The sequence below is a fragment of the Hypanus sabinus genome, chromosome 1 (genome assembly GCF_030144855.1).
Source record: "Hypanus sabinus isolate sHypSab1 chromosome 1, sHypSab1.hap1, whole genome shotgun sequence".
Lineage (NCBI taxonomy): Eukaryota > Metazoa > Chordata > Chondrichthyes > Myliobatiformes > Dasyatidae > Hypanus > Hypanus sabinus.
Window position 1 is genome coordinate 113,940,228 of NC_082706.1, and position 121,896 is coordinate 114,062,123.

The 121,896-nt window shown below is 40.0% G+C and overlaps 2 protein-coding genes across 10 annotated transcripts in view; both read left to right on the top strand.

Annotated features, from left to right (window-relative positions):
• Window positions 1–806, top strand: part of LOC132396783 (1-phosphatidylinositol 4,5-bisphosphate phosphodiesterase gamma-1-like) — a 256,980-nt gene extending 256,174 nt beyond the window's left edge. For both annotated transcript variants that reach the window (XM_059974696.1, XM_059974691.1), the window contains one exon: window positions 1–806. This exon is cut by the window's left edge and continues 375 nt beyond it. The gene's annotated coding sequence lies outside the window, so the exon portion shown is untranslated.
• An 11,764-nt stretch (window positions 807–12,570) lies between these two features.
• Window positions 12,571–119,395, top strand: phf20l1 (PHD finger protein 20 like 1). Of its 8 annotated transcripts, XM_059974739.1 has the most exons (26): window positions 12,571–12,837; window positions 14,528–14,645; window positions 16,070–16,159; window positions 21,652–21,775; window positions 28,247–28,418; window positions 35,189–35,273; window positions 43,287–43,375; window positions 48,870–49,080; window positions 57,166–57,297; window positions 62,291–62,373; window positions 65,982–66,032; window positions 74,885–75,152; window positions 85,989–86,174; window positions 88,852–89,139; window positions 93,177–93,392; window positions 95,501–95,551; window positions 97,353–97,442; window positions 99,419–99,616; window positions 100,976–101,154; window positions 103,290–103,389; window positions 106,128–106,323; window positions 109,583–109,937; window positions 112,723–112,900; window positions 114,490–114,552; window positions 116,940–117,011; window positions 117,440–119,395. In XM_059974739.1, exons 4-26 carry the CDS (start codon window positions 21,693–21,695, stop codon window positions 117,580–117,582), a joined length of 3,489 nt encoding a protein of 1,162 aa, XP_059830722.1. In that variant the 5' UTR covers window positions 12,571–12,837; window positions 14,528–14,645; window positions 16,070–16,159; window positions 21,652–21,692; the 3' UTR covers window positions 117,583–119,395. The 8 variants fall into 8 exon arrangements, with proteins under 8 accessions (XP_059830722.1, XP_059830703.1, XP_059830712.1 ...); XM_059974720.1 differs by lacking the exon at window positions 14,528–14,645; XM_059974729.1 differs by lacking the exon at window positions 14,528–14,645 and having other exon boundaries at window positions 12,571–12,718.
• Window positions 119,396–121,896: the final 2,501 nt, after the last annotated feature.

Sequence of the window (121,896 nt, forward strand, 5' to 3'; positions counted from 1 at the left end):
GAAAGCACCACACAATTCTCGGCAGAGTAAAGCTCATGCAAGCATGGTGAAGTGTGGTAATAGTTTCTCTGCCTCATTTGTTGATTCAGCGCCGTACTGTCTATACTTCTGTCTGGAGTTCTGTGTATGACACATTCTTTCAGTGTGTCACATTTAATTTCTATAATACTTTCCTCATCATGCATTCTAGAATAATATCCCTGTTTTGAAATGCCAAGGGTGACCTGCCAGTATACAAAAAATGGTGATTTAATATACCAAGGAACTATGCATATACAGCTGAGGATATTGCTGTTAGTTATCATTTTCTTCACCGGGAGGATTTGTTCCAAGCATTAGAGCCTTTAGTCCTGGAATATCAGGGCACAGTCTGTACAGAAAAAAGTGACAGTTTTTTTGAAAGAAACTTTTCAACCTATTGTTTTGCTAAGTATCTCCCTTATGGGAGCATGTTTTTTTTTGTTTATTCCAGTTAAAAGTTCACCCTCCCTATCCTGCCATCCACTATTATGGTCATCAGGCTGGGGGTTGGTGGCAGGCTCCTTCCCTGCCACAGTTGGTGCTCTCAGACGGACTGCTGGGAGACGAGCAAGAATGGATTTTTTTTTAAATAAAATTTTATTTTTCCAGGTTTCAACTGTACAAAATGAAAAAGGGTTTGTAATGCCCAGCACCCAGGTAAAACTGAGCACTAGCAATCATAAATAACAAATGTAAAGGAAACTATGTAGCCCAGCATTTAAGTTGACATAAAATTACATGACTACAATGAGAACAAGCAGACTCAATAAACAATGTTAATACTTTACTGTAGTTTGTGTTACATTTACTTTTAATTTTCACCTTGTACAAAGATCTAAATGAGAGGATGTTCGCCTCATTCGGGTGACTCTGCTTAATACCAGGTGATGAGAATGGGATATTGAATGAGGATATTGAATGAAGTTTTGCAAATAGTAATTTGAAATATTTGTTCTGGGGGTTGTTAGGCAGGTGCTCAGAGAGCCTCCTGCTCTTTTTCCAATCATGTCATGAGATTCCAAATATGCACAAAGACAAAACTGCAGATTTAGCTTCAATTATTGGTTCATTTGGAGATCAGCTCTTAAATACCGCATTCACTCAGTTTGATGACAAACAGGAGAGAATCTACAAATGCTGGAAATCTGAGCAATATACAAAATGCTGTAGGAACACAGCAGGCCAGGCAGCATTTATGGAAAAGAGTAAACAGTCGATGTTTCGGGCTGAGACCCTTCATCAGTCCTGATGAAGAGTCACAGCCTGAAATGCAACTGTTGAGTCCTGATGAAGGGTCTCAGCCCGAAACCTCTACTGTTTACTCTTTTCTATAGATGCTGCCTGGCCTGCTGAGTTCTTCCAGCATCTTGTGTGTGTTGCTTCAATGCCTACTATGCTCGCTTTGACCATCAAAATATTGAGGAACTATCACGGACTCTGACATTCCCAATGATCCTATGATTTCAGTCTCTGAGGCCAATGTGAAAGCAGTTTTCAGGAGGGTGAACACATTAAAAGCATTTGGCCACAATGAGGTACCTGGCCAAAGACCAAAGTCCTGTGCTGATCAACTATTTGGTGTCTTCACTGAGATCTTCAACCTCTCACTTTGTCAGTGTGTGGTATCCAAATGCTTCAAGAAGGCTTCAAATATATCGGTGCCCAAGAAGAGTGTGGCTACCTGCCTCAATAACTATCGCCGAGTAGCACTTACATCCACAGTGACGAAATGTTTTGAGAGGTTAGTGATGAAACATATCAACCACTGCCTGAGAAATGGCTTAGATATGCTCCAATTTGTAAAAATAAGATGGTCCGGGCCAGGAACTTGAAATCATTGAAAAGATCAAGAGTTGTGAGAAGTGTCACAAATGTAGGTAGGAAGGGACTGAACCAGGTTGGGATTAAACTGAGTTGAGGTAGTTCAGTGGGGCAGGAACAAGCAGAGATAATGTCTACCTTTACAGGCAGGTGTGTGGATCTTGGGTAGGAGGCAGAAACAGGAGATGCTGGGTGTGGGAACTATGAGGATGGTGGCAGTGGATGGGAGATCCTCAGAGACTATCCCCAGAGGGATAGGGTTCCATTTGTCCTCACCTCCACCACACCAGCCTCCGCATCCAGCACATAATTCTTCATAACTTACAGGATCCCACACCAAGCACATCTTCTCCTCCCCCCCCCCAACATTTTCTGCTTTCTGCAGGGATTACTTTCTATAGGACCGCCTTGTCCATTCATCCTTCCCCACTGATCTCTCTCCTGGTACTTATCTTTGCAAGCAGAACAAGTGATACACCTGCCTTTATACTTCCTCACTCACCACCATTCAGAGCCCCAAATGGCCTTTTGGGGTTATCTACCGTATCTGGTGCTCCTGGTGCGGCCTCCTGTGTATTAGTGAGACCCAATGTAGATAGGGAGGTCACTTCACCAAGTACCTACCCTCTGTCTGCCAGAAAAAGTGGGATCTCCCAGTAGCCGCCCATTTTAATTCTACTTCCCATTCCCATTCTGACATATCTGTCCATAGCCTCCTCTACTGCCACAATAAGGACACCCTCAGGTTGGAGGAGCAACACTTTGTATTCCATCTGGGTAGCCTCCGAACTGATTATATGAATTGCAATATTGCTTTTGCGAACTTCTGATAATGACCCTCCCCCACCCCACCATTCAACGTTTCCACTTCCCTCTATCGCCTTACCTGCCCATCACCTTCCCTTGGTGCCCCTCCCCCTTCCCTTTCCTCCATGGCCTTCTGCCTTCCCCCTTTCCCCCTTCTCTAGCCCTTTACCTCTTTCCCCAACGACTTCATGCTCTTTACTTCACCTCTCCCCCCTCCCAGTTTCACTTATCATCTACTACCTGGTATTTCTTCCTATCCAACCCCCCCCCCCCCACTTTCTTTCTCTGAATTCTCATTTTTTTTCTCCAGTCCTGATGAAGGGTCTCAGCCCAAATTGTCAACTGTTTACTCTATTCCATAGATGCTGCCTGACCTGCTGAGTTCCTTCAGCATTTTGTGTGTGTTGCTTCACTCAGTTTGAATCTCACATTGAAGTCTTACCCATAGTTCATGGCCCTAACTAGTTTGTCTTAGTATCCATTAACCACTAATCAGGGCAGTGTCAAAAACAGAACAAATGGTCATCAATTAATGAGGTTACTATTACAATGGTAATAATAGTGTAAAATGAGGTGTTGGCTCATGTCATCTGATAGGATTAAAAATAAACATCTGTCTGACGATAAAGTTCCCGGAACCAAAACAATAAGAGATCAATATAAAAATTATTAGTCCAGATCTTAGTGACCTGATCTTCCAAACTGGACTAACATCCTGTAGTTCCCTGGGCTAGATACAATGGACTCATTCAGCTGGGCCTAGGCACACTGTAGGGTCTAGATGGTGACTGGGCTGCAAGTGGCACAGTACCCAGAAGTCATTGACAGAATGTAAACCTGCAGCTTAGCCTCTGTCAGAGCTGCCATTGATTTTAACAGCATTTACTCCTCTGACATTCACACATTGAAAAGCTATTAGGAAAGAAATCAATTATTACAATAATAACAATACCAAATGCAAATAAAATAGTTAAATTAAAACACACACTACATTAAAACATTAAAGCAATATAATTTTGAAGAAGCTTGCCTTTCCTTTTGTCTCCTAACCTTAAAGCCAATAACAACAGATCATCAGAGAATTTGATCCTGAGCCAGTTCTCACCTGGCACAGCAGGATCGATGTGAGATGTCAAGCAATGGAGTAAGGTGTCAGACAAATTCAACATCAGTTGAAAAGTGCTTGATTTTCAATGATCCCACAACATATTTTCAGAAAACAAAGACTGGGTTCTATTTCAAGAGCTAAATGCCAGTGGTTCCATTTTGAAATACTGACTATGGTCGGTGTTACGTAGCCCATTGGCTGAGACAGGCAGATTTTCATTCAGTAAGGTAATTAAGGACACGTAATTTATATTAATGAAAAATAATCATAGTATAAAGCAACATACCTGAAATGCTGGAGGAACACAAACAGCGTCTATATAGGGGAATAAACTGTTGACGTTATAAGACAAGACGCTTCGTCAGAACTGGAGAGGAAGTGGGCTGAAGCCAGAATCATTTGAAACCATGCTCTAAAGAAATGGCAGGAGCATCTCAAGTAGCCTAAGAACAATATTCATACATAACAACACACTATGAAGGAAGAGCAGGATGCAAGGAATCAGTTTTTCAGCGCAAAATACTTTCAGCACTTTCATATGTAGAAAGCATCTCGATGTTTGATGGAGTCAGAAGAGATCCACAAATGTACCTTCGGCTATTAAGAGAATGAATCCAGTTTTTAAACACTCATCCGACTGAAGAAACACAATGGATGAAAGTCATCTTCCAATGGAAGCTGAAGAACTTCTACTTTTCCCTAAAATTGATAATGTCACAATTGAAACTTTATAAGTCATACAATGTCAATGGATTATTGATCATAGAACAGTACTTGTTCACAGCACAGAATGAGGCTGGCTATTCATCCCATTGTCATTCTGACATCTGTCTGCTAAAGCAATCCAGAATGAATCCCATGTATTACTTATCATGATGCTACTTCAAACTGTTCCCCACTTTTCCTTTAGAAAAGACAAGTTGCTGCTTGAGTTGCTCATATTGGTGAGCCACTCAGTGCTTCCGGCAATGTGTGTGTGCAGTAACATCTCCGAACCTGTTCTCTTCGTTCTGTCAAAGTCTTCATATAGAGCTTTCTTAATTATCCTCCTTGCTTAGTATCTCAAGTTTCTCAGAAAAGCTGTGTTTTCAGTCCTTATGAAACTGTTTTATCATTAGTATGTCTTTCATACTGTGACGTACAAATTTTCAACATTTCATCACCCATTGAGTGAAGAAATTTAATTTCAGTACTAAAAAGCCTAATCCCTATTCAGAGACTCTGTTGCAGGTCTGACACCTCAAAAAGGAGAAATCTGTAAAGTCTAATAAAAATTTTGTAAGTTTCATGAGATCCACTCTCATTCTTCTCAGCTCTAGAGAATACACATCCATTCAACATAATTTGTCCTTTAGTGGCAAACCTACCATTCCTAGAACGAGTGGAACAAATCTTCAATGCATTCCCTCTTCAGCAAGAAGGTACAGAGAACAAAACTCTGCTTAATACTCCAAATACAGTCTTGCAAAAGACCTATACTATTATTTTGAGACAGCTGAAATTTTGAGAATTTGAAATCAAAGATTTCAAATTCTCTCATATTGAAGACCAACACACCATTTCCATTTGCCTTTCTAATCAATTGCTCATTTACTTATTTGCTGCAAAATTGTATATTATGGAAATAAGCTCTCTGACACATTGAATTCACCCTGACCAATTATCATTCCCATTCTATTTGTCACACATTCCCATTAACTCCTCCAAATTCTACCACAACTCCACAACCTCGGGAATTTACAGTGGCCCATTAATTTAGCAACCAATGTGTTTTTGAGATGTGGGAAGAAATAGGTAAAAACCAAAGGAAACTCACATAGATACAGAAATAAAATAATAACTCTGAACAAGCAAAACCAGAGGTCAGGATTGAAGCTGAGTCATTACAGTGGTGAGGCAACAGCTTTGCTTACCGATCCACTCGAGCATCCAATACAAACTACATGTTGGCTCTCAGAGTCTTGTGTACAACTACACTTAGTACTGAAGATCAACAATATCCAATCTTGCACCAGTTAAAAAAGAAGTTTTGTTTCAAAGTGGATAACTTATTTTGTCAGCAAAGGAGGTGGTCATTTACTTCATCAAAAGTGGAAAAGGATTATGCACAGGTTCCATTTACATCAATGGTCATTACATCGAGAGATTGAATGCTGCAATATCCTCGAAGTGAATGTCACCAATAGTGTGTCCTGCTACAATGACATAGGTGCCCCAGCCAAGAAAGCTCTACTTCCTCAGACTAAAGAAATTTGGCATATCCCCTTTGAATCTCACCATTTGCTAATGATGCATCAGAGAATGCTGGGGGAAGGGTTTAAACAAATTTGGCAGGGCGATGAGAACCAGAGTAATAGGGCTTTTGGTTTACAAGCAGAGGTAGTGTGTACTGAGACCGTCAGGAAGGACAAGCAGATGGCAGGGCAAAATTGCAGCCAGTGGGATGAGTTGCAGTGTAAAAGGAGACAAAATTGGTTAAATGTGTTATATTTGAATGCACACTGTGTACAGAATAAAGCAGATGATCTGCGAGCACAGTTAAAAATTGGCAGGTATGTGGGCATCACTGAGTCATGGCTGAAAGAAGATGGTATTTGGGAGCTTAACATCCAAGGATCAAAAAGACAGACAGGTAGGCAAAGGGGGTGGGGTGGCTCTGTTACTAAAGAATGAAATCAAATCCTTAGACGTGATATAGGATCAGAAGATGTAGAGTCCTTGAAGGTAGAGGTTAGAAACTGTAAGGGTAAAAATACCCCGATGGGAGTTATATAAAGACCTCCAAACAGTAGAGACAATGTGGGATTTAAATTACAACGTAAGACAGAAAATAGAATGTTATTAGTCATGGGGGATTTCAATATACAGGTAGGTTGGGGAAAATCAGATTGGTGATGAATCTCAAGAGAAGGAATTTCTGGAATGCCTACAAGAAAGCCTTTTAGATCAGCTTATGGTTGAACCCATTTGGGAAACGGCAATCATGGGTTGGTGTTATGAATCAAATTTGATTGGGAAGCTCAAGGTAAAGGAAACCTTAAAAGACAAAGATCATAACATGTCAGAATTCACCCAGCTGTTTGAGAGGGAGAAAGTAAAGTCAGTATTACAGTGGAGTAAGGAGAGGCATGAGAGAGGAGCTGGCCGAAGTTGATTGGCAGGGATGACAGCAGGACAGCAATAGTTGGAGTTTCTGGAGCAACTCGGAAGGTGCAGGTTAGATACATCCCAAAGGGAAATAATTGTTCTAAAGGGAGGTTGAGATAACTATGGCTGACAAGTTAAAGACAGCATAAAAGGAAAAGGGAGGGCATACAATATAGCAGAAACTAGTGGGATGTTAGAGGACTGGAAAGCTTTTGAAAACTGACAGAGGCAACTAAAAAAAAGCATAAGAGAGAAAAAAATATAATGTGTAGGTAAGCTGGCCACTAATACAAAAGAGGATAGCAAATTTTGTTTCAGGTATATATAAAGAGTAAAAAGGAGACGAGAGTGGCTATTGGACTGCTGGAAAATGACACTGAAGATATAGTAATGGGCACAAAGAAATGGTGGATAAACTTATTAAGTATTTTGCATTAGTCCACTGTAGTATGCTGGAAATTCAAGAGTGTCATGGGGCAGAAATGAGTGTAGTTGCCATTACTAAGAAGGTGGTGCTTGGGAAGCTGAAAGATCTGAATTTTGATAAGTCACATGGACCAGATGGACCACATCCAAGGGTTCAGAAAGAAGTAACTGAAGAGATTGTTGAGGCATTAGTAATGATCTTTCAAGAATCACTAGATTCTGGAATGGCTTCAGTGAACTGGGAAATTGCAAAAGTCACTACACTCTTTAAGAAGGGAGAGAGGCAGAAAAAAGGAAATTATAGGCCAATTAGCCTTACTTTAGTGGTTGTGAAGGTGATGGAGTCCATTATTAAGGACAAGGCTTCATGTTACATGGTGGCAGATGATAAAACAAGCAACAGTCAGCATGGTTTTCTTAAGGGGAAATCTTGCCTGACAAAACTGTTGGAATTTTTTGAGGAAAAACTGGCAGGATTGACAAAGGAAAGCCAGTCGATGTTGTTTAATTGGATTTTCTGAAGACCTTTGGCAAGGTGCCACACATGATGCTGTTTAACAAGAACCCATGGTGTTATGGGAAATACTAGCATGGAGAAGGCACTGGCTGATTGGCAGGAGGCAAAGAGTGGGAATAAAGGGGTTGGCTGCCAGTAATGAGTGACATTCCACAGGGGTGGGTATTGACTCCGCTTCTCTTCACATTGTATGTTAATGATTTGGATGGCAGAATTGATGGCTTTGCGGCCAAGATTGCAGATGATACATAGCGGGGTGGAGGGGCTAGTAGTGCTGAGGAAGCAAAGAGTCAGCAGAAGCCGTTAGATTGGGAGTATGGGCAAAGAAATGGCAGATAGAACATAGTGTAGGGAAGAGCATGGTCATGCACCTTCATGGAAGGAATAAAGGCATAGACTATTTTCTAAATAGGGAGAAAATTCAGAAATCAGAGGTGCAAAGGGATTTTGGAGTCCTTGTGCATGACTCCCTAAATATTAACTTACAGTTTGAGTTAGTAGTAAGGAAGGCAATGTAATATCAGCATTCATTTTGAGAGGACTAGAATATAAGAGTAAGTATGTGATGCTGAGGTTTTATAAGGGATTGATCAGATTGCATGTGGTGTATTGTGAGCTGTTTTGGACCACTTATCTAACAAAGTATTGTATGTGCTGACTTGGAGAAGGTCCAGAGAGGTTCACGAGAATCATTCCAGGAATGAAAGAGTTAACGTGAGGAATGTTTCATGGCTTTGGTCCTGTATTTGCTGGAGTTCAAAAGAATGCAATGGAGGGGGGTGGGGTGGGGGATCTCAGTGAAACCTATCCAATATTAAAGCCCCTGGAGAGGCTGTTTCATACAGTAGGGACTCCTGCATAGAAGGACATTCTGTGGAACAGAGGAGGAATTTTTTAACCAACGGGTGATGAATCTGTGGAATTCATTGCCACATATGGCTGCGGAGGTCAAGTCATTATGTATATTTAAAGTGGAGGTTGTTAAGTACTTGATTAGTAAGGGTGTTAAAGTTTACGGAGAGAAGAGAGGAGAATGGGGTTGACAAGGATAATAAAACACCCAAGATGAATGCTGGAGCAGATTTGATGGCCTGAATGGCCCAATTCTGCCCTTACGTCTTATCATCTTATAGAACTAAAGAATCACATTGGAAAGAAGACGTATGGTAGATGGGAGTAGTAATTCGGTTCTCAAAACTATCTCTAGATAGGACAAAACATAAATGGGGAAATATTAAAGTAAGAAGAGTTTTGCAATTATCAGTGGTAGTTTTAATCTGCTTATTATTTAGATATATCAAACAGGCACTGTGAGAGATGGGTTTGTGGAGTGCATTGAGGGATTGTTTCTTGGAGTAATACAGTATGAACATACCTAGGAACACACACAAAATGCTGGAGGAACTCAAAAGGCTAGGCAGCATCTATAGGAAAGATTATATTCGACGTTTTGGGCCAAGACACTTCACCAGGACTGGAGAACAAAAGGAGTCAGAGTAAGAAGGTGAGGGGAAGCAACACAAAGTGATAGGTGGGGGATGATGGGTGAAGTAAAGAGACAAGAAGTTGATTGGTGAAGAGAGATATAGGGCTGGAGAAGGAGGAATCTGATAGGAGAGGACAAAAGCCATGGACAAAAGAAAGTGGACAGGAGGAAATGAACAGGTAAGGAGATAAGGTGAGAGAAAGAAATGGGAATGGGAAATGATGGGGGAGGGAATTATTAATAATAGTAAGTACTTTATTAATCCCAAGTAGCAAATTCTTTCGTTACAGCAGCAACATTTAAAAACACACTTAGCAGTGTACAGACTTAACTAACAATAAAGTACAGGATAATAGCACACATCTCTGTCCGCTTAGACGAACTTAAAGCAAGGTATGGTAGCACTATGGTCCGGGAAATGTGCATGTAGCAGGTCTCAGTTAAGCACAAAAACATTGCACTCCCAGAGTTCCCCCTGGGTCTTAATCAGTGCGCCAAGCTCGTTCGTCATATTTCTCAGGGACCTCACATTTCCCAATTTGATTGCGGAGATAGAAGGTTTATATTCCCTCTTCTTAGCCTTAACCTTAGCTCTGGCCCTGCTGCCTCAGCATTTTCTCCCAAGCTCCCACAGGATCTCGGGCCACACTCTGGCAGTAGCATCAGTTTGCATAGCTCAATCAGCCGGTCTCTGAAATAAACAGAACCTTCGCTCCAAACACAATGTAGCCGTCATAAGCAGATCCACATGCAATAATCCAGAATTACCAGAAGTTTGAAGAAATCGATATTTATGCTATCAGGTTGGAGGACACCCAGATGGAATATGTTGTTCCTCCAACCTGAACGTAGCAACACCTTATTTTTTGTCTGGGTAGCCTCCAACCTGATGGCATGAACAGCAATTTCTCGACGTTCCAGAAAATTTTGATCTCTGTTACAGGATAGTGATAGTTTTAAATTATTTGGTGAAGTTAAGATGGCGCCAAATGACTGCCTCTTTTAGTTCATCTGCGGAAACAGCTTAGATTTCTCTCTTTAATGTTTCTTTTTCCTTTTTCAAGGTGACTGGGCTTCTATCAAGTTCTCTGATCTGCAACAGCACTCAAAACTGCAGTGGTTTCATCGCAATGAGTTCCCTTTCTTGGAGCTCCCTCAATGACTGGCCGTTTTCTAACATTCTCCAGCATGGAAGATACCAGGTGCAGCCCTGTGGATGACCATTTCCAGGCCGGTACCAACAACTGAGGTGTCGCGGGAGGACATCAGGATCTTGTGGCAGCTGATGCTGTGGATGGAGGACTCTAGCTGAACGATTGCTCTCTTTCTCTCTCTCTTTCAATTGCAGGGAGAGTTTGCTCCTGATTCTCGAGTTGAAGAATCTCGGAATAAAAAGTGACATGGCAAACTGTAACATCGTAACAGCGACCGCTAATCTTCCCTTTTGCTTTCGCTGTGAAATGTGTGACATCTCTCTGTCTCTTGTTAGTGAGATAGAGAGAGTCTGTGGCATGTTGAACAGTTGGGTAAACAATTGTTGACTGCAGATCATGGTCTCTCTTCGGGTGCTTTGCTGTTGCTTGGTGGATGGTGGGTGTTGAGGCTCTATGCTGAAATGGGTGGGGGAGGAGGGCAGAGGTTGATGCTTTGCTGCTGCCTGCACTGGGAGGGGGGTGACTTTGGGGTTCTAACATTTTTCTGTCATTCATTCTTTTGAGGTTCTTCTGTTTTTCACAAATGTCTACGAAGACTAACTATTTCAGGTTTACTGGTATATATTCTCTGATAATAAATAGAACCATTTGAGAACTTGCTGAAGGAATCCGATACAGGAAAGTATGAGATCATGTACACCAATCAAAAGAATCAAAAGGCAGACTAATATCAAAATAGAGACTGCAAATGAGTGTAGGACAGAGGATCTTCACGCTCATGTTTTGTGCATGAAACACATAAAGCTAACTTGCAAGTTCAGCAAGAGTTTGGAAGGCAATTGGCATATTGGATTTTAATCTAAACGGGCGGCAGTTTAGAAGTGGAGAAATGTCACTACAATTTGATAGAGTGTTGGTCAGGCCACACTTGAAGAACTGTGTACAGTTTTCATCCCTTTATGTAAAAGGGAGTAATTGGAAACAGTCTAGAAGAGACTCTTACCTCCCTACTTCCCATTACACTGCTGGCATTTAGGGCAGCAATGAAGGTCCTCCATGTCAGGCAGTGTTTGGGGCTTCCTTCATTCTGTCAGTAGCTCGGATTCAACTAATATCAGTTCCAGATGAAGACTCGGGAATACCGTCGCACTCGGATGTAGAAAGATTCTTCATTGCTGTTTCCATAATGATATTGTTTTACCAGTCTTTTTGTTAGCCCTGAGCTGAACCCCTGAACCCAAGGACCGGTGGACCAGTCTGGCCTCCACCCTTTCACCTGTTTGGCATGTGTGACCTTACCAAGAGACAAAGCATACAGCCCTGACTCCAGCCAACATAGCTCTGTGGCTCAGTGAAGCATACAAGCCTCCAGCAACAAAGTTGTGGTCCTCTTAGAGGAGAAAAGACTCACTTGGTTGATTATTGGGATGAGAGGTTTGTTGGAATACAAGCATTAGGTCTGTATTCTTTAGACTTTAGATATTTAAAGGATACACAACCTTTACAACTTTAGAATGAAGGGTGTTCTTTTGAAACATATACATAGATCCTATGGGAAGTCATAGGTTAAATGTTGAGATGTTTCCATTCCTTGAACAAAGGGCCAAAATTGGAACATTAAAAGGCAGACATTTAAAACTGAAGTGTTGAGTAATTTCTTCTCTCAGAGGGTGATGAATCTGTTTGAATCCCCAGGAAGTAGTGGAGACTAGCCCACTGGAGATACTTAACAAGGAATTAGATACATTTCTAAACAATTTGGGTGCTGGGGGGTGGGTCTGGTACAGAAAGCCTGCGGTAGTTTATCAATGTTCAATAGGGTGGTGGGACAGGCAAATTACTCCTGCTCCTATTGACTTCTGAGATTTTTGGATGGAGCCAATGAGCCCCCATCATAAGACAGGTGACACAACCGATTCTGCAGGTGCTGGAAATCTTGAGCAACACACACAACTCTTCACGCAGGACCTCGGTCCGAAATGTCGACTATGACTTCCCTCCGTTGCCTGATCTCCACCCTCCAGACAGGTAATAGCCCCAGCAGGCCAGCGCAGTCACGCTCGGTGTGCGCGCTGACGTCACGGGCAGCGCTCGGAGATGGTGTGAGGGTTGTCGTCGCGGTGTTTTGAAAGGAGGAAGAAGGAGAGAGGAGTAGGGGCGGCAGTACGGAGGAGCGAGGGCGGTTTCTGTGGGCGATTGATGGGCAGCAAATGTCGTTCAGCCATCGCCAGGTCCGCTCCAAGCTCAGGCAACCGAGTTCGAAGGCAGCGAGGGGCGGGGAGTGGTAGTCGAGCTTCGTTCCGCGTAGCTGTGTGAGCGGGAGAGGTCGGGCGAAATATGAGGGGGGAAGGTAAGGCCTCAGCCAGCCTGGCTCAGCTCATGGGGGAGCGGGCACCCACTATTTGGGGCACCACATCCCACAGGATTACCTGCTGAACACCATACGCCGCACATCAAAAGTCGCCCACTTCTAAAACAATTAAAATCACGCTGACTGTAAAGTAAATTCCTGTAATGTTCGCAGTTCAAAATTACAACTGAAGTTTGAGTCATGGATATTTCTCAGAAAATTACCCTGTATAAGTAGGAGTGGAAAATCTAGAGCGAGATCTTTTACAAATGTATTGCAGAGGAAAGTACAGGATCATGTTGCAAATGCCACATATGACAGATTATAAATATCTGCTGTAAATGCAGATTGCATTTAAAATTGTAAAGGATGTAAATACAGTATTTTATAAACTTTCATAAAATATATACAGATGAATGTATGTTCTGAAGCAAGTAACAGCATAACCCCTTGACAAAGGGAATAGGATGAAAATGCTGAAAATCAAAAATAAAATGTGTACCTAAAGCCTAGTAAGAATAACATATTAGAGCAAACTTCATGAAATTTGTTATAGATATGTCTGTGGTTTCTTGAACTCGAGGTAGTTAGCTTCATGATGGGATGTATCAGCAGGCTGGTGGATATGAAATTGAACCCAGTGTGAAGAAAAAGTTTATCATTTGGAAATAAACTGTATCTACAAATTATAGGACTAATGTGAAATATCAATTTATATGTGCAGTATTTGAAGTGGAGTGGTTTTTGGTGCATTGACACAAAAATCCCTTAAAGGTGTTTGGTGTGATACCCTTCATCATGCAGATGCACAAGTACAGGTCCTCTCTGACTTATAAAAGCCCAACTTACATACCATTTGTACATACGAGCATTAGTGACACTGACGTTGCCAACTATTTCAGGCATCATTTGCTAAGTTAGAACTCAGTTCACTTCTGCATTTCTGACTTGCGAACTGTGGATTATGAAGTATTCACAGGGACAGGAGCTGCTGTAATGTGGGACGTACCTGTACACTGGAGGATATTTGTGTGCTCTTAACTGCAGAGATTCTTTGGAAGATTTGAAGGATTCTTTTTAATAAGTCACTTCATTCGCTTTTATTTAGGGCGAATGGATAATGTGACCTCTCGCTTATTGAAACCTGCCACTGAAAATAAAGGCAGTTTAAGGACTGAGTTGTTATGAACTCTGAGATTTGTTTTTATGGATCTGCCCAGCCTCTCAAACTTCATAGCATCTCAAGACCTGGAGTTTTTCTTGAATATCTACCATTGATAGTAGCCATCGTTCATGTTTAAATTAGGATAGTGGGTTTTTGAATAGTGTTTTGAGTGTCATCACCTCCACCCTGTGAGGGTAAGAAAAAAAACACCACATATCCACTTCACTGATGTCCCATTGAAGAGTTTATGAGTTAAATGTGATAACAATGTTGTGACTTCAAGTGATATCAAGCAACTCATTTAAGACGACTGAATTTGGAATTTTCACAACAGAGCATTGACTGACTCATTTAGATGATGTAGACTGAAAAAATGACATGCTGTTAATAAGGTTAGTACTTTGTGTGGGCCCATTCAGTTACTGTTGTCAGCTTACTTGACCTTGGTAGTTTCAGAAAGCAGCTCAATATCTTCATTTGAGCAATTAGTGATGGTAAATTTGAGTATGGATTTTCATTTCACAGTTATGAATTTTCAAGGAAAACCAGGTGAAGGGAAAGGACAGAGGAATTGAGACTAAAAGTTCACGAAACTAAGAACCAGATCTGAATATATTCATTGGAAAAAGAAACTTGGTTTTGGGTAAGAATATACAAAAATTGAAATGCAGTGAATCATCTGTATAAATAGACCAAGGCTGGAATACTTTATCCTGGTTTGGAAGAACGTTGAAACAAAATGGGTACATTAGATTTGAAAAATTGCTGTTTTCTAGTAGTTTCAAAGAGTTGTAGAAATGTCTGTGTTAAAACATAATTTAACAAAGGTGATTAAGAATAATTATGATATGAGACAGTATAGACAAAAACAAATTAGAACTCCATTATGGGAGGAAGAAAAGACAGTACCATTTATTCGAACACGTTCTTTTCCATGTAATTGCGAACTAGTTTGGGATTGCTTTTGATTGAGAATCCTAATGCTGTCTGTTGCTTATGATTTCCTCTGCACTTGGGATCCCTGTGATGTCCTCCAGTGGAGTAACACAAATTTGCAGCTGTTAACAGCCATTGCATTTGGGAATCTGCCCACTTCATGTGCTCCAGTTGAGTTGAAGTGCAGTGACATTGATTTGAACGGAGACAAATGGCTGTCAAAGGCATGATTGAGTATTAGGTACCTTCTTTAGTTAAACCCATGTAAATTAAAAGATTATTTTAGTGTTTATTAAGCATTCTGAAATATTTTTTGTTTAGTTTTTGTATTTTAACATTGTGTTTGGATATTTATCAAATAATAGTTCTCCATTATTTATGATAGAGGAGATTTAATTTGGCTAACTGTCAACTATTTTCTTCAGATGTTCAATCATGGGTGGTTTGTTCTGTTTCCCGACCCCTGTGTGGTGGCTTTGGCCTTGCTATTAAGGGAGGACTGGGACGTTTCTTAGGAGCAAGTTGACGCTGTGCAATCAGACAATTTTTTTGCTGAGTTCCTTCCATATTTGCTGTGTGTTGCTCCTGGTAATTTTTGTGTGTTTTGGCTGGAAAATATGTTCAAGAGGCCCAGAATGAATGGGGTGAAGGCAAAAGATAATGACTGTAATCTTTCTCCCCCACGGAGAGTTTTGAAGCTATGGAATACATTTTACATAGACCATATCAACATTGAAAAATAAATGTGACAGAAAAAAAATGTGACTATTGAAAGATTGTTACTCTTTTTGTCTGGAATAATGATAAGAAGCAGTCTTTTCCTTTCGACCCCAGTGACTGCACTGTAAAACTTAATTAATGTAAAATGATTGGACCACATCTGGATAGTACGTGTCTATGGAGCTGAGGTTTACTGCAAACTTTTGAAATCATAGTATTGAAAAAATTGTATGAAATATGGTGTGAATATTTCAATCCAAATAGTGGGAAAAATACTAAGTGAATTATTGTCAATGGGAAGTCCAAATATTTTTAATTTATTGCTAATTCTACACTATAATGTTCACTGAATGATATGCATTATTATTACTTAGCAAATTGTAACAAATTTGTAACATTTATTATTTTCAGGGATGTCTTTCTACATAGCCAACATTTGCTGCAGTGTGAATGTATGATGGAGATAATAATGTTAAATAGGAAATGAAGATAGAGGGATTGGTGAGTATGGTGATGACTTAAACCACAGTTCTAAGGATCCATTCATGTGCATGTAATTGCTCTTTCCTTTGTGATGCTCTGTATTTTGAAGCTCTTAAGTTCATTTTTTTTGTGTATACCTGGTTTATAAGTTGATCAGCTTCTTTCTTTGTAATATAATTCATACTCTGCCAGTGTTTTCTCTTTTCTTGTTTAAAGCCTTCTGTCATTTAGCACACGCTTGGTAAAGTAAAGTCATTTTGTCATTTCTAATTCCTATAAGTAGAATGGGTTACTTGACTTTGACAGTATATGATGTCTAGTATGAGGTAAAAATAAAGTACTAGAGACATTCAGCAGATCAGGCAGCATTTGTGGATGGGGAAACAGTTACTGGTTTGGGTTGAAAGCCCTGCTTCAGAACTAAGCCTATCTCACCTTCCTTAGGTGCTGTCTGGCCTGCATTAAGTTTTACAGTTTTTCAATTTTTTTTTTAGTTTTCAATACTCAACATTTCATTGTTCACAATTTATTAAAAATATAATTTAGTGTAGTTTTAGCTTGCAGACTAATTACCTTAGTTACTTTTCATTCTACTTTCACATAATCCGAGATCTGGAGATGCTGTGAAAACCGTAATTGGTATATAAACACTATTTGGTAGCAGAAATAGCCCATACCACCTTAAATACACTCAGTGACCATTTTATTAGGTACACCTGTACAACTCTTCATTGCAAATGTTTAATCAGCAGATCATGGCAGTACCTAATGTATAAAAGCAGAAGAGTAGTTCTGAACACAACATGTCAAACCTCGAAGTGGATGAACTACAGCAGCAGAAGACCATGAACATGCACTGAATGCCAACTGTATTTAGTACAGGGGATGAGTGTATATTGAAACACTTTGCTGCCATCACTTTGGAAGGAGTTCCGTGGAATCCTGAGGCAAAACCTCTCATCTCACCTTTCTTAAATGTGTGACTTTTTTTGTTAAATAGTAATCCCTGACTTTAAATTCTCCTACAAGAGGAAGCATCCTCTCCATGGCCACCCTGTTCAGATCCCTTATAGGATCTTTTGTTTTAATTGAGGCCATTCTGCCTCCAGTTCTTTAAAGGCAAATATACCCTGTATTTCTTGATAATAAAATTTAAAAAATAATGAATTTGTTACACATTCACAAATCCAAATAGATAACACTGGAAATATGCAGGCTAGGCAGATCTAAGAAACACAGTTTGGGTCAGTGACCTTTCATTAACAGTTTTTAACAATCTTTTTTTCTTTTTTATCATTTATTTGTTGCTAAATTACATAAGGGTTGGGGCAACACTTAATAGTTTTTGTTTTAGAGATAGTACAGCTACAGATCCTTACAGCCCATTGAGCCCACACAGCCTAATTACCTAATTACACCAATGTGACCTATTAACCCATACCATTTTGGAAAGTGGGAGGAATCTGAAGCAGCCGGAGTAAATCCATGTGGTCACAGGGAGAACATACAAAATCCTGACAGACACCAACAGCATTTGAATCCAGGTCGCTGGCACCAGAAAGCATTACACTAACCGCTGCACTACAGTGCCGCCTGCCCCCCCCCCCCGTTATATTTGACTGATATTTGATGAAAGCTGTACTGTGGGCATCATGGAGGTGCAGCAGTTAGTACTGCTGCTTTTCAGCTGCAGGATATGGACCCATGTCGGAGTCTGTGTGGGATAGGGACTCTCTTATGTTTGTTTCCTCCCACATGTTAAAGTCATGCTGGTGAGTTATTATCCCTTAGTATAGGTTAGGGTAATGGGGAAAAAAGAAAGGAGAAGTTGTTAGATGAGTGTTGCAGAATAAGCTTGTAAGGGTACAAGGAAATGGGGAGAAGGGAAAGGGACTGCTCATCTGGCATCTAGCATGGATCAAATAGAGCAAATGCATTTCTGTGTAAGAAATTTAGAAAATTAAATAATTTTGGGATAAGAATGAAGATTATTTGGAAAATAGGTTTCTGAATGACTCAATATCATGAAATTGTCGAAGGAGGCATATTTAAAGAATACAATGTTTTATCATTGACTGGCAGTGGAAAGGAAGATACTTAGCTGAAAGAAATTAAGACTAAGATTAAGGAACAATGAAGAGGTAGAAAACATTAATTGGAGATGTGAAAAGGGCCTCTGGCAGTAAATAGGTACATAAGGTACATAATAGAAATCAGAAAGTAAATAGTCTAAGTCGCAAGGGTAGTTGAGTCATGGGGATGGTGGGGGGGGGGGGGAGAGGGAGTTAATCTACATGTAGAATTGCCAATTCAAGTGATCAGTAATAGTATGGAGGGTGAATTCATGGAGTGTATGAGATGTGTTCCAAATCAGAAAACTGAGGGACCAAAGAGGGAGGAGGTTATTTTGGATGTATTATTATGTAGTTGAAAGTTGATTGATGATTTAGTGGTTAAGGAGGCTTACAGATTAAATTATCGCAGTGTGATATATAATAGTCAAAGGTGATTTAATTCAGTTTAAAACCAGTGTCTTAAATTTGATTCAGCAATTCATGAGGGCATGAGTTGCCTGCTTAGCTTGAAAACTTCCTTAAAGAATATGGCAGCAAGTATACAACAGCCAATATTAACCGTATTAAACTGTAGCTTACAATTCATAAGACAATACCCAGAAGAGGAAAATAAACTGTCTTCGCCTATCCAGAGTTTAAAAAACAGCATTAGGTCATGGGCTGTACAATCTTGCTGAAAAGTAGTAAGGATGAAGACTGGGAAAATGTCAGGCTTCAGCAAAGGACCAAGTACTGGGCAATGGAATTAATCTCAAAGGGCACCCAGTGGTCATTATGGATTAGTTGGGCCAAATGCCTGTTTTCATGACAGATGATTCTATGAGACAAACAGATTGCTGAGGGAAGGGGAAATAGAATACAGGTTTTGTTTGAGAAGCATTGAAACAGAATGTTGGAATTTCCACAGTTATATAAAATGAGACAAATTGTGGGTTGCTTATAGACTAAAACAGAAATTATATTGGTATAAGAAAATCATAAATTAACAAATATCTTACAAAGAACTACATAATAAGCTCAAAGAAGATAATTTTAGTTTAAAAATAGCATTAGAGATATTAACAATCTACGTGGAATATTACAATCCATTATTAAATCAAAACATACTCATAATATCCAAGACTCATTTTTGCATCAATTCAAAAATTCTACTAATTGAATTACTATAAACTTCATATGAGTATTCCAAATTATATTTTGATGTGTACTCAGTTGAGACATGGGAGAGATGTGCAGGTGATGAAAAGAAATGCTTAAACCCATCAAAAGTGATGCTGGTAAATGCAGAACAGATGATAATCTAGGAAATAAAAGAGCACAGATGCTGGAATCTGGAGCAACAGGGTCCTAATGTAGGGTTTCCACTGAGAATGTCAACATTTCCGCATCTCCTCACCAATTAAAAAAAAGTTGCTGCTCATCCTGCTGAGTTCCTTCATCAGATTGTTTAAGGCAGCCTTTTTTTAAGCCATGGGCTCCTACCATTAATACAGGTCCATAGATCCCAGGTGGGGAACAAACTTTAAGGTGAGTATGATGATGGCCACAAAATGTCTCAACGTTGCATATGTTCCAGTTGGACAGTCAAGACTCTTAATATACAGGTATAACCAAGCTGGATAGAGAACTAATCCCAGGAATAAATATAGTGGTATTATCAGGAGAAAAGGAGATATGAAGATATGTCGTACAGTGAGGACATCTGATACAGTCCCACAGAGATTTTAGGAGAAATTATGTCATGTGAGGAGGCAAGCTCAAGTGTCTCTGAACAAGTTAGAATGTATATATTGCCTAGAAATTCATCCTTAAACTTTATTTTAAATGGCAGCAATACCACGTTGTATCCTTACTTAGTTGGGCCCTTAGCTCCCAGTGGCGCATTGGCTTCCTGTTTCCATCATCATCTGAAGTCGATGGTATGGTTGGAGTTCATCAATGATTCTGCAAAACTTTGCATCCACTGTACAGGGGATTGGCCTACACAGCTTCACCAGAGCGCTGTTGGCCAAAATTATCTGTTTCTGCCTCTCATGACTGGCATGTAGATTGGACTTTCAGATGTACATTGTACTCTATTCTTAACTTATTTCTATCAACTTTAATGTATTTTGTAGACATACATTCTTGTTTAGCACTCTGAACCAAGGATGAATTTCTATGTATTTTGAAACAGATGAATGGTTCTTGGTCTTCTATTAAAATCAAGGGTGAAATAGATATTTCTGACTCTTCAATTTGCAACACTTGGATCAGTCAGGACAGTGCTATGTGGAAGTTTCCAGACATGCTTGAAAGTTGCACTTGCCTCCCCCTCCTCTTCCCCCACCTGTTTATTCTTATCTTCATGAGATATGACTTTGCTAGTTTTTGAGGACAGCAGGTATCAGAAAATAATCAGAACACATTTCAACAAATAAGGGTGAAAAGGCCCTAAATACTTTTCTGCTTGGGTGACACAAATTTTTCTTTCCCCCTGAACCCCCCCCCCCCCCCACAAGTTAGGTGTTTGGATACTAGTACTACACAAGAGTCACATTTAACATGGCAAAAAAAAATTGAACTCCAATGTCTAGTCACCTGTTTCTTGATGTCTCTTTCATCATTTTCTTAGTTTGATACAAATCTTTTCCCTGCCAATGTTTTATCTTCACACTCAGTCAGAATGGATTGACTGGATGTAAATAAGAACGTTCAGTTATTAGAATATTAATTTTAGCAAAACATTTGCCAGGTAGTGCATGATCTGTTTTATTGTTGTCTGTTTCCTAAGAATGGCCTTAATTTTGCTGAAAGTTCAAATGTGTTGCATATTGGCAATGCGCCATTCATAGAACCTTCAATACTTATTTAATTAAATAACAGAATAAGTAAGATTGACAAAATAAATTGCTGTAACAATTATCAAATCAGTGCAAAAGATTTGTGCTCAGAAAATAATGTAGAATTGTACTTGCAATAAAGTCTGACCATTGCAATTTCTTTGTTCTGTTTTCATCATGCTTCATCCTTTGATTATGTCAACCTGTGGGCTGAGTTCCATCTGCAAGTATTCTCCACCCCCCCCACAAAGAAAAATAATACCCGCACTTTATCATCCTGTTCTCATTCTGCTTCTGCTCTAGGCTTTTCCTCTCTGCTTCTACTTTTGCCCCCACCACACTTTATTCCATTCATTTCTTTCAGTATTTTGCACAGCATGGAATAATTGACCGTTCTAGAAAACACAGCTTTAGATGTTGCACTTTTGTGACTGTGTACTTGCTTGGCTTGGCTTGGTGTATAATTTCCTTCCTTCCCCCTACCAGGAATTCAAGCCATTCTAACCTATTTTATATTTAGCTCAGGATCTCCATGAGCTCTTCATGGGTTCTTGCTCTCAAGGAATAAAGTAAACTTACCTTAATGCTTAATGATAAATATTTTTTTCGATAGGCAATAGAAAGGGGTAATTGATTAGAGGAGAGAGTTTAAGGATGAGCAAAATTCCTCCAAATCGCCCAGGAATTGTGTTTGCAGTGGGAGCCCGTTTGGAGGCCCAGGATTATCTGCAGAAATGGTATGTATGTTTTCTTATTGTCAACAGTTTTGGGCTTCATACCTCAGAAAGGGCATGTTGTCATTTGAGAGAGAGGGTCCAGAGGAGGTTCATGAGGATGATTTTGGAATTAAAGGGTTAACATATGAGGAGTGTTTGGTAGCTTTGGGCCTGCACTCACTGGAATTTAGAAGAATGTGGGGGGATCTTGTGGAAACCCAACGAATGTTGAAAGGGCTGGATAGGGTGGATGTGGAGAGGATGTTTCCTGTGCTGTATCCAGAACTAGAGGAGAAAGAGAAAGAAAAAAGGTGATCTTTTAGAACATCGGTAAGGTGGATTTTTTTTTAGACAGAGAGTAGTGAATCTGGAATACTCTGTCACAGACTACAGTGGAGGTCAGGTCTGTAGGTATATTTAAGGTGGAAGTTTCTTGATCAATCAAGGCATCAAAAGATATGGAGAGAAGGCCAGTATATGGGGTTGAATGGGGTCCAGGGTCAGCCATGAAAGAATGGCGAAGCAGACTTGATGGACATAATGGCCTAAGTCTGCTGCTATGTCTTATGGTCTTATTTATCCATTTGTGGAATAAATGTGATTTTTCTATAAATTTCATCCGACTTTATTCATGATAATAAAAATAAACTTCACATATGTCTGTGAAGCTTGTTTTGATAGTCTTAATTCAGATGTAAGAATCCTTTAAACTAGTGCCAAGTAACAATGGATGCTTTCATAGAACTTTACTAAATGATCAAGAGGTAAAAAGACAATAGGATGAGGGTTCTCATGAAAGGAAAATAGTATTGTGCTGCATTATGATTGGTACATAAGAAATTTGCACAAGGAAGCCAAAATTAATACTCCATTAAAAGTGCTCCTCGGATGGATCGGCAGGCAACGGTTAAGACCACCTCTGCCAGGCTTACGATATGTATGGTAGTGGGATAAGGACAAAGACTGTTGTTGTTTAGCTATATATCAACGATTTGGATATGAATGTACGAGGTATGTTTGATAAGCTTGCTGATGACATAAAAGTTGGTGGTGTTTGAGGTAGTGAACTTTGTCAAAGGTAGAATATAGGTCAAGTGAAAAGTTGGGTTGGAGCATTAACAGATGGAATTTAATCCAAACAAATGTGAGGTGTTGCATTTTGAGAATCCAGGTAAGAGTAGGTCAGGTATAATAAATGGCAGAATATTAAAGGATACAACATAAGACTTTTGAGTCATTGAATCTGCTCCACCATTCAATCATGGCAGATTTATTATTCCCTCTCAACCCTGTCCTCCTGACCTTTCCCTGTGGCCTTATTAATCAAGAAACTTAATAAATTCTGCTTTAAATATACCAAATGACTTAGCCTCCATGGCAGTGAATTCCACAGATTCACTTTCCTCTGACTATAGAAATTCCTCCTCATCTCTGTTCTGAAGGGAAATCGTTTTATTCAGAGGCTGTGCCTTCTGGTCTGAGATTCTCCCAGTACTCGAAACAACCTCTGCATGTGCATTCTATCCAGGTCTTTCAATGTTCAGAAAGTTTCAATGAGATCCTTCTCATCCTTCTAAACTCCAAAGAGCCATCAAACGCTCCTTATGCGTTAACTCTTGCATCTAAAGATCATACTTGTATACCTCTTCTGGACCCTCTCCAATGCCCTCCCTTAATACCAAAACTTCTCTCCATACTTTTGTGGTCTGACCTGTGGTTTTAAAGACTCAAAATAGTCTACGCCTTTTTTCTTCTACTGAAGTGAGTGACCATACACTTCCCATCTGTCACGCTTTGTCCATTCTCCCAACATGTTTAAATCCTTCTGTAGACTCCCTGCTTCCTCAACATTACCTGCCCTTCCAGCTATGCAAATTTCGTCGTAAAACCAATACTGCCATCCATGTCATAACACCTGAAAAGAAACTCACACAGGCCACTGGGGACCACCACTAGACACTGACAGTCAACCAGTGAAGGACCTCTCCCTCTTATTCCTACACTGTCTTTTGCCAGTCAGTTGATTTGCTATCCATTCAAGTACTTTTTCTGTAATACTATGGGCTTCTATCTTGTTTTGCAGGTTCATGTGCAACACTTTAAATGCCTTCTAAAAATCTTAGTAAACAAATCTGTTGATCGTCTATTCTGATTGTTACTTCCTCAAAGAATTCCAACAGATCTGTCAGGCAAAATCTCCCTTTGAGGAATCCATGCTGACTTTGGACTGTTTTATTCTGTGATTCCAGTACCTCAAAACATTATCCTTAAAAATGGACTTTAAAATCCAGTTGAAGTCAGTCTAACTGGCCTATAATTTCCTGTCTTTTGTCTCCCTCCTTTCTTAGAGTGGAGTGACTTTTTTTTTTGCATCTTTCCAGTCCTCTGGAACCATTCTAGAATCAGCTGATTGTTGAAAGATCACTACTAATGCCTCCACAATCTTGTCAACAAACCTGTGTTATAGTTTGTCATGTCCAGGTGTCTTACTCATTTTCAGACCTTTCAGCTTCCTAAGCACCTTTGACATAGTAATAGCGACCACACTCACTTCTGCCTCCCGACCGTCAGGAACCTGGCAAGCTGCTGGTATCTTCTATAATGAAGATTGACACAAAATACTTATTCACATTGTCTGCCATTTACTTGTTCCTATTGCTGCTTCTCCAACATCATTTTCCATTGATTCCACTCATGCCTCTTGTACTATATATATCTGGAAAATCCTTTGTTATCCTCTTCTATATTATTAGCTAGTTTACCTTCATAATTAATCTCTTCTCCCCATATTGCTTTTTTAATTGCCTTCTGTTGGTTTTTAGACACTTCTCAATTCTTCAATTTCTCACTACCTTTTGCAATATTGTATACCCTTTGCTTTGCTTTTGTGCTGTCTTTGACTTCCCTTGTCAGCCATGGTTGCCTAATCCTTCCTTTAGAGTGCTTATTTGTGATTAAATGGTCCTGTGTTTTCCAAATTGCTTTCAGAAGCTCCTACCATTGCTGCTCTACCGTCATCCCTGCTTAGATCCCTGTCTAATCAGTGTTGGCCAGTTGCTCTCTATAGTTACTTTTGCCTTTGAAGTTAACTTTGCTCAACTGTATTATTGATGCATCTGATTTTTAGCTTCTCCCTCTTAAAACGTAGTGTGATTTCTATCATAATATGATTAGTGTCTCCTAAGAATTCCTTTGTCTTAAGCTTCGCAGTCAAATCTGGTTTATTGCACAACACGAAGCACAGAATTGCCTTTTCCTTCATGGGCTCAACCTAAAAAGCTGTCTCTTAGGCACTCTACAAATTCCTTATTTTGGGATCCAGCACCAAATTGATTTTCCCAGTCTACCAGCATATTGCTGTCTCCCATGACTACCATAACATTGCCTTTTTTAATCTCCAGTTGTAGATGAATGTTGACAAACAAAGGGACTTTAGAAGTCAAAGGTCTTTAGCTTTCTGGAAGTTCCAATACAGGTCGACAGTCTGGCAAAAGAGGCAAATGACATGCTTGCCTTCATAGGTTGGATATGCAATATAAAAGTTGGGACATCTGTTTCAACTTTACTAAACGGTGATTGCCACATGAGGGAAAATGTGCTTGTGCTGGAGAGAATGCAGAAGAGTTTCACCAGGTATGTTGTTTGTAGTTATGGGGAGAGAACGAATAGGCTATTTTTCCTTGGAGCAATGGTGAACTGAGAAAGGTATTTAAAATTGTAAGATGTATAGGTATATTACATAGTCAGAATTTTCTTTCCATGATAGGATATGAAAAAGACTAGGACACAGTGTGAGGAAGGAATTTTAAAAGGAGTCTGAAAGGAAAGCTTCATAACACAGTGTGGTTGAAATCTGGAATTCTGACAAAGAGGTCTTAGAGTCATGTGCAGTCACTGTTTGAAACATTTAGATATGCACTTAAATAGGCAAAACTTGGAAGGATATGCACCAAATGTGAGCAAATGGTAACTTGGTTTATAACTGTCACATGTACTGAGGTGCTGTGAAAATCTTTGTTTTGCATGCTGTCCATACAGGTAATTTGCTTAGCATTGCTTAGAGATAGTACAAAGGAGGATGATATTAATGCAGAATAATGTGTTACTGTTGCAGAGTAAGAGCAATGCAGGCAGACAAATAAGTTGCAAGGCCACAATGAGGTAGATTCTGAGGTCAAGAATCCATTTTATCATATAAGATGGATTCTTGTTCTGTAGTCTTGTAACAGCAGGATAGCAGCTGCTCTTGAGCCAGATTGTGCATGCTTTCAGGCTTTTCTATCTTCAGTGCCCATTGACCAAGGTGAGGTGTCTTTGATTAAGTTGGCTGCTTATCAAGTGTAGACAGTGCCCATGAAGGAAAGGCTGGTTTCCATGTGTATTGAGTTGTGTCCACAACTTTGTGCAGTTTCTTGCTTTTATGGGAGGAGCATTTGCTATATCAAGTGGAGGAAAAAGTTGTTGTCGTCATGACACCCTACAGCTAGGTTCTCTAGCTCTCTATCAAGTGTCGTCTGTAAACTTGTAGGTAGCGTTAAAGCAGAATCTAGCCACACAGTCATAAGTGTACAGGGAGCTGAGTTTGAGTGCTGAGGATGTAATCTTGTGGGGCACCAGTGTTAGTTCTGATGGTGTTCGGCTTATCCTTACTGATTGTGGTCAGGAAGTTAAGGATCCTGTTGCAAAAGGAGTTGTTGAGTCCTATATCTAGGATTTTGGAGATGAGTTTGCTTGGAATTATGGTTGAGCTGTTAGCTAGTAGTCTAAGGAAGGTGGCTTTATTATCTGGTTGCTCCAGAGACAAGATGAGGGATTAATATATATAGCTTAAAGATTGACATTGACATTGGTTGTTGGGGCCCATTCCTGTACTGTAATCTGTATGACTTTTATCTGTTTCTTACCCCTTTACTGCAAAGAACATTTTTTTGAATGAAGCAGGGCTCAACAAATCTAGGTGTTTCATGCACAGTAGGAGCAATTCTGAACTGAATTCTCCTAAAATGTGTGTTCCTTTTGTTCAAGTTGTCTTTAAAGATACATTCTCAAAATTTAGACATCACTGAAAAGGGAATGAGTCATTTCTGCTTGTCTTTGGGAAGGTACTGATAACTCTTTTTGAGCCAGCAAGAAAGTCAAAGGTAGCAAATTCATCTGAGCACAATCACCTGCAGGTCCAAGTTGCAAACCATTCTGGCTTGGAAATGTATTGCTGTTCCTCCTTTATTATAGGGTCTACATCTCGGAAAACTTCTATCCAGGAGCGTTACCAGGGTTGTAGATGCTCTCCACCACTTTTTTCAAAGATTGTTAGGATAGGGGATGAATGTTGGTCTTGCCATGAATGCCAAATGTTGAAAAATGAATACAATAGAAATTGCCTTGGCAATGGATTGAACTATAGTATATCTGTGATAGGATGCTGTGTGACCTGAAGGCAAGCTCAGTTCTGTTGTTGGCCAGATACAGTCATAGAAAATTTGGTCTTTAATGTTTGTGTCGGTTGAGAAAGAGTCAAGAAAGGAGTTATTTTGCTCTCCTTTGTCAGAGATAATAATTTTCCTGTATTTCTGTGGAATAATTGCTGCTATTTACAAATAAGCCAAATCCTGGATGTGGTTTGAGTCTTCCTGCACAGAGGCATAAACTTGTTCATTATCTGAATTACAAATGAAACTGAATTCTGCAGAAGTTTTAAAAGCCTACTTTTGATGACACACTGATGAATCAGTTGATGTGCTTCACGTATTGATATGTGAATTTTGCTGAATCGAGAGGATTATTTAAATAACATAATCTTTGAGCTGAGTGATATCATGCAACATTTCAAACAATCAAAATTGTTATCTTTGTTTTACATGTTAGAAATAAAATATTGATTGTTTCCATTCAAGTAAATAATTTAATAATTTTAGTGCTGTTAATTATGGGCTGAAATGGAAATAATATTGAGGGAAGCATAATTGATGGTAAAATAAGTAATAAATGTTTCATCTGTTCCCTTTTTGGAAGCAGTGATTCTGCAAGATTAGGATTAAACAATGTTGAAAGCAATTCTGGTCCTTTGCCACTTGCTTCACATAAAATCATACTGGAAATTTTCAGGGCGTATTTAACGATGAGGAGTGACATTTGAATTAGTCACTGACCTCCTGTGTTTCTTTGCCACTGTTCCATGTCCACTTAGGAGCCTATTTCTAAGGTTTACATGTTGTATTTTTTATTCTCTTCAACTGAGTTGGTTCTATCTGTGTAACTATTACGCCAGTGAATTTCCATTGAGCAAACATGAGAAAGAATTGATCATGATTCTTTTGTTCATTGATGCTTTTCCGGTCCGATGAGTTATTTGGGGAAAGACTTGCATATGAATTTAGGAGGGTAGCCTTTTGTCCAAATTCATTTGGGAGCAGATTATGTAGAAGAATAAATTTGCATTGATTTGTTTCATAATTATCATGTTATCTGTTGTCTGTGTTATTTCACCTGGAGGTATGCATCACGAATTGAAAAGATTGACTATGAGCAAGGAAAAATGCTGATCCACTTTGAGAGATGGAGCCATCGGTATGATGAATGGATTTACTGGGACAGTCATCGTCTACGACCTCTTGAGGGGAACTCAGTACAAAAAGAAGCACTTAAAGATGAGGAAGAGATTATAGTGAGTGAAAGCTTTGGATTTAAATAATTTTCCCCAAGTTGATTCCTTCCTGAATCATTTTAGGTTGCCAGTGGACATTTTTTTAACCAAACATTGTGGATTGTATAATAGAATTACTTGAGGAAATAGTTGTTGCTTGTCATCCCATTTTTTTTTCTAGTCAACTTACTACAGTCTACAAAATTTTGAAAAAGGTTCCAGATCTTTCAGCTGGAGACTGGCAATTGCACCTGAAGCTTCCAGCTTTCAAGTTCTACCTGTTTAACTGCAAATTTGGCAATCAGAGGGCAAGTCAGAAATTCTGAACATTGCAGCTGATTATAACCAATTACAAATTAACTGTTTTTCTGGGAATAGTAGACCACGCATGTTGTTTGGAGTTGCAAATGTCCTGAATTTGCTTGTTCTGCATCTATATAAGGCCAACTTTGCTTGCAGAGTGTTCCCTGGCACCAGATGTTAAGGCCCTAAGTGGTATTAGGGTTATGAGTGATATGACCAGGTAGGGTGGTTGGGCCTGAATACGCTTCACCTATGAAGCACTTCTGGAGCCTCTGAGAAATGGATAAACTCCTTACTACCTGTCAAAGCTGTCAAGCTTTTTCATTGTTTTTTTCAATGTCTTTTGAAAGTTAAACAGTTAAAATAAATGCTGTACTTTTTTCCAAAGTAAACAATCAAAACTGTCACTGATATTTTACGTAAAATACAGTGCCTGTAAAAATTATTTATCCTTCCCCCCCGGAAGTTTTCATGTTTTACTGTTTTACAGCATTGATTCATGGTGGATTTAATTTGGCTTTTTTGACACAGATCAACAGAAGAAAAACTCTTTCGTGTTAAAGTGAAAACACATCTCTACACGTGATCTAAATTAATTACAAATATAAAACACAAAATAATTGCTTCCATACCTATTTACCCCCTTTAATATGACACACCAAATCATCACGGTGCAGCCATTTGGTTTTAGAAGTCACGTAATTAGTTAAATGGAGATCACCCTTGTTCAGTCAAGGTGCTTCAATTGATTGTAGTAAAAATACACTTGTATCTGGAAAGTTCAACTGCTGGTGAGTCAGTATCCTGACTAAAACTATACCATGGCAAGTCAAAAGAACAGTCCAAGAAACTCCGCAAAAAGGTTACTGAAAATCACAGGTTAGGAGATGGATACAAGAAAATCTCCAAGTCACGGAATATCCCTTGGAGTACAGTTAAGTCAATCATCAAGAACTGGAAAGAATATGGCACAGCTGTAAATCTGCCTACTGCAGGCTGTCTTCAAAAACTGAGTGACTTTGCAAGAAGAGGATTAGTGAGGAAGGACACCAAAAGATCTGAAACAGCTCTGGAGGAGTTACAAGCTTTAGTGGCTGAGATGGGAGACACTGCACATACAATAACTGTACTTCATCAGTCACAGTTTTCAGGGAGAATGGTAAAGACAAAGCCACTGTTGAAAAAAGCTCACATGAAATCTTGGCTAGAGTTTGCCAGAAGGCATGTGGGAGACTGAAGTAGCTGGAGGAAGGTTCTATAGTTTGATGAAACCAAAATTGAGCTTTTTGGCCATCAGATTAAACACTATGTTTGGTGTAAGCCAAGCTCCGCACATCATCAGAAACACATCATCTCTACTGCGAAGCATGATGATGGCTACATCATGCTGTGGGAATGTTTCACTGCAGCAGGCCCTGGAAGACTTGTAAAAGTAGAGGGTAAAATGAGTGCATCAAAATACAGGAAAATCCTGGAGAAAAACCTGATGTAGTCTGCAAGAGAACTGTGAATTGGGAGAAGACAATGACCCCAAGCATAAAGCCAAAGCTACACTGGGCTGGCTTAAAGCAACAAAGTTAATGTTCTGGAGTGGCCAAATCAGAGTCCAGACCTCAATCCGATTGAGAATTTGTGGCTGGGCTTGAAAAGGGCTTTTCATTCATGATCCCCATGCAATCTGACAGAGCTTGAGCAGTTTTGTAAAGAAGAATGAGGAAAAATTGCAGTGTCCAAATGTGCAAAGCTGATAGACCTATCCACACAGACTCAAGGCTGTAATTGCTGCCAAAGGTAAATCTAGTAACCACAGACTTGAAGGGATTATGCAGGCAATTATTTTATGATTAATAATTGTAATAAATTCAGTCCAATTTGTAGAAATGTGTTTTCACTTTGATACGAAAGTGTCTTTTCTGTTGATCAGTGTTGAAAAGCCAAAATAAATCCATTGTGACTCAATGCTGTAAAACAATAAAACATGAAAATTTCCCAGTGGGGGGTTGGGGGGGTAAATACTGTTTTGTGGCAACACTAAAATGCAAAGACAAAATTAATGCAAACTAAAGTATTACAAGGTAGTGTTCATGGACTGTTCAGGGAGGGGAAAGTGTCAAAAGTTAGAATAAAATGAATAAACATGTTTAGATTAAAACAAACGCAAATAGCTTCTTTTTTTTAACAAAAATCACTTTCATATATCTCTGTTCTCATTTAAGACCATAAGAGCAGGATTAGGCCATTCAGCCCATTGAGTCTGCTCTGCTTTTTCATTATGGCTGATCCATTTTCCCTCTCAGTGCTGATCTCCTGCCTACTCCCCGTATCTTTTCATGCTCTGACTAATTAAGAATATATCAAAATCTGCTTGATACCCAATGATCTGGCCTCCACAGCCACCTGTAGCAAATAATTCCACAGGTTCACCACTCTTTGGCTAAAGAAATTCCTCCTTATCTCTGTTCTAAAAGTATGTCCCTCTATTCTGAGGCTGTATCCTTTGGTCTTAGACTCCCACATCATAGGAAACATACTCTCCACATGCACTCTGTGGAGGCCCTTCAACATTCAATGAAGTCACCCCCTCATTCTTCTGAATTCCAGTGAGTAGAGGTCCAGAGTCATCAAATGCACCTTATATGACAAATTTTTCAATCTTGGAATCATTTTTGTGAACCTCCTTTGAACACTCCGATGTCAGCAATCTTTTCTTGGATGAGGGGCCTAAAACTGCTCACAGTACTCTAAAAGTGAAGCCTCACCAGTGCTTTATAAAGCCTCAACATTACATCCTTGCCTTTATATTCTAGGCCTCTCAAAATGAATATTAACATTGTATTTGCCTTCCTCAGCACCAACTTAGCCCACAAATTAACCTTCAGGGAATCCTGCATGAGCACCTCCAAGACCCTGCACCTCAGATTTTTGAATTTTCTCTCCTTTTAGAAAATAGCATATGCTTTTATTTCTTCTACCATACATTTCCCAACAATGTATTCCAGCTGCCACTTCTTTGCCCATTCTCCAAGTCATTTTATAGTCAACTTCCTGAAAGCTACCTACCTCTTCAACTATCTTCATATCCTCCACAAATTTGGCCACAAAACCATAAACTCCATCATCTAAGTCATTGACATATAGCATAAAAAGAAGTGGTCCCAACACAGACCCCTGTGGATCACCACTAGTCATCGGCTGCCAACCAGAAAAGCTCCCTTTGTTCCAACTCTTTATCTCCAGCCAATCAACCAATGCTTTTTTGCATGCTTTTATCTTTTCTGTAATTCCGTGGCCTCTTAACTTGTTAAACAGCCTCGTGTGGCACTTTTTCAAAGGGCTTCTGAAAATCCCAATTACACACCATTCTCTGATTGTTCTTCATCTATCCTGCTTGTTAATTCTTAAAAGAATTCTAACAGATTTGTCAGGCAGGATTTTCCTTAAAGCCTTGCTAACTATGGCCCATGTTATCATGTGCCTCCAAGTACCTCAAAACTACATGCTTAACAGTCTATTCCAACATTTTCCCAACCACTGAGGTAAGACTAACTGGCTTATAATTTCCCTTCTTCTGCCTCACTCCTTTCTTGAAGAGTGGAGTGACAGTTGCAATTTTCCATTCCTCCTGAAAGATGCCAGAATCAGTTGTTTGTTGAACGATCATTACTAATGCTTCCACAATCCCCTTAGCCACCTCTTTCAGAACCTTGGGGTGTATACTATCTGGTCCAGGTGACTTATCTACCTTGAGACCTTTCAGTTTTCCAAAAGCCTTCTCTGTAGTAATGGCAACTTGACGCACTTCTGCCCCCTGACACTGTCAATTTCAGCATACTGCTGGTGTCTTCCACAGTGAAGTCTGATGCAAAATACTTTTTCAGTTCATCTGCCATTTCCTTGTCCCCAATTGCTACCTCCCCAGCAACGTTTCCCAGTGGTTCGATATCTATTCTCACCTCTCTTACACTGAAGAAAATTTTTGGAATCCTCTAATGTTATTGTCTAGCTTACCGTCATATTCTGTTCTTTTCCTTGTTTCAAACATTTTTCATTGCCTTCTGTTGGTTGCTAAAAGCTTCCCAATCCTCTTAACTTCCCACTGATATTTGCTCTATTATATGCCTTCTTTTTGACTTTTATGTTGGCTCGGACTTCTCTTTTCAGCCATGGGTGTGTCATCTGTCTGTAGAATGCTTCTTGCTCTTTGGGTGTATATATCCTATAATTTCTGAATTGCTTCCAGAAATTTCAGGCAATGCTGTTCTGCCGTCATTCCTGCCATTGTTCTTTTCCAGTCGATTTTGGCTAGCTTCTCTCTTATGCTTCTGGAATTTCCTTTACTTCACTGTAATACAGATGCATCTGACTTTAGCTTCTCCTTCTCAAATTGCATTGTGAATTCTACCATATTATGATTGCTGGCCCATAAGGGCTCCTTCACCTTAAGCTTTCTAATCAATTCTGGTTCATTGCGCAGCACCCAGTCCAGAATAGGTGATCCCCTAGTGGACTGAACCACAAGCTGCCCTAAAAAGCCATCTCAGTGGCCTTCTAGAAATTTTTCCTCTTGGGGTTCAGCACCTACCTGATTTTGCCAATCTCCCTGCATATTGATGCAGTTATAAGGAAGGCAAGACAGCGACTATACTTCATTAGGGTTCTGAAGAGATTTGGTATGTTAACAAATACACTTAAAAACTTATATAGATGTACTGTGGAGAGCATTCTGACAGGCTGCAGCATTGGTATAGCGGGGGGGGGGGGGGGTGTGGCTAGTGCATAGGACTGAAAGAAGCTGCAGAAAGTTATAAATTTAGTTAGCTCCATCTTGGGATACTAGCCTGCAAAGTACCCAGGGCATCTTCAAGGAGCAGTGTCTCAGAAAGGCAGCGTCCATTATTAAAGACATTCAGCACCTAGAGCATGCCCTTTCCTCACCATTACCCTCAGGTAGGAGATACAGAAGCCTGACGGCACACAATCAGTGATGGAACAGCTTCTTTCCCTGTGCCATCCAATTCCTAAATGGACGTTGAACCCTTGGACACTACCTCACTTTTTAAATATATATTTCTGTTTTTTGCACAATTTTATTCTATTTAATGTACATATACTGTAATTGATTTACTTATTTACTATTATTATTTTGTGTATTTTTTTTGTTCTATATTATGTATTGCATTGAACTGCTGCTAAGTTAACAAATTTCGCAACATAAGCCAGTGATAATAAACCTGATTCTGATATTAAAATCCACCATAGCTAGCATCAACAGTGGTCTTTTGGCATGCAGTTTATATCTCCCATTGTAATTTGTAGACCATATCTTTACTACCGTTTTTGGGGTCTGTATATAACTCCCATTAGGGTCTTTTTGCCCTTGCAGTTCCTTCGCTCTACCCACAATGATATTGTACCTTCTGACCCTATGTCACCTCTTTCTAATGATTTGATTTAATTTTTTTTAATCAATAAAGCAAAGCCAACCCCATCTGCCTAACCTGCCTGTCTTTTTGATACAATGTATATCCTTGGATGTTAAGCTCCCAGCTATAATCTTAAAACCACGATTTAGGGATGCCCACAACATCTTGCATGTCAATCTGTAACGGTGCTACAAGTTCATCAACCTTATTCCATATACTGCACATGTTCAAGTATAATACCTTCAGGTCTATATACACCCTTTTCGATTTTTTTTCTGCTTTTTACATTGCAACTCATCCTTTTCCCTGCAATTTTACCCTTTCTTCAGACTTTCATTGCTATCAGTCTCAATGCACACTGCCTCTCTTTGTAAACCAACTGCCTAATACATTCAGCTCTTACTCCAGTTCCCATCCCTCTGCCAGATTTAAATGGATGTGTTGCAGATCTTTGTCAGGCATAACCTTCTGCTGGATCTAAAAACAAATTCTTCTGTGTAAGTCCTGGGGATCACAGCAAACTCCTGTTCCACCATTGAGTTTGCCTAATGGAAAGCACATCAGGAAATTGCAGCAAACCTTATCACAAAGTTCAGTATTTCACATTTGTGCAATGCTATGAAGAGGTCTTGAACATATGGCGATATGAAAACAGCTATATAAATTCAGTTTTCTCTCTGAATGTACCTGGGTACCTTTTATTCCACTGTACAGTCTCTTGCAGCCTTTTCTTCTCTGCAACTTCCTCTTGTTATGGTTGCCCTGATAGCTCACTATCTCTCCCATTTATTTCTGTTTACAGATTGTTTCTTTTCCTTTCATCTCATTCAGTGACAGCTGACTAAAGAGTTTTGTGCAGTGTTTCACAAGCTGATGCAGGAATTAGGCAAAAGGTTGAGCATATGAATGTGTTGCCCACGGTGTGACAAATTTCAGTAAAACTTTATCAAGTTATTTATTTTTAAATTTAAAGAAAATAGGAGAGGAACAAACCTTCTTGGATTCAGTTCCAAAGATAACTCATTGATTTATGAAAACTGAGGTAAAAATATTTCCCCTGTACAGGATTTCAAAAAAGGAGATGAAGTTCTGGCTCGTTGGACAGATTGTCGTTATTATCCTGCCAAAATAGAATACATCAATGAGGAGGGTAGGTGTAAAGAATATTTATCTGTTTCCAATCTCTAATGAAAGTTCCGTTTCCACTGATTTACAAGTCCATGTGTCTGTTGTCCAAATAAGGGTATGAATGTTGCTAATTTAAATATGTGTACTAACTTAACGATTAGAACCTGAACCACCTTGGTAATGTTATTTCTTTTTTTACAGTGGTGCTAGAAAGTTTGTGAACCTTGTAGAATTTTCTCTATTTCTGCTTAAATATGACCTAAAATGTGATCAGATCTTTACATAAGTCTTAAACTAGATAATGAGAACCCAATTAAATAAATAACACATAAACATTATACTTGTTCATTTATTTTTGAGAAAATGATCCAGTGTTACATGTATTTCTTGAAATGAGTTTGTGAAGCTCTGGGGTGAGGCCTTCTACAAAAGCTATTTGGAGTCGGGTGTTCCAGTCAATGAGATAAGATTGGAAGTGTAGGTTGTAGAGGTGCCTTGTGCCCTCTTTTAAAAAAAAGACATACAAAGTCAGGTTACTGACAGAGACTCCACTTTACAAGAAAGTGCAATACTCCTTGATCAAAACAACTTTCAGAGGACCTTAGCAGAAGAATTGTAGAGATACATGAAGCAGGAAAAGGCTACAAAAGCATTTCTAAAGATGTAAATGTTCATCAGTCCACAGTAAATAAGAGAAATTGTTTGCAAATGGAGGGAACTCGGTTCTGTTGCTGCTCTCCTTAGGTGTGGGCGTTTTTCAAAGATCACACCAGGAGCACAATGTGCAATGCTGAAGGAGGTGAAAAAGAACCCAAAGGTAACAGCAAAAGACCTGCAGAAATCTCTAGAACATGCTAAGTCTCTGTTCATGTGTCCACTGTAAGAACAACACTGAATAAGAACAGTGTTCATGGAAGGACACCTGGGAGGAAACCACTGATCTCCAACAAAAAAACATTGCTGCATGTCTCAAGTATGCAAAAGAACACGTGGATGCCCTACAATGCTTCTGTGACAATGTGCTGTGGATAGATGAGACAAAAGTTGAACTTTTTGGCAGAAATTCACATTGCTATGTTTGGAGGAAATAGGACACTAAACAACAACACCAAAACCTCATCCCAACTGTGAAGCAGTAAGGAAGAACCATCATGATTTGGGGCTTCTTTGCTGTCTTAGGGCCTGGACAGCTTGCAGTTATTGAGGGAACAATGAATTCAAAATTGTATCAAGACATTTTACAGGAGGATGTCAGGGTAGCAGGCCATCACCTGAAGCTTAATAGAAATGGATCATGCAACAAGGCAATGATCTGAAAGACAGGAGTAAATAAACAACAGAATGGTTTAAAAAATTAGAAAATTTGTTTTTGGAATGGCCAAGTCAAGGTCCTGACCTTAATTCTATAGAAATGTTGTGGAAAGGCCTGAAACAAGCAGTTCATACAAGGAAGCCTACCAACATCTCAGTTGAAGCAGTTTTGTAAGGAGGAATGGCCTAAAATTCGTCCAAGTTCCCAGAAATAAGAAGAAATCTGCAGATGCTGGAAATCCGAGCAACACAAACAAAATGCTGACGGAACTCAGCAGGCCAGGCAGCATCTATGGAAAAAAATACAGTCGACGTTTTGGGCTGAAACCCTTTGGCGGGATTGGAGAACAAAAGCTGAGGTGTGGATTTGGAAGGTGGAAGGAGGGGAGAGAGAAACAGGCAATAGGCAAAACCTGGAAGGGGGAGGGATGAAGCAAATATCTAGGAAGTTGATAGGTGAAAGAGGCAGAAGGCCATAGAAGAAAGAGGAGAGAAGTGATGGGTGGGCAAGGAGATAATGTGAGAGAGGGACAAGGGGATAGGAAATGGTGAAGTAGGGTGGGTGGTGGAGGCATTACTGTAAGTTTGAGAAATTGATGTTCATGCCATCAGGTTGGAGGCTATCTAAGCAGAATATAAGGTGTTGTTCCTCCAACTTAAGTATGGCTTATCCCGACAGTTGGATGGTCATATCAGAATGGGAAGTGGAATTAAAATGGGTGGTCCCTGAGAGATCCTGTTTGTTCTGGCAGATGGCGCGTAGGTGTTTGATGAAGCAGTTTCCCAATCTACGTGGGGTCTCACCAATGCACAGGAGGCCACACCGAATATAGTATATGACCCCCAACAGACTCCTAGGTGAAATGTTACCTCATCTGGAAGCACTGTTTGGAGCCCTGAATGGTAGTGAGGGAGGAGGTGCAGAGGCAGTGAAGCACTTGCTTTACAAAGAGCCACACTGGAAGAACTGAACACAGTATATTATCAGAAATGTTTGGTTGAAGTTATTGCTGTATAAGGGGCGGGGGGGGGGGGGGTGGGGGGGAGGTCACACCGGTTACTGAAAGCAAAGGTTCACACACTTTTTCCAACAAATACATGTAATATTGGATCATTTTTCTCAAAAAATAAATGAACAGATGTAATGTTTTTTTGTTTCATTTATTTAATTTGGTTCTCTTTATTTAGTTTTAGGACTTGCATGAAGATCACATTTTAGGTCATATTTAAGCAGAAATAGAGAAAATTATACAGAGTTCACAAGCTTTCTGGCACCACAGTCGTATATTGTTAGCTGGTTCAGTTGACAGCTATTACCTCAGGGCTGTTGTACTTAATTTCACAACCTTTCATGGTAAGCATCCCGCAGAACATGACTGTGGTTCACTGGCACCATTTTGAATATCTTTAACTTTCAAGCAAGTGTGGGACCTTTTAAGTGGATGAAGTTTCATCACCATGGCCAGGATTGAGGCAGGAGTGGGGACTCCAAGCCAGACAGAAATACGGGAATGAGACCCCCTCTACCCAGTATCTTGTTAGCAAATGTGCAATCACTGGGGAACAGGATTGAGGATTAATGTATCAAAGGGAAATGAGAAATTGTTGTGCTCTGTGTTTTAAAGAGGCATGGCTTACTCACAGCATGCCATATTTGGCGATCAGTCCCAAGGGGTTCTTGATACACACGATGGACCTAACTGCTGATTCAGAAAAGGTAAAATGTTGGGGGGGCTGTTTCATGATAAAATCTCTGTGCTCCAATTTGACAGTTTCGTCATATTTGTGTACTCCTGACCCAGAACACACAATAGTTAAGTGTCGACCATTCTATTTACCAAGAGAGTTCTCCTCGGTCATCCTGATCACATATTTCACATACTACCAGTAGATGACTGTAATCAGGCACCATGATTATCATGGACTTTGTTTAAAAAAAAGTCGTAGACAAGCGTGTTCCCACAAAATCATTGGGTCTTCCTAACCAGAAACTCTCCATGAACCAGGAGATCTGCAATCTGCTAAGGAGCAGATGAGAGGCATTCAGATCTGGCAACCAAGTAAGATGCAAGATGATCAGATGCAATCTCCAGAAAGCCATCTCATGGTTAAATTGGCAATTTCAGACTAAACTTGAATCAATGAAGGATGCTTGATAGCTGTGGCAGGGCTTGAATGCTCTTACCTCCTACAATGTGAAAATAAAGTGACATAGGTGAAACAGGGTTTCACTTCCAGATGAGTTCCATGCCTTCTATGCTCACTTTGACCATCAAAACATGGAAGAACCTTCATGAACTCCCACAACCCCATTTGACCCTGTGATTTCAATCTCTGAAGTTGCCATGAGGGCATCCTTCAGGAGAGTGAACCCACGGAAAGCATCTGACCCAGATGTACTGCCTGGCCAAGTATAAAGACCAGTGCTGATCGACTGCTTGGAGTATTCAGCAATATCTTTAACCTCACGCTCCGGCAGTCTGAGATATCCTCTTGCTTCAAGCAGGCCTCAATCATACCAGTGCATAAGAAGAACGTAGTAACTTGCCTCAACGACTATTGTCCAGTGGCACTTACATCCACTGTGATAAAGTGTTTTGAGAGGTTGGTGATTAAACGTGCTTGAGAAGTGACTTGCATCCACTACAGATGGCCTACAGGCAAAGCAGGTCCACAGCAGATGCCATTTCATTGGCTCTTCATTCAACCCTGGAGTATCTGGACACTGTACATCTTTATCATCTACAGCTCAGCAGTCAACATTGTCATCCCCTCAAGATTAATCAATAAGCTTCAAGACCTTGGCTTCAATACCTCCTTGTGCAATTGGATCCTTAATTTTCTCACTTGCAGATCCCAGTTAGTGGAGAGGTAGAAAGGTGGAGAGGGTCAGCAACTCTAAATTCCTCAGTGTTATCATTTCAGAGGACCTGTCTTGGGCCCAGCACTTAATTGCAAAGAAAGCACAGTAACATCTCTACTTCCTTAGAAGTTTGCAAAGATTCAGCATGACATCTAAAACTTTTCAAACTTCTATAGATATGTATTGGAGCATAGAGTGACTAGTTGCATCACAGCCTAGTATGGAAACACCAATGCTGTTGACCGGAAAATGCTACAAAAAGTAGTGGCTACTGCCCCGTCCATCACAGTAAAGCTCTCACCTCTTGAGCACCTGTACATGGGGCACTGTCACAGGAAAGCGGCATCCATCATCAGGGACCTCCACCACTCAAGTCATACTCTCTTCTCACTGCTGCCATCAGGAACAAAGTACAGGAGCATCAGCACTCACTACCAGATTCAGAAACAGCTATTACCCCTCAAACATCAGGCTGTTGAACCAGTGGGTACAACTTCATTCAATGTCAGTCGCCCCATCACAGAATAGTTTGCACAATCTATGGACTTGTGTTCAAGGACTCTTCATCTCATGTTCTAGATAGTTGCTGCTTATTTATTTTCTTTTTCCTTTTTTTGTTCTCTTTTGCACATTGGTTGTTTGTCCACCCTATTGAATGTAGTCTTCCATTGATTCTGTTATGGTTTTTGGATTTACGGATTATGCCTGCAAGAAAACAATTCACAGGGTTGTATATGTAGACGTGCATGTCCGTTGATAATAAATTTACTTTGGGCTTCCATTGCAGGATGAGGAAAAGAGCCAACTCGTTTTCTCATTCTAAGACTTCACAGCTGGTAGAGTTGCTGCCCCACAGCTCCAGAGTTCTGGGTTCAATCTTGACCTTGGGTACAGTCGTTGTCTGGTTTGCATGGTCTCCCTATCACATGTCCTTCAGTTACTTCCCACATCCGATAGATTAGTATGGTGGGTTGAAAATTGTCCAATGTATGTGATTGAGTGATAGAATCTGGTGGTAGTTGTTGCAACTATAGGGAGAATGAACTAAGAATGCTTGTTGGAATATGGGAGAAATAAAAATGGGATTAATGTAAAATTTGTACAAGTTGTAAAAACAGGCAATTGATGGGTCAGCCATAGACTAGGTGGACCAGAGTCATAGAACAATAAAACAGATATAGGCCCATCGGTTCAGTCAGTCCATGCCAACCATAGTGACTACCCTTCAAGTTATAATTTCCTGTATTTGGCACATGTTCCTTTAAGCCCCATCCTTCCTTGTATCTATCCAAGTACTTCCTATTGCACCTGCCTCAACCACTTCCTCTGGTAGCTTGTTCCATATAATCACCACCCTCAAAGACAACAAATTTCAAAACGCATGCAGATGATAATAAACCTGATTCTGACCCTCTGCGTGAAAGTGTTTTCCTCTCAAATCCTTTTTAAATCTTTCTCCTATCATCCTAAATCTAAGGCCTCTGTTTTTGGATTATCCTATGCTGTGGAAAAGACTGCTACTGTCCACCTTACCTACGCTGCTCATTATTTTATAAACCTCTAAGGCAACATCTCATTCTTCCTTGTTCTATGAATGAAGACCTGCCCTGGTCAACCTCTCTCTATAATTCAGGCTCTGTAGTCCTGGCCACATCCTTGTAAACCACAAATATGAAACGTGCCCTGATGAAAGGTCTCAGCTCAAAACATTAACTATTTATTCAATTCCAGAGATGCTGCCTGACTTGCTGAGTTCCTCCAGCATTTGTGTGTTTTGCCTTGAACATCCTTTAAATCTTTTCTGTACTTGTTCCAGTTTAACAACATCTTTTTGTTTACAGGGTGAATAAGACTTGTCAGCTTAAACCAGCCTGGCCATTGTCCTCTAACTCCTCATTAGCAAGGTGTTTTTGCCCGTAGAACTGCAACTTACTGGATGGTTTTGGTTTTTGCACCATTCTCTGTAAACTTTAGAGACTGTTGCAGATCAGCAGTTTCTGAGATTCTCAAACCACACTGTCAGTTACCAACAATCATTTCATGGTCAGAGTCACTAAGATCACATTTCTCCCTGTTTCTGATGTTTGGTCTCGATAGCAACTGCATTTCTTGACCATATCTGTGTGTTTTATGAATTGATTTGCTGCCACATGATTGGCTGATTAGATATTTGCATTAATGAGCAGGTGTGGAGGTGTACCTAATAAAGTGGCCACTGAGTGTCAGGCCAGTGCTGGTTTGACTTTACCAAATGCATCACTGCATACTTTTTTGCCACTCAACGCACTCTCCTTGGTGATCAAAATTCCCCTGTAATCTATGGTAGCTTTCTTCACTATTAACACTATCTGATTTTCTGTCATCTGCAGATTTACTGATCAAGCTTTGTGTATTTGCATCCAAAACATTTGTGTAAATAACGTATAATAAGGGTTTCAACACCAACCTTTAACTATCTCTCTCTTTTGAATCTATCTGCTAATTCCCTCTGGAGTCCATGGGACCTAACCTTCCACAACTGCCTAACATGTTGGACCTTCTTGAAGGCCTTGAAAATCGAAATAGACAACATCCTTGCCCTACCCTTATCTACCCTTTTGGTTACCTCTTCAAAAAACACTAAAAGATCCATCAGCATAACTTTGCACACACTGAGCCATGCTGCCTCCTCTTATTCAGACTCTTTCTATCCAAATGTTGCTGGATCCTATCCCTTGGAATTCCTTCCAGTACTTTTCCCACTACTAACATCAGGCTTACAAGCCTGTAGTTCCCTGGCTTGTCCTCGTTACCTTCCTAAACAACAGGACAACATCAGCCATCTTTCAGACCTAAGGAACTTCAGTAGCCAATGGTGAGGCAAACACCTCAACCTCCCACAAAGTATGAGGATGCATATCCTTAATGTGCTGATAATACCTGTTTCCATGGACCTCTTTCCATGCTGCATGTCACTGACCCAGAGCTCAAATTGTGTGATGGTTAAGAAGGCCTTTAAGATCTCTGACATGATTGCAAGATGAACAGTTTGTTCTCTTCAGTGTCCTGATTAATGTTCCTTTATCTTATTATAATAATAAAGCAGAGTAAACCACTAGCGAGAGAAAATCCCAAAACATCGACTGCACTTTTTTCCATAGGTACTGCCTGACCCGCTGAGCTCCTCCAGTATTTTGTGTGTGTAAACCATGAACATCTTGTTTTTTTTAAGAGCTTTTCTCAAATTGGAGTTGTTGCACTTGGAGTATTATGTCCACTTTTGATCACTGTTATGGGAAAGTTGTGGCTAAAGTGTAAAGAGTGCAGAATAGATTTAAGGATCTTACCAGACTAGAAGGTTGGAGTTGCATGGAAAGGTTGTCCAGGCCAAGTCTTTATTCATTGGAACGTAGGAAAATGAGAGGGAACCTCATATAAATGCTTAAAATTATGAGAGGCATGGATGAGATGGACAGTAACAGTCTAGGGGAGTCCAAAACTAGGCAGCATAGGTTTAGGGTGAGAGGAAAGATTTGAAAGGGTCCTAAGAGGCAACCTTTTCACACAAAGGATGGTGGGTATATGGAACAAGCTGTCGGAGGAAATGCTTTGAAATAGGACAATAATATCTTTTAAGAAGCACTTGGAGAGGTGCATAGATATGGGGAGGCACGGGCCTTTGATGAATAGGGACTGAGCACAAGAAATTAGGGCTGGCTGGGTGAGCGCCGAGGTCAGTGTGGACTTGTTGACCAAAAGGCCTGTATCTGTGCTGTATTGCTCTGAGTTTGTGGCATAAATGCATCCTAATAAAATCCTTACTTATGTATTGTATCCTCTAAGAATGTACTATATCTAATTCTTTTTATTGACTTTTAACAGGCACCTACACAGTGCAGTTTTATGATGGTGTTATACGGTCTCTGAAGCGAATACATGTAAAGTCAATGCCAGAAGATGCCAAAGGGCAGGTAAGCTATTAATCATTTAGATGCCAAGGGTACTTGGAGATCATTGCTGTCTATAGATGAGGGACATGATTCCTGTTTCAGTGATTTTTGTTCATGGATTCCTATCTTGAAGTTTTGGTGTATGAAAGAAAGAGAGACTTACATTTGCAAAGTGTATTTTGCATCCTTGTTAGGGCATTTCAAAGCATTTAACATTCATTTTTAAAATGTGGTTTCTGGTGTAATGTAGAAAATAAAGTGGCCAATTTGCACCAAATAATTTCCCACAAACAACACCTTTATAGCTACCAAATAATTAGTTTCAGTATTGTTGCTTTGGAGATAAAATAGTTTGACAGTTGTGCCTGTTTTTTGAACCTCAACTAAATAACTATTATTTTTGTGTGCTTTTGTTAATAGAAACACTCCATCATCTATTCTCTTGTGAGAGCATCCCACTCTGCGTAATGTGTTGGAAAATCTATGTTTGAAGATATAATTTGGGATAATTATCTTTTCAATTTAGGTTTTTACTATTTCTGACAGTGCTGTATCCCTCTTTCTATCACTCATTTCCCTTCCTGGTGCTCATGTTCACATTTCCTGCCCATCATTACAGAGAATGTGCACTCATCAGGTTTTCAACATAGCCTGTCAATCACACACTTCTCTCTAATTTTCATGCTATTATGGCACCTTTCTTTGTCAATTTCACATGCTTTCTCTATTCTTGGGATGCCACCTAAGCTCCTGGAAAGGTGTTAGTATTTTGATTGATCGCCACAAAATCCAGCAGGTATTATCCAGAAGTAAGTTTGCATTTTCATAAGAAAATGAAGTACTTGTCATCGTTTTTAAAGAAAATAATTCTGCTTGAGATCTGGAGGACGACGCATCTTAACGGGAAGGTTTGCTAGTACTGCATGAGGAGTGGAGCAGATGGTGGAGTAGTGTGGAGACATGTTGTTAAGACCTCAGACAGAGTAAGGAAGCAAATGGTTGAGCATGGTGTGACTAATGTTCTGAGTTGCATATTTCAAAGCAAGAAGTATTGTAGGAAAGGCAAATGAGTTCAGGGCATGGATTAACATATGGATTTATGATACTGTAGTCATTATTAGTTGCAGGAGGGGCAGGATTAGCAGCTCAATATTCTGGGGTTCCATTGTTTTAGAGGTAATAGCGTGGGAGGCATTGGAGGTTGGTCCAGAAGGTTCAGTCGCTTGGCATTCAATATGAGGTAGTAAATTAGATTAGACATTGGCTTTATGGGAGAAGCCAGAGAGTAGTACTGGGTGGATGCTTCTCTGACTGGATGCAGCAGGGATCGCTGTTGGGTCCTCTGTATCAATAACCTAGATGAATATGTGGTTAATTTAATTTGTGGATGATGCCAAGATTTTGGGTGTAGCAGACAGACTATCAAAACTTGCAGTGAGGACTGGACCAGCTGGAAAAATGAGCTGAAATTGGCAGATGGAATTCAATGCAGACAAGTGTGAGGTGTTGGACTTTGGGAGGACAATCCAGGGTAGGACAATGTTTACAGGCAAGAGAATTCAATATTCATACCATCAGGTTGGAGAGTACCCAGGTGGAATATAGGGTGTTGCTCCTCCACCCTGAGGGTGGCCTCATCTTGGCACAAAAGGATGAATCAACATGTTGGATTTTAAAATGTTTGGCACTGGGAAGTGCGGAGGTGCTCAATGAAGCTGTCCCCCAATTTGTGAGGGGTCTCACCAGTGTAGAGGAGGCTGCATTGGGAGCACCAGACACAATAGATGCTTCCAGCAGATTCACTGGTTAATTGTTACTTCACCTGAAGGACTGTTTGGGGCCCTGAATGGAGGCGAGGGAGGAGGTATATGGCAGGTCACAGGCCACTTGCAGGGGTAAGTACCTGGAGCAAGATTTGTGGGGAGGGATGAATGGACAAGGAAATCGTGGAGGGAGTGATCCCTGTGGAAAGTGGATGGGGCAGGGAGGTAAAGATATGTTTAGTGGTAGGATCCCTTTGGAGAAGGCAGAAGTTGTGGAGGATAATATGTTGGATTCGGAGGCTGATGGGGTGGTAGGTAAGGACCAAGGGGACTCTATCACTGTTACAGCGGCGGAAAGATGGGATGAGCATGGATGTACAGGAAATGGAGGAGATACGGGTGAGGGCAGCATCAGTAGTAGAGAGAGGGAAACCCCTGTTTAAAGAAGGAGGACAGTGGAGGTGAAAAAACTGAGAAAAGGGTATTATAGCATTCTTACAGGAGATATAGAACATAGAATAGTACAACACTTTGCAGTCCCTTCGGCCCACAATGTTGTGCAGACCCTCAAACCCTGCCTCCCATAAACCCCCCCCACCTTAAATTCCTCCATATACCTGTTTAGTAGACTCTTAAACTTCACTAGTGTATCTGCCTCCACCACTGAGGCAGTGCATTCCACACACCAACCATTCTCTGAGTGAAAGACCTTCCTCTAATATCCCCCTTGAACTTCCCTCCCCTTACCTTAAAGCCATGTCCTCTTGTACTGAGCAGTGGTGCCCTGTGGAAGAGGCGCTGGCTGTCCACTCTGTCTATTCCTCTTAATATCTTGTACACCTCTGTCATGTCTCCTCTCATCCTCCTCTCCAAAGAGTAAAGCCCTAGCTCCTTCAATCTCTGATCATAATCCATACTCTCTAAACCAGGCAGCATCCTGGTAAATCTCCTCTGTACCCTTTTCAATGCTTCCACATCCTTCCTATACTGAGGCAACCAGAACTGAACACAGTACTCCAAGTGTGGCCGACCTAGAGTTTTATAGAGCTGCATCATTACATCGCGTCTCTTAAACTCTATCCTTCGACTTATGAAAGCTAACACCCCATAAGCTTTCTTAACTACCCTATCTACCTGTGAGGCAACTTTCAGGGATCTGTGGACATGTACCCCCAGATCCCTCTGCTCCTCCACACTACCAAGTATCCTGCCATTTACTTTGTACTGTGCCTTGGAGTTTGTCCTTCCAAAGTGTACCGCCTCACACTTCTCCTGGTTGAATTCCATCTGCCACTTCTCAGCCCATTTCTGCATCCTATCAATGTCTCTGCAATCTTCGACAATCCTCTACACTATCTACAACACCACCAACTTTGTGTCATCTGCAAACTTGCCAACCCATCCTTCTACCCCCACATCCAGGTCGTTAATAAAAATCACAAAAAGTAGAGGTCCCAGAACAGATCCTTGTGGGACACCACTACTCACAACCCTCCAATCTGAATGTACTCCCCCCACCACGACCCTCTGCCTTCTGCAGGCAAGCCAATTCTGAATCCACCTGGCCAAACTTCCCTGGATCCCATGCCTTCTGACTTTCTGAATAAGCCTACCATGTGGAACCTTGTCAAGTGCCTTACTAAAATCCACGTAGATCATATCCACTGCGCTACCCTCATCTATATGCCTGGTCTCCTCCTTTAAGAACTCTATCAGGCTTGTTAGGCATGATCTGCCCTTCACAAAGCCATGCTTACTGTCCCTGATCAGGCCATGATTCTCTAAATGCCCATAGATCCTATCTCTAAGAATCTTTTCCAACAGCTTTCCCACCACAGATGTAAGGCTCACTGGTCTATAATTACCTGGACTATCCTTACTACCTTTTTTGAACAAGGGGACAACATTCGCCTCCCTCCAATCGTCCGGTACCATTCCCGTGAACAACGAGGACATAAAGATCCTAGCCAGAGGTTCAGTAATCTCTTCCCTTGCCTCGTGGAGCCTGGGGAATATTCCGTCAGGCCCCGGGAACTTATACGTCCTAATATATTTTAACAATTCCAACACCTCCTCTCCCTTAATAATCAACATGCTTCAGAACATCAACCTCACTCATAACTGGAGATAGGGTAGGAAGAGGTATAGTCGAGATAACCATGGGAATCTGCAGGTTTATAAAAATTGTCACTTGACAGTTTGTCTCTAGAGATGGAGACAAAGAGATCGAGAAATGGGAGGGAGGTGTCAGAGATGGATCAAGTGAATTTAAGGGCAGGGTGTGTAAGTTAGAGGCAAAATTGATAAAATTAATGAGAGCATGGGTACATGAAGCAGTGCCAATGCAGTTGTCAGATAGCAGAGGAGGAGTTGAGAAGTGTAACGTTGCACAGGTTGTTCAGATTGAGTACACAAGCTGGGATGTTATGTTGAAATTGTTTAAGTCTTTGTGGCCAAATTTGGAGTATTGTCTGCAGTTTAGGAAAGTTGTAAAATGACATTGGAAGAATACAGAAAATTTACAAGCATATTGCTGTGACTGGAGGACATGATTTATAAGGTTAGAAGTTTGTTCCCTTGAACATAGAAGATTGAGGGGAAATTTGATGACTGTATATGAAATGATGAGGGGTATAGATTAGGTAAATGCAAGCAGGCTTTTCCCACTGAGGTTGGGTGAGACTGGAACTGGTGGTCAAGGGTTAAAGATGTACGGTGAAATGTTTAAGGGGAGCATGAGACGAAGCTTCATCCCTCAGGGTGGTCAGAGTGTGGAATAATCTGCCAGTGCAAGTGGTGGATGTGATTTTGATTTCAACATTGAAAGAAATTTGTTGTTATTTCTTATATCCAATACATTTTGGGTAATACCGGAAATTAAATTTTTTTTGGGTGACTTGGTTTTTTCAAAAATTAAAAGTTCAAAGTTCAAACTAAATTTATCAAAGTACATATATGTCATCAGATACTACCCTGAGATTCTTTTTCTTACAGGTATTCACAGTAAGTATTAAGAAACACAATAGAATCAATGAGAAAAATACGCAGAACAAGATGGACAAACAACCAGTGTGCAAAGGACAGCAAACTATGCAACTTCCAAATGGGAAATAAAGCAAACAAAAGAATAATAATAAATAGGCAATAGATATAGAGAACATGAGATTAAGAGTCCTTGAAAGTGAGTCCGTAGGTTGTGGGAACAATTCAGTGTTGGGACGAGTGAAGTTATCCCCTCTTGTTCAAGAGCCTGATAGTTGAGGGATGATAACTTCCTGAACCTTATTCAGGTTATTAAGCTATCAAAAATATAATGATCTTTTTTCCTTCCAGTATCTTGAACATTAACGTCGTTTGTTATTTGCAAGTATTGTTCCAGTGCCGCTGTTCATTAAATAGTAAGATATTAAATATCAAAGCAGAGCCCAAATCTACTGACACCTGTGACATGTAGTTAGATTAGAGATTACCTTCTGATTTGGTGTTCAGGCAGTTACAGAGGCCTTTTGTTTTTACCTCTGCCAGTGTAACCTGTTGCTTCAGTGCTAACTAAATTTCTTGGTGAATGCTGTAACTTTGGAAATTAAGCTTGTTGAGACTCGAGGAGTGAAGCCCAATAATCTCTATTGAAATGTAACCAGGTTTAGTATGCTTGGACTTCCAGCATCTGCAGATTTTCTCTTGTTTATAGTATTTGGGATATGTTTTTAAAAAAATGTTGGAAATGGCTCTAATTGAGACTTCTATTACAGGATTGGTTAGCTCTTGTTAAAGCTGCTACAGCAGCTGCTGCCGCTGCAAAGAGTAAGCCAGTTGCTAAGCACCGAGTTAATAAAGAAAAGGAGGAGAGAAAAATGGGAAGAGGATCCCATTTCAAAAAGGAACGAAGGATATCAAATGCTAAAGTAAAAGAGGATGAAGCACAAAAAAATCAAGAAGAACCTGTAACTGTTGATATCTCAGGTTGGTATAACAGCAACTTGATTTTAATTAGCCACTTCTTTTTAGGAAGAATGTCCAAAAGTATGATAAATCTGCACTGTGCCCAATCTAGAATAATCTTTTCATAAGAATAGTTTCTAGAACTGATAAAGTCCAGTTGAATCTGTAACTAGTGGTCACAGGTTAAGGGTGAAAGGTGAAATGTTTAAGGGGAGCATGAGGTCAAACATGAGCATCACTTTTACTTCACATTCTAGTCTTAAAAATAAAATAACTGCTCCTATTTATAATTTTAGTTATTTTCTGCACATCTGGATGTCATTTTTAAACTCAGTATTTGTTTAGTTCACAATCATCTCTAGTTTTGTCCACATTGAGACTCGGGTTGTTGTTTTCGCACCTTTTGACTATCTTCTCTACCTTCTCTCTGTATGCCCACTCATCTTTGATGCTAGTGAGTCCAACCACTGTCATATCATCAGCAAACTTGATGATACGGTTTGAGCTGGATTTGGCAGCACAGTCATGAGACAGCACCAGACTGAGCACAAGACTCTGCAGGCTCAATGTGTTGGTACTTGTGATATTGCTGCCAACTTGGACTGACTGGTTCTTTCTGTATAGAAGTCTGATGTTCAGTTACAGAAAGGGGTGTTGAGTCCCAACGAAAGTTCCAGCCTCTGAGGGATGATCAAAAACAGTGAAGTGGGATGGAAAATTAAATTAAAATAAATCTTTGCAGACTGATATGTTCTTTTTCCCATTGACTTGTCTCTTTCCATGTTCACCCATGATGCATCTCATGCTCGCCACCATCTTGACAATGTCCTAGACCCAACCAGCTCATATTTGCCTTGGATACAGTTCTCTTCCTGTCCCCTACACCTCCCCATCTCAACACTTCTGTAGTTAATTAGAATGAGCTGAAGGTCCTTCGCATTCTTAAATGGAGGTTCCCAGAACTCTTAACATCATAAACCCCCTTAGCCTGACTGAAATCTTTTTTTTACTTTGGAGACTCATCTAAGAGATACCTTTGTCCCCTCAAGCATACCAGACCATGAAACCAACTGTGCATCTATTGAGGTTGTCAGAGTTTTAAATGACATGCTGAATCAGTGCAAACTTCTAAGAAATAGTGCTATTGTAGCGGTGTGCTACACGCAGTGCTAAAATAATGACACAGAGTCGGTAAACTGCAGTCAAAGATAACTTTATTCGAATTACACAGCTTTGCTTTTAAGCCTCCCTCAACCCGCCTCCCGTGGGCGCGGATGCTCCAAAAGACACGTACTCACAAACCCCTGTAGGCTATCTCCCTTAGCCGGAACGCTGGCTAATTGTGAGCCAGTTCGGATGTGCCAGGAAATGGGTCGCCACATTACCCCCCCCCCCCCCCCCCCCCCCAGAACCGGCGATACACCCCCCAATGTCCTCAGTCTGGGCCGGAACCTGTTTGGGAGGTCGGCCTCTGCGCCGCGGTGCCGGAAACTCGACCGGTTGCGCCAGGTCCACATGGGCCGGTTTGAGTCGGTCCACTGTGAAAACCTCCTCTCTCCCCCCAACGTCCAGCACGAACGTGGACCCGTTGTTCCGGAGCAACACAAACTTACAGTTCTGCAGGTCTTTGGGTACGCAGGTCGGGTTCTGCCCGTGCTGCGAAGTGGGTAAGGGGGCCAGGTGACCGAGCCTCTCGCGTAGTCGGCCCAGGACTGCTGCGGGTTCCTCCTCTTGCTCCCTTGGGGCTGGTATGAACTCCCCGGGGACGACCAGGGGTGCGCCGTACACCAACTCAGCCAACGAGGCGTGCAGATCGTCTTTGGGCGCCGTGCGGATGCCGAGTAGGACCCAGGGAAGCTCGTCCGCCCAGTTAGCTCCTCGCAGGCGGGCCATGAGAGCCGACCTCAGGTGACGGTGGAAACGCTCCACTAGCCCGTTCGACTGTGGGTGGTAGGCAGTGGTGTGGTGCAGCTGAGTCCCCAAAAGGCTGGCCATAGCAGACCACAGGCTGGATGTGAACTGGATGCCTCTGTCGGAGGTAATGTGGGCCAATACACCAAAGCGGGACACCCAGGTGGCGATCAGTGCCCGGGCGCAAGATTCGGAGGTGGTGTTGGCGAGCGGGATCACCTCTGGCCATCTTGTGAACCGGTCCACGATAGTGAGGAGGTGCGCTCCGCGAGACACTGGCAGGGGTCCCACGATATCCACATGAATGTGGTGGAAACGCCAGTGGGTGGGGTGGAACTGCTGCGGCAGAGCTTTGGTGTGCCACTGCACCTTGGTCGTCTGGCAGTGCATGCACGTTTTGGCCCATTCACTGACCTGTTTGTGGAGTCCGTGCCAAACGAACCTGCTGGAAACCATCCAGACAGTCGTCCGGATGGAGGGGTGCGCCAAGTTATGAATGGAGTCGAAAACACGTCGCCGGAACAAGGTGCCAGGACAATGGGACAGGGCTGGCCGGTGGCGACGTCACAGAGTAGGGTCCGCTCACCTGGGCCTATGGGGAGGTCCTGGAGCTGCAAACCAGAGACTGTGGTTCTGTAACTCGGGATCTCCTCATCTGCCTGCTGTGCCTCTGCCAGCGCCTCAAAGTCTACCCCTTGGGAAAGGGCATGAATGGTAGGGTGAGAGAGCGCATCCGCCACGACATTGTCCTTATCCGAGACGTGCCGGACGTCCGTTGTGTATTCAGAGATGTAGGACAGATGGCGCTGCTGGCGGGACGACCAGGGGTCGGACGCTTTCGTAAACGCAAAGGTAAGCGGTTTGTGGTCTGTGAACGCGGTGAAGGGCCGACCTTCTAAGAAGTACCTGAAATGCCAGATTGCCAGGTAGAGCGCCAACAGTTCCCGGTTGAATGCACTGTATTTGAGCTCAGGTGGCTGCAGGTGTTTGCTGAAAAACGCCAGGGGTTGCCAGCGACCCTCGATGAGTTGCTCCAGTACCCCACCGACTGCCGTGTTAGATGCATCCACTGTGAGGGCGGTAGGGATGTCCATTCTGGGGTGCACTAGCATCGCGGCGTTCGCCAAGGCTTCCTTCATTTGAATGAATGCGGCGGCGGACTCCTCGTCCCAGGTAATGTCCTTGCCCGGACCGGACAGCAGGGCGAACAGGGGGCACATGATCCGGGCAGCTGAAGGGAGGAAACGGTGGTAGAAATTGACCATACCTACGAATTCCTGAAGGCCTTTGATCGTGGTGGGTCGGGGGAAATGGCGGACCGCATCTACCTTAGCGGGCAGAGGGGTTGCCCCGTCTTTAGTAATCTTGTGGCCCAGGAAGTCAATGGTGTTGAGCCCGAACTGGCATTTGGCCGGGTTGATCGTTAGACCGTAGTCACTCAACCGGGCATAGAGTTGATGGAGGTGGGACAGATGCTCCTGACGACTGCTGCTGGCTATGAGGATGTCATCCAAATAGATGAACACGAAGTCCAGGTCGCGTCCCACCGCGTCCATTAACCGCTAGAACGTCTGTGTGACATTCTTCAGGCTGAACGGCATGCGGAGGAACTCGAAAAGGCCAAACGGGGTGATGAGAGCCGTTTTGGGGACGTCGTCCAGATGCATCGGGATTTGATGGTACCCTCAGACGAGGTCTACCTTGGAGAAGATCCGTGCGCCGTGCAGGTTTGCTGCAAAGTGCGGCACAGGGTAGCGGTCCGGTGTGGTAGCCTCGTTCAGCCTGCTGTAGTCACCACACGGTCTCCAGCCCCCTGTCGCTTTGGGCACCATGTGCAAGGGGGAGGCCCATGGACTCATGTGCAAGGGGGAGGCCCATGGGCTGTCGGACCGCCGGATGATCCCCAATTCCTCCATCCTCTTGAACTCCTCCTTCGCCGGTCGGAGCTTGTCCGGTGGAAGCCTTCGAGCACGAGCGTGGAGAGGTGGTCCCTGGGTCGGGATGTGGTGCTGTACGCCGTGTCGGGGCATGGCTGCTGTGAACTGCGGTGCTAGAATCGATGGGAAATCCGCCAGGACCCTGGTGAAGTCGTTGTCGGACAGCGTAATGGAGTCGAGGTGAGGGGCTGGCAACTGGGCTGCACCCAGGGAGAACGTCTGAAAGGTCTCGGCATGGACCAGTCTCTTCCTGGGCAGGTCAACCAGTAGGCTGTGAGCCCGCAAAAAAATCCGCACCCAGAAGCGGTTGGGCTACGGCGGCCAGTGTGAAGTCCCACGTGAACTGACTGGAGCCGAACTGTAGCGGCACTTGACAGGTGCCATAGGCCCTCAGGGGGGACCCGGTGCCCTGCTGCGGGTGTCGTAACTCGTCGGAGGTAAGACGCTGATCTCGGCACCGGTGTCGACCAAAAAGCGGCGTCCCGACCGCTTGTCCCACACATACAGGAGGCTATCCCGATGGCCAGCCACCGTAGCCAGCAGCGGCGGCTGGCCCTAGCGTTTCCCGGGAACTTGCAGGGCGGGCGACAACGGCGGGCTTCTGCACCCCACCGCTGGTGAGAGAAACACCATTGTTCGTTGGGCTCCCCACCCCTGCCTCTGGGGTTAGTGGGCTCTGCGGCCGGGACTGGACTGGTTTGCTGCTGGGAACGTGGCCGGGTGATCTGTGCGATGGACGCCCCACTCACCTTCTTGGCGTCCCACAGCAAGTCCGCCCGGGCTGCCACCTTCCGGGGGTCACTGAAATCCGCGTCGGACAGCAGCAGGCGTATGTCCTTGGGCAGCTGCTCTAGGAATGCCTGCTCAAACATGAGGCAGGGTGTGTGTCCGTCGGCCAGAGACAACATCTCATTCATTAAAGCCGATGGAGGTCTGTCTCCTAAGCCATCCAGGTGCAGTAAACGGGCAGCCTGCTCGCGCCGTGAGAGTCCGAAAGTCCTGAGGAGCAGGGCTTTGAATTCCGTGTACTTGCCGTCCGCTGGGGGAGACTGTACGAACTCCGCAACCTGGGCCGCTGTGTCCGGGTCGAGGGAGCTCACCACGTAGTAGTAACGTGTGTCCTCTGAGGTTATCTGCCAAACGTGGAATTGGGCTTCTGCTTGCTGGAACCATAGGTGAGGTTGTGGCGTCCAGAAACCTGGCAGTTTCAACGAAACCGCATGAACAGAGGCGGCGTCGGTCATCTCTGGTCCAAAAGTCGTTTGGACCGTCGGGGTCACCAATTGTAGCGGTGTGCTACACGCAGCTCTAAAATAACAACATGGAGTCGGTAAACTGCAGTCAAAGATAACTTTATTCGAACTAAACAGCCTTGCTTTAAAGCCTCCCTCAACCCGCCCCCCGTGGGAGCGGATGCTCCAAAAGACAGGTACTCACAAACCCCCGTAGGCTATCTCCCTTAGCCGGAACACTGGCTAATTGTGAGCCGGTTTGGATGTGCCAGGAAATGGTTCGCCACGCTATCGTGCTTTCTTTGAGATGGCATTTACACGTTAGTACCAGTTATTTCTCTGATATGATGATGCCAAGGAAGTTAAAGTTACTGACTCCCTTCTGTATCAATCCCCTAATAGAACTCTCTCATGATCTCTGACTTTTTTCACCTGTAGTTTAATCAGTTCTTTATTTTTGCTGACATTTAACGAGCGGTTGTTGATGTGGCACTACTCAACCAGTTTTTTAATCTCCCTCCTATTTGCCGATTCATCATCTTTGGTTTGACCAACAACAGTAGTATCATCTGCAAACTTAAATATGGCATTGGAGCTAAGCTTGGCCACACAATGTCCAGATATAAAGTGAGTCAAGCAGGGGTCGAAACACATATTCTTGTGTTGCACCTGTGCTGATGTTGCCAAACTGTACTAGCTGGGGTCTGCCAATGAGGAATACAGGGATCCAGTTGCACATATGACTGTGTGGCCAGGCATAGCTGAAATACCATCTATAAATTTGCTGGCAATATAACCATTGTTGGTAGAATCTCAGGTGGTGACAAGAGGGTGTACAGGAGTGAGCTTTGCCAACTAAGTGGTGCCGCAGCAACAACCTGGCACTCAACATCAGTAAGACGAAAGAGCTGATTGTGATTGTAAGATGAAGGAACACATACCAATCCTCATAGAGGGATCAGAAGTGGAGAGACTGAGCAGTTTCAAGTTCTTAGGTGTCAAGATCTCTGAAGACCTAACCTGGTCCCAACATATCGATGCAGTTATGAGGAAGGCAACACAGCGACTATACTTCATTAGGAGTTTGAGGAGATTTGGTATGTCAACAAATACACTCAAAAACTTCTATAGTTGTACCATGGAGAGCATTCTGACAGGCTGCATCACTGTCTGGTATGGAGGGGCTACTGTGCAGGACCGAAAGAATCTGCAGAAGGTTGTAAATTTAGTCAGCTTCATTTTGGGTATTAGCCTACAAAGTACTCAGGACATCTTCAGAGAGCAGTGTTTCAGAAAGGCACTGTCCGTTATTAAGGACCTCCAGCACCCCAGGCATGCCCTTTTCTCGCTGTTACCATCAGGTAGGAGGTACAGAAGCCTGAAGACACACACTCAGCGATTCAGGAACAGCTTCTTCCCCTCTGCAATCTGATTTCTAAATGGGCATTGAATCTTTGGACACTACTTTTTTAAAATATACAGTGTTTGTTTTTGCACATTTTTAAAAATTATTCAATATATGTAATTGACTTACTTAGCAAACATGTGGAAATCTGCAGATGCTGGAAATTCAAGCAACACACACACAAAATACTGGCCAGGCAGCATTCGTCAGGATGAAGGGTCTCGGCCCGAAATGTCAACAGTGCTTCTTCCTATAGATGCTGCCTGGCCTGCTGCGTTCCACCAGCATTTTGTGTGTGTTAATTGATTTACTTGTTTTTTATTATTACTTTATTATTATTATTATTTTTCTTTCTGCTAGGTTATGTATTGCATTGAACTGCTGCTGTTAAGTTAAGAAATTTCATGTCACGGGCTGGTGATAATAAACCTGATTCTGAGGGAGTTATCAAGGTCTAGCTCTTGGAGCTTTGTCATTAGTTTCGAGGGGATGGCCATGTTGAGTGCTGAGCTGCAGTCATTGCAGAGCATCCTGATGTTTGCATCTTCAGTGTCCAGATGTTCCAGAGCTGAGCGAAGGCCCAATCAAAAGGCATCTGTTGTTGACCTGTTGTGCCAGTAGGAAAATTAGAGCAGATCGGATCTAAGCCCATGAACATGGTTCAGTCCGCCGACTCAAGCGAGCCTAGTAGCTGCTCCTTTGCCTCCAGTGATCTTTTTTGTGTTTTCTTCTAGTATCTTGCTCTTCGTATCTTGCTCTTTTTTCCTGGCCTATAAGCAGGTAGGAGGAAGATAGCCAGATACGCAGATTTACTGAAATACAGTCGAGGGATAGAACAGTAAGCATTCTTAATGATAGTGTACTACTGCTTGACTGCGTTGTATCCTCCGGTGCTGCAGGTAATGCACTGATGGTAGTTAGGCAGAGTGTTCTTCAAACTAGCCTGATTGAAGTCCCTAGCAAGGATGAGAAAGGCACCAGAGTTGGCAATTTCTTGTTTGTTAATCCTGGCACTCAATTTATCGACTGCTAACTTGGTAGCTGCTTTTGGCAGATTGAGGTCAATGTGGAAAGGAAGCATTGGATTGATCTTGGTGTAGGTTAAAAGGTCAGCACAAAATCATGGTGGAGGGACATGTACTATCCTGTATTATTCAATGTTCTGTGTTCATGATCCTTAATTTTGTAATTCTCAGAATTCTTTATTTTTGCCTTGTTCTCTCATAACTTTAAATTTAATTTCAGCTGCCTTCTAATCTTTCATAGGTCTTCCCTTCTGTTCCCTTTTCCTTTCTCTATATTTTATGACTTGCCAAAACTGGTTCTGGATTTGGTTTTAAAAATGAAATTACGTGAAACATTAATTCTGTTTGTCTCTCCACCGATGTAGCCTAACTCAGTGTGTATGGTATTCTCTGATGTTACTGCCTTTGTTTGGATAGTTCATTGTTTTAAGTTATTGACACAAGACTTAATGATTGAAATTGGGTGGCTCATCAGGTCAAAGATCCTGTTCCTATAAACTATGTTCATTTAAGCAAAAGTTGAATTTGAAATAATGTAACTGTGTAGTGGCATGTCCAGATGTGAATTTTAATGATTTTTCATTTTTATTAACCAGGAAACTCTGAGCCATTGATCCTTGAGCCAAAGCAGAATTCCGCACAAGCAGAGACATCAGGAACTAGGAAGAGGAAGGCCAGTGTTATCTGTTCATTTCAAGCAAAAAGAGCACGTCTCAACAAAATCACAGGTTGGAATTGAGTTGAAAAGTCACATCATGTTGGCACAAATATATCTTTGATGAATCCTCTAGCTAAGAGAATCACACAGGTAGATGGGATATGCCCCAGTCTTTAACAGATATAAGAGATGAAATTGCTGAGGCCTTGACCAATAGCTTTTACACAGACAAGGTTCCAGAGAACTGGTGAGTAGTTTAAGATTGTTTGATTATTTAAGAAGGGAGATGGGGATAATCCTGGAAGCTGTGTCAATGCAGAGTACAGTGAGTTTCATGTCAGTTGTAGGGAAGTTACTGGAGAGTCAGACAGCATGGCTTTTTAAGGGGCAAGTTGTGTCTTACTAACCTGCATGAGAGTTTTGAGGAGTTGATGAAACCTTTCCAGGCTAAAGTGATTTCAGTGTCAGGACAGCCCATGACTGTTGCAGCCAAAATTTCTTTACCACCTTAAAAATTCTGATAAGTTAGGAAGAAGTTCACAAGGGGCTTCTGGTTTGTTAGGCTTTTTTCTTCTTCATGAAGACAAGCACATTTGTATGCAGAACACCAGATTCCTTTCCTTTATTCACAATGGTAAATTATGGAGGGGGTGGTGGTAGAAGATTAGTGCAGTAGTGATAGAGAATTACATAGGAGATTCCATGGTTGTGAAAGGTATGTTGCCTTCCAGGTGCCAGGGTCTCTGATCGGGTTCACAGCATTCTACTGGGGAAGGAAGAAAATCCAGAAGTCGTGATATATACTAGTACTAACACCATACGTAGGAAAATGGATGAGGTCCTGAAGAGAGAATATGGGGAACTAAGTAGAAAGCTGAAAAGCAGGATCTCAAAAGATCTCTGGATTGCTGCTTTTGGCATATGCCATTGATGTTAAGAATAGGATGATTTGGCAGATGACTGCATTGCTAAGGAATTGTTAAGGGTAGGGGTTAGAGTATCAGATGTTTGCATCTTTGGGAGTTCTTCCAAGGAAAGTATAACATGTACAGGGTGGGTTCAGGGTGGGTTTAAACTAATTTAGCAGGAGTATGGAAACCAGAGTGACAAGGCAGAGGATTGATGCAGTGTGTGGTGAGATTGTGAGAAAGGAGAAGCAGATTAGAGTCAGTGGGATGGGTTGAAGTGTTTCTTTAAATAGTAGGTTCAACAGTTTGATAAAAAATAGCACAGAGTAAAGGAGACAGTGCAGGAGAGGTTGCAAAATTCTCCAGAATAAATAAAAAGACAAAAGTTTAGAAAAAGGATAATAATTTAATCTGGTAGCATGGGGACAAAATACTCAAGGATGATGAAACATAATGGTGTTGTATTTAAATGCATGGAGTATATGGAATAAGGTAGATGATCTTGTAGCACAGTTAGAAATTGGCAGGCATGATGTTGTGGGCATTACTGTGGTGTGGCTGAAAGATGGTCATGGTGCTCAACATCCAAGGACACACAAGGTATTGAAAGAACAAGCAGATACGTAAAGTGCATAGGCTGGTTCTGTTTTGGGGAAAACATAAATTAAATCCTTTGAAAGAGGTGACCTAGGATTGGAAGATGTTGAGTCCTTGTAGGAAGAGTTAAGAAGCAGCAAGGGTAAAAAGATACTAGTGGGAGTTAGATATGGGTATCTGAACGGTAGCTGGGATGTGGAGTATGAATTACAACAGGAGATTGAAAATACATGTAAAAAGTGTAATGTTATGATAGTCATGGGGAAAATTTCAATATGTAGGTAGGTTGGAGAAAATCAATCTGAAGAGAAGCAATTTGTTGAATGCCTACAAGGTGGCTTTTTAGATCAGCTTATGGTTGAACCCATTTGGGAAGAGGCAATTCTTAAATGGGTGTTAGGTAATGAACCAGATTTGCTTAGGGAGGTTAAGGTAAAAGAACCCTTTAGAGGCAGTGATCATAATATGTTAGAATTCATCCTGAATCTTGAGTGTGACAAAATAAAATTTTATCAGTATTACAGTGGAGTAAAGGGAATTACAGAGGCTTGAGAGGTGAGTTGGCCAAAGTTGATTTGAAGGGGGCACGAGCAGGGATGATGGTAGAGCAGCAAAAGCTGGAGTTTCTGGAAGCAGTTTGGAAGGTGCAAGATAGATACATCCATAGAAGTAATATTCTGAAGGAAGAATGAGGCAACCATGGCTGGGAATGGAAGTCAAGACAGCATAAATAGAAAAGAGAGAGCAAAAATCTGTGGCGAACTACAGGATTGGAAAGGTTTTAAAAATATATCGAAGACAGCTACAATTGCTATAAAGATGAAGGTAAGCTATCCAATAACATAAAAGAGGATCCCAGAAGTTGTTTCAGATACATAAAGAGTAAAAGAGATGCAAAAGTGGATTGCTTTAAAAGGACACTCGAGAGGTAGTAATAGGGAACAAAAATGGCTGATGAACTGAAAAATTTTGTGTTAGTCTTCACTGTGGAAAATGCCTACAATATACCAGAAATTTGAATGTGTTGGAAGAGAAGCGAGTCTAGTTGCCATTACCAAGGAGAAAGTGCTGAAATATCTGAAGGTAGCAAAGTCACCTGAACCAGATGACTATACCTTAGACTTCTGAACAAGGTCATTTCAGAGATTGTGGAAGCATTAGTAATTGTTTTAGTAATCAGTTAGTAGTTTCAGGAATCACTATATTCTCAAAGAGTTCCACAGGACAGGTAAACTGCAAATGTCACTCTTTAAGAAGGGAGGGAAGCAAAAGCAAGAAATTATAGGCCAGTTTCGTGGATGGTAAGATGTTGGAGTCCATTAATAAGAATGAGGTTTGGAGTATTTAAAGTCTTATGATAAAACAGGCCAAAGTCAGCATGGTTTCCTTAAGGAGAAATTTTGCTTTGTCAAATCTGCTGGAATACTTTGAGGAAAACACAGGCAGGATAGACAGAGGTGAGCCAGTGGATGTGGTTTACTTGAATTTTCAGAAGGCCTTTGACAAGGTGCTGAACATGAGGCTGCCTCAGAATAAAGGGATGTCCATTTAGAATAAATGAGGAATTTCTTTAGCCAGAGGCGGTGAATATGTGGAATTAATTTCCATGGATGACTGATGGCCAATTCATTTGGTACATTTAAAGCGGGGTTGATTGGTTCTTTTTTAGTATGGGTGTCAAATGTTATGAGGAGAAGGCTGGAGAATGTGGTTAAGAGGGGTTATAAATCAACCATGATGATGGAATGGCAGTGTAGACTCAATGGGCTGGATGGCCTAATTCTGCTTCTATACCTTATAGTCTTATGAGTTTGTCTTTGTATTGATCATTCTGTCAAATGTGTTTGAATTCCCACTTCCCAGTTGGTATTCCTTTGTACATTTTTACTATTCTACCTTAATGTTTGCCTTGTCATATGATAAGTATTCTCCCTCTCATATGGCAAGCAGCCTGCAGGCTGCCTGTTGGACTCTCTCATAATTTAAAAATATTTAGATATACATTTGTATCCTTTGTTTGCTTTTTGCTTAGCTTTTTGACCAGAGGCCAACACTTACTGTTTAGCTTTTGTTATTCATTTCTGCAGTTGGAGATTAAATTGAAAGGATTCTGAAGTGGCTGTAGTTGCTGCAAACTGGAACTAGAAACAAACTGCTGGCGGAGCTTGGTAGGGAAGGCAGCACCTGCAGACGGAAATTAACTTCAACAGTCCTTTATCCTCCACAGATGTTGCCTGACCTGTTGATTCTTCCAGCAGTTTAATATGTTTAAGATTGATTTAATTATGTGACCCGGCCATAGTTCACTTTGTACATTCAGAAGTGTTTAATAAATTTTTGAATGTTTAAAGTATTGATATATTGGGTCAGTATAGTGAAGTAAAAGCTTGGCCGTGAACTTATTGAATGGCTCAACTGATCTGAGGGAACAAGTGGATTACTCTATATTAATTGTTCTGAAATTGTTAACTGAATACAAAATTAAACAGGAGCTGCAAGTATGCCATACAGATTACTTGAAGATACACCAAAACATTGGAATTAAAATTATATTAATCACAATTACGAGGAATATTTGTATAGATTACAGTAGCTTGATCAGTTGGTCAATGTCATATAGTTTGAGCAACCTGTTATGTAGACCATGGTGTACAACTTTGTGAATCACAATTATGTTCGTAGCCATGTATTCTTTGCCTTATTTTGAAGCAGCAACATTCTTTTTGTGTAGAAATTCCAAAATCACAGTCATAATAAAAGGTAATCACTAATAAATGTATCAAATAATTCAGGATAAACTTCTTAACCCACATTATTGCCTTCTCCATTGTCAGTGTAGTTAAGGCACATAGTGCAAGCACAAAAAAAATGCAATAGAGAAGTACATGAAGGAAATTGGGTGGTGAAATGGTGTTATGTCATGTTGAACACAAATAGGAGCATACTTTGGATTGTAAGGGCAACTTTTGCTTTGCAAATTCTGTGTAATCTACAGAAACTAGGTTGTTCTCTATCCAGATTTCTAAGTAAAATGTGAACAATTAAAAATAATCTATTAAAAAGTTAAAGACTCATTACAAATTTGGTGAACCTAATATGTTACACAATTTTTAAAAGCTTTTAATTATACACAACGATAACCATTCTATTGTGATCAAAAAAGTCTTAAATTTTGTCACTTGCTGTAAACTGTAGCTCTGTATCATTTGTTAGTGAATTTCTTTTAACTTTTGTTCCACTAATAGTTTATTATTTACTGCTGTCTAGAATAAAAGTGTTGCAGTTGATAAAACTAGCTTTTTGAGACATTTTTCACATCCATCAACATTAGAAAGCTAAACTGCTGAATAAATATTTGCTGTTTTTGAAAGGTTTGTTTCTAATGACATAATACTAGACTCTTTTGTATTCCTAAATGGATATTGAGTGAGAATCTAATGGGCAAAGCCCTTATATTCTAGCATTCATCAGCAGTTGCTTGAGATGAAAAACTTCTTGCACTGTCATATTTGTTCACTTCTAGCAGTGATATTGTTTGGTAAATTATCTATTCTGTAGGCCTTTTAGCGTCAAAAGCTGTGAGTGGTGATGGTTCTGAATTGCTAGAAGATAGGATTGGAAGCCACCCTGTGCCTGATCAGGTATGAAATTGTTTCTATATCTACTTTAGATAGGTGCAGAGATATTGAGGTAGGAATGGGATCATGATGTGAAATTTGAGTTTTAAAAGCCCTTAGATTTTTGAGTGACTAGCAATAAATGCTTGATATTTTAAATATCTACTGCTATATTTAGTGTTTTTTTCATTCACTGAACAGACAATACATCAATTTATTGCAGTTGCTTGATTTATATCACGCCTTGAGAGTGAACTTAAAGACTGAAATGACAATATAATTCTCTGTGATTGTTCTGTCATTTAGTGAGATGATGACCGATCTGCAACATAACATCACGTGTCCGCCTCTTTTCCAGATTTTTTCATGCATTTAACACAAAAAATTCTCATTTGATTTTAATATTAGATTGTTGAAGTATTTTACAACTATGTTCAGTTTTAGATGAAATACTGTCTTCATCTTCAGTACAAAAAGTTCTTAATTTGATTCTGTGGGGGCGAGGGGGTGGGGGTGCTAGCATGGGAGAATGCACATGCATTTTCTTTAATTTACGGCAAAACGATATGCTTTTATGCACTTTCATTGCCTCAGCATTTTACAGCTCATGGAGTCTTTTCTCAGTCTGAATTTTCCTCAAAGTGTTTTTCTTAATTCCTTTCTATTCCTTCCAAGGAGTAATTTAAATCTATCTCCTGAAGTTATCGATCCCTTTGTTTCTCATAATTTAACATACATAATTAAAGCAAAGCAAGTAACCTCCTTGATAATCTTGCCTTAGTACTGTTTTCACATCTTTACTGGAAAGTGATGACCAGAACTGTGCACATTATGGTAGCTGTGGCATAACTGATGCTTTATATAATTGTGTGTGCTTTCTGGTTATAAAAACAAGTACCCTTGATGCCTTATTAACTTCCTTGTATCTCTGTACTCCTGCTTTCTTAAGATCTGAGGAATACACACTCAGTTTCTTTACATTGTTTTTTATGCTCCCTTTTATTATGTTTGCCTTCATTAAATACTCGGCATTAAATGGCAAATTAAAAATTAATGCCCCCCTTCTTCCCTTGCCTATCATATTCATTACTGGAGTCCATGATTTCCTTCTAAAAATTTACACTGCTAAATTTTGTATCATTTGCCTCATGTCCCCCAAAAGTTCTGGGTTCTGGATTATTAATAAAAATAACATAAAAACAAGAGATCAAATAAAAGCAGAACTGAACAGTGTTTTATTACTAAAACTACCATTATTTTTCCAACTGAGCCAGATTCAAAATAAATCTGCTACTTCCCATTGAATCCATTGGGTGTCACTATTATAGCCAATATGTATGTATGATTTTGTTAAAAGTCTTATATTCATGGAGAATACATGCATCATATGCACTGCCTTCCTTGCATCTTAACAGAAGTACTTATCAAATATAAGGTTCCCTAACATTCTTTGATTAATTTGTCTTTTAAAATACTAATTAATGCTAACCCTTTGGGATTTTTTCCAGCAATTGACTCTTGAAAAACGTTAACCTGACTTGTATGCAGTTTCATGGTCCAAATCTTTCTTGCCTTTTAAATAACAATGGTTATAGTTTTCCATTCTTTTGCTACTGTCTCTGCAACTGGAAAGTGATAATGGAGCTTTGGCATTTACCTGTTCTGAGTCTGGCCTGCACAATATCAGGGTCTAGTGTTAAATCTACTTTTAAAGGACAAAGACATTTTTCCCCATCTGTGTTTATCATTCACAAGATTTCTTATGTTTCCTCAATGTCAATGTCAGAAATCCTTAACCTATCTGGAAACTGACAAAGTATTCATGAGGAAGAAACAAGAGGAACTCTGCAGATGCTAGAAATCAAAGGAACACACACAAAATGCTGGAGGAACTCAGCAGGCCAGGCAGCATCTACAGTCGGAGTATAGTCGGCGACTTAGGCTGAGGCACTTCATCAAGACTGAAAAGAAATTAAAAGTCAGAATAAGAAGGTGGGAGTAGGAGATGAAGTAGTACCTGGTAATAGATGATAGGATGTTAGATGGAACCAGGAGAAAGGGAGGGGTGAAATAAAGAGCTGAGACCTCAACTGGTGAAAGAGATAAAGGGCTGGAGAAGGGGAAATCTGATGGGAGAAGAATAAGGCTACAGAAGAAAGGGAAGGGAGAGGAGCACCAGAGGAGGTGATGGACAGTAAGGAGATATGGTGAGAGAGGGAAAGAGGAAAGGTGAGGGATGGGTGGGGGGGCGGCATTACGAAGTTTGAGAAATCAATGTTCATGCCATCAGGTTGGAGACTATGCAGATGGAATATAAGGTGTTGCTCCTCCAATCTGAGTAGTCTATGGGCTGACATACAGGAATGACAAGTAGAATTGAAATGGGTGGCCACTTGAAGATCCTCCTTTTTCTAGCGGGTAGAGCATAGGTGCTTGGCGAAGTGGTCTCCCAAACTATGTCGGGTCTCACTGATATAGAGGAAGCCAAACTGCGAGCACTGGATACAGTAGATGATCCCAACAGATTCACAGGGAAGTGTCGCCTCAACAGGAAGGACTGTTTGGGGCCCTGAATAATAGTGAGGGAGGAGTTGCAGGGGCAAGTGTAGCGCCTTATATTCTGTCTGGGTAGCCTCCAGCCTGATGGCATGAAGATTGATTTTTTGAACTTCACCATTCCCCATCTCCTTTTCCCTCTTTCACCTTATCTCCTTGCCTGCCCATTGCCTCCCTCTGGTGCTCCTCCTCACCCCCCCCCCCTTTTCTTTTTTGCATGGCCTTCTGTCCTGTTAGACCAGTGGTCCCCACTGAGGAAACAACATAAATTAGTGATATAAAACGATGAGTCAGCTGCATCTTTCCTCATTCCCTGCCACACCCACTGTTGAACTTGAATACACGTGAGGTCATTAAGCACACAAAGTCATTACCCACGCAAGGTCATCAGTTGCCTAAATGCAGTGATACCCTAGTGCCAAGGATCACTGGTTGGCCTCGGGTAACCGACCGCCTTGCGCGGCCGGCGAGAAGTACCCGTTGCTACTGGCTTGGAGCACGGACAGATGGGCGCCACCTCTAAACCTGTTTAGCACACCGAATGTTCGTGGGGAACTGGTTGCTGAAATATTCACAGACGACCTAATTTGGGCTCAGGGTTTCGTAAGTAGCAGAGCAGCAACCTCACTACGATCTACTGAAAATCATCCTCGAGCCAAACTTCTGTCAGCTAATAGATCCTACTTACCTACAAGGAGGGCAGGTGTGCGCCCTGTTGCACTCCTTGGTCGGTCACACTGTCTGGACTATGGCATTACCTTGTCCTCTCACTGGTGTGTTGCAATGATTTTATATGTTCATACGAGGAAAATATGCGCTGTGTGTTTAATATCCAAATGTTACTTAAAATGTTATGATGCTATTGACTTATAAGTGAGTTATAATTGACTTATCACTGTATTAATATGAGGAAAATATGCGCTGTGTGTTTAATATTAAATTAATTAGATAAAACCTTTTAAAAATGAAATTGAGTGTATTAGCAACTTTAAGTGATTTATAGTTGACCTATCACCTATATTCCGGTTGTGATTAACACTCCCCGACCACCCCTCTCTCCCTCCACCCCCTGTCAGCTGGTCCGCAAGAATATTGTCAATATTAAACCGGTCTGCAGTGCAATAAAGGTTGGTGACCCCTGTGTTAAACTCTCCTTTCTCCAGCCCTGTATCTTTCACCAATCAACTTCCCAGCTCTTTACTTCATCCCTCCCTCTTCAGGTTTCACCTATCACCTTGTGTTTCTCTTTTCCCTCGCCCCACCTCTTCAGAATCAGGTTTACTATTACCAGCATGTGTTGTGAAATTTGGTAACTCAACAGCAGCAGTTCAATGCAATACATAATATAGAAGAAGAAGAAAAATAATAATAAATAAATCAATTACAGTATATGTATATTAAATAGATTAAAAAATCAAGCATAAAACAGAAATAATATACATTAAAAAATCAAGTATGTTCACAGGTTCAATCTATTTAGGAAATGGATGGCAGAGTGGAAGAAGCTGTTCCTAAATCGCTGAGTGTGTGCCTTCAGGCTTCTGTACCTCCTACCTGATGGTAACAGTGAGAAAAGGGCTGCCTTTCTGAGACACTACTCCTTGAAGATGTCCTAGGTACTTTGTAGACTAGTACCCAAGTTAGAGCCGACTAAATTTATAACTTTCTACAGCTTCTTTTGGTCCTGTGCAATAGACCCCCTCCCCATACCAGACAGTGATGCAGCCTTTCAGAATGCTCTCTACGGTACAACTATAGAGGTTTTTGAATATATTTGTTGATATGCCAAGTCTCTTCAAACTCCTAATGAAGTGTAGTCATTGTCTTGCCTTCTTTATAACTATATTGATATGTTGGGACCAGGTTAGATCCTCAGAGATCTTGATACCCAGGAACTTGAAGCTGTTCAATCTCTCCACTTCTGATCCCTCTATGAGGATTGATATGTGTTCCTTTGTCTTACCCTTCCTGAAGTCCACAATAAGCTCTTTCGTCTTACTGACGTTGACTGCCAGGTTGTTGCTGCGGCACCACTCCACTAGTTGGCATATCTCACTTCTGTACGCCCTTTTGTCACCATCTGATGAGGATGGTATTTGAGCTATGCCTAGCCCCACAGTCATGGATATAGAGAGAGTAGAGCAGTGAGCTAAGCACACACCTCTGAGGTGCATTAGTGTTGATCGTCAGTGAGGAGGAGATGTTATCACCAATCCACACAGATTGTGGTCTTCTGGTTAGGAAGTCGAGGATCCAATTGTAGAGGGAGGTACAGAGGCCCATGTTCTGCAACTTCTCTGTCAGGGTTATGGGAATGATGGTACTAAATGTTGAGCTATAGTCGATGAATAGACAATAGGTGCACGAGCAGGCCATTTGGCCCTTCGAGCCAGCACTGCCATTCACTGTGATCATGGCTGATCATCCACAGTCAGTACCCCGTTCCTGCCTTCTCCCCATATCCCTTGACTCCGCTGTCTTTTAAGAGCTCTCTCTAACTCTTTCTTGAAAGCATACAGGGAGTTGGCCTCCATTGCCTTCTGAGGCAGAGCATTTCACAGATCCACATCTCTCTGAACAGCATTCTGGCATAGGTGTTTGTGTTGTCCAGGTGGTCTAAGGCTGTGTGAAGTGCCATTGAAATTGCATATGCCATTGACCTATTGTGGCTATAGGTAAATTGCGACGGGTCCAGGTCCTTGCTGAGGCAGGAGTTCAGTCTAGTCATGACCAACCTCTCAAAGCATTTCATTGCTGCAGATGTGAGTGCGACCGGGCAATAGTCATTAAGCCAGCTCATGTTATTCTTCTTAGGTACTGGTATAATTGTTGCCTACTTCTCAGCTTTTAAACCTATTCCTCCGCCTTTTTTCCTCCAGTCCTGCCAAACGGTTTCTGCCGGAAACGTTAGTGTTGATGGTGGAGGAAGGAAAGCCCTTTTCTTTAAAGGAGAAGGTCATCTCATGAGTTCTGGAATGAAAAGCCTCATCCTAAGAGCAGATGCAGTGGAGACAGAGTAATTGAGACAAGGGGATGGCATTTTGCAAGAGACAGGGTGGGAAGAGGTAGTGGATTTATAAAATATATCAGTGGATAAACTGTCTCCAGTGATAGAGACAGAGAACAAGTGAGGGGGGGGGGGAGGTGTCAGAAATGGGCCAAGTATACTTGAAGCAGGGTAGAAGTTGGAGGCAAAGTTGATGAAGTCGACAAGCTGGGCAAGAGTGCGGAAGCTGTACCAATGCAGTCGTTGATGTAGTGTAGGAAAAGTTGTGGAGTGATACTGGTGTAGGCTTGGAACATAGACTGTTCCATGCAGCCAACAAAAAGGCAAGTATATGTATTTGGGACCCATGTGAGTGCCCATGGCTACACCTTTTGTTTGAGGGAAGTGAGGAGCCAAAGGTGAAACTGAATCAGGAGCAGTTCTGCCAGACAGAGGAGAGTGGTGTTGAAGGGGAACCAGCTGTGTCTAGTGTCCAGAAAGAAGCAGGGCTTTGAGGTCTTCCTGATGGGGGATCCATTTGGACTTTGTACTTCCAAATTTGTTTCACCATTTTGGTTTCTAATATCCCCTATTTCTTCTTTCCCCTTGCATTTGTTAAAAAATAAATTAGTGTTTTCTACCAGCCCATATTTTTTGTGAACTTGCTTTACCTTTGAAGTCCTGCTTGGTACTTCTAGCCACCTTTGAGCAGTATTGAGCTTCCTGTATCAATCTCAAAATGTATTTAATTTTTCACTATATTCTTCAAAATCCATGAGAAGTTATAATTTTGACTTCCCAATTTGTGAATTTTCTGTGGTGGACATGTACTGTGATTCAACTGGGTCCTATAAATCACATAACTAGGGGTGTAGATAGGGCTTTAGACTAAATAAAAAAAGTATGGAGAAGTATGGATAACATAAATGAGAAGAGTCCAAGAGAGGTTACTTACATCTCCAGAATAAAAAAAAAGAAAAATATATAAAGAAATATAATTTAACTTTTTAACTTCAAGCAACTTGGAGATATATTTGAGGAGTGGTGAAAACAGGACTGAAAGTATTGAATTTGAATGCAACCAGTTTATGAAACAAGGTGTATAAGCTCATAGTGCAGTTGGAAATTGACAGGTACGACGATGTGGGCATCAGAGATGTGGCTGAAAGAAGATCACAGCTGGCAGCTAAAAGTCAGAAGATGCAGAATTTTTGTGGGTAGAATCGAGAAACTTCAAGGGTAAAAAGTAACCTGATAGACATATTCAGACTTCCAAATAAGATGTAAAGTTTAAATTACGTTAAGGCATGTAAGAAAAGCAATAGTATGGGTTTATGGACAACTTCAGTATGCAGTTAAACTGGGAAAATCAGGTTGGCACCGGATCCCAAGAGAAGTAATTTGTAGAATACCTATGAGTTGGCTTTTTTGAGCAGCTTGTAATCAAGCTCACTTGGGTAAAGGCAATTCTGGCTTTGGTGTTGTGCAGTGAACCAAGTTGAGCATAAGGTAAAGGAACCCTGAGGACACAATGATCTTAATATATAATTCACTCTGCAATTTGAAAAGGAGAAGCTCAAATGCAATGTGTCAGTATTAGATTTGGATAAAAGTAGCTTCAGAGGCACAAGAGAGTAGATGGCTAACATTGGTTGGAAAAGGACTCTAGCAGAGATGATGGCAGAGCAGGAATGGAAGCATTCCTGGGAATAATTCAGAAGATCGTCATCATTTCATCCCAAATAAACAGCATTCTAAATGATAGTATAAAAGCATAAGAGGGGGAATACAGGATGAAAATATAGCTGGGTGGTTTAGTAAGTTTGCAGATGATTTGAAGATTGGTGGTGTTATGGATAGTTTAAAAGATTGGCAAATAATACATCAGAATAAACATTTAACGTTTCAGGCTGTGATGAAAGATCTCTGCCCGAAATGTTGATTATTTATTCCCATCCATAGATGCTGTTTGACCTGCTGAGCTCCTTCAGCACTATGTTTCCAGCATCTGCAGTCTAAAAAATGCATCAGGTTATATAGATCAGTTACAGATCTGGCAGAGAAATGGCAGGTGGAGTTTAACCCGGCCATATGTGAAATGTTGCACCTTGGTTGGTCACATGTAAACAGAAAGTACACTGTTAAGGGAAGACTCTTAAGTGTTGATGAGCAGAGAGATCTTGGGGTCCAAGTTCTTATTCCCTGAAAGTGGCTACACAGGTTGGTAAGAAGACATAGGGTATGCTTGCATGCATTTATTAGTTGAGGCATTGAGTTCAAAAGTCAGGAATTATGTTGCAGCCATATGGAACACTAGTTAGGTAGACCTCATCTGGAGTATTGCGTACAGTTCTAGTCACCTCATTATAGGAAAGATGTCGAGGCTTCGGGAGGGTATGGGCAAGGTTTACCAGGTTTAGAGGGCATGTGCTGTAATGAGACATTGGACAAACTTGGGTTGTTTACGCTGGAATGGTGGAAGCTGAGGGGGAGATCTGATAGAGGTTTATAAGATTATAAGAGACATAGGAGTTGACAGGCAGTAACTTTCTCCCAGGATTACAATGTATAATACCAGATGACATGTAATGTGAGTGGGGGTAATTTCAAAGGAGATGTGAGGGGCAAGTTTTTTACACAGTGGTGGGTGCCTGGAATGCACTGCCTAGAGTGAGGCTGGAGGCAGATGCGTAGGGACTTTTAAGAGACATTTACATAGGAACATGAATGTGCGGAAAATGGAAGGATATGGACATTGCGTAGGCAGAACAGATTAATTTAGTTGGCTATTTGATTATTTAATTGGTTCAGTACATTATTGAAAACCAAAGGGCCTGTTTCTGTGCTGTACTGTTCTATGTTCCAGTATTGCAAAATCCAGTGGAAAGCTAGAGGATTGGGAGGCTTTTTTAAAAACCAACAAAAGAATTAAAAAAGGCAATAAGAAGCAAAAAGATGAAATATGAAGATAAGCTAGCTGATTTTTAGTTTTAGAAAGAGGACACCTGAAGTTTTTAGATAGATATAGTGTAAAACAGGTGCAAAAGTGGACATTAGACTACTGGAAGCTGACACTGGAGAAATAGTAATGGAGGACAAAGTAATAGCAAAGTCCAAAGTACATATATTATCTAAGTATGTATACATTATGCAGCCTTGAGATTCGTCTCCTTACAGGTACCCACAAAACAAAAAAACCCAAAAGAACCCATTTTTAAAAAGACCAACAAATGTCAAATGCAGAGAAAAAAGAAAAATGCAAATCGTGCAAACAATAAAAGGAAGCAACAGCATTCAGAATGAAAATGAGTCCATAGACACAAAGCCCAGAGCAGGCCCACAGCCTCAGGTTTGGTGCAACAAAGAGCAGAGCCTGCTTTTTCAATCCATCTTGCCCAGCATTTGTTAATCATCCAAACATCGGGTCATTCCTCGCTCTAAGACCCGGGCCCTTGTGCTTTGATAGACTCTGGGCTTAGACCTGCCACCATGTTTTGGCCCGCATCTGACTTTTTCAAATCAGCGTGGTGGTTGGATCAATCAAATTTTGCTCTGGGTTTAGGTGGATGGGCTCAGAAACTCCTCTGCTCTGACTTTTCTCATCTTCACACACCCTGACTCTGTCTCAACCTCACAGATGAAGAACTTTGTGGTGGAAAACAATAGCAGCATGCCCAAAATTTGAGAGTGTCAGGAGACAGAATTGAGTGTAGTCACTGTTACTGGGGAGAAGGAGACTGGGAAGTTGAAAGGTCTGAATGTAGATAAATCACCTGTACCAGATGGACTACACCCCAGTATTCTGAAAAGAGATTGTGGAGACCTTGAGTGATCTTTTAAGAAACATTAGATTCAGAAATGGATGCAGTAAAGTTTGAATCAGGCAAAAATAAATGTGCTCATTTCTGGCTGACTCTATTAAATATTTAAGGGTTTGTGACAAGGAAGTCTGAATTAAACTTATTACAGTTTGAGTTGTTGGCAAATGACTAATTTAGTTGTTTGGCCCCTGGTGCCATTTAATAAGATCATGGATGTTATTGTACCTTCGTGGCACTTCCTTGCATTAAGCCATATCTCTTAATTTCTGCAAGTCTATTATTCTTGTATTGATCTACTCTGCATCTAAGCCTCACCACCCTCCTAGGTAGTGAATAACAGATTCACAATATTCTGGTTGAATAAATCTCTCTTCATCTCTTTTGAGTGGCTAATCCTGTATTTTGAGGGTGTGACCCATGGTTCTAAACACAACTACTGAGAGGACTTATTGGTTATGCATGATTAGCGTGGCCTTCAGTTTCTTCTGGTACCTTCCAGAGTGCTTCAGGGGAAGGGGAGGATTATCCAGTTGGCTATTTTTTTACATCAGCCAGGTAGTACATTGATTGTTTACTAGAGTGAGTACTGATATGAAATTCCCTCTGAAAATATGTTTTAAATTTCTGGTCCCTTGAATGCAGAATGTTTTGAGGCAGTGATATTATTATATGATAGAATTCCATAGATGCTGCCTGGCCTGCTGAGTTCCTCCAGCATTGTGTGTGTGCGTGTTGCTTGGATTTCCAGCATCTGCAGATTTTCTCTCGTTTGTGATAAAATTCTCCCTGCAGTTTAGAGAGAGAAGTTAAGATCAGATGTGTCAGTATTACAGTGGAGTAAAGCGAACTGCATGGGCATGAGAAAGGAGCTGGCCAAAGTTGATTGAAAGAGGATACGAGCAGTGGTTAACAGTAATGGTTTGATTCCACTGGATTTCAGTTGTTTTACAACTCAAAAAAAGTGTTCCTGGAAGCAGCCAGTAACCCTGCTGTGTTGAGACTTGGAACTGGCAAATTATGTCTGCTCAATGACAGATCTTCAAAATGTGCTGACACCTCTGAGGAACCTGAAATCTAAATGTTAGATGATTCAGAGGAGTTGAACCATATAACAAACTCTTCTCTTTAATTTGTTTTGTTTTGTTTTACATTCCATAGAGTTTAAGGTAGCATTTGACACTCCCATTTCAATTTCTGAAGTGCTTGTGCAAGATGGTGTCTGGACTTTGGGACTGAATAAGGGTCCTGACCCACAAGATTAAGCAAATGGGTAAAGGTTTGCAATTGAAGGAAAATGCAAGTTAATGTGAGATTGCTTTGGTAAGAAGAATTAAAAAAATATATCATTCAAGTGAAGAAAGATCACCTACCAAAAGCTGGTATGCAGAAGGATGTGGATATTCATGAACATAAAATGCAAATATATAATATGGAAAAAAATTGAGAAGGATAATAGAGCGTTGGTCTTTAGTGCCAAGGGGGTTCACAGTATAAGATATACTGAAGTTTGGTTCCCACTTTACAGGGCATGAATGCAACCATTCCTACAAAATAGTATGCAGCTTTGATTCTTTTATGTAATCAATGTACTTGTACTAGAGGGACTTTTTCTAGCTTGATTCCTGTGATGAAAGGAGTGTTGTATTAGAATATGAGTAGAAACCTTTCCTTAAGAGGATTATGTACTTTCTGCCTTAAAGACTTCTAGATATTACTTAAGGGCCATATTTGTAGCTTATCGATGTGAAGAGATTCACAGAAATCAGGTACGAGATGGTCCTGAAGTCCTGATCAAAGCACCTTTGATCTTATTGATTGGCCCAGCAGACTTAAGGGCCACATAACCTTTTTCTGCTCTTATTATTTCTTAGGTTCTTAATACTACCAGTCTTTAGCAATCTGTTTCTTACTATTTTATCTGATCTAATATATCACTTGGGGTGCAACAAAAAATACTGGGCTCAAGTAGACTTTCCTAGCAAAGTGAATCACCATACGTTTTTCCATATTATGTTTCCACCTGCCGTATGGTTATCATGAATTACCCTATCCCTATTCCTCCATACTTGAAGTTTTTTTTGCATTCTTTTCACAACTCAGATTGCTGTTCATCTTTTTAGCTTCAACTAATTTGGATATATTTTACTTAGTTTCCGCCATCAAATCTTTGCTACAGTGATTTCAGGGCCTCAGCATCAGTCACTTGTCATGTAACATAATAGTGATCTGTTATATAAATTAACCAATCTTTAATGCATTTTGTTACATTTTCCCAATCCACGTGCTGTAATCTTAATTTTTTGTGTGGCTCTTTATTAAAACAAGAACACTAGGTCATGGTCTAATTTGTAAATACCATAATCCAGGATGGCAATACCTTGCAAATATTCTTGAATTTGATTTTACTTCCGTGCTGAATAATGCAACATTAGGGTGCTACGATTGGCTTCAATGGTGATTGTCTTAGAAAAATAGTACCCAAGGTTCACAGTCCTGATAAATAATTTATCAATGTGTGAGAGTGAAAATATCTGGACATGGTTAAAAATGCCAACTCAGATGCATAACATTACATCCTCCATTTTAAAAATTGGAGGTATGTAATAGCATTTGGTCTTACAAATTGAATCATGTTTGCTTTACTATTTATCTAATCCAAAAATAATTATTTTTTCTACTATAAAAAGACAATTTTTCACATTTAACCCAAAATATAATTTGAAAATGTTTCCATAATTTAATGTTAGTGTTAATGTTAATGCATAGTTAAGATTAATCCAGTTTGTACTATTGGCATACAACTTCAAGTCAAGTCAAGTCAACTTTTATTGTCATTTTGACCATAACTGCTGGTACAGTGCATAGTAAAAATGAGACAACGTTTTTCAGGACAATTGTTTACATGACACAGTACAAAAAACTGGACTGAACTATGTAATTAAAAAAACACAGAGAAAGCTATACTAGACTACAGACCTACACTGGACTGCATAAAGTGCACAAAAACAGTACCGCAACTTAAATTGATTTTCCTTTTAATATGCCTAGTTTAACTTGAATTGGTGCTTTAAGAATGAAGCTATCACAAATAACGTCATAAGATGTGGTATTATTGTTGCTATTCCGAGAAGATTATCACATAGTTAATTGTTGCCTTTAATTTTTTTTACAGCTGTTGCCCTCTCTTACCTCTGACCAGCTGAAGGCTGAAGTGAGCAGTGATGAATCCTGTCCTCTGAATCAAAAAAGAGATCCACTCTCTTCAACTCCATCTGTGGTTAAACTCCAAACAGGGAAGACAAAGGCCGAGAATCCATCCTGGAACATAAAGGCTTCAGATCCTTCTCCTATCCCAACTGTACCTCAGGGCAAGGAGTTCCACAATATACAATTTCCTCAGACATTACCCCCACCTCCACCTTCAGATATCCCTCAGACTGGTTAGTGCGTTGCTTAGTGAGTCTTGCCTAGAGGGGTTTTAAAACAAAGCTATTTAGCTTCTAGTTGTGGCTGTCAATTGTGTTGAAAGAATTTTGAAGATTTTGTTGTCTTTCTTTGAAAACCACATGTAAACTGGTATTTTCAGGTATGTCAGCATGTTTAGTTATGTAAAGCTTTTCCTTTAACTTTTTCCGTAACTTTAAGTGATGTGATGCATGCTAGTTCCTCCACTTTACTGCTCATGGGTTGGACTGCACCATAGCTGCTGAGATCATGGTTCCTACTTAGGCTGAAAAATGCATATAAATCTGCACAGCTGATGAAAATAGAAGCTTGACTTTAATTTCTTGATTGGTCCGCATTTGCTCATGAAGGAAACAAGTCAGATTTCTTAACTCAGGATTGCATATCATCCTTGATATAAAACAGTGATTTTGTTTTTCAAAGAACTTTCTACTAATGTTAGTTTTATTTACTTAGTCAGTCTGACAGAACCAGCCAATGGGTCACCCTAATGTGTTTCTTTTATAAGTTTCTTTATAAACACCAGGGGATCGAAAAGAGTACAGCACAACTATTCCATTCACTATTGTATAATATTATCAAAAGCTGACACTAAAATAAGCTACCGTAATGAAAGAATATGAGTAACTAAAGCCATTTCAAAAAAATGGTTAATTGAGCGTCCCTTCTCAGTCCTGTAGCTTATCCATCTAGTTAGAAAATTCCAAGTGGCATTGTTTGCAATTAGCATATTCTACAGGGAATTATGGTTCCACTGACCTTTCCATCCAGTAGTATGACAGGATAGATAGATTTAACTGCCAAACAGCAGCATGCTCTAGGGTCCAAGTAAAAGTAACTTAACATGTTTCAGCCTGTCGTACTTAAGAAGTAAATATCTGAGTTCCATTCGATGTAGTGTTTATCTGACAGGTATTTCCCAAACCAAATACAAGTGCATAGGGTGACCAAGTTGCACATGCGTTACTCAATCAAACCCGTTATATTTTGGGAAAAAATATTGTATCATTTGGAACACTGACACATGATTTGATCATCTGTGGTTCCTATTCTGTAAGAAAATTTGCCTTTAAAATTTTATATCTTGAATATATATTTTTTTAATGAAATGACAGATGGGAGGAATGCATCAGTTCTTGGCAATGGGGTCAGTTGTTGCTGAAGTTTGAATGGCATCAGATTGGCAATTTGTTGAGTAAAATAGTGCTCAGTGGCATAGCTGCATTGGAGCTCCAAATGGTAGTATTTTTTGAGTGTCAGTAGGACACCATCTCATTAGGAGCTCCTGACTGTAAGTTGAAATAGGCTTGTTGTGTGATCATGTATGACATAAAAACATTGGTGGTTCAGAGAACTTTCCAGATGATGAGTCTATAGACTCAACTTCTAGATGAATTTGAAAGTTTGCAATCTGTTCAGTGGACAAGTGGCAATATCTGGCTTTATGTACTGTACTTGCAGTCATCTCCAAGATGGTAAGAGCAGAGAGCATGGCTCTAGCTCACTTTTTTTATATGTACTGTGGATGGACTTTTTTTCAGCCAATTAAGAAAGTGTTAATCAAAAGTCTGGAATAAGATTTAGACTCTAAAAATACTTGAACAGAAAGTCTGTTGATTTGATAAATAAACAGGAATACCACCTGCATAATTCTAGAACTGTCTTAATTACATCTCTGTACATCAGTCAGTATCCCTTGGCTGTTAAATCAGTAAATAGTTTTTAAAAATCTTACTATAACTAAAATAGCCAGTATTTTTCTTCTTGCTATTATTTCTCTCATCTTCCTCCTTCCAAAGGAGCCACCCATCACATAGTGATTTTCAATACTGAAAATGGAAAAGCTGTCAGAAAATCATAGGATGGCTCAGAGTGAGCTAGAAGAATACTTACCCAAATCATGAGGTTGAGTGGCATTAATGATAAGAATCAGGCTTGATGTTTTAAATTATTGCTTCTTTCACTGTTTTAATGGAATTTCCGTTTGTGTATTACTCAATTTTAACTAAATCCCTCTTTTATTTAGAACTTTAATATGTTTCCATGTTCCTTTTAGTTTCTTCAGCTTCGATGCCTAACACTATTTCTAGGCTTTGAGGACAGGCAGGTGATCTTTTCAAAGTACTCTCATTATTGTTATTGAGTACTTGACAATTGGATGTGGTCAAAATTGTGTGTAATTTGCTCACTTCTCTTAAAGCTACTAAGCTAAAATTATGCACTCCACTACTGTAACATTTTAGTTGATATTGTTGGGGTAAATTGAAAGTAGAGAAAAAGAGAAATAATAGAATTAGATTAACTTTTGATTGAAAGATTATTTGTGACCAAAGGTTGTTTAGTTTTATTTTCTTTTTCTATGTGGGAGCTAAAGATAAGCCATTTTCCTTTCTTGGGAAGAAAATATAAAATTCCTAGTAAGAACCCTGATCTGAAGCCTACGATTGGTGTAACTGCCTTGTAACTCACTCAGTGCCATTGGTGCTTACTTCAATTGAATGTACTCTTCTGATTGTTGTTGAGCAATGTTATAAGTCGTGCCATTTGATGTCGGTGCGTGAAGGCTATAAGTCGCATGATGTCTTTGACGTCAAGTAAGTGTAAGCTATCGATCGTGTTAGTGGCAAAAGAGGAGGTTGTTTTGTCAAGAAATTTATGCAATGTGTTGTACATCTTTTTTAAAGCAATTAAAAAAAATCCATCACGAGGTAGTGTTTCATTTCACTGAAAGGAAACGGCTGGATATGTGCTTCGGGACCAAGTGTGTATACAGTAGTGCAGGGAGCCTTGTTGCCAACTACACTACCTCATGAAGAATTTTTTTTTAGAAAACTTTAATTACTTATTCTGCTACACTTTTTTTGTAAAAGAGGAAAATACTGTCTTGCTAAACAAAGGAAACAAATAAAAGTTATGACTTTGTTGGATTGCAGAACCCGTGCTGTTTGTCTTTTTTGTTTAAAGCTTGAGGTCCTCATTATATATCTGAAAACAACACAAATACATCACATGTTGGATGGTATCCACCTATTATATATATATATATAGATATATATATGTGGGATTAAATTCTGGCAGTCAAAAGGATGGCTTCAACATCAGGGTTCTTGTTCTCCCCGGTGCAAAGTTTTTTTTTACCCCTCTATCTTCCAAATGTATTAGTGTGATATAGCTGGAAATTCAAAAATAAACAAATTAACAGATTTTGTAGGTTGGACCAGGAGTTTGAGCTATGGAACTAGACCCCTCTGTTGGAGATGGGAGTAATAAGTGCCAGTTTTCTCTGGGTGCTCCAGTTTCTTCCCACAATTCAAAGATGTGCCGGTTAGTAAGCTAATTGTAAATTGTCCTGTAATTAAGCTAGGGTTAAGTCAGGGGTTGCTGAGTGGCGAGGCTGGAAAATCCTATTCTGCACTGTATCCAAGTAATTAAATTAAATACATAAATGAAAATACAATAGTTTCCATACTGAGGACTTGGTCTAATTGACTCATTTATTTCAATTATTATGACATATTGTAATTAAAACTTTCTCTTCCAGTCACTGGTGTCATCAAAGCCTAGAGTTTTCTTTAAGTCAGGTAGCAACACTTGACATCCTTATTGTTAATGTTAGGGTCAGCAATAAAGTACAAGCAGTCAGTGATCAAACTTAGCCACAAAAGCATAAAAGAAATCAATAATTGGATTTTTGATTTTTATTTTTGAACAAAACCTTGTTATAAGTAATTAGCACAGGTAGACCTCCATGATTAAATGTTTGCATTGTGCACACAACATCCAGGAGTTGTAACTTACATGATTTTCCCTTTCCCTATTGCATCACTTGCATAATGAGCTTGAATACCACAGTAGGGATTGGGGATCAAAGTACTACACATTACTGAATGGCTGTAATAGACAATGGGCATCTAGTTTATGCAATCTCTAAACTGTAACTTGTAAACCTTTCTCGAGCTTTAAGTTCACTTTGTGTCTATTTATGCATGTAAACTTAAAAAAAAATCTCTACCTAACTGGCGTGGCTGAAATTTCTGATGTTAATTTCTAATTTTGCAACATGAAGATGATATCCATGTTTATGACATAACTAGTTCCTTTAATAGAACCATATGACAGCAATTATACTGTACAATTTTTCTAAGTGTCAAATTGCAGCATGGCTCCCAACAATTAACTTTAATATATAGATTACTCAATCTACAATATTTTCCCTTTGAATGAATGATATGCTGTATTTGAACAAAACTGTACTTTTTCCAAAAAGGACAACTAGCTGGCGATCCATTTTGTTTCTCTTACTGAAAAAGGGTCATGAATATTTCAAAGCTTTTATCATTTTTCTTAAGATTGAAAGCTGGGGTTGTTATCTAGGACAGTACCATTGAAATAAAAGGAAAACAGGAATTGATTTGTAAGATTTCAAGCTTTGTTTTAAATAAGAGAGACGGAAATGCTGAATTAGGCTATTTAAGTATGTTCATTGGTGATGCAAAGGCGAATGAAGGAAAATGCAGAGGAATGGTCACCATGACATCCAGCAAGATGTTTATAATTGAAAATGAATGATGAAAACTAGAGTTTAATGAATAATCACCTCCAATTGAGTCCTCGTGATTAGGAGGGAATTACCTGCCAGCAGAAGTGATGGATGCTAGTTTGATTTCAACATTTAAAAGACATTTGGATAGGTACATGAATGGGAGGGGTATGGAGGGCTACGATCTGGGTGCAGGTCAATGGGACTAGGCAGCATAATAGTTCAGCATGGACTAGATGGGCAAAGGACCTGTTTCTGTGCTATAGTTATCTATGACTACAATAAAAGCTGTTTAGTGTGAGTTATGAGAAGGATGTGTTTAAACCTGGATAAGAAAATCTTGTGGACAGCTTTCATGCTGGAGATGTACCATTTGATGGCAGAGGGATTAATTTAACACATAGTGGAGTGTAGTAGTAGGGTGTTTTCTGGTTGCAACATCCATGGTCAATTGGCTTAATGCTAAGTAACATGACAAGCACATCAGGGCTTAAAAACCAAGGCAAATTTGACAAGCTGAAGAAAAGCATACGGATCAAAATGTAAAATTAGTAGTGTTTACAAAATTAACAGATTAATTGATGAAGTGAACCTGTAGTATTTTAAATAGTAAGGCAAAGCAATATGTACTCAAACCTGCAAAAGCTAAAAATAGGACAGGAAATGCTTTACAGGAACATACAAAATGGATTCCATGAAAAGCTGAGAGATTAAAGGCTCTGAAGCTTTGTAAGTCATAGCTGGAAGCTGACGTAAGAGGATATTTTGTGGTTATATGGTCATCATTAATGATAACTACTTTGTGATTTGGTCACAGCAGTGATATACATCTGTAAAAAATATATATATACCAAGATGTTACAAGCATGCAATGCCGCAAGGTCTGTTTGGAAATTTTCCTTTCCTGAATAGTTTCAGGGTAGCATGGACTAGTAAAGCTGAGATGGAAAACAAACGAATGTAGAAACAAATCATACACATGGGAAAGGAAGCTGACTGATTAAAAAGAACAGAGAAATATTGAAATTTGATATGGTCAGGAAAAGGTTAGGTGAATTTGGGGAATGATTTTGGCTCAGGAGTGAAAACAAGTAAGTCAGTTTATGGGTAAATAGAAATAAACTCAAATTGTAGCTGGTTTTTCAATGATGAAACAAAATATATATCCATGAAAACAAATATTCTTAATGATGCATACAATTGTTTTATATCTTCCGTACAGTTTCTATTTTGATGATGAAAGGACTCTTAAATTCAATTTTTTCCATACCCCTCCCATCCATTTACTTATCTAAAGTTCTCTTAAATGTTGAAATTATTTCAGCTGCAAGCTTGTTTCACACTCTCTCTGCCCTCTAAGTGAAGAAGTTCCTCTCATGTTCCCCTTAAATATTTCACCTTTCACGTATAACTTGTAGTCTCACTAAACCTCAGTGGAAAAAGCCTTGCATTTACCCTTTAATACAGCTCATAAATTTGTATACTTCTACTAATTCCCCTTATTCTCCTAATCTCCAGGGAATAAAATGCTAACCTATTCAACTTTTCTCGATAACTCAGGTCCTCAAGTTCCAGCAATATTTTTGTAAATTTTCTTGGTATTCTGTCAATCTTACTGATATCTATCCAGTAGGTAGGTGACCAGAACTGCACACAATACTCCAAGTTATGCGTCACCAATTTCTTTTACAACTTCAATATAACATTCAAGCTCAGTACTTTGATTTATGAAAGCCAGTGTGCCAAAAGCTCTCTACAACCTTATCTACCTATGGTGCCATTTCTATGGTATTATAGATATGTATTCCCAGATCCCTCTGTTTTACTGCTCTCCTCAGTGCACTGCTTTTCACCATGTAACTCTAACCCTGGTTTGTCCTCCCAAAGTGCATCACCTCACAGTTGGCTGCATTAAATTCCACCTGCCATTTGTCTGTCCATTTTTCCAGTTTGTGCGGATCAACATTCCTAGCTTTGATATCAAGCTTTGATAGTCTTCCTTGCTGTGTCTGATGCTATTTGCAAATTTGCTGATCCAGTTTACCATATTTTCATCTATTTCATTGATACTGATGACAAACAACAACAGGTGCAACACGGAACCCTGTAGTGTACCACTAGTCACAGACCTGCAGTCAGGGAGTCCACCATCTGCTACCACTCCTCTCTAGCTTCCCCTGCTAAACCAATGTTGAATGCAATTTATGACTTCATCCTGAGTACCAAGTGACTGAACCTTCTCGACCTTCTTGGCCTTGCTAGTGTCCTTTAATGTGGCCCCTTTGGAGCACGTGGCAATTTTCTGGACAATTGGACCCCAATACTCTTCACTTTTTGCACATGTAGTAAAATTGATTTTTATGGTAAACCTGGTGAGTACAAAGTGAGCTGTAAACCAAGCTTAGAGAGTTTAAAAACAGGACAATCTAGAATACAGTTTTCAGCTAGAAAACTGAAGGCAAATGAAATGTTGGCCTTCATTACTAGAGGGGTTGAATTTAAGAGCAGGGAGGTTATGCTGCAACTGTACAGGGTACTGGCAAAGCCGCACCTGAAATACTATGCATTTCTGGCGTCCTTACTTGAAGAAGGATATACTGTCTTTGGATGTGATGCAGAGGAGGTTCACCAGGTTGATTCCGGAGATGAGGGGCTTAGACTATGAGGAGAGATTGAGTTGCCTGGGACTGTACTTGCTCAAATTCAGAATGAGAGGAGATCTTATAGAAACATATATAATCATGAAAGGGATAGATAAAATAGAGGTAGGAAAGTTGTTTCCATTGGTAGGGCAAACTAGAACTATGGGACATAGCCTCAAGATTCGAGGGAATAGATTTAGGATGGAGATGAGGAGGAACTACTTCTCCAAGAGAGTGGTGAATCTGTGGAATTCTCTGCCCAATGAAGCAGTGGAGGCTAGCTCAGTGAATATATTTAAAACAGGTTGGAGAGATTTTTGCATAATAAGGGATTAAGGGTCATGGGGGAAAAGGCAGATAGGTGGAGATGAGTCCATGGTCAAATCAGCCGTGATCTTATTGAATGGCGGAGCAGGCTTGATGGGCCAGATGCTTTCTCCTGCTCCTATTTCTTAAGTAAACTATAGCTTATCAAAACAATACATAATTCATACACCATCTCCAACTACAATCTATTACTGATCCTGACCAACACTGGATGTTCTCAATCGTATTTCAGTTACATCCCTGGTGTGCAGTCTGAACACTGGGTAGCACCTAGCCTGAACTCTTTTTGCCCTCTGAACCTCACTGTATCACACCCTGGGCTAATGAGCAAGGCAGATGTGAAACATTGGAAAGTCTACAAATTGCACAACTCTTAGCTTCTTCCCTCATTTATTTTTAATGAGATCCAACCCACCCAATGTTTCTTTTCCTTGTAATTATTCAGTGCCCATTCTGAGAAACTTCCTGAAAGGAACAGTAAAGATCTGTCTGCATTAACTGTTCTTCGACTCTTCTGCCAGTGGCTTGAAATATTTTGATTACTGTCAAGACTGCAGGTGGCTTTAAATGGAGGTTGATATGGTAAAAATTAAGATTCTTGTAAGCATCATGTGGTAGAAAGATTATTGAATCTATTTTGACATGCATTGAACTTGCTTTTAAGTACTGTTTTTTTTCAGGGCCTTACATTATTTAAGGCATTTCTAGCCAGTGATTTACCCATGTTATAGACAACCCATGTTATACAACCCATGATATACCCATGTTATACCCATTCATTGTTATAGACAAATTCGTTATTTCTCACATTTGTTATATTCAAAAAAAATTAATTCTGTCTGTGGAAAGACATTATTGTACACTCTCTTGTTAGGATTCCTAGCTTCAAATGTGCCTTATTTTAAGCTATTATCAATATTATTGATCAGTTGTCATTTCACATAAATGATTAAAGCTGATCTGTAAAGCAGGTGGGTGAGCTAATACAACAGCTAGAGGTAAACAGCAAAAATAATTAATCTGGAAGAAAAGAATAAGTAATAATCTTAGATCGTATCTTTTATTGGAGTTTCCCTGAGGAATAGACTTTAGAAGTACTTACTGATGACTGGACATTTTGAACTTTGCCCTTATTTCAGAGGATGTTTGTCAATCCCATATGGAGAGTTTACCCTGTGATATTATTTCAAACTACAGTGTAAAACAAGTAAATATAAATGTTGAACAATTAATTGCACAGACTCTTGAGTGAAGAGTCTTTTAATGTGAAAAATGTTATGAGCTAAGGCAATACAGAGGTTGATGTTTTGCACAGGTCTATATAAGAATAATGGCATGCCTTTTTGGATAACTTAATGAATAATCAGATGAATAAATGCTTCACCATTAGAGTCTCAGACAATGGTAGTGACTGGATGCTACAATATGGCTCACCAGCAAAGGAAACACAATAAGTTTTGAGAAACCTACTCAAAATGTGAAAGGGAGGAGCAGCAGGATGTGGTGAGTTGGTGAGATCAAGTTTGAGTTCTTAAAATTTTGAGAGGGTTTAGGAAGAAAGGAAACTGAAGGAGGATAGAATTCTATAGCATTAAGATCCTCTCTAGAAAAGGCCAGGTAAAGAGTAGGGGAAAAAATTCCATGTTCTCAAGATATGCAAGGGTACCTCACAGCCAATGATACATTGGCTGTGTAATATCCTCGGTTTCATTTGGTAAGAATTTCTATCACAGTATGAAGAATTCACAAAGATATAGTCTACAACTAAAGCAGTAGATTATTTATAAACATGACAGAAAAAGAGTGAGGAGTATTGGACTATCTTGTCAGTTCTAAGTGCTTCTGTGTATTGTTAGATGCCTTCTAGATAAGGGAGCAGTTGCCCAAATGTTGATGAGCTGGATATTTTTGGAACTAGAGTATTGTTACAAAGTAATTGCAAGAATGTGAAAAGAAAATGAGCTTACAAAACTTGGCTGTTGTTATGGTAAATGTAGAAGTTTGATTCATTCCATTAGTGTGATGAATTGGAGTAATTTCCATCAAATAGTTCATGCAATTTTCTACTCAACTTAAATTTTCAGCATGATTATTTTATAATATCAGCAGTCTTGAGGTTGATTCTCATGTTTTTTTTTCTATATTATTTCAATTTTATTTGTAATAAATATTGTTCTATCTTTGAACTATTCACATGTTCTAATGCTCTAACCAATCAGCTCAACTGATGCTGGAAGTTTAATGATGAATGCAGAAAATATTAATGCTAAATGTCTGCAAAAATAAACTAGAATATGGCCTTCATTAGTCAGTGTTTAAAATGGAGTTTCTTATTACAGTGGTTGCTTTCAGGACATTACGGTAACTGATAGATTTCAGTTGTTTTCTGTTTTATTGATTACTTTTGCTCCTCAGCTGTAGAGCTGTGATCTGTTGAGTTGTAGTCTTCCTTTCTCCAACCAATGCGAAGTTTTGCATTGTTGGCTCAATATTGCGGGTAATGTATGTTCTGAGTTGATCCTTTTAAAATGAATATTACTGATTAGGGCTGACCATGGGTGTTGTGTCCCAGCTGTCTACATGATACACAAGTCAGGGAAGTACGATATGGAGTGCAAGCTGTTGCTGATGTAGTAGGCTCCCCCTCTTCATGCAGCTGATGAAGCTGAAGGAATGACAGGGACCAATACAATTTGGCACAGCAGCATTCCGGGAGTTGCCAGTCAGTGTTGAATGCAACGTAGGACTGCCTTAGGGTCTCAGCTCTGGATTTTTCCTTGGAATGTACTCTTGAAGTCTTTCGTGTGAATGGCTATAGCCACAAGGCAGTGGAGGTTGAGACCAGAATTTTCCTTCTAGATAAGCTGCTGACCACTGCTCACAAGCCCCATCTGCCCGAAGTGTCTGGTTTTAAGACTGCAGTAACCAGCCTTTGCCCCTTTTCCTTTTCCTTGAACCACATATGAAAGCCAGGAGATGGACCTGGTTTGATACACACACCATTGGGAGCATTTAATAGATAGTGGGAGCTTATCCCTACTACTACTCCCAGCTGTAATAACCATAACGGAATCAATGATTATCAGCTGCTTAATACCTACATTTATATAATTACAGCTTTGAGACCTCCAAAAGTGCAATTGTTTTAGAATTCATTCTTATTAGGCAAGCATTCTTAAAATATTAGTAGTCATTGTGAATTTTCAAGCAATTTTCTGTTCCTATGTAATTTTGTGATAAATAAACATTCTCCTGCGATGCATACACATCATTCACTTGTGCTGCTTCTGTTTTTGGTTCAGGATCTGACATTTGCCAGCAACCACATGGAGGGTCCAGTTCCTTTGAGTTCAGTGACTTAGTGCCTCTTGACCTCTCCCAGAATTCTAGGCACAAGATCCCAGCATCTGTTTCTTCTCTTCAACGCCATGATGAAGGACAAACAATGAAACATTCTAAAACAATAACCATGGCTGCTTCATCATCAGGTTGGTGTTACTAGGAAGTGAGTTGTTAGGGGAGGGGAGTAGGAGGGTTGGTGGCATTTTTGTGTTTGATGACTAGGATGAATTCCCAGCATAAGAGCGCTGATGTAACCAGCACTAAAAGGATTTTTATAATAACTAAATTTGGATAAATAGAGATGCACTATTGACAGTGCTTCTATGCTGGAAATTCTGGCACAAATTTCCCCCCTCTGTTTGTGCTTTCACAACAGTGATTCGCCCAATGTGAAGACACCGCCTCAACAAGAATTTGGAAGTAACTCGGAAAATGTGTAGCTTGGGTGGTTGATGGTTGAGTTGAGTTGTTCACCAATCTTGGCAATTGTATGGTGACAAAATGTTTGCAAGTGGATTGCCAAGATCAGAGAACAATTCAACCCAACCAAGTACTTGGAAAATATGGGATCACCACTCAACACTCACCAGTATGGCTGCACCCTATCTGAGTGCTGAGTGCAAGCCATTGCCAGGGACCGACTCCAAGTGTTGATAGACCGGTTGGATTCTCTTTGATTGTCTTCTGTTGGATGTGATAGAAACTGCAACTACTGCCTCAGCTTATCCGCATAGCAAAGCTCAGCTTAGTGAGCATGATTAATAAGCTCACGGCGGTCACTGCCAATTGAGAGAACATGCGATCGAAGAGGCGGGTCAACAAATGGAGCAGCAAGTCTCCAGTAATAGCCCCTGCTAAACACAACTGGACATAGTGCAACTCTGAGCCCCTCACCTCAGTACTGAATGGTGCAGCACTGAGATTTGCAACACCAGCTCTCTCCTTACCTCTCCTTACCTAACCGTGAGTGATTCCTTGCTGCAGGAATGCCAGCAGAGGGTCAGTTTTGCACCATGTTCCTCATGCACCCTGAGCCTTTCCAAGTATGGATTAATCTATCTCTTTAATTTTTTTCTGACTATTTAAGTCAGACTGTAATTAACTTGCTTTTTCCTGCTGCTGTTCTTGAATAAGGGCACCAGATTTTATGCCTTCTCGAAGTCATTTGACAGCTCACCACAGAAGATTTAGCTCTCCATAAAGACTCCAGTAATCTCCTCCCTTGCCCTCCATGGCTACTTGGCCTTGGGGTATGGCTACTTGGCCTTGGGGTTTAGCTACCTGATGAAGTAACAAATACCTAGTGCAGTAAGTGAGCATGTTGGCCAAATCAGATTTACTTATCAGATCCAGCATCTGTATCTCATGGGCCTCTACTTTCCACCCTCCAGCTGCTGCCCCTACCTTCACCCTTCTCTCCCATCACCTCTCTCCTTCTGCCCTTTTCTCCTTTACCTTGTCTGTTTCCACCAATCACACCCAGCTTCCATCTCCCAACTCCACTCATCACTCTCTCCTACTTGGCTCCACCTGCCTATCATCCCTCCCTCTGGTGAGGTCCAACTACCACTAACCAGCCCTTGCCTTACCCCCCTCTCTTTCATTCTGGAAGTCCTCTCTCTATGCTGTCAGTCCTGATACAGGGTGTCAACCTGAAACATCAACCATTCCTTTCCCTCCACCTACGTTGCCTGATCTGCCGAGTTCCTTTACTGGTTTATCTTTTGTTTTGGATTCAAACATTTGCCGTCTCTTGTTTCACCAATGGGTACTTAGCGTTGTCAGCTACTGTCCACAAATCAGAACCCTGTACTGAACAAAGTCATTACTTACTTGTGAGTATTAACCACTGAAATATATAAAGGACATTTGTAAATAGGATAGATGTTTTTAATTACATTTGTACTTAGTTAGTGATATTCTGATATTCTGAAGAGTAAAATTGAAAATAGGGATTTGTTATCTCTTTACAGAGTCTGCATAGACGTGAGTGGACTCTTGATGTATCATAACAATTGAAAACCTTAAGTGCTACAGAAGTTTCCATTTAGGTTTCGACTATGTCAAGTTGCAAAATTCACTGAGGTGTCAGTTAAACACAAGCTCATGTATACTGTGAGGAATCCTCCAGTACTGAATTTGGTTTTGTATGAAGTACAGTGTTATCAATTTTGTAAAGTAAAAGGAGTAACAACCACAGCCTTCCATGCACAAACTAAAACAATACAAATATGAGTGCAGAAATTAAAACCATGGTTCAGGATTGATGTTTTTGTATGCCAGCAGGTTCCCAACCAGCTAGAAATATAAAATGCTGGAAACACTCAACAAGTCAGGTAGCATCTGTGCAAACAGAAACAGTTAATATTTCAATCCAACACCCTTTGTCGGAAAGAAAAACAGTTGATAAAAGCACAAATACTGGAACTGCTGAGCTGTTCAGGCAGAAGTAAAACAGTTAACCTTTCAGGTTAATGAACTTGCAGTAACAGTGAAAGAGAGTAATTGCTCTAATTTAATTCAGAAAAGCAGAGTTGATAGCTGGATAGAAAAAAAATATATCAAAACTATACATTGATGTAGTAAGTTTAGGGAGAAGTTTGAATCTTAATGATAGAAAACTCTATAAGAGAGGTTGATCACTAATAAAGACAGGATGCATTAACTTCATGAAGAAAAACAGAATGCTGTAAGAAAAGATGCACAGTTGAAAACAAATGAACTTAGAAGCATCATCCTTCATTTGAATTCTCATTGTGGTTTTAAATATTTATTTTCTTACATTTTAATATGGTGCTCACTTTCTTTCTGCTCTTGACCCAGTAACTAATGCCAAACAAATGGAGGATCCATTAGCTCCCAAAGAAATGGTCACAGAACTTGACTGCAACAAGTTCAAGTGCATGTTTCCCAGGTGCTTCAAGACTTTTTCTAAGGCCAAATTGCTAGATTACCACATGAAGTATTACCACAGTGCAGAGAAAGGATTTGACCCTAACGTCGGATACCCGGAGAGCAGGATGCAAACTCGTGCTACCTCTGTGGGAACACTAACATCAAAAGAGGACAGCCTAGGGCTGAAGAGAGGAAGGCCATTGCTAACCGTAACTTGTAAGTATGGATGATTTGTTTGGATCTGTAGAGATGATCGTTGCAGGAATCAACATAAAGAGCAAATGTATAGATTTTTTATTCAAAGCAATTTAGGGAAATGTTGCACCAGTTTCTCTTATGTTCATGTTATTGCTTCCATTAAGAAGCATTTACCCATGCAACATTGTCTGGTGCTACAAAGTACTGAATTTGTCAATCTTCAGAGGTATATGAATACACAAATATATTTTTAAAAATACTATGGCAGGTCCATTCACTCCCAATATGACAAAGGAATTGTCATAGAACTTGACTCCAATATGTTCAGCTGTACATTTCCCAGAAAGAAAAAAAATTATAGAAATACTCAGAAGGCTAGTCAGAATCTGTGGGGAAGAGCAAGTTTACGGTAGAAGTTAAAGCCTTTCAGCATAATTCGTAAAAGACAGCAGTAAAACAAATTTTAAGATGCAGAAATAGAAACAAAAAGTGCTGAAGGAAGCAGGTTATGCAGCATCTGTGGGAGAGAATTAGAGTTAACAGTCCAGGTGATGCACCATCAATAACTCTTGGAGACGTGAGGCGAGATATAGGCTTTTATTGGCTGGAAGAAAGAACAAGCAGCAATTGACCACCACACCGCATCCTGGAGACTTAGGCCGTGGCAGTGTCCCTAATCGCCTTTATACTGGGGTCCGTGGGAGGAGCCACGGGAGCAGTCAGCGGGGGGGTGGGGGGGCGTGTCCAGACAGGTATATGTAGTTCACCACACCAGGTCGATGAACCTTCATCACAGTTGGAAGAAGGAGAAAAGATATGTGTTTAAAATTGCAGAGAGCAAGAGATGGAGAGAATAAAGGGCTGTGTATGATAAAATGCATACAGATGCTGTAGCCAGGTGATCAAATTGCTGCTGGTACATACTGAGAGAGGAAGATGAATATTGGTGAATCATAGCTGATCTATCTGGAGGAGTGTAAATGGAGGAATATGAATGAGGACTGTAGAGGGAATAAGAACAAGTGCTGGAGCTATAAGATGCAGAACTCATCAGTTGTTGGGAATCTGAAGTAATAAAAAAATGCTGGAAATATTCAGCATATTAATTGTTCAGTCATTCCACCTGCTGTCTCGATTTTTCAATCTCCCGTGATGCTTCAGTTGGCAACACTAACAAGGAATGGGGTCATCCATGAGGGCTACCAAAAGCGCATGTCTTCCAGGCCGCTACTGGAGATCAAAAAGTGGCTGGTCGGTGAGCTCGGGGAGTGGGAACTCACTGCATGAAGAACCACAGTTTGAGTGCAGCTGTAGATTATGAGCTCCGACAGGACCCCACCCACCTTGAAAAGGAAAGAAGTGACATTAAGAGGAATTTAAGATGTTTCGTAGATGAGCTCGGAAGAAGTCGCTCTCTGGCGCCGTCTTAGCTCCTCCTAATGATATACAGTTGTATCTCTGGAGAAAGTTATACTGAATTGATGTATCATATTGGCCAATTTTGACAGAGGAAACAAAAAAACATGCTTCAATCTGCAGCCTAAGTGTAACAGATGCACTTACCCCTGACCTGGTGTAGAGGGCTGAGCATGCAGATTTTCTGCACCAAAAGACATCACATGAGTGAATAGTGGAAATGTACATTTGTGGTCACAGCTCTGCGGTACGTTGAAAGTGAAAATATACTTCTGAGGTCAGAGCTCTGCAATACATTGATAGTGAAATTATACATAGGAGGTCACAGCTCTGCAGTACATTGATTGTCTGCAACAGGGAAGGGAAGTTGTTGCCAAAACATTACTCCTGTAAAAATGGCAAGACTGCAAACATTTTCAAATTTTCTCTGATATTGCGGTATTTAAAAACAATTGATGCGTAAATAATTTAAAATTCAGAATTTTTTGAGGTAAAAAATAATTACTTTATAACTTAAAACACACAATTAAAAACATTAATGTAAGTAAAATAAAAAAAGGAACTTATGTTTTCTAGTCTAAGCTAGAGGAGTAAAATTACTGAAATAGTGTTAAAACCAGAATCAAGTTTATTATCACAGGCATGTGTGATGAAAATTTGTTAACTTAGCAGCAGCAGTTCAATGCTTTACCATTCCTTTGCAAAATTTCCTTTCTCTGTAAGAATTTGTAGCTGTGTTGAGAGAAATGTTTGTCATCCTCTATTTAATATCAGATCAATTGTCCAATAACAAAGGGATATTGGTGGAAATTGAAGACAGGTTGCTGTCATGGATCTTAATGTCACCAGAGTACATATGGAGCAGATGATGCACATTAGAACATCAGATTAAGGAATGTAATAGATGTGGAAAAGCAGGGTAAAAATAATATATAAAAATAAATAATAATATATAAATATATCTAGTTGTCTTGAGAGCAACCAGAAGACAACTGATGCTATGGTTTGCAAAGCTCTCAATTGCTGGGATTGTCGGTGATTTCTGGTCAAAAGTATATTAATTAATAGAGATCTATCAGTATTATTAGACATCATCCTCATCATCAGCATTAACCTCCTTATCGTCATTGTGATAGGGACTATGATTTATCATTGCTTCAGTAATTCCTGCATCCTTAATCCCATACTGAAGCTCCTTTAATTTGTTCCTGATTTGTGAGTGCCAAAGCAATGCCTTAAGTACAGATAAAGAAGGCCTGATTCATTCCTTGAAATAGCACCAATTGTGCCTCATAATTGTATTCAACTTTTTCTTAATTGATTCCAGTATATTCTAAAATTAAAATGATGATCATTTGAATATTACCATTTTGCTATGTGACAAAATAAAGTGTACATGACTTTTGAATCAATGAATGTTCATTGTCTTTAACTTTCAGTTTTGCATATTCAGGGATATTGGTGATGTCTATAAGTGTGGTAAATTCTCAAAACTAAGGTGTTACATGCCTGCATTGAAGCATCTGATACAGTGCTAAAAAGTGCAGGTAGAAAACTACTATTATGTTTGTTTTGCAGACAGGTGAAAAATAATATTACTATTAATCAGTTCAGCTCAAGTGGTTGCAAATTCCTAACCGTGCAGTGTTAAGTGGAGAAATACTTTGTGTATTGCTGCCTTACATCATTGTCTTTTTGATCCTCAGCATCTTTTTTTTCAGTAAATGTAAAAGTATCCTGAATAAAAATAAGCTCCATTAGCTCCTTCTCTTTTAGCTTGTACATTATAGTGTGCCATATTAGCCATAACACCATAGTGGATCCACCATGAGATTATTAATGGAACAGCCAGTTTAACCAATGCTAAGTCTTGTTCCTTATCACCAATGTTTGGTCCAGTTGTATGCAGCTCCAGCCACTGCAAGCAGTATCGTAGCTTAGAATTCAATAAGTGGTAGTGCTTATTTGTACTGAGTCAATGGAAAAAGAAATTGTTCAACAAAAGCAAGACAAGCTTTTCACTGTATCTTGGTACATGTGATGATTATAAACCAAAACCAATGCCATTCTATCACATGAAATGAGTTTATAGTGAATCATTTTGCTCCACACCCCATTTTCTTTGCAATGATTATAAGCTTATTTTACATCATCAGCATTGAGCAGTTTCACTTCTCGTGTGTACTTGGGTTTCAGTTACTGTATGCCCTGCTGCATGTGATACTTTTACCTCCTCACTCTTTCTCTTCCCCCATCACCACTCCCCTGTCACTACCACCCAACCTCATTGCCCATAGAACCAATATATTTTCCATTCTTATTGGGAAAAATAAATGTTTTTTTTTGCTCCTAGTTACTATTTGTTAATTTTCAAGGCTAAATTCCATCTGTAGATGAATGGATCAGTGCTCTCAGAGTTGTAATGCTGATGTGAGAACAGTATTACTTAAGCAAAAATTTCTCAGTGACTTTTGCTGTATTCGTAGGGAGAATGTGTGTGTCTTGGCAAAAGTAGAATTGTTAGTCATTATGTTCCACTTTAACGTATGTTCAAATGGGTGACATTTTAATCTATTGCATTTAGCAGTAAGGAGATATCACTTTGGATTTTACAGCTGTGCATTTTTCTAATCCCTTAGCACCACCGTCCCATCTCCCTGCTTTGCAGCCAGAGAAGTCTGACGATATATGCCTCAAATCTTCCAAAGTCTGCAAGAAAAAGCGATCATCTGCATCATTCGGTACAGACGAAGCAGACACTCATCCCATACCCTCTGTGAAGGAGAAGAACACAGAGATCGTGACTGAGAAGGTGGATCGGAGATGTGTTGACAGAGACAGAAATGCAGAAGTTGGTAAAAACCATTTCTGTTATTCCATAGAAGCAGGAACAGACTTACGGTGATTAACCTTGCTTAAAATTCCAAATTAATTAGTAACTGGAATTTTCACCATTCATCATGAATCTATGTCTGGAAATTTCTTCCAGGTAACATTTACTCCTGGCACACAAAGTTGCCAACAATGCATTTATTGTATTTTTATTTTATTTTATTTAGATTTACAGCATAGGTAACAGATCTTTCTGGCCCAACAAGCCTATGTCACCTAATTACCCTACCAACCTATATGTTCTTGGACCATGGGAGGAAACTGGAGTACCCGAAAGAAACCCATGCGGTCACGAGAAGACGTACAATCTCCTTACAGACAGTGACTGAATTGAACCCGGATTGCTGGCCCTGAAATAGCGTCGCACTAACCCCTACACTACTGTTCCACCCTGTATTTATTTCTTGCTGCATTGATTTACTGTTTTTGAAGCACAAATGAGATGACTAAAACTGCCTCTGAACTGCAGTTCAACTTGTCTCCAGTAGTGTAGGAGGCAAAGCAAAGAGATCTTGCTAGAGTAAGTTCCCAGTACCACCGTTGTCTTGGTACCTACTGGTACTCACCATTGCGCTCAGGTGCTTTATTGCATTACAAGAAATTAAGCAGAGTGATTAAGTTACTCGAGTATTCAATAACACTGTGATTGGCCCACATTGTCTGACCAGGAATCTGATATGTTGAGCATCTGTGATGGAACAATGAGCAAGCATCAGATTAAAAGACAGACCGATTCTGGAAATGTTAACTCCCACTCAGTAAATTCATTATAAGAGATTAACTGAGCTGACATTAGTTGAGGGTCCTTGCATGTTCAAAATATTAATTCTAAAATAGTTAATATTTTTCTTTTCTGTTTTGCAGACAGGTGAAAAAGTGAACGAACTTTTCTTTCATCTGTGGAGTAAATGAAACAATTACTTCCATGCTTTTAAGTTTAGAGATGCATTCAGAATTTTGGATCTTACCGTTCAATGTCATTGATTTTGTTTTAAGTTTGCTTACTTTAATTTTCTCTCTCATCTGCCAAAGTTTTATCCTAGGAGGGCAATGGCACTTTGGTAATTTACTTAAGTGGCCTTTCATCTTGTGTGACCTGTGTTAGTGAGTGCCGGAAGCCTTGGCACTTGGAAGCCTTGAGGCTGAGCAAGCGAGCTGAGGCCAATCCTGTCCTTTTCTTACAAGAACACAAGCATTTCTAGCAGATATGGGGGAGAGCAATCATAGCTAAAATTCTTTAACATTAATTCTCATTGTATGAGGGCTAATACAGTTCGATTGCTACAGTAAACAGTAAATAACTAGGTGTTTGAGTAATACTTAATGTCATTTTTCTTGCTCAGTGTTGGATGAGAAAGTGATGTTGCAATTTAATATTTTATAAAATCGTGGTAGACTGAGGGAATACTTCAGAATGCTATAACATGATTTGCGTTCTAATAATAACTTTATGTAAATGTTTAAATAGTTCAAAGTAAATTTATTATCAACTCACATATATGCCTACATAAAAACCTGAGATTCGTTTTCTTGTGGGCATACTCAATAAATCCAGGAACCATAATAGAATCAATGAAAGACTGCACCCAACAGGGTGGACAAACGAAATGCAAAAGGCAACAAGCTGTGCAAAACCAAAAGAGAATACATACATACATACATACATACATACATAAATAAGCAATAAATCTCACAACATCAGATGCAGAGTCCTTGAAAGTGAGTCCATGTGTTGTTGGAACATTTCAGTGATGGGGCGAATGAAATTGTTCCCACTGGTTCAAGAGCTTGGTGTTTGAGGAATAATAACTGTTCCTGAACCTGTTAGTGTGAGTTCTGGGGCTCCTGTCCCTTCTTCCTGATGACCACAGTGAAAAGAGAGCAAGACCTGGGTGGTGGGGATCCCTGGTGATGGATGCTGCTTTCCTGCGACAGCGTTCTGTGCAGATGTGTTCAATGGATGGGAAGACTTTACCCATGATGACTGGGGCACATCCACTACTCTTTGTAGGATTTTTGTTACTTTTTACTTTTTGTTACGTCTGAAAGAAGAATGTTAAACTTCCAACAGGAATAAAAACTGAAAAGAAGATGAAGAATGAAGAGAAGAGCTTATTGCCTGGTATGAAATAATGTTATATGCTAAAGTCTTTTCAAGACTATTGTCATTTATGTATTGTTTCTGTATGTGCTAACCAACAAGAGGTGAGACTTAAAATGACTTATGAAGACCAGAAGCTTTATTCCTGGTTAATTCAATTTTCCAAAGAGGTCTATGGAGCAGTTTGTTTTCTGCTTGTTCTCTAGTTTTTTTTATTAAGGCATTTTTAATTTGCCTTGAAACTTTGACAAATTCGTACAAGATATAATCCTTGAAAACTGGGATAACATAAGAAAATAGCAGAAGTTTCAGATTAAATTCATCAAGAGCTAAGAAGAGGGAAAGAGGGGTATTTAAGCCTTCATAAAGTTTTGTCACCTGGGTTAGGTATGTGCCTAAAGCAGTAATGTTTCACAGGAAACTCCTGCATCTTATGTTTTCATTTCCAATTAGGTTCTCACAATCACCTGCCCCTTCTGAGTGCTGAATGTCAATTTGGCTTACTTTTAACTCCTTCTGAACCTAAACGTCTGTGGAGATTTTAGTGCTGTTGGAAATATTTGCATGCAAGTTCCATTTGCCTTATATGCACCTCCATACTGTAGAAAGTTTCACTGAAGAGTATGAGAGGATGGGCCTTATACTCAACAAATCAAATGACCTCCACCTCCTGCCTCTGCTGCACCAGCCTACCCTCCAATAATGAAGCTTCCTGGTAAGATGTTGGAAATTCCATAGCTCAAGAACCATCTCTTGATGTAGGTAGAAATGATGAAATAAACCAAAATATAATAGGAATTATAAGTTCCTGTACATTACAGAGAAATGTACAGGAACATAAGCAGTGAAAAGATACCACCAACATTTCCTATCCAAAATCCTCCAAATTCACTGTAATAACACAGAAACTAATTTTAGTATCCCCTCTCAGGCCAACACCAATAGTTATATTCAGTCAGCTAAACAGGACAGGCTTCATCATTCCAAAGACCAGACTTCTGAAAAGGATGGTCTGTTCTAAATGTTCCTATGGAAAAAGATTACCCGACAACAAAAGATTCAAGGATTTGCTTGAGAAAATGTAATATTCTACTGGCTCCTAGGAATCTCTGCCCATGATTATTGTAAGTGAAAAATGAGCTTTTAGATGGTCACTGAAAACCTCAAAGCCATGCGTTGTGGGCACACGGGTGTGTAAAGGAGAAAAGAACTTTACCATTTTACAAACTATTGACCTGCCTACCCATTCATCCACCTGCTGTTTCATTGATGAAAGAGTGTCTAATCCTATAATGCTTTCAGCAATCATCTCAGAAGACAGAGTAAAAGTGACTCCTCTTTGATTGAAAGGGGCTGCCTTAGATAAAGAATCTTAAAGTTGAAATATAATCTGCAGGCCTTTCATTTCAGGCAAGCTTGCTGCATCCAATAATTAATCTAAGAGGAAAATGTCATCAGAATATCATAGTTCAAAACATTCCCAATACAAAATGATATTTAAAAAAAAATTATGCCCAGACATTGATCTGGGTTTTGATTTTTGCAAACAGTTCCAATCTTCTTCCTGACTAACCTTTACAAGCAGCTATAATCACCTGTAGAAGACTTCTCTACAATTTTGAAAGACAAGTGGGCTTCTGGAAGGGTAGCAAGCAGACAGAAACTACCTCTGAGTATTGTATGTAGAGATTTTGGGCTGTTTGCTTTTCTCACGTGTTACGGTAAAGTAAGGAGAAAAGGAAGAAGGGACGTAGAACAGATTAACTCTTCATTGAATAATGCATGAAAACAGAAAACAAAAATGTATTTCATATTCCAAAAGGTAAAACAGAAAGTAAAGAGTATAAAGACAAGGAACATGATGAACTAAAACAGCAGAGAAAGAAGAAGAAGAAAAAGAAATTCAAGAACGGTAGGGGAGCTGGTCATATTTCACAAATGCTGTTTAAACAACTTAATTGTCTAGTGGCAGTATTATCAAATATAAAATTGATAAGCAAAAAGTAATCTCGGCAAAAATTAAAAGCTTTGTAAAAGACAGGCTTTAAGTATGATCAAACATTAGGAAATCTGCAGATGCTGGAAATTCAAACAACAACACACACAAAATGCTGGTAGAACACAGCAGGCCAGGCAGCATCTATAGGAGAAGCACTGTCGACGTTTCAGTCTCAGCCCGAACCATCGACAGTGCTTCTCCTATAGATGCTGCCTGGTCTGCTTTGTTCCACCAGCATTTTGTGTGTATTGTTGTTTAAGTATGATCAAAGGTGGAGAGGTAAAAATGGAGTAGTAGAGAAAGAGAGAGAGAGAGATAGTTGGGAACACGAATATGGATGCTAGGAACTTTGCTCCATGCCTTTTGAAATTTACTGTCTCTAGTATGAAATATAAAGTTGTCTAAGAGTAAAGCTGGAAAGTTAGGCAGAATGGTAGCAGATGGAATTTAATTCACATATGCTTGAGGTAATGCACATAGGGAAATCAAATTTTGATAAGACATACAGAGTAAATGGCAGAAATCAGAGGTGTGATGATGTACATAGAAGTCCACAACTCTCTGAAAGTTCCAACACAGGTTGTCAACATAATGAAGAATGGATTTGGTGTGCTTGCCATCAGAGGCCAAGGTATTGTGTATAAGAGCTGGGGCGTCATGTTGCTGTGGTACTTTACATTGGTTAGACTGCACTTGGAATATTTGTACAGTTTTGGGCATCACACTAGAGGAAGTATGTGATAGCAACAGAGTGAGCACAGAAGTGACTCACAAAGATGTTGCTTGGAATAGAAGATTGTAGTTAGAAGAAGAGATTTATTTGCACAGGCACATAGGAAGCTGAGGTGTGACTTTACAGAGGTTTATAAAATTATGAGGTCCATTTCCCATGTCAGGGGAATCTGTAACTGAGGGGTACAGGTTTAAGATGAGAGGAGAGAAACTTTAAGGAGATGTGAAAGGTGTGTTTTTCTAACCACACAGAAGCTGGGGGTTATCTGGAACAAGCTGCAGCAGAAGATGATTTGTGGCAAAATTTGAAATGTGTTTGGAAGTATACCTATGTGTGAGAGGTGTAGAGGAATAGGGGCCCAATGCAGTCAAGTGGAATAAGTGTAGATAGGCATCACAATCAGCATGACTAAGGTAAGCCGATCGGGCCCTTTTCTGTGCTGTGTAATTCTATAATATGATTGTAAGTCTCCAAGGACTGGTGGGAATTGCTAGAAAATTGTTCAGCATCTTATCAAAGCTCTTGTGTTAAATTAGCCTTACTGTGATAAACTCCATTCTGTCAGTGAGCTGTGAGAGTCCAAAATTAAATGAGGTGAATCAAAACCACGGCCCTCAAAAAATGGGAAAAGCAGTGTTTTCCTCTGTTTCTTTGCTTGTACAGGTATACTTAAAGACTTTGTAAGCAAGGTTCTGAGTTTCAATGCAAGTTTTTACTTAGCCTGAGGACATTCATGAAAGATACTAATGCAGAAAGTTGTTGAGGAATAAACAGCATACTACAGCCATTTCTACTAACCGCTTGATTGATGGAAGCAAATCAACAGAGGAGAACCCTATTGCATAATTTTAATTGTGTAATAAATTTTATTATTTATCATGAATTTCCTTTTATTAATGGAATTAATACATCTCCCTGATGGATATTGTTTTACATTTTTAATCTTCTGATATTAAAGTGACTGATAATTCCATATTTTGACCTTGAGTATCTGAAGAATTAGTCTCTTCATAACAAAAGGCTAAATGATCTATTCTTCTGTATTGTTGAGTCTTCACGACCTAACATTTTTCATTCAGATTGAAATTTTGCATATGTCCCTGAATGAACTACTTTCAGCATTATTTTTAACTGGCTGGTCTTTCTTTCTGTTCAGAGTTGACAAACTGTGAAGGATTCAAATGTATTTCTGAGAAATCTTTGGAAAAATGTTGCTCTCCTGTAATGAAACCTGGAAGTTCTCTCACTTTGCGTAGTGGATCAGTGGTGAAACCAGCATATTTATCACCAAGATCTCACCTGCCCTCTGGATCATTGCTGGAGCTGAACATAGATCATGTATCTCGATCTGAATGTAAGTATTAAAGAATATATGGACTGAGCAGATTTTTGGTTCAGCAAGAATATTCAACAGTCCATGTTGTGACTATTATCGTTGGAAAAGTTGTAATTCTTATAGTTACCATTCTCCTTCTCCTCAAATAGTGGAAATCGTTTCCTTGTAATAGCTTGAAAAAATATTTATTATTCTGTGTGAAATACCTTTACTTGAGGTTAAAAGGTTATAGTAATCTTAATCTGAAGAGTTGACCAAAAAGATTGATCATGGTAGGATAGTAGATGTTGTTGTGGATATTTACAAGGCCTTTGACACAAGGTCGGCTGATCCAGAAGTCTAAATTAAATGGAATCCAGAATGAGCTTTGGTAGTGAAAGTCAGAAGGTGATAAGGAACATTGTTTTTCAGACTGTTGGTCTCTGACCAGTGGTGTGTTGCAGGGATTGCTATTACAGCCCTGTTGTCATGTATACTAATAATCTGGTTGAGGATGTTGGTGGCATGATTAAGTTTGCAGAAGACGCAAAAATTGTTGGTGAGGTGGACAGTGAAGAAGTTTGTCTAGGTTAACAGATCTAGGTTAACTGGGAAAGTGGGCAAAGGAATGGCAGAAGGAGTTTAGATAAGTCCAAAGTGATGCATTTTGGGAAGTTAAACCAGAGCAGGATATACTCAGTGAATGGCAGGGCACTGGAGAATTTTGTTGAACAGAGACACCTTGGGTGACAAGTTCCCTGAAAGTAATAATATAGGTAGTTAGAGGTGTTGAAGATATATTCACATATTCAGTCTATGTATATAAGCTACGTTATGTATTTATAGTTATCATTTTTGTTATTATTATTGTGTTTTTTATCTTTTGTGGGGGGTTTTTTTGTGCTGCATCGGATCCAGAGTAACAATTACATTGTTTTTCTTTACACTTGCATGTAGGAGATTACATTAAGCAATCTTGAATTTATTGGCCGGGGCAGTACTAATAAGGGTTGAGAAACCACATTACAGTTAGACCATAAAATCTGGGAGCAGAATTAGGGGGTGTAGAGTGGGGAGGGAAGTTAGGGGGAGAGTGGGGTGTTTATATCCTTCAAAGTAGAGCTTTGGTTATTAGGAGTATGTATTTTTGAAAGAGGTACTCAAGCCTAAAAGGCTTTGAAAAGTCTGGTCAGAGTAGAGCTTGAAGAAAATTATATGAAGATGGATAGCAAGGGATTGATTTCTGTCAAGAAGTAACCTCAATAACTTTTTAAAGTGGTTAAAGTATTTCTGCTGTCACATTGCTCTTTAATTGAATTTGAGCAACGTATATAGCATTTTAGGACCTAAAAGGATGGGCAATATTTAAGTATTTTGATAGGATTTTTACTTTTCTAGCATCTCTTTCTAATGACGAGTCCTTTGATGATTCATCAACGGAAAGTGCATTAATGAGTGAAGATTATGACCAGGATCTGGACAACTCAAATCCAGAGGAGTCTCAAGAGGAGGATGATAGCAATGCAGTAGTCCGTTGTGTCTGTGAAATGGATAAAGAAAATGGGTTCATGATTCAGGTAGTCTAAACAATTTACAACTTAAAACCTATTTTAATTTGTTTTCATTTTTTGTTTGTTGTGTTAATTGTTTCTCTATGCACAATACAAAGAGTAAACTGTAAATACCCCTTGGAAAGTCTGCTTTCTAGTCAGATCTTAAAAACATGAATAGTGTTTGGGAGTTTTACATATAAGTTCAAAATAGAGCTGATGAAACACGGCGAAGTTCTGTGGACTATATAATATGGCCCAGCCCTCCCCACCAATGAGCACATCTACATGAAACCTTGTCACAGAAAAGCAGCAGCCATTATCAGGGACTCCCACCACCCATGTCATGCCCTCTTCTTGCTGCTGCCTTCAGGAAGAAGGTACAGGAGCCTTGGCACTCCCGTTACCACGTTCGGGAGCTGTTATTAACCCTCAAGCATCAGGCTCTTAAACCAGAGGAGGTAACTTCACTCAACTTCACTTGCCCCATCACTGCAATGTTCTCACAACCTAAGAATTCAGTTTCAGGAACCCTTCATCTCATGTTCTCAATATTTATTGTTTCTTTGTTTATTTATGTATTTTTCTTTCTTTTTGATTTTGCACAATTTGTTTTCTTTGGCACACTGGTTGTCCACCTTGTTGCTGAAGAACTTCAATGATTCTATAATGGCTATTGGATTTATTGAGTAGGCCCACAAAAAAAAGAAAATTAATTTCATGATTGTATATGAACTTCGGAGTTGAGAGGGAAGTAATTTGGGTGCAGATTCTGGACACACCTGAACTGCTTGAGAGGGCTATATTTTAAAAAATTCTTTCTATATCACGAAGTATGTCACAGCCAGTGAGAGTGCGTAAGAAAACCCTGAAACTGGCTTTTGAGTGGCAAAGTTCCAGAAACTGCCAACATGATCAATAATCTCATGTAATGTAATGGGCAGCCATTGTTCCCTCTGCATCATTGCTTGTTTTATGTTCACTGAACAAGGAGGTCACAGCCCCACTTCAATGTGTCTCATAAACACTACACTTTTGAAGTGGTAACACTCCATTACGTAGTTACTGAGGTGTCAACTTTGAGTATGTGCTTACATTGTGGAGTGATCTCTTAGAGCAAAAGGTGCCTGGCTGGCCATGAGAATTAAGAGACCCAGGAGAAAGGCACACAACAAAGCCTGAACTGATCACAGGAGTGATGCAAATAATGACTAGTTGACAGAAGGGTTGACTATTTAAATGTTCAATGTTTATAAAAAGTGAATATACAAAGATAAGGTATTGCTAAATTTTACTGCATTAATTTCCTTTGATATGTTTGCGTATGATATGCACTACATTGGGAAATTCAATAATTAGTGCATTGAAGAGTTTGCAAGGCGGTATTATCGGGTTGATTGTGGTCCGATGATGAGCATTTTTTTCTGAGAATGGGAACCTGGGGAGATTTGGTCTGTACTCACTGGAGATCAGAGGGATGAAAGGGGTTCCTACTAAGAAAAACACGTCCAAAAGGCTATTTGCTGTAACTGAAGGAACAGCCGCTAGGGTGCTTGATTCCAAGTAAATGGATTGACTATTTGGGCCTGAGCTAGAGAGGAATTTCTTCATATGTAAAGTATTGTAAACCTTTGGAAATCTCTACCTCCATCATTGCGTATGTTTTGCTTCTGAGTTTAGTATATTTTTTGGACTAAGGAAATCAGGCTATGAGAGCAAGCAAGAAAGAGCATTGATTGCAGTGAATAGTGAGGGATAGCAAAGCCTGTGCTTGCTTCCAGTTCTTATGTTCTGAGAATCCTAAAGCACAGGACAGTGTGTAGTTCAGTCTTTTCAGCTCCTCACGGCTCTTTATAAGATCTATCAAATTTGTTTCACTCCCCTGACCTGTGTCCATACCTGTGGATTTTTAAAACATTTTTGCTCTGTATTTCTTTCTTTTGAGTATATGAAGCAACCTTTCAAGCTCCAGAGTAATGGGGAGACAAGAACATCAGCAAAATCTCGCACCTTAAACACTATCTAGCACTGATTTATTGGAACAATAACGTGTTTACATCATTAAGGTAGTACTATGAATTAATTTATTTTTCTTCTTTTATCCCCTTTTAATCATTGTTTCTGTTTCTTTTGATCACTTTGCTTCATCACTCTCACTGAAGTGTGAAGAGTGCCTTTGTTGGCAACACGGCATCTGTATGGGGTTACTGGAAGACAACATTCCAGCCCAATATTTTTGCTACATCTGTCGGGATCCTCCAGGTAATGTACCTTATTTGGCCACCTTCTGATGCTATATTTAAGCTTTCAGTACAATTTAAGTAACATAAGTGAAAATAAAAAAAAACTGCAGATGTTGGAACAGTGAAGTAAAACAGAAAATACTGGACACCCTTAACAGGTCAAGCAGTAAATCATAAGCACAATAGATCATGCAGGTGCTGGAAATCTTGAGAAACACACACAAAATGGTGGAGGAACTCAGTAAGCCAGGCAGCACCTATGGAGGTCAAACAGCATCCATGGAAGAAGAACAGAATCATTGTTTCTTTTCATTTGGAATGTTCCCATAGATGCTACCAGATCTAATGAGTCTTCTCTGCATTTTCTGTTTTTATTTTATACAAAATAACATGATCCTATCTTGTATTTGCATTTGGTTTGGAAATGCATCGAGTTAACGTTTAAAATCTGTTTTAATTTGTTGCTGCTATATACATGACCACTTTTTACTTCAGCAAGAGACATATTAGATATTTCTGTGGAAATGTATTAAATTTATAAAAATAACTTGGTTAGTTAATTTCAATGGGAGGAATGTTTTTTCTCTCTCTCCATGACTGAAAATCTATTGTAAATTATTTTAGTTATACTTGATATGATTCTCAAAGTCAAAATCCTTTGTGACTGAAATCAAATGAAGCTCCGGTTAAAAAAAAAGCAAATTAATACTATTTTCTTGACAGATAAAATTTTCACATTTTTATTCAATATTTTAAGCATCTTTTTTGGACTCTATTTCCAGATAATTCTTTTTGACAAGTATGTTTTCAATGCGATGTGCCTTCTGAATCTGTTGTCAGGGTAAATGTGTTCTTTGAATATGCTGACTTGCATTTATTCAAAGAGCTACACAACAGCAATTTCCATTCAGAATCATAGATTTTTACAGAATGAAAATGCAACCTTTATTCAATTGTATTCTTGCTGACCATCCTATCTGCATACACTAATCCCATGTGCTTGCAGTAATTACATATCCCTCTATGCTCTTTTTCAAATATCTGTCCAAATGCCTCAAATTTCTCCTGAACTGTCAAGCCCTCCAATTCAGAAAAACTATCCTTGTCAATCTGCACCCTCACAGGCTGAATTACATTCTTACTGAACTGCACACAATGGTCTAAGGATGAACCTACCCAATATTTTGTGGAACTGTAACACAGCATCCAAAGCCCTACACTCAATTCCTCAGCCTGCATAACCTGCCATACACATCCTTTACTATCCTATCTGTGATTGATCCTGCTGTATCTTTCAACAACCTTTTCATTGCCGTCAACTCCAACAAACTTCGTGTGAACTGCAAATGCATTAACACATCCAAGTCATTTATATATATGTAAACAAACAAACATTGTGTGCACCAAATATAGCATACCAAATTGGAGGAGGTACATAGTTTCAGGGGAAATTGTCAGAGGACAATGTGTGATAAAAGATCCAGGGTGTGATATATGAAGCAGGTGAGGACAGGGAACTGGAAGTTGTCAAAGTAGTGAAGAGCATGTATAACAACACACACAAAATGCTGGTGGAACACAGCAGGCCAGGCAGCATCTATAGGGAGAAGCGCTGTCAATGCTTCGGGCCGAGACCCTTCGTCAGGACTAACCGGAAGGAAAGATAGTAAGATATTTGAAAGTAGTGGGGGGAGGGGGAAATGTGAAATGATAGGAGAAGACCGGAGGGGGTGGAATGAGGCTAAGAGCTGGAAAGGTGATTGGTGAAAGTGATACAGAGCTGGAGAAGGGAAAGGATCATGGGACGGGAGGCCTCAGGAGAAAGAAAGGTGGGGGGGGAGAGCACCAGAGGGAGATGGAGAACAGGCAAACAACTAAATATGTCAGGGATGGAGTAAGAAGGGGAGGAGAGGCATTAACAGAAGTTAGAGAAGTCAATGTTCATGCCATCAGGTTGGAGGCTACCTATATAAGGTGGTGTTCCTCCAACCTGAGTTTAGAGTCATTAGATTCATTCATCAATAGAGGAGGCCATGGATGGACATATCAGACTGGGAATGGGACGTGGAATTAAAATGTGTGAACAGGCAAACAACTAAATATGTCAAGGATGGGGATCACCCCCCTCCTTTCTTTCTCCTGAGGCCTCCTGTCCCATGATCCTTTCCCTTCTGTAGCTCTGTTTCACTTTCGCCAATCACCTTTTCAGCTCTTAGCTTCATCCCACCCCCTCTGGTCTTCTCCTATCATTTCGCATTTCCCCCTCCCCCCACTACTTTCAAATCTCTTATCTTTCGGTTAGTCCTGACGAAGGATCTCGGCCCGAAGCGTCGACAATGCTTCTCCCTATAGATGCTGCCTGGCCTGCTGTGTTCCACCAGCATTTTGTGTGTGTTGTTTGAATTTCCAGCATCTGCAGATTTCCTCATGTTTGTTCGTAAGGGCATGTATATCCTGAATATCTGTGGGAAAGGACTAGATAAGGGGTGACAGTAAATTTTGCTATAGTAATTACCCACAGAAGCTGATCTATACTCAATCAATATTGCTAATAAAGCAGATCACTCAGTGATTATCACTTTTCTGGATGCAGATTGGGTGCTATGTTTCCTTCATTATGCGACCAATTACATTCAAGAAGCACTTGGGCACTGCAACCAACTGTAACCAATAAATTATTTAATTTATAAATAGTTCATTAGAAGTAAAGCATCTTGCGGAATTAAGAACTGTGCTACATGATTTTGGTTCCTGTAGGTCAGAGATGGAGTGCCAAATATTGTTATGATAAAGAATGGCTGAAAAATGGATATATGTATGGTCTATCATTCTTGAAGGAGAATTATTCCCAGCAGAATGCTAAGAAAATAATATCAACGCACCAGCTCTTGGCTGATGTTTATAGTGTGACTGAAGTGCTCCATGGCCTTCAACTGAAGATTAATATTCTCCAGTAAGTATGTGTGACCTCGAGCAAAAGTTACACAGAACTCAGTGTTAGTGTAAAGTAGTTTTCCTTTTAAAACTAGGCTATTGCTATAGTTTTAATAAATTTGGATGACTTCTCATTTAGTACATTTCATTCTGTGCCCATAGAATGTTCTCTCCATTGGCAAAATACCACCTTTCAGACTGCAAGGGTGACTCTGAGCATCCACTCTCTTGTCACTTTAACACCTCTCCCTTTCCAACCTCTCTGTATTTGGTCTCCTATTCCATTCCAGTGATCCCTATGTAAGTTCAAAGAACAACAGCTCATATTCTGTCAGGGCACATTACAGCCCCTGGGACTCAGTATAAAATTTAAATATTTTAGATAGCTACCCCTCTTTTGCTAGATATTTCAATTTTTCCTCTCCTTTTCTCTCCAGTCTCTGCAAGAATTTAACAAAGTGGTTACTTTAACAACTTAGTTTGTACCCCATCATTGACATTCCCACTGGTCTCCTCACTCTTTCCCTTCCTACAACTTAAACCATACTAATTTTCTCACTTTTCCAATTTAGATGAGGGGACATGGATTTTAAAACATTAACAGTTTCCCTCTCCACAGATGCTACCTGATCTGCTGAGAGGTTCTGGCACTTTCTGTTTCTTTTTTAATTTTAATGGTCCCTGACTCTGGAATCAAGACATCACCTGATGCTACTAGGAGGAATTCCTGCTCCAGTTTGTGTTGTAATCTTGCTCCTTCGCTTCCACTTTGCTCTTCTGAAGTTTAATATAAATTTCAAATGGCTTTTAATCAGTGTAAATTTATGTAGTAAAGATGAAGCAGGGTAATGGAGAGCTTGAACAGATAGTGAATATTGGGAGTATTTCTTAGGATATGTGGACATGGCATATGAATTTTAAGTTTTTTAACTGTATATATACAAGTCATCATAGTGTTATGCTCCATATGTATGCTTCTTTGTAAAAGTGCACCCCCACATATAGTCTGGTAAGGGTTCAGAATAATTCCACCCTACTGCCTATCAAATCTCTGTCTGACACAGCAGAGTAGTCCTTAATGAAGCACATCATAGAGATATGCAGGGAAATTAATGCAGAACTGGACATTATTATGTAATGCTTCCACATCTTCATGTTAATGGCAGACTGATGCTCGAAGGTTAGTTTGCATAAGATTCAGAGGGAGTTGGTGAGATGGATTTAGAATTAGCTTGATGACAGGGAGCAGAGAGGTTGTTGAAGGTCGATTCTCCAACTGAAGGCTTGTGATTAGTGAGGTGCCCCAGGGTTCACTGGTGGGACCTGTTATTGACTACTCATCTAAATTATTTGAATGTGAATGTAGATGGCACAATTAGCAAGTTTGCTGAAGACATTAGATTTCACTGCTGACAGTGAAACACGTAACAATGAACTGCAAAGAGATCTTGATCAATTAGGGAGATGGGTTGAGGAATGGCAAATGGATTTCAACTAAGGGTACATCCACACTAGACCGAATAATTTTGAAAACGCCAGTTTCGCGTAAAAACGATAGGCGTCCACACTACGCGTTTTAAAAAATACCTCTGTCCACATTGAAACGGATATTTCAGCGAATCTCCCCCTACTGCGCATGCGCAGGACACATCTACCGAAAACAAGCGACTTGTTTGGTGTTGAATCTCGCTGTGAAAGACAGTGCATGTTTGTTTAGTTACAGACTAGGATAACTTAAACGACGGACAGCTTTTGGCTCTCACGCAGGAGGATTTAAAGGTTAAAAAAAACCCAAATACTGAAGCGTATGGAGGCAAATGACAGGGAGTTCACAGACTGTATGACCCGGCTGAAGACGAACATTGAAAAACTAGCTAACTCTGTTGCATTAATAAAGCACCTTGTTAAATGTGTAAAACATGTCTGCAAGAGTATTATCTTGCATTTCCATACAATTTTACATAAGGCTGTTACACATCTATTGTCAGAGAAGTACTTGTGTGAATAGGTAAACCACCTTCATACAAGCAATGACGGAAAACAGGGCAAAGTGAGTACAGTATACTTATTCAGTAAGTTATGGGTCAAAGTATTTGGTGAGTACATTTCTAACTCTTCTGGCTTCAGTCTCGTTGCCGCCTGTTCTGAAATTGTTAGATTGCGTTCAAGAAAACAATGAAATGGCGTGCTGCCGTCTGACAGCGTTTTCAGATTTCTCCGGTTACCCCGTCCACACTGATCTGCCCGAGCGGCGTTTTCAAAAATACCCACCCTGGAAAGCGTTTCTGAAAAGCTCCGGTTTCAGGGGATGAAAATGCCATTTTAGTGTGGACGGAGGGTAATAAACAAAGAGAAAAAGCTTCAGTTATGGAATTATCCGGTGTAGTGTGGACGTAGCCTTAGTCAAGTTTGAGGAGGTGCATTTTGATCATTTAAACAAAGATAGGACCTGCACTGAATGATAGGGCACTGACAGATCTACCTATAATCATTGTTTCAAGAGGGAATTGGTAATACAACTGTAGAGTTCACTGAAAGTAACCACACAAGTAAACAGGGTAGTGAAGAAAGCATTTAGCATGCAGGCCTTCATTAATCAGGGCATCGTATTGAGGAATAGGGACATAATGTTGCAATTATGTATGTGATTGGTGAGACTCCACTTGGAGTATTGTGAGCAGTTTTCATCACCTTACTAAAGGAACAACGTGTCAGGCTGCAGAAGGTGCAGAAGAGATTTACGAGGATGTTGCCTAGACTAGAGGACATGAGTTATGGGGAGACATTGACCACATTGGATCTTTGTTCCTTGGAGCATAAGAGAATGAGAGGTGACCTCATAGGAGTTCATAAAAATGGTTAAAATGGATGGGTATAGACTTATCCCCAGGATTGGGGAGAGCAAAACTACAGGGCAAAGATGTAAGAGGAGAGAAATTTTAAAGAGACCTGAGAGGTAGCTTCTTTACTGAGAGGGTAGTGAGTAACTGGAACGAGCTGCCAGAGGAAGTGGTCAAGTTTGTACAAATTACAATATTTAAGAGGCATGGAGGATTATGAACTGAGCAAGGGCAGTTGGGACCAGCAAGTAGTCAGCATGGGTCAGTTAGGCTAAAAGCTGTGCTTCCATTCTATATTATTCTATGACTTTTTGACTCTGCATTTGAGTGGACTGGGGCCACAAAATGCACAGAAGATTTTATTCTGGTGTTGACAGCCTTCTTATATTTTCTGCAAAGTAACATGGTCTGACGTCTTCCTATCCTATCCACCTGAAGGAGCAGAAAACACCCTGATCTGCATCTCTGGGCCCAGTCTCGCATCAAATCTACACAAGGCCAACCTACAGGAGAAAAGATCAAAGAATGTATGGATGGTCCCAAGAAGCCTGAAAAGGTCTACCACAATCAGAGTCATAAAGGCAGATCAGAAGTCACCCAGAAAGTAGCAGGAACCTACATCACCGATGAGCACAGCTACCAGAAACCTCAGAGCTACAGCCTAGAAAAGAAGACTACAATAGACCACAAAAGTTCAGAAGATGAGGAAACCAGTAGATCAGGGGACAAGAGTCCTGTGTTCAAGAGGACTGAAAGACAAATGGTGCAGAAAGCGGATAATCCATCTAAACAGGTATATTTTTTGCATTACTTTTTAAAGTAGCTCATGATTTTATGTTCCATTCGCTTTTTGTTTTTTTTAAGCAAGGATTTTCAGGTTACTTGCAAAAACTGAAAGGAATTATACTGAAAGAAAGATCTCTATATCCCTCTTAATACAACTGCTATTCTGAGCAACAATCTGAATTTATACAGTGGCCTATGTATAGTAAAGTATCCCAAGACAATTTATAGAGTTGTAAACAGATAAAAATGTATAACAAGTTAGAGAGAGGTTTTGGGGCTTAACAGGGTTTCAGACACGATAATAGGTGAGGCCTTAGAGAAACTTAGACACCCAGAAACACTGTTTCCTATTGTAGATTGTGAGAAATTGGAAACCACTGTCTAAGAATGAAATATTTTGGATGTTATATATGTACAATTGCTTAGAATGATTGAAAATGTAATTAGAAAATATCACATACACTGGTTTTGGAATCAGTAACAAAGGAGCAGTACAAATATAGAACAAGTGTTCAAAATGGGTGGCATGGCTAGCAGAGTGCTTCACAGCACTAGCTGTAAGGAATTGATGTGTTCTCCCCGTGACCCCATGGGGTTCCTCCAGGTGCTCCAGCTTCCTCCCACATTCCAAAGATGTCCTGTTCGGGTTAGTGTATGCTGTGTATGTTGTGTTGGAAGCATGCCAACATTTGTGGCCTCTCAGCACAATCCCCGCTGATTGAATTGGTGCAAAACAACACATTTTATTATGTGATGTACACGTGAATAAAGCTAATCTATCTTTTAAAGCTGAAGTTGGGAAGGAAGAATAACTATAATGTGATTTGAAGAATGTTTTCAAAATAGAAAAGCAAACTACTGTGGTGGATTGAGATAAACTATTTTCTAGAGATTAGGAAGTCTTAGAATAGAAAACATGCTAAAACTCATAGCTAAGCCTTTCAGGGGTGAAGTTAAGCAATACTATATATGCAAACGGAGGTAAAGATTGGAACTATCTGCAAGAAATGGCAGTTAGTGAATGGCCAGTCATTAATTTCAAATCTAAGATTGATAAGTGTTTTGTTAAATAAACATACTGAGGCAAGTGTGGGTATATTGAATTAATTTGCTAATCTAATTGAATCGTTAAACACAAGTATCAAATAAACAATTCATATTCCAGTGTTTCTAAACAATTAAACCCTTCAATTCCACTGGAGGATCACATTTGGATGAGGTTTAATTCAAATCTGACAAAACCATCAAGTTAGCCAAACTAGATTTTAAGCTACAAGAGAAGGCTATTGTAAGGCACTCTATTAATGGATTCAGCTGACAAATGGATAGTTTTAGAGGGATGAACTAAGCATGGCCCTTGAAAAATGTGCATCAGAATTTTTGTAATGATTGGAAGATATTAGCTGTTAGGAAATGGATCTTGAATTCTGATCTGTTTCTGTTGCTATGAATTTGCCGAACAATTGACTTGCTTGTAAAGATTTACTTATAATCTTAGCTTTACTCAATTACTAAAAGTATTTTAAATATTTGTGAAAAATTTTGTGTTAGGCTCGGAGCCAACTGTTACAGCCCATTGCATTTTAGTCATTAAGATTTTTTTTGGTCAAGTGTTTAGGTCAGAACTTTTGGAATGGAGAAGGATGAGAGAAAGAAATAAAATATTTCTAAGTTGCTGGTTTCCCTCCAAACTACACAACTATTAGATGGAAAAAGTATCTCTTTCTTTAACATCGCTGATTCTCATCCTTTACCAGACAGACTGCAGCAATGAAATCCCATTCTTACATTTCCTCAAGGGATACAATACAAGTATTGAATTGCCTGCAATTCCCACATCCAATAAATGTATTTCTTTCAAATTAATGTTCTAAATACATAAAAAACATAAAACAACCTTGCCTCTATATGGTCATGTTTCTAATTATGAGATATTTTGAAACACAGGAGGCCATTTCAGTTGAATGACTTGTTTCTTGGTGGTAGGTCTGATAATTGTAGTGTTCAAATTCATTATCAATTCCTTAAATAATGTAGCATGTTCTTTGTTTATAAGAACTAGACAGGCTTGAGATAGTAAGTATAAGCAATATTAAAGCCAGTTGGTGATCATCCCAAACTAGATGCTAATTGACCGGTTGAGTTCCCAATTCATTCTGCACTACTTCAAAGAAATGATAGATGTCGCTTTTAATGTTTAAAATGTCATTTTCTGTTACTGTGTCCTTGGTTCCTTTAAAATGTCAGAAGAGGCCTGTGAGTAAATTTCATGTACCATGTAAGTTCCATGTTGAATTTTGGTGATTTTGTTTTCTGCTTTTCCCTGTCAATTTTCTTTTCTTTTGGTTATATTTGGTTATGCAGGTGCTCATTCTTTAAGGCACTGTGTACCAGCTAACTGTTTTAAGATTGGAGTTGTGGGAGTGGCTTGCAGTATTGGCCTTTCCTGTTGAAACAATTGTTCATGCACAGTTGTTTCATATCTTTATGTCTCAGTGAAGAGTGGGAGTATTATCCATTCTCTCACTTTAACCTCAAGTGTTTTGGCCAGTCCTCCAATGCCTGAGATAAGCCATTTGGTAACTCCATGATTAAAAAAAAAATCTAAGTGTGTTGAATGTAAATTCAGATATCTGGTTGTAATTTAATATTGCAACAAAGCAATTCATTAATTTGAAATGAGCTGATTCACGATGTACCTCTTATCAATAAACAGGACAAAGATCTTCCTTTATATTGGGCTATACTGCATGATACATTATTTTTGTTTTACACAATTATGTTGATAACAGGGGACTACTGACCTTAAAGAAACATTTATGATTTTAAATGATGGCAACTGTGACAAGACAATGGAAGATGAACACATCAACCCGCAATTTCCATGGCAGGTGAACCTACTGACTCACATTGAGGCCGTGCAAAATGAAGTCAATAACAGAATGGACCTTATTGAGAAGGAGCTGGATGGTAAGGCTAGTGGCTACCATGATACCTTTGTTCCTATTGTCTTATTAAAAACAAATCCAAGTCTTCACTGTAGTGATATAATTCGCAAGATTTCTTTTATTCGTTTGAGTTTCATAAGTTATGCTTTAATTCAGGTTTTGAAAAGGGTATGGGAGTTTAGTGCCAGAAGTATACCACTCAGAGAAAAGGTTGGGTAGATTTTTTTACTTGGTGATGAAATCCTGAATGAAGGTAATACCATCCTTAAATTAAAGGTGGAAGATGGATTAGCACAGAAAGAACATGATAGACCATATGGCCGTAAAACATAAGAGCAGAATTAGACAATTTAGCCCACAGAGTCTGCTCTGCTATTCCATCATGGCTGATTTATTGTCCGTCTCAACCGCGTTCTCTTGCCTTCTCCCCATGACCTTCGGTGCCCTGCCTAATAAAGAATCTTATCAATTTTCATTTTAAATATACCCAGCGGCTGTCTATGATGATGAATTCCACAGATATACTGCCCGATGGCTAAAGAATTTCCTCCTTATCTCTGTTCTAAATGACGTCTCTATTCTGACGCTATGCCCTCTAGTCCTAGACTCCCCCATTACAGGAAACATCCTCTCCACATCCACTCTATCTAGGCCATTTAGTATTCAGTGAGAAATTCCCCCCTCATTCTAAACTCCAGCAAGTATAGACCAGAGCCATGCATTAACCCTTTTATTCCCGAAATCATTCTTGTGAACCTTCTCTGGACCCTCTCTAATGCAAGCGCATCTTTTCTTAGATAAGGAGCCCAAAACTGCTCTCAATGCTTCAGATGCGGTCTGACCAATACTGTATACAACCTCAGTATTATAACCTTGCTTTTATATTATAGTCCTCCCAAAGTGGATGCTCGTGTTGCCTTTACCTTCCAATTCAACCTGCAAGTTAACCTTTAGGGAACACTGCACAAAGACTCACAAGTCACTTTGCACCTCAAACTTTGAATTTTCTCCTCATCAGAAAATAGTCTAGGGCTTTATTCCTTTTACCAAAGTGTACAACCATACACTTCCCTACTCTATAGTCCATCTGCCACCTCTTTGTTCATTCTCCAAATCTGTCTAAGTACTTCTGTAAAATCCCTGCTTCCTCAACACCACCTGTCCCTCCAGCTACCTCCATATAGTCTGCAAACTTGGCCACAAAGCCATCAATTCTGCCATCCAATTCATTGACATGCAACCTGAAAAGAAGCAGTCAGAATGCAACTAGTTAACAGCAGCCAACCAGAAAGGGCCCCCCCTTTATTTCCATTTTTTGCCTGCTGCTGATCAGCCAATCTTATATCTATGCTAGTATTTTTCCTGTAATACTTTGGGTTCTTAACTTGTTCAGTAGCCTCATGTTCCTTAAGCGGAAATCTGTGGGAGTTATTTGAAGAGCTAACAGGCAGGATAGCCAAGGGGAGTCAGTGGATGATGTTTACTTGAATTCTCAGAAGGCCTTTGTTCCCCATTGCTACCTCTCAGGCATCATTTTCCAGTGGTCCGATATCCACTCTCATCTCTTTTACTTTTCATATATCTGAAAAAACCTTTGGTATCCCGAAAAAGGATCCAGTGCTTTCCCAACGTATATGACAAATAGACTCTTCTCGGGCTACCAGCTGGATACAGGTATCAATTTTAACCAATGTTTCGATGACAAATTGCCATCTTCATCAGGGATGATGCCCAGGCACATCTAGTCTGGTGCTATATATACCCCCGTTGTCCATCCCTCATGATTGGTTAGTCTTCAATCAATCAGGTTTTTGCTGTCCAACCTTGTTTACAATTGAATTCCAGTTCTTACTTTGAATGAGATCTGCATCTTTGTTAAAATTCTTCTCCTCTAGTTTAGAACTGCTTCCTTCACCAGGCAGTCCCAAAAACCCTAGGTGCAGCAGGTTAGTTTTGTGCCATTGAAGTCAATCCTCTTTTATATTATTGGCTAACTTACCTTCATATTTCATCTTTTATGGCTTTTTATAGTGTGCTGTTGGATTTGAAAAACTTCCATATCCTCTAAATTCTCAGTAATGTTTCATTAATTATATGCCCTCTCTTTTGCTTTTTTGCTATCTTTGACTTCCCTTGTCAACCATAGTTGCGTCATCCTCCCTGTAGAATACTACTTCATCTTTGGGATTGATCTACCCTGCACCTGCCAAGTTGTTCCCAGAAACTCCACCCATTCTGCTGTCATCCCTCATATTGTTCCCTTCTAAGCAACTTTGGCCAGCTCTTCTCTGATGCCTCTATAATTTCCTTTACTCCACTGTAATTTATATCTAATTTTATCTTCCCCCTCTCAAACTGCAGGGTGAATTCTATCATATTATGATCACTGCTTCCAAAGGGTTGTTTTACCTTAAGCTCCCTAATCAAATCTGGTTCATTACACAATGCCCAATCCAGAATTACCTTTCCCCTAGTGGGAACCACAAGCTGCTCTAAAAAGCCATCTCGCAGGCATTCTACAAATTCCCACTCTTGTAATCCAGCACCAACCCGATTTTCCCAATCTACCTGCATAATGAAATCCTCCATGACTATCATAACATTGTCCTTTTTTTACAAAATTCAAAGTTCAAAGTACATTTATTATTGAGGTATGTATACCATACAGAACCTTAGATTTGTCTTTTTGCAGGCAATCACAAAACAAAGAAACACCAAAGGACCCACTAAAAAAACACACAGACAACAACCTGAAAGTGAATCCACAGCCACAGAGGCAGTCCAGCACTGCAGCCGGTCCAGGAGTCAGAGGCATGACACCTTAAATACCTCGCACCAGAGTCTTTCTACCCTTGCAATTTCTTAATTCTATCCACAAGGATTCTACATCTTCCAATCCTATATCACCTCCATCTAAGGAATTGATCACCATTTTTACAAACAGGGCCACCCCACCCCTCTGCTTACCTGCCTGTCCTTTCGATACAATGTGTATCCAAGGATGTTAAAATCCCAACTATGATCTTCTTTCACTCATAACTCAGTAATGCCCACAACGTCATACCTGCCAATCTCTAACTCCGCTACAAGATCATCTATCTTATTCTGCATAGTGCATGTATTCAAATATAACACCTTCAGTCTTGCATTGATTGCCAGTTTTGATTTTGCCCCATGTTACATCCAACTCATCCCACTGACTGCAATTTTACCCAATCATCTGCCTGACTTCCTCATAGTCTATCCACACACTGCATTTACTTCAGATAGTTCCATTTATTATCAGAGAATGTATAGAGTATACAATCTGAATGTTTAACCTTCATTGATATCCATGAATAGTAGAACCTCAAAAGAATGAATGACCTAAAAACCAGTAGAACCCAAATGCCCCCTCTCCCCTTCCCTGTGCAAGCAGCATCAACACATCAACTGCCCCCTCCCCCACCAATTTCAGCTGAAAGCATCAGCAGCCATCCCCCACCAAGCAGTCGCAAAGCACCCAAGGAGAGACCATAACCTGCAGTTAACAAAAACTACTGTTTACCCCACAGTTCAACATGCCACAGGCCCTCTCTCACCAACAAGGGACAGAGAAATGTCATCCATTTCACAGCGAAAGGGGAAATTAACAGCCACTGATATGATGTTACAGTCTGCTGCATCATTTTTATTCTGAGATTCTCCGATTTGAGAATCAACAGCAGACTCTCCCCTACCATCAAGAGAAAGAGAGAGAGAGTCACTCGACTACAAAAGCCTCCATCTGCATATCTGCCACATCGAAGTCCTCATGTTCCTTTTCCCGTGACGCCTCAGTCAGCAACACTAGCACGGAATTGGTTGTTCTCAGGGCTGCGCTGGGCTGCACCCAGGAGGTGCTATCTTCCAAGCCGTGCAATTGGTTCTTGTACACCAATTGCCCCATCCTCAGCCCTATCACTCTGATTCCCATTCCCCTGCCGGATTAATTTAAATCCTCCCCAACAACTCTAGCAAACCTGCCTGCAAGGATGTTGGTCCCCCTTGGGTTAAGGTGTAACCTGTCTTTTTTTGTATAGGTGTTGCGTTCCCCAGAAGAGATTGCAATAATCCAGAAATCTGGGACTCAGCCCTCTGCACCAATTCCTCAGGCAAGGAAGAGTTGAATAGCTATAGAACTGTCTATGATTTTGGTAGTTCACCTTGTATATGATTGAGGTTAAATACACTCCACCACAAAAGATCAGAAATGTGTGTTGTTAATATGCTGACTTGGCTGATCTGGTAGTGCATGGGTGGAAATGGTCGATAGGGATGATGCCTTATTTACCAAAATAATCTGTTCCCATTTTCCTTGTAAAACCCTTCTGTCCAACCTTAAACAGTTCCAACAGCTAAGTCATCCTGATGATAGCTACTTCTTTCAGGATTGATATTGATGTAAAACTCTACAGAGCAGTCTGACTGAAAGTATTCAGCAGAGAAAAATTAATGGTGTCAGTTTTTAAGTCCCCTTTTGTATCTTTGACTGTAGTGAATTGGTGACTTTTCTTTTGTTTCTTCCTGTGCAATGTTCTAGTTCTGGAAAGCTGGCTGGACTTTTCCGGGGATCTTGAACCACCAGAGCCACTTGCAAGACTTCCACAGCTGAAACGCCACATCAAACAACTCCTGACGGATTTGGGAAAAGTACAGCAAATGGCTTGCTGCTGCTCTCTTTGAGAAGAAAAATGATTGATCGATAGGGATGGGAGAGAGGAATGTGGAAGGTGGAGCTACATTAACTTTAACAGGCATGTTGGATGTGGGAGCAGCGGATGATGGCAAAGTAATGGAGCGGGGTGAAAATCACATCTTGGAAACAGTAGAAACATTGAGAAACATCTTGGTAGACAGAAGAACAAGAATACTACTAGCATGTTTGAACCAATAAATGAGACGAAAAAAATATTGAACTTTTAGATATCTTTCAGTATCAAGCTTTAGACACCTTCACTTTCATTGACAGTTCTTGTTGGAATAAGGTGACCCAATGATGTTGTGCATATCATTCAAGGAGCATCAAGGTCTCTGATAATGTGTTCACATGCTCTTTCATAACCTCTTATGAATTTGTTGGAGTTGTGGAAGAAGTTTTAGGTTGATGAAAGAGCGGGAGGGGTCAACTGCAATTGTTATGCGAATGCTAGAAGAAGATCAGATATGCTGCTCAGGTCAGGTACTGACAGCTGACAGCTTCATTGTCTGATATCAATGAAATAACACAGACATGGGAGGACTGGAGTGAAAGGGAGATAGTTTTAAATCACTGAGCTGGTGTTCATTATATTCTCGCGATAGATTGACTAAGTACAGATTCAGACCACTTGCTGCAGGATTAGTTGAGAAAGAAGTCATTATTAGAAGTAATAACATGGGAGTTAGCCTCTGTGCGAGTTCCCAGTGGTTAAACCTCAACCTCTTCTCTATATCATACAACTGGTTATTTGACGAGAAAAGTAAAGTAAGTATTTGCTTAGATTGCGAGCAAGGAAAGATGAAGTAGTTCAACATTTTCTGGCCTTTTACGATTAAAGGATAGAAGGCAGAAACAGCTTCATTGAAGGTCAAGTACAAGAATTGATTGCTGAATTTGACCAATGAATCATTCAGTTCAGTAGCACTGTATAACCACTGGAATCTTGCTGGATTTGTAATGGCAAGTAATTGATATTCTTTGCAGCATCTTCAATATTTTGCACCCACCAGTGATCTGAAATGTGTTCTTAAAACTTTATGAAACCCAAGGATTTAAGTTTCTCTGTTGTACTCTATGCAGTTGTTAACAGTATACTATGCAGAGCCTAAACCAAGATGTTAATTTTTGAGTACTCCCAGTCAATTTCAGGTGTTCCATCACTCTAGAACAAACGTTCACAATTTCAAGTGAAGGTAAAAGCTACTCATGAGCAGGTTAGGGAATATGTGAAGCAAATTAAGTCGTCCTGCAGATCTCCCATCATTCCTTCTCTCTTCCACTCCTGGACAGAGAGGCAAAAAAGCAAAATACTTCTTGAGTTGGTGCAAAATTTAAGGGTGTGGAAAATAAGAGGAGTCAAGAAAATACATTAAATTGTGGGCAGTGTATTGTAAGGGTTTGATGGTGAGTAGTTGTTGCACAAACAGCTAATTAGTACCAGTACCTATAATCATACTCTGTGTAGCAGTTTGCATTCTATTAAAACAAGTGTATGAAAAATAATGTCAATGCAAATAGACTCAGCTTGTAAGCTGTTGCTGTGGTGGAGGGCCTCACTATATTTTTACTTGCCTAAAATACTCAGCTGCTGTTGTTCAAAAGTATGAAATATAATAAAAAAAAAGAATTGTACTAGGCAAATATATTTGCCAAAAGAATGTACGTTGACTCTAAATGTATACATCAAAAAAGTGTATATTTGCCTTAAGTGTATAAAATTCTGGAAGCTTAAGTTCCCTTTTCATTTCATTTGTGTATAAAACATTAAACTGTGTTTTTCATAGACAATAAATATTTAAAAACAAGAAACATCTTTGACTGTTGGAAACAAGCAACAATTGTTTCAGCTGAACTAAGAAAATCAAAAAAGTTGCAGATGCAGTAAATCTGAAACAAAAAAAAATTGCAAACTCTCAGTAGGTCAGGTTGTTTATGTAAAAAGTAAAAGTTATGAAGACTCACTTGAACTTCACAGAAGCATATTGTACCATAAGGATACTGTATACAGAGTGTACTGACAAAACTTTCAAATCACATCACCAAAATCCAAAGTCCATTGGGTTTAGAGATGATTGGAAACCTTATTTGCTGATTTACCTTCAGTCACCCAACAAGAATGTATGTCATTGTTCCTTCATTATAGCAAGGATAAAATCCAGAAGGCAAACCTGGCAGAAGCCTTATTACAACCACTGCAACAATAGCAAAGATGCATGCAGAAAGTTTCAGAAACTAATGCTGCTGCCTCAGAGCCCCAGAGATGTAGGTCACATCCTGATTGTTCATTCAGCATTTGTGCACTTTTCATATTATGGTGTGGATTTATCCACAGGCACCGTGGTTTCCATGCACATGCCAAAGATGTGCTAGGCGGTAGTTCACATGGCTACTGTGAATTTCCTCTGGTACAGTGGTGGAAGGAGAATATTAATTGGAGGCTGGTTGAAGTTGAATGGGATGTGTGAGGGGAAGTGGAAGTAGCAGATTTGGGTGTATGATTGTTGACACAAATGAGGTGAACTAAAAGGCATGCTGAAGGACTCAGATCACCTTTTCAAGGATGACAATTAATCACTAATAAATGCCCATATGAAAGAATTATATTTTTAAAAGGCTAGGGGAGAGTTCTAATGGACTGCCCACAGACACTTCAAATGACAAAATCAGCTATGATTGAATAGTAGAGCAGACTCGATAGACTGAATGGCCTAATTCTGCTCCTATATCTTATGTTGTATGTTTGACCAGTAGGATGATGTTGATCAATTGATAAGATTGGCAAGGAAATGACAGACGGAATTTAATTCTCGTGACTGTGCAGTAGTGCAGTTTTGGAGGACTGGTAAGAAACGGCTACATTGAGGTACAGAGAGACTTAAGTACACAAGTTCAAGGATCCCTGTAGGTAGCAGCACAGCTAGATAAGGCAATGAAGAAGACCCATGGGATATTTGATATCATTAGCAACAGTATGAAAAGAGGTTAATAAACAATTGTTAGGCTACAGTCAGAGTACTTTGTAAGGTTATGATCAGCACAGCACAAAAGCATTTTACCTGGATACGTCACAGCTTGGTTAGGCAACTGCTCTGCTCAAGACTGCAAGAAATTGGAGAAAGTTGTAAACACAACCCTGTTCATCAAGCAATTCTGCTTCCCAACCTTTGTCTCTGTCTACATCTCCCACTGCATTGGGGAAGCAGCTTGGGAAACCAATGAACCTTTCCAACCCTGTCATTCTGTTTTCTTTCATCAGGCAGAAGATACAAAAGCTTAGAACATACCAACAGACCTAAGAATTCCTTCTATGCTGCTGTTGTCAGACTCTTGAAAGAACCTTTCATATGCTAAAAGCTGAACTCTTGAACTCTCCCAATTTACCTCATCATGATCCTTGCTCTATGCTTGTCTACTTGCACTGCACTTTCTCCGTAAATGGAGCAGGGTACAGTATTCTGTATTCTGTTTTTGCTACTTGTATGGCATGATCTGTCTGGATGGGTTGCAATACACACTATATCTTGATCCATGTGACAATAATTAATAAACCAATGCTTTGGAAAGATATGATTGTACTGGAGAATGTCCAGGGGGGTTTCAATGGGTTGTTGCTAAGCATAGGGCATGCCACTTATGGAAGACACTGTAAAAGCTAGTCTTGTTTTCCTTGAAGCTGAGAAGCTGAAAGGGGAACCTGATAAAGGTATTCAAAATTATGAAGGACGTAGATAAAATGGATGGTAGAAAATTTTCCCTGTAGGGCTGATATCTAAAACTAGACAAGATAGGATTAAGGTAAGGGATAAGAGGTTTAAAAAGGATCTGATGATTTTTTTTGTTGCAATCTGGACTTCAATGGTTTTTGAGAAGTATCTAGATGAGCACTTGAATCACCAAGGCATAGAAGGATATAAACTATATGCGGGTAAACTAAAGACCATAAGATAGTTAAGTAAAGATAGTTACTTAATGGCCAGCATAGTCATGTGGACTCTAAAGCTTTCTGACAATCTATGGAGGTTTTGCTCATTAATCTTAAATTTTGCTCCTTGTGATCACTTTCTAAACTCTTAAAGTCTGCTTTTATTTGTTATTTGCTCCTACACTTGCCACTATTCTAGAACCTTGCTTGTCTTTGCCAAATGTTAGCACCTGCAAAACAATAATAAACACGAGATTCTGCAGATATTGGCAATTGAAGGTAACTCACACAAAATGTCTGATCAGGAGTCTTGGCCTCAAACACAACAGCTTATTCCCCTCCGGTGTTCTGTGTGTGTTAACCTGAGAAGCAATGT

Bases quoted from the DNA above. Each gene is read 5' to 3' on its own strand.
- phf20l1 (XM_059974739.1), top strand. From the start codon at position 21,693: ATGAGCAAAATTCCTCCAAATCGCCCAGGAATTGTGTTTGCAGTGGGA. The intron at 35,274-43,286 runs GTAGGTGTAAAG...GACTTTTAACAG, and splicing joins AGAATACATCAATGAGGAGG to GCACCTACACAGTGCAGTTT. The intron at 93,393-95,500 runs GTAAAAACCATT...AACTTCCAACAG, and splicing joins AGACAGAAATGCAGAAGTTG to GAATAAAAACTGAAAAGAAG.